The sequence below is a fragment of the Sarcophilus harrisii genome, chromosome 1 (assembly GCF_902635505.1).
Source record: "Sarcophilus harrisii chromosome 1, mSarHar1.11, whole genome shotgun sequence".
NCBI lineage: Eukaryota > Metazoa > Chordata > Mammalia > Dasyuromorphia > Dasyuridae > Sarcophilus > Sarcophilus harrisii.
The window spans coordinates 555,996,437-556,140,615 of NC_045426.1; the positions used below are offsets into that span (position 1 = coordinate 555,996,437).

At 34.8% G+C, this 144,179-nt stretch overlaps 2 protein-coding genes across 4 annotated transcripts; both read right to left on the minus strand.

The window, feature by feature from the left end:
• Positions 1-23,960: 23,960 nt before the first annotated feature.
• Positions 23,961-42,318, minus strand: SNRNP48 (small nuclear ribonucleoprotein U11/U12 subunit 48). Of its 2 annotated transcripts, none has more exons than XM_012541656.3 (9): positions 42,080-42,318; positions 38,757-38,870; positions 38,262-38,322; positions 37,475-37,549; positions 28,181-28,369; positions 27,720-27,841; positions 26,256-26,374; positions 25,639-25,803; positions 23,961-24,234 (listed from the first exon to the last, which is right to left on the minus strand). In XM_012541656.3, exons 1-9 carry the CDS (start codon positions 42,239-42,241, stop codon positions 24,195-24,197), a joined length of 1,047 nt encoding a protein of 348 aa, XP_012397110.1. In that variant the 5' UTR covers positions 42,242-42,318; the 3' UTR covers positions 23,961-24,194. The 2 variants fall into 2 exon arrangements, with proteins under 2 accessions (XP_012397110.1, XP_031802739.1); XM_031946879.1 differs by lacking the exon at positions 42,080-42,318 and adding an exon at positions 41,662-42,002.
• A 6,527-nt stretch (positions 42,319-48,845) lies between these two features.
• Positions 48,846-98,481, minus strand: DSP (desmoplakin). 2 transcript variants are annotated; one of them, XM_031946880.1, is made up of 25 exons: positions 97,864-98,481; positions 97,656-97,773; positions 82,018-82,123; positions 79,462-79,610; positions 77,919-78,093; positions 73,404-73,532; positions 72,502-72,552; positions 71,169-71,330; positions 70,135-70,239; positions 69,659-69,754; positions 68,863-68,988; positions 68,197-68,349; positions 66,894-67,048; positions 65,244-65,370; positions 64,786-64,987; positions 64,162-64,382; positions 61,339-61,505; positions 60,464-60,602; positions 59,850-60,043; positions 59,053-59,215; positions 58,680-58,763; positions 58,169-58,276; positions 57,458-57,556; positions 53,934-56,228; positions 48,846-52,863 (listed from the first exon to the last, which is right to left on the minus strand). In XM_031946880.1, the coding sequence occupies exons 1-25, from the start codon at positions 97,982-97,984 to the stop codon at positions 49,642-49,644; spliced, it is 8,667 nt and encodes a 2,888-aa protein (XP_031802740.1). In that variant the 5' UTR covers positions 97,985-98,481; the 3' UTR covers positions 48,846-49,641. The 2 variants fall into 2 exon arrangements, with proteins under 2 accessions (XP_031802740.1, XP_031802741.1); XM_031946881.1 differs by having other exon boundaries at positions 55,731-56,228; positions 97,656-97,718; positions 97,878-98,478.
• Between the last annotated feature and the right edge of the window lie 45,698 nt (positions 98,482-144,179).

Below are 144,179 nucleotides of genomic sequence, written 5' to 3' on the forward strand. Positions count from 1 at the left end.
GACAGAAATAGGAAAATCAGAGCCAACAACAGCAACAGTCAATACAAGGATACTCTATGTGTTTACTGGCCCCCAAATTATCTTAGGTCTTTTAAACAATGATGTTTACCTGCTTCCACCTAGTTACAGTCTTTCTATGCCTTATACCCTGGGGAGTTATCTGTCTACAGGAATAAGAATTGGTAAGGATTGCATCAGGACCTGGCCAAAGTGTACCACAAAGCTGTAGCCAGGATTGTGCTGGTGAATATTTAACATCTGGGTCTAGAGGAAAAAAACTCTCTCTCTCTCTCTCTCTCTCTCTCTCTCTCTCTCTCTCTCTCTCTCTCTCTCTCTCTCTCTCTCTCTCTCTCTCTCTCTCTCTCTCTCTCTCTCTCTCTCTGTCTCTCTCCCTCTCTCTCTTTCTCCCTCTCTCTCTCTGTCTCTCTGTCTTTCTCTGTGTGTAGGTGTGTGCCTTTCTCACACACATACATACATACTTTCTCTCTTTCTTATACCTACATAACATATATATACACACATATTACACACATTTAATACACATATTCATATATACATATGTATGTAATATGTGTTGTGTCAATCTGTGTATATGTATTATATACACACACATTTTAAATTTAATCTTTATTATTGTTAATATTTTCTCCATCACGATCTTAATCAGCAAATTAAGACCAGAAGACCAAATGCAACCACTTCCTGTTTTTGGTAAATCTACAAGTTAAGAATGTGTTACATTTGCAAATAAAATTTTATTCTATTTTAAAATATAAGAAAAAAATTCTTAGTTCTTTGCCCCATCAAAAACATACTTTGTTGACCCATTAGTTTAGGCAATCAATAAAACAATAAATTAAGCCCTGATTTGTAGTTTCTGATTTCTGAGATGTAAATAAATTCCAGGGTTTCTCTGTCACCTCCAGGATCAAATATCAAATCTTCTGTTTGATTTATAGAGATCTTAATGATCTGATTTTCCAGTCTTCTTCCAACCCAATTATGCTTTGCAATTCAATGCACTGACCTCCTTGACGTTCCTTATCCAGGAGCCTCTATCTCCCAAGTCTAAGTATTCTCTCTCTCTCTCCTCATCTTTGCCTTTTGGCTTCCTTCAAGTCCCAACTAAAATCCCATCATTTATAAGAAACCTCCAATCTCCTTTAATTTTAGTGCTTTTTCTCTGTTAATTATTTCACATTGTGAGGGTGGGTGTTCTTTAAAGACAGATAAATAGATGACAGATAGAGATATGTCTGTCTCCCTATATAAGTATGTATGTATGTATGTATTTGTTGTTATTCATTTATTTCAATCATGTTCCACTTCTCAAGACTCTATTCGAGAGTTTTTTTGGCAAAGATACTGGAGGGGTTTGACATTTTTTTTCTCCAGCTCATAACAAACAGGGAAATCTCTGAGGCAGATAGGGTTAAGTGACTTGTCCAAGGTCACACATCTAATAAGAGTCTGAGACTGGATTTGAATTCAGATCTTCCTGACTCTAAACTTGGCATGCTATTCACTGAACCACCTGCTGCCATTCACAAACACATATACATACAGATATGTATATATTTCTATTTATTTATAAATACATTTATAATTTATATATTTCTATCTAGAGATGTTATATCTATTTATATATATAATATCTCCTGTGTGTATATGTGTGTGAAGAGACAGAAAGAAAGAAAAGAGGAAGGGGGGAGGGAGAGAGGGAGAGAGGGGGAGGAGGGAGAAAGGTTGTACATAGATATTTGTGTGTTATTTCCCCCATTAGATTAATGAGCTCCTTGAGAACAGGGACTGACTTTCACCTTTCTTCATACCTCGATGTGTTTATTAGCAAGTATCTGTCAAATAATAAAAGCTCAATATTTATTTATTGACTAAAGCTGAAAATTTAACCATCAATTCTTGGGAGCAGGTATGAACTAGTTTTAGGATACCCTTCCTTGTAGCTAATTAATCAATTAATGAGAAGCTTTTGTATGAGAAATGAATCCTTAATCTCCTTGGAACCTGATATAAGAGAATCAATAAAGTATCAAGCCAGCACCAGGCTGACGTTGGGGCTGGGGCGTTCATACCTAATAGGAACTGCTATCATCCTTTCACACACATCACTGGCTGATCATGAGATTTTTACTCATAGAAATAACAACCTAAAACTCTGCTACAAATCACAAGGATCTTTGCAAGGCTCAAGTACAAAGCTAACTATGATTCTTGCTATGTAAAATAAGAGCAAATAATAAAATTATGAACCTGACTTTGAATGATATATAAACACATATACATACATATGTGTATGGATATATACATATCCATACATATATATATACATCCACACATACCACTCTAATATCTTTACCAAGAAAACCCCAAGTTCATGGGGGTTCCAAAGAGATATAACTGAAGAACTAAACAACAAATATATGTGTGCATGTATGTATACACACATATATATCTGCATATATATATATATTTACATATACACACATATGTGTTTTATTGTACATCTATGTTTATTTAAGTTAGGTTTGTTTTCTACTAGTATCCTGTTTAAAATTTGAATTTAAATTTAGAATACTAGGAAGGCAGAGAATCTAGTAACTATCAAGAGAGTTGGCTTAAGGAAGCATTTACAGTGTCAATAATGCTGGATTAACTGAGGCTACAGGAGTTCAAGAAGTTAATGAAAGATTGGACAAAGCTTTCAAGACAAAGAAATTGTATTTCTTCACTAGTCTGCCGGTAGAAAAGCACTTGGAAGCTCCTGCTAAGAGAGTTAGGGGCCAAACACTAATTTGCCTTCTCAAGTCCTGATTTTGAAGCTCAAAAGGACTCATACTAAAATACCATTTTATTTCAATATTTAGAAAGGAGCTTCTGGAATTAATTTCCAAGGTTTTTTTTTCATTTCTAGAGAATGTACTACAGGCTAAACAAAGATACATGCTTTTTGATGGTCCAATTAAATTGAGTAAAAGAACTTATCAGTTCCTTATGTGCCAGGCACTGTGCAAGGAGTAGGAATACAAAGCTAAAACGTCGTGTATCTGCCCTCAAAGAGTTTAAAATCGAATTGAGAGGGATAGGAGAGAGAGGTCAAATATATACACAAATAAATGTTTCATTTTGGAATGTTATCTGGGCAATGATCTTGATAAAGTACTCTAAGAAAACTGAAAAAGAAGAAATCACTTTCATTTGGGTGGGGGAAAGAGATGGGAGAATACTGGCATTAAGAAAGGCTTTTATGGAGTTAGTGACAAGAACTAAATAATAGAGGAAGAGGATTTCACTAGATAATGATAAGGAAGGAGCAAATTCCAAAGATAGGGTATGGACTTCCCTCAGTACTCTCAACTTCAAATAGAAACAAGGGTTATTAATCTTAAACAAACTTTACATAAGGATCCCTGTGGCTTTCACATCGACTTCAAAAATCACATTAACATTGTAAATGTAATATTATATTTTTGTTTATTTTGCTAAATATTTCCCAATTTCATTTTAATCTTATTAGGCAACACTCCTGGCTGTATTTGGAACTATTACTTGCAGAAGACAACTGGCCTAAATTTTGATACTTTTGACTTGCCTTAAGGCAAGACAGAAAGAAGGGAAAAGAACAAGAACCTAAGATTGGTGAATAGTTAGTGGTTCATTTTATCCAGAACATAGATTCATTAGGGAAAAAAAATGGCACAAACTACAGACATTATCTCCTTTTATATCAGTTTCCTAACTAAATGCTGTAGACAACAAAGAGCCCAAAGGTGGTACTTATATAAAGCTGATGGGTCAGCTGAGTGAAACAGTGGATAGAGTGCCAGGTCCAGACTCAGAAGACTTATCTTCCTGAGTTCAAATCTGGCCTCAGACACTTAATTAGCTTTATGAGTCTAATCAAATCACTTGACATCTTTTAGCCTCAATTTCTTCAATTATAAAATGAGATAATAAAAGTCCCAAGGTTGTAGTGAAGATCCAATGGGGTAATTTGTATATAGCATTTTGCAAACCTTAAAGTTTTGACCAAGTTGCATAATGAATAGAATCCCAAGCCTAGAGTCAGAAAACCTCCTCTTCCTGATTTCAAAACCAGCCTACTAGCTATGTGATCCTGGACATGTCTCTTAATCCTTTTTGCCTCACTTTCCTTATCTGTCACATGAGCTAGACAAGAAAATGGCAAACTAATACAGTATCTCTGCCAAGAAAATCTCAAGTAAAGTCATGAAGAGTCAGATATTACTGAAAAATGATGGATCAACAACAAAGGGCTAGATATTACCTCTTAAGTGGTTCTGCAAATATAGAGTAAAATCTTTGGGGAAATTCCTACTGGCATGCTCAGAAAAATGGACATTACAACTTCATGTTAGCTATTAATGACTCTCTTCTCCCTCTCAATCCCGAGAAAAGCCTTGTATTTTGTGTGTGTGTGTGTGTGTGTGTGTGTGTATACACAAGTATTTTTTTAAATATATACATACATTCCTGCATGTATCTCCTCAATAGAGTCTAAATTCTTTCAGAATAAGGACTATTAGACTTTTTTTTTGAACCCCCAACATGTACCACAATGCCTTTCACACAATATGTACTTAATAAATGTTTATTAGTTGATAATAAAGCCAGGTCAAAACAATTAGCTGAGGTCAGATATATAATTTGTGTCTACTGAACTGAGCAAAAATACCATATGGATTACAAATGAATGGCCCTGCCACTGTTAGCATGCTGGTCTAACCAACTAGACTAAAAATACTGACCAAAAAAAAAAAAAAAGAAAGAAAGAAAGAAAGGAGGAATAGAATTTGTAACTTAAAACTTTAAATTAAAATGTTTAAGCAAAATTGTCTAATTTACTTCCCCTTTTTCTCACTATCTCTTGTTTGTTCATAAACTATTCCTTTAACTATATATTTAACAGGTAAATTTGTCCATGCTTGTAAACTGAGGGGATGCCCATCAATTGGAGAATAGCTGAACAAAGTATGGTATATTAATATGATGTAATACTATTATGCTGTAAGAAATGATGAAGGAGATGGTTTCCAGAAAAACCTGGGAAGACAAATAAACTGATGCAAAGTGAAGTGAGGAGAACCAGGAGAACATTGTACATCATAATATTAACATTGTAAGAATGCTCATCTATGAATGATTTAGTAATGGATCAATTCAATCGACAACTAAAACTTCAAAAGACTGATAATAATAACATAAATTTTTTAAATGTTATTCACTTCCAGATAGAGAAGTGATAGATTCAGAAAACAGAATGAAGCATACTTTTTTTGTTGCTCAGAACATGACTGATATGGAAACATATTTTGCTTGACTAATACGTGGTTATGGGTATCATATTTCTTATGTCTATGGGTAGGAGGAGGTAGAAGAAGAGAGAATTTGTAACTGGAAATAAAAATAGTTTTTAAAAAAAGGATAAATGGAACAGGAATGTAAAAAATCAATTACTAGCAATAGGAGGAAAACATAGTAGGAGCTCCAGATGATAGCATCATAGAAAGACACTTGTAGAACTCTTGGAAGACTCTTAGAATACAAGGGGTAGATGTAACAAGTTTCATCTGAGAAAGTGAAGCCAGAATCATTTGCTACATACAGAGACACACACATAGGGTGGGGAGAAAGGCTGAATGAGAGAAGAACAAGTAGATCACCAAAATATACTAATTCCATTTCTTTCTTTGGAAGAGGGAAAAAAGACACTCTTCTGAGCATGAGCAAAATGGTGCTCTATATTCCACCTCTCCTCAATCAAGCATAAAAATAGTCACACTCTTGATCTTGACATCACCCATAATATGCTACCTTTATGCTTATGAACTCTGAAATTCTCTTATCTGACCAATCTATTATTTAACATAGCCTCAACTGGACCCTTCATTACTGCAGAAAATCCCTTTATATCTCCCCAATTCACTTACTACCTTACTCACCACAACAGCTCTTTGAAACTTTTTCATCTCTCCTCAAACCTCCTGTGGCCTCCCCTCCTCCATCCTCTCATTTGAAAACTTTGCTCATATTTCATAAGGCCAGTCATTGAGATTTTCCCTTTCTCTTCCCTTTCCTCATCTCATATCATCCAGATACCTTTTGCCACTATTTAGGTGCCTCAGTGGGTAGAGTGCCAGGCTTGGAATCAGGAAAACTCATCTTTCTGAGTTCAAATCTGCCTCAGACACTAACTGTGTGACCTTGGGCAAGTCACTTAACCCTTTTGCCTCAGTTTCCCCATCTGTAAAATGAACTGGAGAAGGAAATAGCAAATCTCTCCAGTATCTACCAAGAAAATGCCAAATGGGACCATGAAGACTCTGACATGATTGAAAAATGACTAAACAACTTTACTGTTATCTCATATGGCTCCCTTTTGCCTCCAGGAACAAATACAAATATTCTGTTTACTTTTCAAAGTCCTTCATCATCTAACCCCCTCCAGAATTACTAGTCTTCTTACTCTTTACTTCAAAAATACTGACTCCATTGAAGCCGGCTTCCAGGTTCTACTGTGAAATAGACACTTCTTCTCTTATCTGGAAGGCAATTTCTCTTGCTATCCATTAGGTTGGAATATTATCCTTTATCTCTCCCGACTGGTTTCATTGGCTTTTCTTCAAATCCCCAAAATCTCATTTTCTAAAGGAAGACTTTTACATCCCTCTTAATACTTGTGATACTCTCTGCTTATTGTTTCTTATTTTTCCTTTGTCACATATATAAATGTGTTTGAATATGTATATAGACATACATACATATGTACATTTATGTAAATTATAACATGCAGGGAAAATAAGAAACTAATATACTTATGTGTGTACATACATATGTGTATATATATATATATACACACACATATATATATATGTATATATATATATACACACACACACATATACATACCTCCAGGAACAAATACTGTGTTTAGCATTCCATGTACTTCATTACCTAGCCCCCTTTACTTTTTGGAGTACTTTACTCCAAAAGTACTCAGTCCAGTGAATGATATGTGTGTGTGTGTGTGTGTGTATGTGTTCACTTATTTCCCTCTTTAGATTTTGATCTTCTTGAGGACAGAAATTATCTTTTGCCTCAATATCTGGCAGAGAGCAGGAACTTAATAAATGTTTATTAACTTGCTGACTAACTATTCCATCATGTTTTCTTTAACAGATTGTCTCCTCTATCATACCCACTCTCTTATCTTCAATCTCTTCCTGTCTACTGGCTTCTTCCCTACTGCTTAAAAACATTCCCACCTCTCTCTCATCTTCAAAAAACCAATCCCTAGCAATTATTGTTCCATAGCTTTCTTGCCTTTTGTGACTAAACTCCTTGAGACTATGTAAAATAGATGTTTCCACTTCTCTCCTTTCAGCACCTTCTTAGATTTCTTTAGTCTAACTTCTGACTTTATCATTCAATCAAAACTCTTCTTTCCAAAGTTGCCAATGATTTCCTAATTGCCAAGTCCAATGGCCTTTTCTCAATCCTGTTGATTATTTCCAATTTATCTTATATATTGGCAGCTAAGTGATGCAGTGGAAAAAGTACAGGACCTGGAGTCAAGAAAACTCATCTTTCTGAATTCAAACACAGCTGTAAAATGAGCCAAAGAAGAAAAGGGCAAACTATTCTAGTATCTTTACCAAGAAAACACCAAACAAGGTCATGAAGATGAATAGACATGAGTGAACAACAACAAATCTTAAACATAGCTTGCTTTCATAGTTGTTTGCATGTTGCCTTTCCTGTTAGATTGTGACCTTATTGGGAGGCAGGGATTATCTTTTTCTTTGCATCCCCGGGGCTTAGTACAGTGACTGACATAAAGCAGATACTTAATATTGACTGAGTAACAGCTTTTGCTCTCTCTCTCTCACTGAATTTGCTTCAGATTGCCAGATTTCCTAATTACCATTCTGATCCAGAGATAAAACTTTGCTCTCACCCAATTCTCATCTTATTTCTTTCCTCTTTTCCTTGGAGTCAGATTAGAGAGAACCTTCCATCTTTCCCTACATCTGGAAGATGGTAATATTAGTAACATTTTCTAACAAACTCCCTATTTCAACCCATTGTGGGGAATCAGGATCCCATGGAATAGTTTAGGAAATCCTGACCTAGAACTGAGAAGGAAGATCCCTCTACAAATACTAAAATGATGAAATGAGATCAACCATCCTGACTGATGATGCATTTATCAAGTGAGATTATTTCTCCCCCTAAAATATTCAGCTGGAAAACTTTAGACAGGTGAATATAGAATCAGAAATTACCGAAGGTTTTTAGCAATCTACTTTGTTTTCATATGGCTGAAACCCATGCCAAAAAGTTATACATTCATTCATTCTTACCATTCCTCTGTAGCACAATCTGATAACAATAAGGACATTTTTGCTATGAAAATAGTCATAAAGCAGCTGAGACCAAACAATTTCTTCTCATTAAGAGTTATTGGCTTCATGTTTAACATATATTGGATTGCTTGCCATCTAGGAGAGGGGTGGGAGTAAGGGGGGAGAAAAAAATTGGAACTCGAGGTTTTGCAGGAGTGAATGTTGAAAACTATCTATGCATATGTTTTGAAAATAAAAAGCTTTATATCTTTTTTTTTTAAGTTGTTGGCTTTCAGAGGAGACCATCCCATCCCAGGCCTCCCATCCCTCAGTAGATTCTCATTGAACTATAGTGCATCAGCTTATTTACTTCAGCTGGGTCTCAATAAAGGAGCTTGAAAAGAGGGAAATCCCTGGGTGAGGCAGGAAAAGGGAGTTTCTGTTAAAGGACTTATGCCTTTTTATGGTCCTATTAGCAGAGTAACTTAAAACCTTTTCCCTGACTAATTGCAAACACATTACTACTGTTTGTTTTCAGTTGTTCCAGACTCTTTGTGACCCCATTTGGGGTTTTCTTGGCATATAGTAAAGTAGTTTACCATTTTCTTCTCCAGGTCATTTTACAGATGAGGAAACTGAGGTAATCAAGGTTAAGTGACACTGCTAGTAAATGTCTGAGGTCAAATTTGAAATTAAGTCCTCCTGATTCCCGGACCAGCACTCTATTTATCCACTGCCCTAATCCCGGACCAGCACTCTATTTATCCACTGCCCTAATCCCGGACCAGCACTCTATTTATCCACTGCTCTAATCCACATTGTTCCTTCTTACTAATTATAATTAGTCTACAAAGATCTAGAAGTTAATTTTTTTGTTTTTTTATAAACCATTGAGGAGTCACACCTATATTTCCTTAGAAGAGATCACCAGGGTTTTTTCTAACTGGTAGTTTTCTGCCACCTCCAATTTGTAGGGATTAATATTATAGAAAGGGGGATGTCTTATATACCCTACTCAAATGGATAGGAAATAGTATAGGAATAGGAAGAGTATAGAACTGAGATAGGGCACCAGGAGCAGCATGGTACAGTGGAAATAGAACTAGCCAGAAGGGCAGCTAAGTGGTTCAATGGATAGAGTGCCAGGCCTGGAGATATGAAGAGCAGAGTTTAAATCTGGCCTTAGGCATTTACTAGCTGTGTAACCCTGAGCAAATGACAACTTGCTGTTTTTTGCCTCAGTTTCCTTATCTATAAAGTGACCTTGAGAAGGAAATGGCAAATCACTTCAGCATCTTTGTCAAAAAGAACCCAAATGGGTCATGGAGAGTCTGAAACAAGGAAAAACAGCTGAACTACAATAGAGCCAAAGACTGTGAGTGCATGTGATCTGCTTAATACCTATTTAGTCAAGTAAACTGAGCCTCTGTTTTCTCACCTTGCACCAAGTGACTCCACTATTTGAATCCTTTTTAGATCTAACTTTCTGTGATTCTCATTTAATCTTGGCTATTAATCATTCGACCCTAAGAAAATATTTCTCCTTCAAGGGCCTTAGTTTGTGTATATATATATTTAATGGCAATGAGATGTCTTCCTATTGCTCTAGGATCAAATACTAAGTTCTCTTTTAGGAGTTCATAGTTCTTCATCATATACCTTCTTCCTCCCATTCCAGTGTTCTTATCCCTTATATCCCCATCCTCTGTACTCTGTGATTTAATGATGTTCCTTAGAGTAAACACTCCAACTAAATGTTGTCCTCCCTTTCCTGGGGCTCTTCTCCTCCTCATCTCTGTCTCCTGCCTTCCCAGGTTACTATCATTCAGTCACTGGATTTGAACTCAGATATATGAGTCTTACTTATTCCAGGCTTAGTACTCTATCCACTGCTCTACCTGGCTTTCCTACCTTGCTTTATATTTCAATCTCAAATACTACCTTCTATAAAAAGCCTCTCCCCATATTCTTCAATCTTAGTGTCTTCCATTTAAGATTATCTATCTATTAATCTATTTATCTATCTATTGACCTAACTCTACATATATAGATATGTATATATTCACATATATACATTTTTGTATTCACATGTATATTAAGGAGTTAGGACAGTAAGTGGTTAATTGTGGGAATTGGGTAAGCTACACTGACTTTGTCTTGTGACTAATAAGGAGCTAGTTTAGTTCCTTTTCTTTCAGTAAGGGGTCTAGTCCCAGTTTCTGTCTTGTGAGAAAACTATTCAACTGTGAGAATTATGAAAAAACCTTAATGTATAGTTTGAAATTATCCCTGCATGACTAGGAAACTGGATCAACTCTACCTGCTATTTAGAGACCTTTAACTAAGGACCTAAATTATGCTGGCCAGAAACCCTGAAGACTGCAAGGAATTTTCTCACAATTGTATATCTCAAGCAACACATGTCTTATGTGAAAACTGACCTCATACTGATCAATCAGTTATAATTTCCATGTTCCTTTGATTGTTCACAGAGAAACTTTTTCTAATTTTAGAAAACTTTATTTGTTTGCTTTCCCTACCCTACTTGAAAAGTCCCTAATCTTACATTTTATTAGAAAGCAGATTAATGTTGTATTGTTTTCTTTTGATGAATTGGCCTTATTTGATTGTTTTTAATGTATAAAAATCTGTTTCTCCTAGTATTTGGGGTCCAGCCCAGAGCTAAGGAAGGGGCCTGGTCACAATTTTGTGAGCAAATGCTATGCATTGCTTAATAAATCAAAATGCTTATGGATGTTCAAACCTTTGTTTTCTCAGTCATTTCATCTTACCTATCATAGTATGTATGGGTGTGTTTGTGTATATATTGTGTGTGTGAATATATACATACACAAACAGAGAAAGTATTTCTATACACCTATGAAAGAAAGAATACATATATATACACACATATATACAGAATATATACAAGTATATATATATATATATATATATATATCTACTGAATGTGTATGTGTGTATGTAATGTACCATATATATATATATATATAAAATATATATTATATATATACAATAATACATAAAAAGAACAAGCATTTAAATATATATCATTCAACAGAATGATTTCAGAAAGGCCTGGAGAGACTTACATGAATTGATGCTGAGTGAAATGAGAAGGACCAGGAGATCATCATATACTTCAGCAATAATACTATATGATGGTCAATTCTGATGGACCTGGCAATGAGATGAACCAAATCAGTTCCAATGGAGCAGTAATGAATTGAACCAGCTTACACCGAGCAAAAGAACTCTGGGAGATGACTAAAAACCATTACATAGAATTCCAAATCCCTATATTTTTGTCCGCCTGCATTTTTTATTTCCTTCACAGGCTAATTGTACACTATTTCAGAGTCCAATTCTTTTTGTACAGCAAAATAACTGTTTGGACATGTATACTTATTTTGTATTTAATTTATACTTTAACATATTTAATATGTATTGTTCAACCTGCCATCTGGGGGAGGGTGTGGGGGGAAGGAGGGGAAAAATTGGAACAAAAGGTTTGGCAATTGTCAATGGTGTAAAATTACCCATGCATATAACTTGTAAATAAAAAGTTATAATAAAAAATATATATATGCATATATATATATATATGTTAAATCCCCCTCCCCAAAAAAAAAGAGTCATGAGTATGGGACTTTGTAACTGAAAGAATTATTGCATGCTTCCTAAAGTGGAAGGAAGTTGGCAAGCATAGAAAAATAAATAATAAAAGCACTTTAATGGATGCTTAGTGGGGAGAAATTAGTGCGCCAGTTTCTGGGATACCTATGTATCATGAAAGAAGGTTTCTAGTTCTTTGACCTATTTTCCAAAAAAAGCAAATAAAGACCAAAAAAAAAAATATATATATATATATATATATATATATCATTGAAAGTAGTGTGTGTATATGATAGGAAAAAATACTTATTTATATCACTGAAAGTACACACATGTATAAAAGAAATAAGCATTTATATATAAAATCCTTGAAAGTATACACATGTATGCATGCTTGTGAAAAGAGCAAGTATTTGTTTATATTACTGAAAAAATGTATGAACACATTTATACACATGTATATGAAAGGAATAAGTATTTATATGTAAAATCATTGAAAGTATGTGTATATATATATACATATATTTATATTTATGTGAAAGGAATAAAGATTAAATATCTGCTATATGTCAGGCATTGTACTAGGCACTACAATAATATTCTTATTTAATATACACAAATAACCAGATGTGATAGAAGCTATTATTATTCCCTTCTTATAGTAGGTGAAACTGAGGCAAATACCTATTAAGTTCCTCACACAGGGTTATATCCTCTACATTATAAACTCCGTGAAGTCAGAGGAAGTATCTTAGTTATTTTTTTCCCTAGTACATCTGACACTTTATGACCCCAGTTAGGGTTTTCTTGGCAAAAATGTTGGTGTGGTTTGCCATTTCTTTCTGCAGCCTATTGCTCTGTGACTGAAATGATTATGTTAGTAATTCTAACCTTATGATCACTTAACTCTCAGGATTATTCTAAAGATAATATGAGATAATGTAAATTGCTTTACAAACTTTAAAAATGTGTACATATTAACTATTCAAGAGCAAGAGAAGAAGAAACCTAAACATGTTGGAAAATACTGACCTCATACTATTTCTTTCTCACGTGGCTATTAAAAAGATTTGAGAGACATCGTTTCTGGATAATTTAATCATTTTATTAATAAGGCCAACATGTTATAAATAAAAGGATGATTATGTGGCCATTTTTATTGGACCAAAGACAATCAAGACAGTGGACTCGTGGTTTATATACCCTTCAAAAAGTAAGATGTTTCTGAGAGGCTGCAATCAACTCTGATTGGATACAATATAGGTGAGTTATATTAAAATGAGAAACCGAGAGTGACATGTCATCCTTGCACAGAGAAACTAACTCTCTCCTTAGTCCAACCCCAGCTACCTAGATCAAAGAACTAGAAGCTTGAGTAGAAGACAATGGGCTTACCTTAGATTAAATTCCTTAAATCTGACAAGGTTGAGCCCAGTTAATTCAATCTCCTTATCAGTAATGTCCTTCAAGAGACTGTACTTTTAACTTTTAAAAATCAGGACTTTAAAAGAAGAGAAAAACTCTAGCTTTCCCCAAATTATTAGTTACTAATATTTATTTCTCTCCTAAAATATCTCCAAGAGTCATTATGAACACCCATTACAAAAGCAATAGGTTAATTTGCTCTTCATAAGATGATAAATAATCAGCAAATAATGCTTGGGAAAGAAAGATGAGAAGTAGACCTAGGATACAGTGAGACTCCAGGGTAAAGCAGTTTTCTGCGGCATGATAGGGAAGATCAATAGAGACGAGTCAACAATGAAGGCTACAGAGGAATGGCTGAGCCAGAATAAGAGTTGAAAACATTTTTTTTAACTTAAAAAAATCACATAATTGTAAGATGCAGCCACTGTTGTTTTTAATCATAAACTAGTTCTTTGGTGTAGAATATTCCTACCACATAAGAAGGATCAGACCGTCTTCCTCTAAAAAGGACTGGCCCATTTTCTTGATACTTCAACATGGGACAGAGCTTTAAAAGCAGGGTGAAATGGGTAGAATGCTAGCTTGGGAAAGGGGTTAACGTGTTCAAATTCAGCCTCGTACAATACATCTTAGTTATGTCACTCTATGTCCCCCAGTTTCTTTATTTGTAAAATATAGTAATAAGAACACTTACCTCACAGGTTTGGGCAGCTAAGTAGCACCTCACCTGGAGCCCTGAGTTCAAATCTGGCCTCAGACACTTGTTAGCTTTATGACATGGGGCACATCATTTAACCCTGTTTGCCTCAAAAGTAAAATGAGCAAGAGAAGAAAATAGCAAAACATTCCAATATCTTTGTCAAGAAAACCCCAAATGGAGTCATAAAGTCAGACATGACTGAAAAATGACTATTGTGAGGTTTAAATGAAATAATATTATGTAAAGTGCTTTTCAAACCTTAAAGTGCTATATAAAGTAGCACTTATTTAAGTAAGGATGAGATATCTCACTCAGAGAACTCTACTTGAACCAGTAAGAACTGTCAAAAAGGAGAGGATGCCTTTCTCACTTCTTGCCTGGGAAAGAAACTTCAGAACCAAAGGGAAAGGGGTAGCATAGGTCATTCCCTGAATGAAAGCACGTAGCAGTTCTGTTGTAAGGAGTGCAATAATATCTTGCTGATCTAGAAGCTGGTGGAAATAGAGACAATGGGTGGTCAGGCTATCTAGTGACCAAAGCAAGTAACTGAGATACTTATCCCATGATTTGGGAAAAGCTAGCCCAAACACTGGGTAACCCTTTCAACCCGCCTGAAAAGGACTGAGTCAGGGAGGAGCTAGCCCATCTAATAAGTAACCTGCCCAGTCCAGCCCTACATCAATTGTGACGAGTAAGGAGCCAGTCCAGAACCTGCCTGTCCCAGTCCAGCACTGAATGGATCCATCTAACAAGGATACCATGCCTTTGGAGGAGCCTAACCTATCAACCCTCCCATGCTTTATAGCAAATGCTGTTTAGACAATCCAGGAAAAGGACATCAAAGCTCCACTCAGCATAATGAGTTGTCTTGACCACATAGTTTTCTACATGTCTGCCTTGATCAAATTAAGACTTGTTAAGACTTGGATTCCCATACTATCTCCAGTCATCCTGATCTATACCTGGCCACTGACCCAAATGGGTCTGGTGCTGGTGACTTTGCATAGCCATCTCTCACTTAAATCCAATTCACTTGTATGTCATGGCATCACATCAGTGATATCATAGTTCTCTGAGAATGAAGGACAAATAACCATTACTTTTTTAATATGTCTATGCACATTATCCCTTCCTCCTCCTCTTCCCAACCCTGCTATTCCTTAGAAATTCTGTATCTATGAGAAAGAACATTATAATAACAATCGATCTTTCTATGCCATTTGAATTAATGCCTTTGCTACAAACTGTCTGATCTACTGGCTGATTATTAATGGGAAGCACACCAGTCAGGGCTCATGAGCTATAAAGTTGGGAAGATAGCTACCACAATTTTACCCCTAGAACTCAAAGTAATAGTCACCCTTCTAGGAGCCCCATCTGCTTGTTCTAGGGCAAGTTAGGGGAATGAATTCGTATGTATGTGCATCCTGAGTTTGAGATGACTTTGGGATAGACATCTAGTTCAAAATATCCAAACAGGCAGTTGACAGTTTAGTACAGCTTGGGAGAAAGTCTGAATATATAGAATTGGGAGTCATCTATATTCTAATGACAATTAAACCCATAGCAACTGATGAGAATGTAGAGAGAGTGAGAAGAAAGTCCAGGACAGAGATTTAAGGAATGTTCATAATCAGGGGGTGAGACATGAATGATGACCCAACAAAGCAGAGATCTCAGATTACCAGATAGGATTACCAAGAGAGAGCAGGATCCCAAAAAAACCAGAAAAGAGAACCTATAGAAGGAATAGTTGTTAACAGTATCAGATGCAAGCTAAATGCAATCATCAAAATAAAAACTGAAGTAAAATCTTTGTGTAAAGTCTATGTGAAAAAAAAAAATTTGACATACAGAATCTATAAGTTCCTCCTGCATGCAAATCTATCATTCATTCCACAAAGAAAAAGTGGCTCAAACGACACAATTTTCAAAAGAGGAAACATAGTTGAAGGACCTGAAATGCCATTTTTCAAAAGGCAAAGGACCTGGAGTTATAACCAAGAGTTAACTACCCAGAGAGATTCAGCATCATCTTTCAGGGGAGGAAATGAAGCTTCAATGAAATAAGAGACTTTCAATCATTTCTATTGAAAAAATCAGAACTAAATAGAAATTTTAATCTATAAACACAGGGCTGAGGAGAAACATAGAAAGGTAAATGGGGGGAAATATATATATTTAAATTTAAACTGTTTACATCCTTAGATGGGAAAACAATATCTGTAACTCTAGAGAACTGTATCTGACACTGGGGCAGACAAAAGGGGATATTACATGGACTAAGGGCGTGGTTGTGAATGGACTGTGAGGTGATGACATCAAAGAAAATGGCATTAAGGAATGGAAAAAGTTTGTACTGGAAAAGGAAAGAGAAGATATAATGGGACAATTAGTTCACACCAAGGGGTTCAAAAGACCTATTACAATTGAGGGGGGAAAGGGGAAGGAGATGAGCACTGTCTAAAGCTTGATCTCATCAGTTTGGGCTCTAGGAAGGAATAACTTAATCACTCAGTTGGGTATAGAAATGTATTTAATCCTATAAAGAAGTAGGAAGAGAAAGAGGAAAAAAAAAAGGGGAGACAGGATATAAGGGAGGACAGAAACACTAGGAAAGAAGGTAAGAGAAGGGGGAAGGGGGAGGGTTGATAGAAGATAAAATAGTGGGTGGAATGGGTTAAAAAATGATTCCGGACAGAGTGGAGAGAACAAAAGTATACACAGGAGAGAAAATAAGATGGAGGGAAATACAGAGCTGGTAATCATAACTGTTAATGTGAATGGGATGAACTCTCCTATAAAATGGAAGCAAATCGCAGAGTGGATTAAAAAACAGAATCCTACAATATGTTGTTTACCAGAAACACAATTGACACAGAGACACATACAAAGTAAAGGTAAAAGGCTGAAACAGAATTTATTATGCTTCAGCTGAAGTAAAAAAAAAACAAAAAAAAAAACAGGGGTAGCAATTTTGATATCAGATAAAGCAAAAGTAAAAATAGATCTTTTTAAGAGATAAGGAGGGAAAGTACATCTTGATAAAGAGTATAATAAATAATGAAATAGAAACGATACTAAATGTGTATGCACCAAGTGGTAGAGCAGGCAAATTCTTAGAGAAGATTTTAAATCAGTTATAGAAAGAAATGGACAGCATACTATTCTAGAAGGGGATCTCAACCTTCTCCTTTCAGAATCAGACAAAGCTAACAACAAAATAAATGAGAAAGAAACTAAGGAAGTTAATAGGATCCTAAAAAAACCTAGATATGATAAATATATGGAGAAAATTGAATAGGAACATAAAGGAATACACACCTTTTTCTCAGCAGTACATGGCACCTACACAAAAACTGACCATGTATTAAGGTATAAAAATCTCACAATCAAATGCAAAAAGGCAGAAATAGTAAATGCTTCCTTTTCAGACCACAATGCAATAAAAACTATATTCAATAAAAGGTCAGGGAAACAGACTGAAAACCAAGTGGAAATTAAGACAATCTAATTCTATAGAATGAGTGGGTCAAATAACAAATCACAGAAACAATCCATAATTTCATCCAAGAAAAGAGGAAACATATTGCCAATTAGCACTTGCAAAGTTGTTCAGATTCTAATAGTCAGGGAAATGCAAAGTAAAACACCATTAACACATTACCTAACAAAGCTCAGGCAAGACAATTGGCAAAAATAGTTTAAAATAATTAATGGAAAAGGGAGAGGGTTATAGGGAAATAAATACGCTTACTTTTTTTTGCTGGGATGACATCTATAAAAAGCCTTTTTGAAAGCAATCTGCCAACATACAATTTGAGTTTTTAAACGACCATATACTTTGACCCTACTTATCTATTTCTAGGACCACAAAGCTGATCTTGTTCAGTTATTTCAGTTGCGATTCACTCTTTATGACCCTGTTTTGGGTTTTCTTGGCAAAATCATTGGAGTGGTTTGCCATTTCCTTCTCTAGCTCATTTTACAGATGAAGAAACTGAGGCAAACAAGGTTAAGTGACTTGCTCAGAATCACACTGCTAATAAATATATTGAGACTAGATGAGTCTTCCTGACTCCAGACTTAGCCTTCTATCCACTATGCCACCTACCAGTAATAATCTACAGCTGCTGTTAAAAGGGCTGTTAAAATACTTTTATACATTTGTTAAATACATTTGTTAATACATTTGTTAAAATACTGTACAAAGCATTCATAGTTGCATATTTGCTTTATTCATAGTTTGCATAGTAAAAATCTAGAAACGGTCTGTATGTCCAATGACTAGGGAAAGGCTGAATAAACAGCTAGTCTTTTTTTATCCTGTGAAGTCAAGTTTACCTCTTCCTCCAGGAAACACCAGAGAAACCTTTTTAGAAATGTTGCAATATTTTAAAGTTGGAACAAACATTTTTCTGATTCCATTGCCTTTTGCATTTCTGACTCTAATTACTAAAGCTGACTTCACAGGTCTTATTATAAAGTTCTCCTCCCATATATGTGTCCCTAGGTTTGGGGGGGGAGAAAGTGGGGGAAACAAAATGACATTACTTTCCCTAGGAAGCCTTTCATAACTATAAATGTTAAGTGACTTCAGATTCAGTCTAATGATGTCACATGGAAGTAAATAAGGTTATGGTTTAAGGTTTGCAGTCAATTACATTACAAAATAATTTTTTTTTACATAACACCCTGCCTCTGAAAATCTTAAAAAGTTTTACAAATAGTTTCCTTGTTAATTTCTATTTTCATTCAAGAGAGGGAAGTATTACTCTATTTTTATCCTCATATTATAGATTAATTATACACAAGTGACTTTCCTAAAAAAATAAAACATGGTCAGAGACATGTTTGAAATATAAGAGGCTAAACCAAACCAGAATCACTGCTTAATCACTCTTACCCCTAGGCATAGATATATCCTAGAGGGGTCATTCCAGGAGACTAACTCCCATCAAATCTCCCCCATTTCTTAAATATCTTTAAATGGAGACAAAATCACTTATTCCACTACAAGAGAGAAGGCTTAAGATGCAAATATCCCTGGAAGGAACATGACACTTATTAAATTTCCCATTGATGCCTGAGCTTCCTGAGAGCAGGCTAAGGTAGGGAGAAAGGAAGAGACTTCTGGGTACCTGAAATCATAAATGGGGTTCCATGACTAACAGGAGAAGGAAAAAATACATGGATTGTTTCTCATAAAGTGATAAAATAAAAATTCAGCAAATAATGTTTAGAAATGAAAGATTTTATCTCATACTTTTTCCACAACAAAATGTAAACATAACTTGGCAAGGGCAGACACATATATTTAAAAGCAGTTCTTTTCAACCTTGTCACAGGATGATAGATTTAGAACTGTAATTCACATTCAAAAATCAAGTCTGACCCTCTCCGACAAATGAGGAACCCATAGCAGAGATTAAGTGACTTGTTTAGGGTCATGTAGCTAAATGTCTGAGTTGGGGTTGCTCTGTCTGCATATCTGACTATTTACCTCAACCCTTTCAATAAATTCCAGTGGTTCCCTAATGTCTTCAGAATCAAACAGAAAAACCTATCATTTAAGGCACTTCTCAACATGGCCCATTCTTGCCTCTCCAATGTCCTTTCACATTATCCCTGACTTCCTTCAAGATTCAACTCAACTGCCACTTTCTATAGGAAGCCTTTCCTTTCAAGGCTATCTTCCATTTATTCTGTGTCTGTCCAGTATATGACTTTATGTGTACAGAACAGAAAACTAGCCAATAAACCTAGTCCATTATGAGCATCAGCAGAGTGTTTGACTGAAGTAATGCTGCATATGGAAGGGACTGGAGGGGCCTACTTCTAAACAGGCACAATATCCATGTAATGGTAATATATAATTCACTTTAGCTGAAAAATATACAGATGTACTGGAGTTGGCTCCAATATGACAACCAATGTCCTAATGATTGAGACTGTTGATTCACTATGTAGCCGGTTCTGGAACGCAAAGAAAAATGCAGAAAAAATGAATCAACTAGATCCATTCTCTTAAGGGGGGGCTCTCTTCCAGACTAATTGATATTGAAGACTAGGGTTCTTAGACCATCTCACCTGGAGCTAGAGAAAAATATACACATACATATTCATACACACATATATTCATACTACATATGTATATATATACATATATATATATGGATTTATATATCCACATATATCCACACACACATATAAACTGCATGGGGCAGGCAAAGATCTGCTATGTATATGTATGTCTATATCTAGAAAAATACATCTATATTCGTACATGTGTACATATGTATACATATATACATAAAATGCAGGTTTCTTCTTTTAAAAATTGCCTGTCTATGTCATTTGAATCACACAATAGGGGGTTGAATTGGGGAACGAATATGATGATAGATTTGCATTGAGTACCTTATAAATTCTAGATGACAGATTTCTTTTCAAATAGACTTAGCACATTTTTCTCCAGCTTTTCTTTTTATTTCAATGACAGTCTTTAGTTCTGCATCTGACACTGTTAAATACCTTTCCTCCTAGATGCTCTCTCCTGCGTTTTTGACAAAGATTTTATGTGTATCTGCACATATATTTTTATATTTACAGTACATAGACACACAGCATATCTTTGCCTGCTCCATGCAAGTAGTTCCCTCATCCCTGGAAGTTACCATAACTTATTGCCCTAAGACAATGTTGTACAATGTAGGTCCTGCCCCGTAGGCAGCAAATAGAGGGGTTAAGAGGATAGGAACAGGGACAGGAAATCTTTAAGGAATAAGTTTGTTTCCCAGGGAGTAGATCTTATTCCAACGATAAACAAATCACTTAATCCTGGGCGCCACCAAAGAAACCATACTCTTCTGTAGGTGCTGCTGGGAGACATAAGACTAAAGGAGATTGAAGAACAAGGAAGAGAAAAACAGAAACAGAAGGGAGATAAGAGAATGCGGAGGAGAAAGAAAAGCAATACCTGTTGTTGCTTGATGGCAAAAGGAGCAACTCTGAGGTCTAAGAGCAGTAAAACAGCTTCTTATTGTTAGAGAACCTTGGGAATGACTTATCAGTCTCCTTTCCTACCCTCTTAAAGTGATACAGCTGGCATCTGTCAGTAAAAGGCTCCTTTTTCGGCTTTGTGGCGATAACCGTATCTCAGGCACCTTCCACACCAGAGCTGATGGGTTTGACACAGAGCTTTAAACACTTCATATTTTCCAAAATCCCAAAATCCCTAGATTAACTGCTCCACCTTGGAAAGTTAAATCTGAGTAATGAAAGTTAACTATTTTAGTTTTGGAAGGGAGATGACAAAGGAATGCCATTGTAAATGCATTATTCTGGTAGCCTCTGTGGCTCTCTGTGCCTGCCAGTCAGTAAATAATGTTTTAGTCTCTTCTATATCTTAGGCACAGCCCAAGCTAGTCCCTTGGAATACTAAGACAAAAAGTGAAAATCCTACTTGTAACAGGGTTAATTATCTAAAGTACAGCATCCACAGATTTCAAATTTTGTACATTATATTTTGTTAAAATGCTTGTGAACCTCTCAAATGCTCATGAATTAAATATCATCAGCTTACTTAATGGAAGACAAATTAAGTAGAATGACAAAATATATACTATTCTGTTGTTTAAATTGCTTTTTGTTGAGGATTAGTTAGAGTTTCAGATCTGGAATAAAAACTATATTTGTAGAGGTTTACAAAGCATTTTCCTCATAATAATTTCTGTAAATTAGCATATTGTTCTAATTTTACAAATCTGAGTCTCTGAAGTTACACGACATGACTAAGGTCTTCAAACTCGTAAGAATCAGCAGCACTGAGACCCAAATCTAGGTCTCCACTCCTAAAGTCAATTAAGTGCCATTTCCATTATCTTATAAGAAAGAGGTAGCTCTATAAAGAATTAAATATCACAAGTATCTGCTCCAGGGTATTGTTTTATTTTGTAAAATGAAATTTTATTACAATTAATTGCCATAGGCAAAATTAAATTTAAATTGTTTTAACTCAATCCATTATTAAATAAATCATTTTGACTTTTTTTTGATGTTTATGTCAGTGGCAAAGTTTACCTTAGTGATTAATCTTCATAGTCTGGGAGATAAATCTCCATATTTTTAAAATAATGAACATAAAAGGACTGATAATAGTTTAGAAGAACTAATATTTTCTTTTTTTTTTTTTAATAGCCTTTTCTTTTCCCCAATACATGCAAACATAGTTTTCAACATTCACCCTTGCAAAACCTCATGTGCCAAATTTTTCTCCCTCCATCCCTTTTATCCCCTTGGGCTTTTTTGACAGTTTTCTAGATAACCTAGTGCTCCCTCTGGCCAAAGAGGCTCAATACATTAATGTTGAACTTGCTACCTGGTATCGGCTTAGCTCATTGCAAGGCTCCTTAGCAGCAGGGATTACTTATAAAGTACAAGTCATGCCTGTAACAAAATTTAAAAGAAAAACTCTTACTAGTAAGAGTCCTAAAAATTTAATCTAAGGCTATTTACGGCTATTCATAAATCCAGAAAGCACAATTTTGTGCATGAAGGTTCCTATTCATAAATCTTATGGATATCAGATATGAAGAAAACTAAGATAATTGGTGAGCCAAATTTAATAGCTATTCCGTCACTGTCTATTAACTTTAAAGAATTCAAGTTTCATTTTTACTTGGGAAACATATTAGAATTTTTAACCCAGGGCTACCAGATGAAAAGCCATTTTGTCATTTAAGTTCTAAATACCTCTCAGATTGGCTAGGATGACAGGAAAAGATAATGCTGAATGTTGGAGGGGATGTGGGAAAACTGGACACTGATACATTGTTGGGAGAATTGTGAATACATCCAGTCATCTGGAGAGCAATTTGGAACTATGCCAAGTTATCAAATTGTGCATACCCTTTGATCCAGCAGTGTTACTACTGGGCTCATATCCCAAAGAGATACTAAAGAAGGGAAAGGGACCTGTATGTGCAAGAATGTTTGTGGCAGCCCTGTTAGTAGTGGTCAGAAACTGGAAACTAAGTGAATGCCCATCAATTGGAGAATGGCTGAAAATATTGTGGTATATGAATATCATGGAATATTATTGTTCTGTAAGAAATGACCAACAGGAGGATTTCAGAAAGGCCTGGAGAGACTTACATGAACTGATACTGAGTGAAATGAGCAGGACCAGATCATTATATACTTCAACAACAATACTATATGATGATCAATTCTGATGAACGTGGCCTTCTTCAACAATGAGATGAACCAAATTAGTTCCATTTGTTTAATAATGAATAGAATCAGCTACACCCAGCAAAAGAACTCTGGGAAATGAGTGTGAACCACTACAAAGCATTTCCAATCCCTCTGTTTTTGTCTGATTGCATTTTTTATTTCTTTCTCAGATTAATTTTACGTTATTTCAAAGTCCGATTCTTCTTGTGCAGCAAAATAACTGTATGGATATGTATACATACATTGTATTTAACATTTAACAAAAACAAAAACAAAAAAATTCTAAATATTTGACATTTGTGCCAATTTTTCACCTGAATTGTCAAAAGCTCAAAGAAATAATGAAATCTCGAGAAAATTTTGTTCTTTGACTCTTGTCAAGTCTCAAATTTCTTGGCTTAAGACTTTTGTTCTAACAAATGCTTTCTTATTTAGATCACGTTAAGCATTTTATGATAAATGTTCTAAGTGATCAAGAAGAAAAAAATTCTCCAACAAAGTCAGTAATGAGAAATTGGCAATCTCATCACAATGAGGAAATTAAAGTATATAATTAAGGTTTTTAGCAACCAACAAAGTCTGATATTAATGAATGTTTATTGATAAAAATAATAATTTGAGAATTACACAGACATTTTAATTACACACAATCCCAACAAAATGCAATTATAACAAAAATAAGTACATTATATTCCTTGGTCCCTCAAGTAGCTGAGAGAGTTGAAGTATCATCATTAGTTCTTATTATATAAACATCATTAATAAACACATATGCATAAATATTTCTATTTATCTTCCTGACTTTTACTCTGCTATTTTCTTCTTTTATGGCCATGATGCCTTTCTTCATCCCTGAAATAAAAAAAGATATTATAAGCTATTAAATATTTTAATGACAGTTTCAAAAAATTTAATAATTAAGAACAGATAGATCACTTAACATTCAAACTACAAATTTAGGTATAAGACACAATTAGTAAAAATCCAAGAATAAGCAATCATCAAAAGCAGACCAGAGAAAGGCAATATATTTCCATTTATTAACCAAAAAGGATCACAAAGTAAACATTCATTTCTGTGAATTAAGGATTAAACCTGAGCCTACAAATAATGTGGTATTCTTTGAATGGAATTAATCAGCGGTCATAGCACATAATAAAGAAACTTGAAATCCATGGCATGGATCATGATCATAGAATAAAATTAATGAATCTGAGGATTTAGATCTTTTTCCTGGCCCACCAAAGTGTAGCTCACGCTAATAAAAACCAAAAACAATAAACAAGAAACCAAGAAATGATCTAACATATCTATTTCTTTCTTTTATTTTTTTTTTTTGGGGGGGGAGCCCAAGGCATTAGGAGTTAAGTGACTTGCCCAGGGTCACACAACTGGTGTGTGCCAAGTGTCTGAGACCACATTTGAATTCAGGTCCTCATGACTCCAGTGCCAGTGCTCTATCCACTGTGCTACCTAGCTGCCCTCTTCCCCCATTTCTTTTAATATCACTGCCATGTCAGACTCAAAAACTGACATGCTCTCTGATTGCCCTCCTCACACATCATCCCTTTGATGGCCAATGCCATCACCTTGACCTCCACCATATGTTCAGAACATCCTTTCCCCTTCAGTTGTCAGCCCTTTATAACAATTGTAGGTATTTACCTCTCCACCACGTTAGACTCTAAGCCCCTTGACATCAAGGCCTGTGCCTCAGCTATCCTTAGCTGACAAGTACTAGCAGGCAGCTAGATGGCAGCTAGAACAGCTGGCCTGGAGTTGGGAGAACTGATTTCAAATCTGGCCTCAGACATTTACTAGCCATGTGATCTTGGGCAAGTCACTTAACCTGTTTGCCTCCATTTTTCATCTGTAAAATGAGCTGGGGAAGAGTCAGAAACAACTGAAAATGACTGAACAACAATAACAACACAGTAGTAGGGAAGAAAATAAGTATTTATTAAGGGCCTACTATGTGTCAAGCCAAGTGCTGTATAAATATTATCTCACAAACTTCATAACCACCCTGAGAACTAAGTGACATTATTCTCATTTTACAGCTGAGAAAACTGAAGCAGAAATCTGCCTAGAGTCACAGAGTTAGTAAGTGTGAGGGTGGACGTGAACTCGGGTGTCCCTGTCTGCAGGCCTAGAACTGCACCACCAGCTGCCAGCGGGGCAGCAGGTAAGCACTCCACTAACAGATAAGGTAGGGCTGACCTCGATGATAGTTTATAATAAGGTGCTTAAACTTACCTCTCTCTCTTTCTCCGTAAGTCCCTCTCTCTCTCCTTCTCCTTACTTCTTTTTCGTTTCCGTGGGCTCCGACTTCTATCTCTTCTGTGTCTTGAGTGGTCGGCATCTTTATGGCTTTCCCCAGACTGTCGTGAATCTACCGAAGCTGACCTTCTTTCCTCCTTTCTGGAAAGCAATATTAGCCAGTGAATCCTAAGTAGGCATCTTTCCTTTTCTCTTCTTTGTGCAAAAGAAAGCTATGCCACACCCATGGTACAATATTTTAAACAATGAAATCTCAAAGTAATACAATTTTCTCCACAGTGGAATTCAAAATCAAACAAGTGATTTCTTTCACCCCTCTTCTGAGAGGTTAGAATGGAAAGAAATCGATTATAAGGTAATTGCATTTACAAGACAATCCTATGGCACAACTAACAGGATTATTATATAGTAGCAGCCCAGGAAAAAGATCTCATCTTGAATAAAACCAAAAAGTATTTAAAAAAAAATAAATAAATAAATAAATTGTTTTAAATAGTTCTGAAAATTCTGGAATTATGGCAGACTTTATGAATTTAAAGAGAACAAGCTCAGAAAAGAACTTTTTGACAGTCCCAAAAAAGTGTTGCACATACCTTCCTGAAGATTTTGCTGAGTTAGAAGCATTTTCAGCATCATCCTCTGCTTGTTCCACTTCCTCCTGCCAATGACTGCTGAGCTCTGCCATGTGCACACTGATCACATCTCTAATCACCTGGGTAGAGGAAGAATATGGGAGAGTATTCATTGCAAATGAGAGGAGGTAGACAAAGGGATTTATATCTGATATGTAAAATATGGAACCATTCAGTCATTTCAGATGTTTTTATTCTGACTTCCTAAGTAAACTGGAAATTCTTTGAGAACAGGGACCATTTATGTTTCTTTCATACCCCATTTTTCTCTCTCAACCTCCTTTAACTAGTGTCCACAGTGATTCTGAAACTGTTTACAAATAGAGACAATTTCTATAGAGTGCATTCTTCTCCCTTTTGTGTAACTAAGTAAAATTTTAGAGAAGCTAAGAAGGCTCTTCAAAGTTAAGAAAAGAAGGTTAGGAAAGGGAAGAAAAAATGGGGAAAATAAATTCAGAACTGGAAATGTCTCACATAGGCTAGACAGCAAGGTCATATTCCTAGAATCAAAGAAAGCTAGCATATTAGAGAAAAAAAGATTAGATAATATATATACAACTGCAAGAGTTAAGAGAACAAGGATGAAGATTAAAAACCAGTTGAGAGAGAAATGGTGAATCATTAGAAGTAAACAGTAAAATGAAACAATTAACTGCTTGATGGGAAAAAAGTAATATTTTTGTGTAACCAGTATTCTGTTAAATATAATGGGAAATACATATGAAATTTTTAAATGCTACCCGACCTCAAAGGGATTATAATAGTTATTGAAAAAATACATTAAATAAGAAAGGATATATGATTGTTTGGTATGGACTAAAGCTACAATAAATAACACATGAATTAAAAATATTATTTATTAAGCATCTACTAGATACAAGGCATGAGAGATACAAAAAACATAAAAATAGCACAGTCCCTGTCCTTATGGAGACTATAATCAAATAGGGAAGGAAAGACACTCATTATAAGTTTTCCAAAGTGAAATATGTTAAGGGCAAAAGAGATAAGTCAAAATCAGAGTCAATTTTATACTGTATTTTACTTTATATAAACCAAAGACTTTATGCTGCCATTAAAATACAGAACAGTATGAAACTATTTTCATACTCTAATTTTTCTCTAAGTAATAAAATACTAAGAGTTCTTAACCTACACATCAGCTAAGTTCATAAAGGCACTTATGATCATCTACTAAGAACTATTTAAGGCTATAAAGTCCCTCTGTACTGTTTTACACATTCTGAAAACCCATTCCTTATCAAAGAATGAATTTTTTGAGTAAAAAAATACTACATGCTATTAAGTGTCTACCCCTGCTATACTTTTCACATTCCAAAATATCCCTGCAGCATCTTGGGGTTCCATGGAGATTTAAAAAATAGGAATTCAAAACAAACAAATCATTTTCTGGTCATCACTTACCTCAGTATAGGACTTTTTGGTAATATGAACATTCTTTGCTCTATAGGACTGACGTCGTCTTTTATAATCTCTCATTTCTGCCAGAATTTCAAGATGAGATTTTGGACCCTTCTGACTATCATCTAAAAATAAAACACAATGAGCATATCCTCAAAAATTGTTTTCTTAAAAACTCAGCATTCATAGTAAACCAAATAACATTTCAACTGTGGTGCACCCATTAAAAAAGTGAAAGATTCCGCCTTACATAAACAGGCCAAATAGCAATGAAAGTAGAAATAGAGTTCTTACATTAATAAAAAGAGGGATTCAAGCCTATTCAAAAGTCCCATGTAAACACATACATGGAATTTCACTGATTAGGAAGACGTAATTCACTTTTTTAAAGGAATTTTTAAATGACTATAATCTTAATACTATATCAAATAACAAATATTTAAACTACAGTATATATCTCAAACCTTGATTGACTTTAGCAGCCAGATCTACAAAAAGGTCACTGTCATTTTCAGTGATCTGTGATCTGGATCGCTGTTTCTTTGTCTCTTCAAGAACATAATCAAAGATAGCCTGACGATCAGCTTGGGTCAAATCACAGATGAAACGCTTGTGATTCTGAGGCACTTCAATAGGCACAGAAGAATAAATTCCTAGAGTAGAAACACAGTGACAAGAAAAATACATGAAACAATATAGAATAAACCGACATTAATACATAATATTACTAAAGTCAGAACACCAGGACAAATAATACTCATCATTGAGCAACTCCTGAATATTTAATACATGTAAATGCATGTATATATTGTCAATTGTCTTAAATGTTCTATATCCATAATAAAGGGTTTGCTTATTCACAATAGTAGCGAAGACTTCTACAGTGACAGACTTAGTAACTATAGCAAAAGGCTCATCAATAACTTAGGAAAATTCCTCAGGGTGATACTTTTGACATTGCTACTATGCAGTTTCAAAATGAGTCATGTTGGAAAATGTCTGCTTTGTCAAAATAAAACATATCAATCATACAAACTAGACAAACTAGAACTTAAGGAGCTTTGTGATTTGGGAAGAGAATGGTATATTCTGAGTATATTCTGAGATAGCTATCCCTGTGCAACTACATTAGTCTCTTCAGTTCTACAAAGATAAATTATTCAAATGAGGGGGAGAAAAATAGAAACTGCATTACAGAGATTGATGTAGATCCATAGGAAACTCACCAAACAACTCGGATTTTTAAATCATGAATAGAAGATGAAACCAAAGGCTTATAACAAAGAATAGGCTAGCATAGCAGTCTCATAAGAATTCAGTCAGGAGAACTAAAGTCAAGAATGAGATATTCATGGCAATTAATACTAAAGACAAAATGTTTCCTTTTCCACCTATGATGGGGTAAGTATTAGGATTGTAAAAGGGCTGTAACTGCTGTAGGAGGAGGGGGAAAGGAAGGACAGAATGACAGACAATGAAAAGAGGACTGAACTAATCAACTCATTTCATTTCTGATTTTGTTTTCTTTGGAATAGAAACAAAAATGGAACCAGGAAGTAGAAACCTAAGATAAGTGAGCAATTGTCAATGAACCACTATTTCTTGTCGAAGTACCATCTAGAGCACTCAAAGAATGGGAAGATATACTGGGCGAACCCCTCTGCTGATTTATTAACCATATTACAATCTGTACTTGGGAATGGTCCCCAAGGTTCTGTCCTCAGTACATTTCTCATACAGTGACCACAGCAGACTCTATGCAGAAGACTCACAGGTCTATATATACAGCTAATAGTGTGCCTACCTGTTAAACATCTCAAACTGGATATCTAACAGACATCTCAAAGTCAACATACCCAAAAGAAAACTTCCCCTAAAACGCATCCTTCTCTTCTAAATTACTTTATATTAATAGAAAGCACCACCTTTCTTCTAGTCTCCAAGATTTCCAATCTCATCAGCCTCAATGCCTCTTTCTCCCTCACCCCACAGACCCATCAATTGACATATCTTATCCTTTCTACTTCCATAATCTCTCTCAATTGTGTCTACTTTTTAATACATCTGCCACCTTAGTTCAGGCCCTCATCATTTCTCTCATTGGAAAAGTGCAAGTCTTCTGACAGATCTCTGTCTCAAGTCCACCCTTTCTCCAATCTGGCTTCCCCAACTGCCAAAGTGATTCCTTACTGACCCCATTATAGATCACTGTTCTTCTTCAGGGAATAACCAAACTGGCTATTCACTCTTTCTCACACATCACTCTACCTGCTGTTTCGCATTGGTCATACCTTATATGCAGAGAATGCAGGTCCCTTTCACTTAAGTTTCAAAGAATCCCTCACTTCCTTAAACATTCAGTTCAATCATCACCCTTTATATAAATCCTTTCCTCCCCCCCCTCCCTGATTGTGTGGTATTAATTTTATATCCGTTTGATAAAGACTTACATATACATGTCTCCTCTGATGGAATGGAAGTTCCCTGAGTGTTAGGAGCTCTTATGTTGTTTTTCTTTCTATTCTCAGCACTTAACCCTGTGCCTAGCATATGGAAGACATATACTCATCATGAATAGTAAGAGATGTGGCAGGATTTAGATTAGTGAAAATGTCCCAGTTTTCAAAAAGGGAAGAGGTAAGAATCTGTATTCTGTAAGTCATTAAGCCTTACTTCTATTCCTGGCAAAATTCTGAAACACATTATCATAGGATGGTATATAGTGAGCACTAAGAGAAACAGCAATGACTAAATATCTACCATGAGATAAAATCCAGTCAGATTAGACTAATTTTATGTACTCTCTTAACAAGGTAACTAGACTAGTAGCACTAAAAACAGATTAATTTTAGCAAAGCTTCTTTGTTGTTAACAATCAGATCCAAAACAGCACTTCCCTTTGTTGGATTTTTCACCTTTTAAGAATTTAATTACCCTTAAAGCAAAGTGAAAAACCATTAGTTGCTCTGCTTTGTGCATTAACAGAACTCTAGTAGATGCATGTATAATTAAAGTCCCCTGCTACTACTATATCACAAATGACCATGCTTCAGGTTTATAATCACGTAGATTATAAACCTGAAGCATGGTCATTTATGGTTTGTGATTTTCTTCATGAATATAATATAATATATATTCATATAATATCCTAACAGTATCACTTCTAGCTCTATTGATCTTCACTTACATGTTCTTCACCAAGTTTTCCTTCTCTCATTCTTAGATTTACTCATGAGTACTTCTTTACAATCTACTTAAAGTGCTATATAAGTGCTAACTATTACTTTTTTATTAATTCATGCTACCTCTTCCTTCTCCCACTCAACCTACCAGCAAAAAACATCTCCTAACTCCATTTGCATATCTTACTTCTTATGAATAGAGAATACCCTTCCAGAGTTACATTCTAGCCATCAGTTTCATCCCATCAAGCCTCTGGCAGAGATACAGATGACACCTTATGTTAGAATTTCTAATGTACTTTGTTACTTATTCTTGCACACAGAAATAAAGCCACTAATTTAATTGCTCATTCAGATATTTTAGTTCTGAACACAAAATTCTACACTGGGATTTTTAAAAAATCAACTTTACAAATAATGGATGGGAGGATATGGCTAAACAACATTTCCTGTGGAAAAAAAATCGTGTGTTAGTGAACAGCAAACTCAATGAGTCAACAATGTAACATGGCAACTAAAAAAGTGAATAGCAGCTTAGGCTGCAATACTGAGACAGACACTTGCAGAACAAGGGAAGATAATTATTCTGCTATACTCTGCTCTGATGTTCAATTCTGTGAACCAAATTTTAGGAAAGAAAGAATATCAAGAAGAATAACCAGGGTGATGAGAGAATTAAGAGAACATGCCACTGGAGGATCAATTAAATAAACTGGGGGTGTTTAGCTAAAAGAAGACATTTAGGAAAAATGTGATAACTGTATTCATGTATTTGAAGGGCATTTGAAGGGCCATAGGACTTACTGTGCTACTCTCAGAGGGCAAAACGAAGCACAATGGGTAAACATCGCAGAAACATTTGTTTAGGCCTGATATAAATAAAAATTTTCTAACAATTATTATTGTTTAAAAATGAAACAGGCCTCTTTAGAAGGCAGTAAGTTCCTCCTCACTAGAGATACTGAAGTACAGACTATTGGTAAACAATAAAGATGGGACCCTTGGTCAGGTAAGAGTTACTAAAGGAGTATTCAGAATCTTTGATATGTAACTCAGCATAGAACTACATGAAATACATAATTTTCTGTATACAATTATTCAGCTTACTTTTAGAGATTCCAGAATTTTTTAGGCCAAAAATAAACCAACAAAAGTTATATCAAATTCTTCTTATATTAGTTACCATGTGGCATCCTCAAAAAAGTCAATACCAAATTAATTTAAAACCAGCTAACAACACTAGCAACTTTCCAAACCAATTCATTAATGGAAAAAAAATGAATAAGCACAGTACCTTGCAGTGACAAATTAACAAGTGAACAGAAGTATTTGGGAATTCGAGTCTCTCAAGATAATTATATGATTATAGAAAAAGTAATAGTTACATTCTTTCTGTACTTCATTTACAAATACAAATAAGTTTCCAAACTGCATTGGTTATGATACAATATAGACCAAGTGTTCCTAAAGAATTATTTTAATAATTGCTGGGTTAACCCAAAGGAATAACTCAAGTTGATTTTATCTTAATGTCCTAATTTACAATATAATGCCAAGTCACTGGTTCTTCTTATCTTTTTTAGGTAAGAAGCAATTCCAGTGATATCCTAGACAAGAAGTACAAGTGAAAAGAACTCTTAAAAAGAATATTCCGGGGCAGCTAGATGGCTTAGTGAATAGAGCACCAGCCCTGAAGTCGGGAGGAGCTAAGTTCAATCTAGTCTCAGACACTTAACACTTCCTAGTTATGTGATCCTGGGCAAGTCACCTCACACAAAAAAATATCTGAAGAACTAATCAACCTAGAATGACAGATGATTGTTCACAAGTCTATAGACAAATTAAAAACAGTTATTTGAAAAATAATTCCTTAATTTGGCCTTTGCACTAGTACCCTAACCATTTCTACTATTAAAGGATTTGATTTAGTAGGTGTTCTCTATTTTAAGTCAATAAACTATAGTATACTACTAGTAGTCACAAAAAAAAAAAATGCTTTTGTCTAAGCACTATTAAAGTATCATTTCTATAACATATATAAAATTTTTAAATGAGTCAACTATGTCTAATACCTAACACTTAGGGTAAAGGCAATGAAAATTTGGGGAAAATCACACAAATATTAGAAAAATGTAACTCTACAATCAGTTTTGTCCATATTTTCACTATTCTTAAAAACAGAAACACAATTTTACTCTTCAGTGTGGCTGGGAAGAGGGGAAGGGAGGGACAACACACTTCCCTTTAATTTCTTTCATATCAAATTACTAAAGCAGGGTGGGAGAAAGAATATTAATATTTCTTTTCCTCTGAATTAAACAAAAGAAAATCAAGTTAAATAAACAATTTCTGCAGTCCATCAAAATAAAGTTTAGTAACATTTGACACTTTTGAAAGGATATCTGCAAAAAGGATACTGCAAATCTTTTAATAGGGAGTACAATGATGTTCCTAATTCCTCCTTATACTCACCCCAAATACTGAAAGAGAAGAAGGGGGAAAAATTATTAACCGTAAACCGCATTTAATTCAAAAGAATGTATTATATATAAATACATCACATTTCTGAAAAACAAACAATATGAAATGCTGCTACCAAAAGACCTAACATAGATTAATAATGTTTGCATTGAAACATCACAGTATATAGAATATTACACCTAAATTTTCTATATAGGTGGCTTCTGCCTCCTCTCCAATTTCCTTTACTAACTTACAGTTGGCATTCAATGCTGAAGCTTCTTTTACAAATTATGGCACATTTAACTATCCTATAAAGTTTAACAATTAAAACACAGTATGATATATTAGAAATAGATAAGGATCAGAAGACAAATATTTGGTACTAAAAGGAACTTTGGAGATCATCTAATCCAACCCTCCCTATTTTCCAGATGAGGAAGAGAAGCCCTAAGCAACATATACAAAGTCACAGAAATAGCAATTGGTAAGACTTAAATGCAAACCCACTGACTCTAAAGGAAAATTCTTTCCATTATATTATACATTGTACTAATTTCAACCTTTAATATTTGGTTTCAGCAGTTTATCATTTATAATATGGGGATAAAACTAAACTTGTCCTTTTCAAAGGGTTGTGAGGGCCAAATGAAAATGTGAATAAAACCATTTAGAAATACTATAAAACTTCATATGACTGTACGGTGAGAATATGATTATTATTATATGTGTCAAGTATAATAATGCTGTTAGAAATATAGACTTATAGATCTAGGGGAAGCTCAAAATTTTCTTCTAACCTTCTCATAGCATAAGTAGAAAAACTAAGACATAAAATTAATTTTACTATCTTCTGTTACTTATATATACTTTTACACAGAATGCTTTGTTTAAAGCCTTAATGTCTAATAAATAATGTGAAACATGAATAGTACCAATATATATTTACAGTGTATGTCTATAAATTTGTGTAGATGGTTACCAGAATTCCATGAATTTTAAGTTAACTATGACTGAATTATTTCAGTTGGGTTAGAGCAACACCTAGAGGTGAAGAATCATGCTTCATTAATTTCTCCAAGGCAGCTTGCTTTTTCAAAGAACAAAGCCCTAGATATAGATTGCAGGCTGAGAGTAAGAAAAACTTGGTCCTATTAATTAGGGATCAGCTCAGCCATTAACTAATGATGTGACCTAAAACAAATTATTTAAGTACTTGATGCTTTCATTTCCTCATCTATTAAACAAGTGTATCTTCTCTCCTACATACTTCTCAAATTTTATGAAAGATTCTCTGATACTACTACATAGTATTAGCTTGAAGTACTTCCTATGTTCTATGTTCTTTACATGTCTTTATTAAAGGGGCTTCTATCAAGTTAAGATAGATCTTCCTATGCATAATTAAAATATTCTTTCTCATAAAAACCCAAAAATCTAATTTTTACTGATCTTTCATGATGTTATGAAATAAGGTTCTAAAATTATCATGTTTAAAGTCTGCAAAGTAATTTAAAATATCATATTATTTGAACCTCAAAAAAAAAACCCTTTGAGACAAGTTCAACAGGTATTATCCCCATTTTCCAGATGACAAAACTGAAACTCAGAAAGCTTGAATGAAGTGAGGATGGTTACATAGCTACTTCAGTATCAGAGTGGGATATCACTCCATTCTCTTGATTCTACGTTTGCCACTCCCTTTTACTTAACGGTGCTTTTCCTAGTACTACTACTACTGCATTTGAAGTTCTACATCTTATTACTTAGATGATTTCAGGCAAATGCTTTAATTTCTCTGGCCCTTATTTTCCTCATCTATAAAATGAGGCGGTTAATTATCTTTAGTCCCTCCATGAATATCCTATAAGAAAAGTTATAAAAAATGCTTTAAAAAGATATTTCTGTATCTTAAAGATAACTGTACATAACCTTTCATGACAAAAATCAAACATGAGAATTAATTTTTAGTTAACTAATTCAAAGTTAAGGTAAAATTAATTTTTTAAAACTTCTTTATCTTCAACCCAATAAATTAAAATGTTGACAAATGTTTAACAGCTCAAGAGAAGCTAATTTTGATATCAACATAGATTATTGCCCCACTAACAATTCCCTAACAATGAGATGATTGTAGCCATTGCCAATGGTCAGGAATGCTCCTTATACTTCCATAAGAGATCTCTTTAATACCTTCCTTTAAACAAATTAAGAAACTTGTTAACTAATTTGTTCCCATGTCTGCTTCTACGTGAACATCTTTTCCCTTAGTCAAAATTAAAGAAATTTTTTTCTAGTTTTTGCTGTCCACTTAACAAATATTAATATTGAATGTCCATAAGGACCAACTTCTGGAAGGCCAACTGCCATGACTCATCAAAGTAATGACTCGTCAGATAATAAGGGAGTTGAGGAAAGCTAGTAACCTGTACCAGAAAAGTCATTCTATGGGATCATTCATGGGAGTTATATATGCTCTGCAAAAGAGCTGAGAGCTAGAGGCATCCTGAAGGAAACAGAAATTTAGTGGCCCAAAATGGAGTATGAGTGTTGAAACAAGAAGAGACAAAGAATATGCTTATCAGATAAAACTGATATGGGATAGACAGGTCTTAAGGAGAGAAAGGCTAGCTTAGAATCACAGATGAAAAAGCCAAGTATCACCAAGGGACAGCACCATAGAGACTATGATTCAGATAAAATGAGGATAGAAAGAGGCCAGGGGCCTAGAAACTTTTAGGAAAGGGAAAGAAAGATGGCCTAAAGTACAAAGGAAAACAAATCTTTTAAAAGTTAGACAATAATAAATAGTGCTTTTCTCATCCAGGAAGGCAGGCACCAGGCAGAACAGAGCTTTGAAAGACTAGAACAACTGTAACACTGAAAGTGAAATCTGGTACCAAAGACCTGGAACACCCACTTTGGGAAAAAAAACTAGAATACAAGCTCTAATTGGGACTATGAATCTCATCAAATCTAATAGGACTAACTTCAAGATAAGTCAGTTTAGAGAACTGAACATCTTTACTTGGCCTTCTACCGGTGGGGGTTAGTGAGCAAGGGTTGCAGGTGTTGGCACGTTATATGTAAGAACAGCTACATGGGACAAGGGAGAACATGCTAGACCTGGAGTCAGAAAAGTTTGTCTTCTGACTTCAAATCACACAATTACTAGCAAGTCATATAATCCTGTCTGCCTCAGTTTCCTCATCTGTCAAATAAGCTGGAGAAGAAAATGGCAAACCACTATAGTATCTTTGCCAAAAAAAATCCTAAATGGGATCATGAAAAATCAGACACTAGGGGAAAAAATAACTAAGACATGGCCCCTGACCTTACAGAGCTTATAATGCAAGGAACATAAACATATATACAAATATGCAATAGTGTAATGCAGAATGGAATGAGATAGGAACATAGAGACATACAAGGAGGAAGAAAAGAAACAGAATCAGGGAAGGCTTCAAGGAGAAGATGGCATTTGAAATGGACCACTATCTGTTCTGATTTAGTACATTCCCAGATACAAGGTATATTATTGACAGCAACAAACCAAATGACCTCTGGTATTCTAGGAGAGCCTTGACCTTTTCTTGTCTTAAAGGAATACTTCTGCTATTCACCAAAAATGAAATTCAATACAATGCAAATTTATCCTGGACCTCATCCAAGACTTACTTCATAATGTGCCAAAAAGAACCTATTTACAAGGCAGTCTCATGTAGAAAGTGGTTCATCTACCTCAAAAATAAAGCAAAAACTCAACTTTTTATCTTCTCCAAAGTTTCAAAAAGTGTTTATGAAATTTGATTTACATAAATAAATAAAATAAAGAGTTCAACGAACTCTTTGGGTAGTATTTGGGAGAGGTTCTGCTTTACTAAGATGGTCATAGATCCAAAATGAAGCAGAAACCAAGATTATCATTTCAGAAACTGAAAACGTATACTCTGTTCTCCTCATATTCTTTCCACATGATTTATCCTGAAGAAAATTTTGGTTACATATACAAAAAATAACTTGTTGCCCTCGTGGTAAAATGAGACAAGTAAAAGCTTTAATGACAATATTTCATCTGTCAATAGTTTTCTTAATTAACCCATGTATGACACTTACTTTGACTATAAACATCACCATCTCTTCCACTTGAAGTCCTAGCTTGTTTAAGTATCTGGAACTGTAAATTTTTATCTGCAAAAAAAAAAAGGCATAAAGGATTTGTCAAAAAGGCTTAATCATCTTAATGCTGAGACTGAAAAATTATGAAATACAGTTCAGCTTCCTTATGCTAAAAATTCAAATTCACAATCACACGGGAATTTAAAAAAAAAAAAAAAGAAATACTCATTTTAGCATAGTTCCATTTTAGAAGTCTTCCTCATTACCTACTTCTACCATTTATCAAGACTTATATTTTAGAGGTCAAAGGCAAAAATTCTCTTTCTAAAGCCTATCCAATCAGAATGGTGACACCAATCATGTCAGTGACCAAGTGCTTAGAAAACCATTTAAAGAACCATCATACATGCAGCAAGAGTAGCTGTACGTCTCAGGAAAATTTGTGAACATGAGCTAATGATTTTTGTTACCCTAATCATATCCTCAAGTAGTGCTATGGTTCTATTTTCCTCAGGAAGTATAAATATAATTTCCCAAGCATACAAAGCATCTGTGAAAGCATCTGACACAAATAAATATGAACCTATTTTCTAACCCATGGACTAAAGAATCAGGTACATCATTCATTCATTTCATTTTCCCATAAGAATTTTTTTTTTTCTATTTGCTAGTATATTTAGAACTAGAGTGTGTTCTATTATGGAATAAATGGAAATTACAGAATTTTTACTTCAAAAATAAATTGACTTTTATTTCAAAAACAAACTGATGACTTAATACCTACCCAGGTGAACTACAGGTATCTTTGCATTCCCATAGAAAAAAGCAGAATCATACATTTCAGCCTAAACATTAAAAAAAAAAAAAAAAACACTTTAAAAAAAATTTTTTTTGAGTATCAGAAACTTTAACATTAAGGTTTTTATAAAGATGCAAATGTTAGTTTGGTGTGATTAAATTATCTTTCTATAATAATCTGAGAACCAGGCAAGTGTTAATATTATCATCCTATTAAAAAAAAAAGGAAAGTGCTACTAATTGCAAAATTATTTTTGAAAGAGTAATATACAAATTGAGCATTAGACGAAAGAAGAAAAGCTTAACCAAAAAACCCCACACTTTTTATTTAAAGTCTCAAAGTAAAGTTATTATTTATTTTTGCAACAATACTTTATATAGAATCTTAGCTATAGCTAAATATTTTTGCAACAATAATTTCATTTTTTTTCACAAATAAAGTATTTGGAATTTCACACTTCACAAAAATATAAAAAAGTACCTCTTCTTCTTTTGTATAATCCAGTTTCCTGAGCCTACAAGATGCCATGTGCCTCACCAAAGATGACTTTGGCATGTGATGATTAGAATCATATGGGCATACCACAGTTTCGATCTGCAAAGAAAATAATCATAATTATAAAATTTAGAGATGAAAGTTAAGCAACTTATCCCAGAGCATGCAGTTAGTTAATGCAAAAACTCAAGACTAGAATGGAAGTTTTCTGATTTCTAGCATTGTCTACTATACCATGCTACTTTTCTTGAACAATAAATCAAATTTATTTTAAAAATTATAAAATTTATCAAATTATCAAAATTATCAACTTTTATCTTCAGATTAATATAAAGCATCACATGACATGAATAGGTCACTGGGACTCACCATGATTCAATGGAAATTTCTACATCAAGAAGTCAAAAGTGGCTGAAATGCACTCTGATACAGTGAGAAAAGTCCTTTATATAGTATAAAGTATAGTAAAGTATAAGATCTATAAAGTATTAAAAACTGCATGTTTAGCTTGATTAAAAAGATGAAAAAATGAATCTAAATCATTTTAAATAAGACTAGGAAGGTGATTTAAAGGAAACCTAGCAAGTCAATTATCATGAATTCCAAAAATATCGAACTTTTTTTAAAACACTAAGAGTAGGTTCTTCAAATCTTTACCAGAAATAATAGCTCACACTTACTCATGTTAACAAAATTTATAAAGCAGCCTCTCCACAACGCTAAGAAATAGGTATTTCAAATAGTCTTATTTCCATTTCACAGATGAAGGAACCAAAGTTCAGAAGGGGTTAACTGACTTGGTCAACATTCAACTCAATTCTGTTGGAGGGGATGTGGGAAAACTGGGACATTGATGCATTGTTGGTGGAGCTGTGAACGAATCCAACCATTTTGGAGAGTAGTTTGGAACTATGCTCAAAAAGTTATCAAACTGTGCATACCCTTTGATCCAGCAGTGTTAGTACTGGGCTTATATCCCAAAGAGATCATAAAGAAGGGAAAGGGACCTGTATGTGCACGAATGTCTGTGGCAGCCCTTTTTGTAGTGGCTAAAAACTGGAAACTGAATGGATGTCCATCAGTTGGAGAATGGCTGAATAAATTGTGGTATATGAATATTATGGAATATTACTGTTCTGTAAGAAATGACCAACAGGATGGTTTCAGAAAGGCCTGGAGAGACTTACACGAACTGATGCTGAGTGAAATGAGCAGGACCAGGAGATCATTATATACTTCAACAACAATACTAGATGATGACCAGTTCTGATGGATCAGGCCATCCTCAGCAACGAGATCAACCAAATCATTTCTAATGGAGCAGTAATGAACTGAACTAGCTATGCCCAGAAAAAGAACTCTGGGAGATGACTAAAAACCATTACATTGAATTCCCAATCCCTATATTTATGCCCACCTGCATTTTTGATTTCCTTCACAAGCTAATTGTACAATATTTCAGAGTCTGATTCTTTTTGTACAGCAAAATAACGTTTTGGTCATGTATACTCATTGTGTATCTAATTTATATTTTAATGTATTTAACATCTAATGGTCATCCTGCCATCTAGGGGAGGGGGTGGGGGGAGGTAAGAGGTGAAAAATTCGAACAAGAGGTTTGGCAATTGTTAACGCTGTAAAGTTACCCATGCATATATCCTGTAAATAAAAGGCTATTAAATAAAATAAAAAAAAAAATTCAACTCAATTCAATAAACATTTAAATTCCTCCTATGTTAAGTGCTGGGAAGAGGCAAATGACAAGTTCCTCCCCTCAAATATCTTACAATCAACAAAGAAATAGATACAAAGCAGGTTATATACGGGATAAATCTGTTGACATTCAGTTGTGTTTGATTTCATGATCCCATTTTGGGAGTTTTTTGGTAAATATATTGAAGTAGTTTTTCATTTCCTTCTCCAGCTCATTTGACTGATGAGGAAACTGAGGCAAAAAGGATAAAGTGCCTTATTCAAATAGGGTCACACAATTAGTATCTAAAGCCAGATTTAAACTAAGGAAGATGAGTTTTCCTCTGACTCCAGGTACAATCTAGCTGCCACACACCCCTTCCTATTCTCTATAAATAGAAGAGAAAAGCAGGGGAAAGGCATTGGAATTAAGGGAAGAGAAGGTGGATTTCAGTTAAGCCAGCCAGGGAGATGAATAGTCAAAGTGGAAGAGGGAGAATGTGAGGAAAAAAATGACCCAGAATTGAAAAATTGAGCGTCTTGTTTGTGGCCCGGAGAGGCCACTGTTCCTAACGGGGTATGAGGGAACGCCAAACAGAGCATTTTGTTCTTGTTCCTGAAGTTGACAGGGAGCCGCTGGATCTCACTGAGTTGCTGATAATATGGTGGGCGAACCAAATTTCACTTTGGTGGCTGAATGGAATCTCTGAATTCAAACGCTGGTCTCTTTCAGACCCCCCAAGTCAGTGCAAAAGGTGAAATTAAACGATTTTGCGCAAACAGGCTGGTGACATTAGCGCTCTTTTGTGAATGTTCCTATACAGTAATTGCATCTTGAGAAATCGAACCGAGACGGCAAAAAAGAAGCCCGGCCTTGGACATTTCCTCTTGTTCCCCATTTCCTACTCGTTTCGTTTTCTTGACCCTATAACTCCTGCCACAAATGCCAAGGAACGAATCTAACTAACTCACTGAGTGACAACCTTGTGATCCAATAGATCACAAGGAAGCTGAGCCCCGCGTTCCGATCCGGCCTTTGGGCGTTTACTGGCGGTGCGAACTTAACCTCAGCCTCCGTTTCCTCAGATATAAAAAGGTTACTAACAGGCCCGATGGCCCCGGGTTTTGGAGGATAAAATAAGACGCCCGTGAAACACGCATTTAGTAAACTTCAAAACTCTTTTAAAATGTTGGCTACCTCCCTAGGCCAGGACGGAAGGGGGCAGCGCGAGCTTTGAGGGTCACTCCCGAGAAGTAGAAACACTAAAACCCGACTAAAAGCCCGGATTTCCCAGGGCCCACCGGGCGAAACAACCGAGTCCCACTCCCCTATCCCCATTGGCTCTTCCGGTCGCGCGATAAGAGCGGCGCTCACCACCGAAGGACAGGGGGGACACGTAACTTATTAATTTCATTCCGGGATTTAGTAAGCGCCACCAACGCTTTAAGCACTAGAAATACTAAAGACAAACTCTCTCTGTTCTCTCTGCTTTTACATTTTAAATATTTACTACAGAGAGACAGACCAGGTAATGCAACAGGAAGTCTCCACCCCCCACCCCCGGAAAGCCAATGGAAGCCCCCGGCAGGCCCCACCCGCGGACCGGCGCCTTAACCTGCTCCAATTCCTCGCAGTCTCGTTCCCCGGGATCCAGCTCGGCGAGACTCCAACCGAGAGAAGCCGTCACTTCCTCCAGCGTCTTGTAGCAGGTCTCCACAAAGTCGCTCAGCTCCTGCTGGAGGTGCTGCCGGTCATCCAGCGGCGGGGCAGCCTCCATCGCAGCGCTGGGGGAAGAGTCAGCCGCCTGCGGGCGCGCAAGGACGGCTGGGACGGCAGGAGAGGGCGGAGAGAGCCGTGCGTCCCACGTGACTGGGAGAGCCAATGAGCAAGAGGCGGGGAGTTCTTTAAGGGAAAGTGCCCGGCTAGAAATAAATCTGTGTTTTAGCCTCGCCCAGGGACGGCTTGATATAGTGCTTTCCCTACTGCAAGCGCAGAGTCAATTGGGTTATTAATTTATTCAACTCAGGAGTTAAGTAAAATTCTCAGCTCAACTGAGAGAAAACAATCTCACTGAAAAGTTCCACTAAGCGGGCTGTGGGGATGTACGCAGTGAGATTCAGAAACACGGTGGGGCGTGTGGATGGGGCAGCTAACTAACAGTTAGTCATTCTAAAGATCTCATCTGCTTCCCCAAACTGCTCTCGTCTCCAAAGTCTCATGGGTTCCAATGCCTCTCGGTCCAAATCGCACCGTCCTCTTACTTAATGAAAACGCACTGAAATCGTTGTCAACGAGCACCGCGTGACTGACTGAAAAGGCACTGAAATCATTGTCAACAAGCACTGTGACTGACTGAAAACGCACTGAAATCGTTGTCAACGAGCACCGCGTGACTGACTGAAAACGCACTGAAATCGTTGTCAACGAGCACCGCGTGACTGACTGAAAACGCACTGAAATCGTTGTCAACGAGCACTGTGACTGACTGAAAACGCACTGAAATCGTTGTCAAACGAGCACCGCGTGACTGACTGAAATCGTTGTCAACGAGCACCCCGTGACTGACTGAAAACGCACTGAAATCGTTGTCAAACGAGCACCGCGTGACTGACTGAAAACGCACTGAAATCGTTGTCAACGAGCACCGCGTGACTGACTGAAAACGCACTGAAATCGTTGTCAACGAGCACCGCGTGACTGAAAACGCACTGAAATCGTTGTCAATGAGCACCGCGTGACTGAAAACGCACTGAAATCGTTGTCAACGAGCACCACGTGACTGACTGAAAACGCACTGAAATCGTTGTCAACGAGCACCACGTGACTGACTGAAAACGCACTGAAATCGTTGTCAACGAGCACCACGTGACTGACTGAAAACGCACTGAAATCCTTGTCAACGAGCACTGTGTGATGAGCCCCTAAGTGCTAAGATACAAAAAAAGGGATGAGGAGAATGTAGAAGTCAAAAAACAACCCGTTCTCTTTGCTAATATTTTATTTAAAATAATATTCCTTAGGGAGATTGATCTGTAATTTTCTTTTTCTATTTTGTCTCTTTCTGGTTTAGGTATCAGTGCCATATTTGTGTCATAGGAATTTAGCAGGACTCCTTCTTTACCTATTTTTCCAATTGCTTTACATAGTATTGGAATAAATCGTTCTTTAAATATTTTGTAAAATTCACTTGTGAATCCATCTGACCCTGGAGATTTTCTTCTTAGGGAGTTTATTAGTGGCTTGTTCAAGTTCTTTTTCTAAAATGGGACTCTTTAAATTAGTTCCTCTTCTGAGCAATTTACATTTTTGTAAATATCCATTTTGGTTAGATTGTCAGACTTGCTGCCACACATTTGGGCAAAATAGCTCCTAATTATTGCTTTAACTTCTTTGTCATGTGGTGGTAAGTTCACCCTTTTCATTTTTGATGCTGGTGATTTGGTTTTTCACACTGTTTTCAAGAAGTTTACTTATCTAATGCTATCCTTCAGGAGACTTTCCAACTCTGCCTAGAAATATAGTTGGACTACATGCCAGAATTCTACTTGGAAAGAGGTTCTGACCTGTAGAGTTTCCCTGCAAAATCAGAAAAATCTTTCTTTCCCATCAGTTTCCAACACGCATTTTATACTTCTTGTTGTTTGGCCTTATTGTTCTAGTTTGATCAATGATAACAGTCTTGACTTGTCCATGAATTGGATTTATGTGAGGTAGAATTTTGTAAAGTCATCAGCCTTCCTGAGTCATCAAAGTGCAGTGGCAGCCTTGGTCTTTGATGCCTGATCAAGCTCTAACTCCTCCAAATTGAACAAATTGTTCTCTTCTACATATTCTGGGGAAAGTATTCACATTTTATACTAATAATGCAACAAAGGATGAAGAAATTCTACAATAAGGGGGAAAAGAGTGTATCCTTAATAGGAATATGCCTTGGAGGAAATGTCTTTTAAAAACTGTTCCTAATAACTTATTCTTTTGATCTTTCCAATGGCATATAAAAGGGAAATGATAGTCTTATTTTTTATAACACAACAGGGGTCTTAACATCATATGTTTCCATGCTAAGTGAACATACTCTTGGATAAAAGCTAAATTTATTTTATATATTTTTGTTATGGGCCAGGACTTGAAACAAGGTGTTAACTCATGAGAGTGGATGGAAACAATGCTTGTGTGCTTAGGATTTATACCTTTGGGAGAATTCACAGATTAGATCTCACACCTTTGAGAGTTCACACATTAGCTCACACATTGGAGTTCACAAGTTGGGGAGATTCACAAGTCAGAAATCCACAATCCCACTCTCTCAGAGGAGGAGTCAACCTTTGGGTTCACACCTTTAAGAGATCATATATAAGAAGCTCTTAGAGCTTCAGTCAGTCAGTCAGTCAGTCAGTTCAGGAGACTGACAAGCTAGAGACGGCAGTTGAGGATTCAGAGGAGTAGAACCAAGATTCAGAGAGAGCTGGAGGCTGAAGCTGGCAGACAAGCTGCAAGAGCTCTTGGAACCAAGGAAGGAGATAGGCCTCTAAGAAAACTAACCGGCTATTTTGGAAGAGACAATAAAAGATTGGATTTTAACTCCTGGCTGTATTTGAAGTGATTATTACTTGGAACCAAAACTAAGTCTGCCTCCGGAAAACCTCTCCAAGAAACCTGCTCCCACAGAGAACCATCATTTTTTAAAAAAAGAAGAGAACACAACATATTTTATTAAATAAATTTCTCTAAGATGAACAACTTTCTTTTAAAAGATTTTGTTGTTTTCTTTTCAGTCATGTCTGACTCTTCATGACTTCATTTGGGGTTTTCTTGGACTGGTTTGCTATTTTTCTCCAGCTCACTTTATAGAGGAGGAAACTAAGGAAAACAGGATTAAGCGACTTGTGCAGGGTTACACAGCTAGAGGCCAAAATTGAACTCAAGAAAATAAGTCTTTTTTTTACTTCATTTTCAATGCTTTATCTACTTTGCTAGTCAGCTGCCACTTTTAAAATATTATCTTTTTTCTAATAACGCCTATGAATAATTCATTTATTTATAAGATGTCCATAGCATCCCTCATTTCTAGTTGCATTTGCATGAAAATACCCAAATACCCTGAAAAATAGAGAGTACTTTTGGAAGTACTCCTATCTCTAGAAAGGCAAGAAATTGTGTTTCACCATCTCCTCTCCAGAGTCAAGATTTGGGCTGGGTAAAGTTAAGGAAAATAGATCACATAGTAATCTATATACCTGGACACAAGATATTTGCCTACATAATCCCCTTGAGGTCTCCTTGAATTCCATACTTCAAAGAATCTATCATCAAAACTTCTATTTCAGTAAAGGATTGAATGGCTTTAATCATTCTATAGTGTAAATTTAATTTTCCAAAAGTTTAAGTTCTGCAACTGGTAGGTGCGATGTTCTGGGGATACAAAAAAAAGTTAAAGACAATGAATACCTTGTGAAAAAATGCTCTAAATCACAATTGATTAGAGAAATGTAAATTAAGACAATTCTAAGGTGCCATTACAAAACCTCTCAGACTGACTGGCTAAGATGACAGGAAAAAATAATGATAAATGTTGGGAGAGATGTGGGAAAACTGTGACATAATACATTGTTGGTGGAGTTGTAAATTGATCCAACAATTCTTGAGAGCCATTTGGCACTATAATCAGAGGGCACTCAGATGACATACCCTTTGATCAGCAATGTCTCTACTTGGCCTATATCCCAAAGAGATCATATAAAAGGGAAAAGGACCCATATGTGCAAAAATTTTTGAAGCAGCTCATTTTGTGGTGTCAAGGAACTGGGAACTGAGTATGTCCATCAGTTGGTGAATGGCTGAATAAGTTATGGTATATGAATGTAATGGAATATGATTGTTCTATAAGAAACGATTAGCAGCATGGAGAGATTTCCATGAATTGATACTGAGTAGAACCAGGAGACATTGTACACAGCAACAAGATTATATGATGATCAACTCTGATGGACGTGGCTCTTTTCAATAATGAGGTAATTCAGGCCAACTCCAATAGGCTTGTGATGAAGAGAGGCCTCTGTATCCAGAGAGGGGCTTCTGGGGACTGAGTGTGAATCACAGCATAGTATTTTCACCATTTTTGTTGTGGTTTGCTTGCTTTTTTTTTTTCCTTTCTGATGATTTTTCTTGTGTAGCATAATTATGGAAATAAGTGTAGAAGAATTGTACATATTTAATATATATTGGATTACGTGTAGCCTAGGAGAGGGGAATGGGAGGAAAGGAAAGAGAAAAAATTGGAACACAAGGTTTTGCAAGGATGAATGTATATATTTGAAAATAAAAAGCTATTAATAAAATAAAATAGAAAGAATGCTTATTTTCAAGTTTTAATAAAACTGATAGAAAGGATTCAATTTAAAAAAAAAAAAAAAAACAGAGATCTGGAGTCAGAGGTTCTTGGTTCGCATCCCAGGCCACTACTTGTGTTTGAGACTGGGTAAAACATTGTTCCTTTCTGGGTTTCAGCTTCCTCATTCATAAAATGGAAGGTTAGACTAGACGCTATTCAGAGGTATCAAATAGGGAGACTGAACTCTTCTTAAGTGCTGCCCAAACAGATTAAAATGTAATTGAAAAATAGTTAACTAAGTAAAACCTAGATAGACTATCTAATAAAACTAGATACAACAGATAATATGATTTTCCAAGTTACATGAGCCTGCAAAGATCCTTATGTACAGTTTCATCTGGACACCATTGCACTAGATGACCTGTCAACATCCTTACAACTCAAAATTTATAATGCTAAGAACACATAATTATAATACAGATAAAAAATGATTGTTTGTTCCAACTATTCTGGAGAGCAATTTGGAACTATGCCCAAAGAGCCATAAAAATGTGCATACCCATTGATCCAGCAGTTTCTACTGGCTTATATCCCAAAGATATCTAAAAGAAGGGAAAGGGACCCACATGTGCAAAAATGTTAGTGGCAGCCCATTTTGTAGTGGCAAGAAACTGGAAACTAAGTGGATGCCCATTAGTTGGAGAATGAATAAGCTATGGTATATGAATGTTATGGAATATTAGTGTTCTACAAGAAATAATCAGCAGGATGATTTCAGAGAATCCTGGACAGACTTACAAGAACTAATGCTAAGTGAAATGAGCAGAACGAGGAAATCACTGTACACAGCAACAAAATTATAAGATGACCAATTTTGATAGATGTGGTTGTTTTCAACAATGAAATGATTCAGGCCAGTTCCAATGATCTTGTGATGAAGAGAGCCATCTACACCCAGAGAGGACTGTGGGAACTGAATGTGGATCACAACATACCATTTTCACTCTTTTTGTTTTTTGCTTTTTTCTTTCTCACTTTTTTCTTTTTGATTTTTTGTGTGCAGCAAGATAGCTGTATAAATATGTATGCATATATTGGATTTAACATATTTTTTACCATGTTTAATATATATTGGATTACTTTCTTGGGGGGGGGAGGGATTGAAGCACAAGGTTTTGCAAGGGCTAATGTTGAAAAATTATCCATGCATATGTTTTGAAAATTTAAAAATTTTTAAAATGATTGCTTGCCCAGAAGTCAGATTCATATTGGTGTCAAGCCTCTTCAGAATCTTGGGATGTGGGAGAGAAGCAGGTTTTAATTTTTTTCCTGCCAGCCAGTATCAGTAAAAACTAATGCATACTCTAAGTAGGAAATGTAAATTAAAGAGACCTAAAACAGTCCAAACACTTGGAGTTATTATTCAAGACTTATTCATTAAACAAATTCAGCTTGACCCATTTTACCTAGAATATTTTCCTTCAGCTGCTAGAACCATCCTATTCATGGATGTCTGGTACCTGCTTTGTATGAATTTTGTATGTACTTATTTGTACTGTCTCCTCTGATAGAATATAATCTCCTTCAGGGCAAGGGATTTCATTTTTGCTTTTATATTCCCAGTGCCTAATTCAATTCCTTAATCATAGTAATCAATAAATGTTTGTTGGTTAATTCTTGATATTAACTCATGCCTTCCTTACTCATGCAGAGTCTCTGAATAAGTCATTAACCTGTCTCCCTCAGTTTCCTTAACTGTAAAATGGGGAAAATGTGGCACTTTCCTCATAGGGTTGTTATGAGCATCAAATGAATCACAAAGCACTTAAGTGCAATGCCTGGCACAAAGTGGGAGCTTAATAAATACATCTTTCTTTTATAAAACATTATCCTCTAAAAAAAACACTCAGTCAACTTTCTAAGAAAATATAAGAATAGAAATATCTCATTATTTTTTATGGCCCACTTTTAGATATATTTAAAGTGATCAAAAGCTACTTCTAATTTTCTTTAGGTTTACAATTAGTTTTTAAATGAAAACGCAAAACACTTTAAAAGTTTAAAAGTTTATTGCCAGAATAGCAACCTTGCTGCAGACCCCTTTTTAAGATTACAAAGAGAAAGTCAAGATTAACAGACTTCAGGTGAATTAATAAAAAGGAAAGGCTACTGACAATCATGCACATTCTGCTGAGTTACAGAAATAGCAAACATACATTAAAGAACATTCGAATACATATGACAAAAACTCCAAGTATTTCATTTTAGATCAGAGCCCATACTGAAGAACTAAAATGCAAAATGCATTCCACAGTGTTTGGGCTACTTTATTTTTTGTTAACTTGTTTATTTTGTAGTTGTGAATCTATATTCAAATTGGGAGCCGTTACACAATAAATTGAAAAAATTTAGGTAACAGAATATACTGTGATTTGAAAAATCTTATCAGTTTAATTTTTTTAATTTCTAAAATGAGTAACAGCATAAGGTATATGCAACAACAAAACCTTTTTCAGAAAAATTACTCAAAAATTTAAATGGGAAACAAAAGAAAAAAATAACTCTAAATACATAATTTGTGATATTCTTACAAATGATTACTACTACTACACAGAGTATACCCAAAGCAAATCATGTTCATTTGAGATGAGCTGAGAAGATAAGTAGCCAGAAATGGCTTCACTATCTGATTTTAAACATTACTTCAATTGCTAGTAGCCCATCACCCTAAAAGCAAACTATATTATCTCCACTACAAATATGTTTTCTTTCTTTTTCTTTAACTTTTTATTTAATAAAAGTGTAGATTCATATAAAGACAAGACCTAACAACTACTGCCAGCTGACTAATGCCCAATGGAGCTACTGCTAAATGTGTAGGAATAAGAGTATGATGAATTCCCAGATGCATCAAAGCTTCCTCTCCTAGATCCACTACGTGAGCCAGAGCGAGATCCAGATCGAGACCCTGAACGGGACCCTGGAGCAGAAGATACATTATATGGGCTTGGCAAACCCTTGGATGAAACTGAAGCTGCCTCCAGCAGACGTAACCCAGTGATATCTTCCACCATGGAACGATTCATAGCATCTTTGTAGGATATTTTCAGTTTGGTTTTGGGGCAGGTCAAGATCTTGGCGTAGTTGTTAGTGTCATGAAGCTTCTGAGCTGCTCGACCATCAATGAACCCTTTTCTGATAGCCTCTTCAGAACTTATCCTTCCATGAACTTCTGGATCAACAAGGCCTCCAGTGAGATACTGGAATTCCAGGAAGCGCTGACCCGCCTCATAGGGTAACCATTTCTCCTTAACCGCTTCTGCTGCTGACATCTTCTTCTTCCCCTTCACACCTTCAAAGCCAATAAATGCTTTCTGTGCTGGCTTCAGCCTGGTCGCCATATCTTGGTCAATGAGGCCCTGGGAGACTGCATCTTGAAGTGAAAGCTTCTGACCTGTGGTGGGATTGATGATGCCTCCTGTACAAGCTTGAGCTTCCAGCAGCCTCTGACCTGTGATGCTGTCTACAATCCCTCTCTCTATACCTTCTGTAATTGAAATTTTCTCCAAGTTTTCTGTGTCAAAGATGGCTGCAATGGGGCTTGTCTCCTCTAAGGGGTCAGACCAAGAGCTGCTCCGGATGGTTAAATTTCTGATGGTGGAAATGCTGGAGGTCTTGCTTACAGATTCATGTCGAGAGCTACTGAAAACATCATCTCCATTACTACTACCACCACTAATATTGCTACTACCATTTCTTAAAGAAATCATATCAGCAAACTGAGTGAGGCTGAGGCTGCCGGAGCGGTATTGCTCAAAGAATTTTCTGTCAACAAGGCCTTTGTCAATAGCATCTTGAATATCATACTGACTGCCTGTTTTCCGGTCAACTAGGACCACCCTGGTGGACCCATCTGATCCAGTGATGGTTATTTCTTCCCACTCACACTCTTGCTCACTGAGTTCTACAAAAGTGTCATAATCAATAAGACACTTCTTGTATGCCTCTTGAACAGACATTTCCTTGTTGGTTTCTGGGTCTACTATGACCACTCTCCGTTTCCTGAGCGTATTCTTTTGTGATGTCTGTATTGGTTTCTTCTTTTCTTTTAAGGGCAAAAGACAAAGTCCTGTTTCCTCATCCTTCATGCATCTCTCTTTTAGTTGCAAGTAGGTGAGATTTTCTTCTGTGTTTGGATCAAAAAATCCCTTTGTGTCATCACTGGGGTCTGATAAGATTTCACTTAACTCTTCATTAAAATAACCTCTCTTGTAGGCCATGTCAACCGGTAAGCGATGGCTCTCTTTTGGATCAATGATTCCACCTGTTGCAATCTGAGCCTCCAATAAGCGAATTCCATGACCCTTCTCAATAAGCTCTTTGTTCATGGCTTGGAACAAGGAGATGATGTTTCCTGTTTCTGGATCCTTATACCCAGTAACAGCTCGTTCAGCTGACAGGAGTTTCTCTTTGAATTCAATGCCCACTAATCCACGTTTGTAGGCTTCTTCCACTGGTAACCTCAGGTTGCTGACAGGATCCACAATAAAACCAGTGGCTGCTTGAGCTTCTAGAAGTTCAAGGGCAGTACCAGGTCTAACCAAACCAATTTTCATGGCCTCATAAATGCCAAGCTTTTGCTTTGTGGTCTCATTGTAGATGCCTGCTATACAGCTGGATCCCTGGAGGAAATCCTTAATTCTCTCCCCAACCTCATCATAGGAAATCTGACCTGATTCAAGTTCATTCACAGTGGATGGCCGCAAAATTCCAGAATCCACCAGTTCAGTGACTGTGACAGGTTGCCTGATTCCTTGGAATGACATGCTCCTCTTCTGTACTAACAGTAAAAGCAAGCCAGTGTGTGGTTCAATTCTGCACCTTTCTCTCAGCTGCATGTAACTGACCTTCTTTTTGTTGATGGGGTCCACAAAGTTCTTCTGACTGTCTCGGGGATCATTAAGGGACCTATATAAGTCTCGGTCAATCAGCCCACGGGACAAAGCGAGATCTTTTGGCAAAAAGACACTGTTAACAGGGTCCACGATGCCCCCTGAAGCAATCTGAGCTTCTAATAGGCGCATTCCTGTTTCTCTGTCAATCAGATTTTTCTTGATGGCTTCAGAAACACATACTGTCTTGCCTGAAAATGGATCATCAAAGCCAGTGACAGCCTTTTCTGCAGTATAGATCTGCTGCCGATCATCAAAATCAATGAGATCCCGGGCAATGGCACTGTCAACAGTCAGCTTCTCATTTCTATGGGGGTCGATCACACCTCCTGTAGCTGCCTGGGCCTCCAGGAGCATTACTGTAGATTCTGGAGTAATAAATTTCTTCCTCTTGGCCTCCACCAAAGAATACTTTTCTTTAGGAGAAGCAGAAGCTCCAGCAATAGCACCTGCTCCACGAAGGAAAGGTTGGATTTCAGAAGCAACTTCTTCTACTGACTTTTTCCCCCTCAACAGTTTGTCCAAAGTAGTTTTGTCTATCAGCTGACATTCATAGAGTTGCATTGCAGTCACCTTTTTCCTCAGCCCATCAAACATCAGTTTTGAGGGATCAATGGACCACTCCTCTTCAGTCTGAGTCTCCCTATGAGATCCATATGGACGCTGTTTGAGTTTATCAATCTCTCTCTGCATTCTACAACGTTCTGATTCCATCTGCGATTGCGTTTCCCTGGTGGAGTCCTCCAGCTTTCGTCTGCACCTGTCCTCAATTCTCTTGATCTCTGCTTGCAGTCTTTCAATTTCACTCCTTAAGCTATTCTTCTCTCTCTCACTCTTTTCTCTTTCAGATTCAATCTTCCTAATAGTCTCTTCCTTGCGGGAATACTGACTTTTCCACTGATTTAAGTCATTCTGAATTTGTTGTTTCTCACACTCAAGTCGCTGTTTCACCCTCATCTCTGACTCCAGTGTGGCTTTTGCACGATTCAGCTCATCTTCTAACCTTTGCAGCCTTGCTTTGTCTTGTTCCAGGACTTTGATTTTTACCAGCAGGCTCTCTCTTTCTTGCACAACTTGAGTGCATTGAGTCTTGGATTCATGAATCCTATTGGATGCCTAAAATTTAAAAATAAAAATAAATGAAATAACAGTATTGATTTTATTTGTCATAATTAAACCTCTCTGATGCTAACATGCATACCCTTTCTCTTCCAATCTGTGTCTTCAGTTTACAGTTTGTCATTCTACAAATTTGCTTTCTTTAAAATCTATTCCATTGCCACCCAACATCTATTTCTTCATACTCACCACTCATCTCCTCAAAGGAAATGGAGACGTTGCAACCCTAACTATCTTACCTTGATCTCTTATGTGAATTTAAAGGAATTTTGATCTTTTTAAAGGTGATCATGTGTATTATGTTTACACTAAAATATTTGATATAGGAAGGTAAATACTTTGTATTTGCATATTGCTATATACATGGGTAGGTAAATATTTCTACTGAAACCGACACAGTTCTATTCCCACACAAATATTGTCTATAGAAGTCAAACATATTAGAAGTTAAAGAAATCAATTTTTTAAAAATTAGGTGTTAAAAGAGATCAAAACAAAAAACAAACCCAGGAACACTAAATTGACATGCAAAAAAAGCACCATGCAAGAGAGTGGTGAAAGGAAAAGAGAGTAATCACTAAAGAAGAGAAAAAGGATGAAAAAAGCCTGCATAGAAAACAGCTTTGGTGAGTGGATAATTTTAATTCAAGCAAATCTGAAGTCACACAGATACATGTTAAAGATCTCTATAAATATATGTGTATTTACACATATAAAGTATATATTCAAATTAAGTTATTGTCTAGTATCCAAAGCAAGACAGATGCAGTCCTGCCTTCATAGGAAAATATCCCAAATATTCCACCTGCTCTTGAGGACTCCAATGAGTTACATGCAGGTTATATACATATTAAATTTTGGCTAGGGGCAGGGCATAAGGACAAACAGTATCAAAAGTTCTTATCAAGCAGTTTTCTGGATTATGATTCATGGTCATGCTTTAGTGGGATACACAGCAGATAAAGATAATTAGAGTTAGTTGGGATAGCAAAAAAACTAATTAAGGTTAGAAGACTATTTAAGTGAATTGAGAAAAAGTAAAGCCACGATCAAATATTTGTGAATACCTCTATAGCCTGCTTTTGGAATTTTTCAATTTCCTGTCTCAAATTTTCCCTTTCTCTCTGTAAATCATTAATCAGCCCCTGTAGTTCCAAGGTTCTGTTGTTGCTGATTTGTAGTTGGTTTCTTAGGTCAGAGATGGCAGCATTTTTATCGCTATCAGCTTCACTCCTTCCTCTTCGTAGCTCATCATATTCCAGTCTCAGGTTCCGTAACTCTTCCTCTAGCATCAGATGTTCTTTAGTCAGGTTCTCTGTGAGACACTGGAGTCTCTCTATTTCTATCTTACTTTCATTAAGACTCCTGCTCTTGTCTTCAATTGCCTTCTGGAAGTGCTCATTTCTCAAGTGAGCCTGTTTCACATTTTCTTGTTCCTGGACCAACTGCCTCCTCAGGGCTTCAACCTCTGATGCCAGTTTTCTCAACTCCTCTTGAGTTCTCTGCTTCTCTCTCACATGTCCATCTAATACATCTCTTTGCTGTCTGAGTTCATCCTCACTTCTCTTCTTGCTAATGGATGTTTGCTCTAGCTGCTGTGTGAGGTTGGTGATTTTGATTGCTTGTTCTTTTAAGGATCTCCTCATGGACTCCAGTTCATCTTCTAGCTTTTTCCTCTTAGAACACTCATCAGAAGCGGTTTTCTTCAACCTGTTCAATTCATCTTCAACTTTCTGTTTTTGGAATTGGAGGTCTTTTAGAGAACTTTGGAACCTTGAAATATCTTGGTCCTTTATTGTTCTCTCTTGAGAAATTCTTTCATAGTCAATTTTCAGACGTGTCAGTTCCTGTTCGTGAATCTTCAGTTTGCTTATTGTTTCTGTAGCGTTACTATTTGCTTTCTGCAGATCATACTGTGTTCTTTGTAATTTTGCATTTTCATCCTCCAAACACTTTCTTTGATTTGTTTCAATTTCTATCAACTGTTTGAGTCTTTCAAGTTCTTTGTTTTTATCCTGAATGGTTTTGGCAGCATCATCAAGTGACTGCTTGTATCTTATGCTCTCTTCTGAGCGCATCTGAGTGACCTGTTTTAGCTCAAATTCCAGCTGCTGTTTCTTCTGAGAGATCTCAGTACCAGTCACTTTCTGCTGCTGGATATTTTCTTCTACTCTCCTAAGATTCTCTGTGGTCTGAGCTAAAGTATTCTTCAGTCTCTTAATCTCTTCTGACAAACTCCTGTTTTCTCTGGTTAGATTATCTATCTGAGTTCGATAGCCACTAGTGTCTTCTTCTTTTTGTTTGGTAAGCTGGTGGAGTGTAGTCTTGGTGATGTTTATTTCTGTTTCAAACTGATTCTTTAAGCTAATAATTTCCTCATCATAATTGTTTCTTACCTTTCCTAGCTCATTTTCATAGTCCCAGCGGCGCTTAGCCTCCTCCTGATACTCACTTTTGAGTCTTTCTATCTCTTTATTTTTATCCTGAATAGTCTTTGCAGCCTCCTCGAGGGACTGCTTGTGCCTGGCATTGTCCTCTGAGCGCTGCTGAATGACCTGTTTAAGTTCGATCTCGAGCTGCTGCTTTTTTTGCATAATCTCAGACCCACAAGCTTTTTGCTGAATAGCATTTTCTTCAGCTCTCCTTCGCTGCTCTGTGGTCTGCAAGATGCTGTCATTCAGCCTGACAATTTCATCTTTCAGATCTCGGTTTTCTCTTGAAAGTCGATCAATCTGGTTTCTGAGACCTTTGGTATCATCTTCCTTTTGCATAGAGATCTCCTTGATTGTGGTCTTCGTAATATTAATTTCTGTCTCATACTTGTTTCTTAAATTACTCATCTCCTCATTATAGTGGTTTCTTACCTTTGCCAGCTCATTTTCATATTCCCTCTTCCGGGCGCCCTCCTCTTGAAGAAGAACCCTCAACCTTTCTATCTCGTACTCCTTCTCCTTGATGGCTTTTTCAGATTCTAATCTTTGCCACCCAAGATTTTCCTTTTCACATTGCCTTGCTTTCTGCAGTTGGTCATAGTCATTCTTCTGTTGGTCAAATCTGTCCTCCACAGACTTTCTTTTCCTCTTTTCATCTTCAATTTCATAGGTAAGTCTTGTGATCTTCTCATTGAGCTCTTTTATTTGCCCATAGCACTTATCTAGGTTTTGTTTGGCTGATTTTCCATCCAACTCAGCTTGTCTCTTTAGCTCCTCCAAGCTCACAAGTTTTGCCCTGAATTGGGAGCACTCTGCCTGATACTTCTGCAAGTTCTGATCCAAGAATTTGTTCTTATTACAGTTTTCAGAATTGGCATCTCTGGCAAGACGAAGTTCTTCTTCCAAAACTTCTATTTTGGTGTTTTTCAACTGTTGGATTGAAAGCACAAAATATGTTAAAGTAATTGCGCTTCTAACACTGGACTTAAATACACAATACATAAATGTGTGCATACACATATCATATTAGAGCAGTTAAGGAGCTGTCCTCAGAGTCAAGAAGACCAGATTCAAGTCCCATCTCTAGTGTGGGATCTTGGCAAATCAATTAATTTCTTATGGCCTCCTGACAGTTACTCTCTCAGATGTAAATTACTGAAAAGTAGCTGTTCTGCTTTGGATAAGAAGTATCTCACTAGGAGCTCCTTATACCAACAAAATCACAATTATGCATAAAGTAGACAGAAAACAGCTATGTACAATATTGTGAAGATTTTTCTTATTTTGAATTCTAATTATTCATCTTTTTTTTAAAGCTCAATTGTAAAATAAGGAATATATTTTAAAAATGTGCCTTTGGTTTTTATTCTTAGGTATAAAAATGTTTATTACTATTGGTCCCACTTTAGATGAGCAAACTTTGTTTATTTATTTGGGGGAGGTAGTGAATTTATCCTTTTTAAATCTTGAACTTAGCAGACAAACTTAAGTACCTATTATATGCCAGGCACTGGGAATAGAAAAAGAGGCAAAAGAACAGTGTCTGACCTCGGGGAGCTCACAAATAAATGAGCATCTCCAATATAGAATACACATGAGACCACACATACCCCTTAGTTAATACTTCCTCTTCCTTTTAAGCATATAACAAACTCAACATGTAACTTTCAAAGCTATTCAGTTGCAAACCTGTAAATTTATTGTGAAAGGGAGCTTCTTGGGTGGGGGGGGGGGGGAAAGGAAGGAATGGCGAGAGAAACTTCTTTTACCACTGCAGACAGAAATACTAAGCAATAACAAAACTATACTTATATTCTCAATATGAAGAATTTTATCAGTCTAGTACATTCTGACAAATTTAAAAGAAAGAGATCAATAAATGTTAAGGGTTTTTTAATAGTATTTTAAGGTAATCAAGATTTTGGTTGATAATAAGAAATGGAGTGCCCTTCATTACCATGGTCTTAGAATACAAGATTACCATCTGCCTAACAGGTCAAATGAATTTCATCAAACTTTATACATATATGATTATATTTAATAAGGATCTAAGACTTTATTCATGCCATGTCCAACATGTAATAAAGGGGGGAATGACAGCAAAGTTCTACTGTGTTTTGTTATTTATGTTAAAAAAAAAAATCACCCAAACAAATTACCTTCAGGTCATCTAAACTTTTCAACATTTCACTTAGGAATCTGTAATAGTCTCCAGATCTTGTAAGTAGTTCTATGTACCGAGCATGGATTTCTGCAGCCTTAGGAGAGGAAAAAAAATAAGCAAAAAAAAATCATCTTCCAAAGATTTCTAAAAGTTTTACCAGTATGTCTTTTGAAATAATAATATATTTTAGGTTTCAGAAAAGTAAGCATAGTAGTGCAAAAGTCCAGAGTTGTAGCAAAATAAAGAGGTGTCAGGAAATCTTTATAAGTCATATAATGCAATCCTGTATCTTTATGCAGTTTCTACTAAACCATTAACTATATTTTAATATAATTATTTTCTTTTCTAATCCTAGGTATTTTATCTTATGCACTTAAAAATATTATTCCAAGAGGAGATCACCAAATCTGCCAAAGCATTTAGTCCCTCCACTATCCGATGCAAATGTATGTTCTTAACAATTTTCTCAAAGAGAGATTCAATTCAATTATCATTTATTTTAATCTCCCTTTTCAACCATCTTTTTGACCATCACAATTTATATACATTTTTTCAAATGAATTCAAACTGAGTTTAAATATTTTCTAAAAAAAAAGGGGGGGGGGGCTCACATTAGAAGAGTCAAGGATTGTCAAAAGCAACAAAGCTAAACTGCTTTGTTTATATCCCCTTCCCCAAATTTAATGTAACAAATTTTATTATGGACCTCTTGCAGGATGACCCCTGAAGGTGACTGAACCATAGTTCTCTTTATAGGTATGTTGAGCAGAGTTTCCAGTCCTGAAGTGTATGATGCAAGCTGAAGTTCATAATCCTGGTGGGGGGAAAAAGAGAGATTAAGAAAAATAAATTCCTAATGGACCTCTGAAAAGTAATTTGGGTCTAAATTTCCTTAACAATTTATATCCCTAGGAATAAATGCAAAACAGAGGCTGTATGAAGTCCTAAGCATATAAATATGTGCTATGACATAGATTAATCAAAAGTGGTATATATCCATCCTAAAATGTACAAAATAAAACTGAATTATTGCCAAGGAAATTAACAATTAAGGTGCATTCAAATCTATTAATAAATATTTGTCATTTTCTCTCCCCTATAAAGAAAAAAAACCACAATCACTATGGTAAGAAGCTTTTATGTTAAACGCATAGGTAAATATAGCAGGTGTAATATTATTAATGAAATACTGATATAGTCATAAAGAAATACTCTACCTTAATGGAATTTGAACAGAGTTCTGCAATCTTCTGTACTTCTTCTGATTTGTCTCGTTTACCAGATATTTCACTGTGTAAATTCTACATGAGAAAATTAAATGTTTAAGAGGCGATTTTGAAACAGATGTCATCATCTTCTAGATTTCCTAATCACTAATAAGCTCATTCTTACTAGTAAGTCTTTTTCAGAATTGCAATATGTATATGAAGCATTGTTTTTCATAGCAGATACAATTATTTTAACTGATGCCCTGAAGATCCCTTAATTATGTTGAAAATACTAAAAATTTAATATTTCAAACACAGATAATAACTATGTTGAGCCAGTGTAGATGACTGATTAAAACTATTACACCAAAATAGCTTGTACCTTTTGTTCATTCAAAAATTTCATAACTGTACTGGAATCTCCAAACTTCATGGACTCCAAAGAATCCTGACGACGTTTGGCATCATAGATCCACTTGCAGAATGCTTGATAATTATCCCGGTAATTTCTCAACTGCTTAATTTGTTTTTCTAAATCCCATAATCTGATCATGAAAGAAATAATAAAATTATTAAAATTCCTCATTAAAAGGCTCTGAAGTTGTAATTTCAAGAACTTTTGAGTAAAATAATTAGCATTAGATTTCATTTATACAGGCTTTTTGGGAAAGACTATACAAGTTTTCTACTACATTCAAACAGTCATACTAAGAACTTAGAAAGACTACAAGAGCATGCTAAATGCTAGCTCAGTGACTATATTTTTCCAAGTATAAGATCAATTTAGATAAGAGGGAGAATAAGGCCCAGGCCCTTTCAGGCTAGAGTGTGACATTCAATTCCATTACATTCAAAAAACAGTTATTAACCAACTATTATGTACCAAGCACTATGATAAGCAATAGGAAGGATACAAAACTTAAGCAGCATATGATCCCAGCATTCATGGATTTTTTCAGACTAGACATATCTTAGTTTGTAGTAGTTTCCCTTTTAATCACTTCAAGAAGCACTGACCACAAAATGGAATTAATAAATGACTTAAATATTTTCAGCATCTACTGAACCATTTCACCCACAAAGCAGAATCATGTTTTTAAAAATCCATTACTTTCAAAGTGATAATATTTTAGTAACAACCCAACAAAGGAAAAGGTCTCATAAGGAAGCTCAACCAACCTGAAGTCTATCTGTTTGTCTATCCTTTGCCAACGGTCTGACAGTTGGTTGACTTTGTCATTGAACTTCCCAAGGTCCAAATCATAAAGTGGATATTGCTGGGAAGTCTGTGAGTGGATCTGCAGAGCTTTCTGTAGCTCAGTTTTCATAGTAGCCAACAATGACTTCTTCAGGTTCAAATCACTTTTTATTTTCTGGAAAAAAAACAGTAATAGTGAGTATTAGTGAGCTTCTTCCTTTAACTCCATGATGTTGAACACTGATAACAAAATCAAAATGGTGCAATTTTTAAAAACTGTCTTTCTAAATATTTCGTAATTATGCCAATAATTCAATAGTACAAATAATTCAGTCCCTTAATTTTTACTGACTAAGGATAACTACTGATAATGAGTTGGCAGATATATGGTCAAATGAATCTAATGATCCTGAAAAAACATGGAAATCTAGAGAAGCTACCTCTTTTTTTTCTCTATGTGTGTGCATCCATACACATTTATAAGCACATATATGTATGTACATACATACACACACGCAGGTAAATTTATGTATACATGTTTATAAAATTTTTAAAAACTGGCCTCTATCATTTTCCATAAAGTGAAACAAAATACCTTCAGTCCACAGCGGTAAGCCTCCACTTTATCAAGGTCTAGGCAAACAGTTTCTTCTTCAGTGAGTCGAGATTCATATACTTTCAGCATGTCTTCTGTCTGAAGAATAGCCTGCAGTAGTCCTCTCACTGAGTATAAACTGTAATAATTTACAAAGCACTTTCACTTACATTAATTCTCACTTAAAATTCACAAAAATCCTTAATTCTAAAGGCTTGGCAATGTGCCTTGTTGAAGGTCATCCAACTAGCAAATGGGAAATCATAACCTAAACCTAAGTATTTCCAATTCTAACTTTAGGGCTCTTTCCATTTTACTCCATTGATCCCCAGGTATAAATTAGAAATGTATTTTTTTTTTACATTTTACATTTTAAATGTAATTTTAAAAAATCCAATTTTACACAATTTATAAAATATGTTTCACATATATTTTATACACGCATACACACACACACATATATATATATACACATATACACATACACATACACACACACATATATACACCTATACACATACACACACACACACACACATATATACATATATACACACACACACACACACACACACAAAACACATCCTCTATAATGATTCAACCCAATACATCACATTCACAGGGAAAATTACAAGGCCTATTCCTTAAAGCATAAGCTCAAAGGGTATCTTCTAAGACACATTAGAAACTTAAAATTAAAAAGTTGAAAATATGATCTGAAGATCCCAAGATATGTTAAGGAAATCTTTATTAAAGAACAAAAGGAAAAGAATAACTGTACATAGGAAGTAAGAATTTAGTTAGAACAGTTAAAGAATATTTCTGAAAAGGAAGACATCTCAGACTATTAAGTTAATAGATTTAATGTTCTTTACCTATTTAAGTAGCCATCTGTGACACCATTAATGTTTTCCAGTTTCTGGAATAGCCCAAATATCTCATTCTGCAAATAACAGTATTTTTCAGAGCCTCTGAAGTTAGCTAACATATCTTTGAGCTGGTTGAGGACTTCAGCAATTGCTTGTGAATCATTCTGGACACCCTGTCAAAAAAAAAAAAATGCCTATGTCAACACATCTCAAGTGTCTATATATCTGTTTTTGACTTATCTTTACTTCAAAGAAAGTTCACTAAAGATTATTTACTCAATATTAGAAAAAAAGTTGGCTTTTTTAATCTAAAAAATTCTAAAAAGTAGCTTATAAATGTATCAACTTATAGGTAATTTTGGTTATATTGTTAGAATGCTGTCTAACTCTAAGAGTTTTGAGTTGAGTTGAAAGATTTTGGTTCTAATCTCAACTCTTACTAGCTTTGTGACCAACCACAAGTCACTTATTCTCCCTACCTGAATTCTCTCATTTGTGAAGTGTGCCCTGCAGAGTTGGAATAAAAGGATTTGGATGAGTATCATAAAGTTATACACAACACTAAGACATATTCAGGCACTATGGATTTAGCAGTTACCATAATGGCTGTTAAAATGATTGTTACTTTGATAGCTGATCTGGACATAGCAAAGATCTGTGACATATGCATGCTAAAGATGCTAGAATGAGAGTCAGCAAAACCTGATCTGAATCCTGCCTCTGATGCACTTAATTGTTATCTGATCATAGGCAAGTGAGTCACACTTTCTGAGCTTCAATTTCCCTATTTGTAAAATGGAGACAATACCTGTAGTTTTCTACTTCACAAGGCTAGTAAGATTAAATGAAATGATGCATGTAAAGTTCTTTTGTAAGATGATAGACTTTCCCAAAGTTTACTACTAAAACTTAAAGACACCTAGTATTATTTTGATCAAAAATGCAAAGCAGAATTCTAAACAGTTGAACTGCCATTTACAGTACAGTCAGATAGTGAAGGCATTTCTAAACAGTACATTTTAGTCAGCAAAAACAAATTATTTATAGAAATGCAGCAGTGTGAAAATACTGAGAGGTGGGTTAAAATTTCTCATATTAAGTAAATTCAGAAACAAGAATAACATTGGACAAAAGCATCCTGATTGTTAAGAAGTCACAATTTTTCATCTTTATTAGAAGATGGCAAAAGAATGCTACTTCTAATTTAGATGACAGTTGTGTGCATTTTTTGGAAAGGAAAACATGTCAACTTTGTCATAGATTATGTCAGAAAGTAGAAACATGGAAAAGTAAAAATTATTCCTCTGAATAGATTAAATGTATTTTAAAAAATAATGGTAGGTATGTAGAAGATCTAAAACATATAAATGTTTTTTATATTCCCATATAAATATTGGTCCTCCAAATCCAAACTGGTATCTAGAACAATCTTGCTTGGTTTCATAAGGTGAAAGAATAGAAAGAATAGCTCTCATAAATATAAGGGTATGTAATATATATATATATATATATATATATATATATATATATATCCTATATCTATACATACCCTGAATTGTACACCTTAAAACAAATATGGCCTGCCTCTAAACTGTCATAAGGCAAATCAGTAGCAGTGTAAGATTAGTGCTCCTAATATACAACCCCCAAGCTAAATGACTATAGAAAGAGCAATAATTCTAATGTTAATAATTATTAACACTTTAGACAGTGTTTTAAGATTTGCAAAGCATTTACATATCTTTTGGTCTTCACAATAACCCTGTGAGGTAAATTCTATTATTATCCCCATTTTACAGATGAAGTCTGACTTAGTAACTTGCTCAGTCATACAACTAGTAACTAAAAACTATTAGAGGCATTTCTTCCCAACTCCAAGTTTAATATTTACCCACTAAACCATCTAGATGAGTAATCAAATTAATTGCAAGTTAATTTAGTTATTAACCCTTTCTCTTCTAATAGCTTATAGCCAAGACATATGTGCCTCAGTGACTAGAGTATTCAACAATAGGACCAAGTTGGACACCTGGCCAGAAAAAAACAAATAAACAAGGGAAAACAATAAAGTTTGTTACAGTCTCCTCTTTGGAATGCCCTCCCTCCAACCTCTCTAATGAAATCCTAACTCTCATGTAAGAACCATTTCAAATCCTTCTTCCTGACCATCTGGCCCCAAATTACCTTTCTCTATATTGTTAGCCTTTACTGTTTCAACTGCCCCATTGCCACTTATAATATATTACCTTACAACATTCATTATGTTTTTATGCATCTCTTACATCTAGTGTGTAAGCCCTTATGGGGAAGAACCATTTTATATATCTTTGTTCCCTCTACAATACCTAACACAAGAATATGTTAATAAATATTTATATATTGATTGGGAAGGATAAAACAGAACTTTTGCCTCTTTGGCATCTTCTAAGCGTAAAAAGCAAGGAATAAAAGAAAGAAATGATGGGATTATCTCTTAGTAGTAATAGTAGAAATAAATAAACATTAACTTTGAATAGCACTATACTCCACCATTTTATTATATATACCATGTTTCTCATGCTAATTGTTTTCTGCAAATGGCAACTTTGGAAAAAGAAACTTTTATAAAAGATTTTATTATAGCATTTTCCTCTCCTCTCAGCACTTTGGGCGAAGTACAAACTACATTTGACACAAAACTAGAATGATATAAAAACTGATTTTAAAATTGATGAGTTTTAAAAATTCACAGTGAAATCACCTAGAAATGGTCCTTGAATAAGCTGAAGTACAACTTGAATTTACTAGAAAGTTTAAGAAAATGCTTAATATAATTTAACAAATACATACCTTTAGTTCATTTATTTTCACTGTGATAAGGTGAGAAGAACCTTGGTCAGCCTGAAGAATATTTTTAAGAGTCATTCTATTCTCACAATGCTCCATCTGCCGACGAACCTTCTGAAGTTCCAGCAATATCCATGTTTCTTGCTTGTCATTTTCTCTGTTGACTTCAATGACCTGATTTTGGCTTGGATCTTTGCCAACATGAGTAATTTCAGTTGTAGTGACTTAAAAGAAAAAAAAATGAAATTTAAAATGTCAAAGGTTCATAAGATTGAAAAAGTAATAAAATTAATCAAAGAATATAAATGTTATCTTCATCATGGGACTTATCCCTTGAACCCTTTTAACAAAGGGAAATGAAAAACCTTTGTTGTTGTCACAGAAATAAATGTAAAGCAAAAATCTATAAGCCACAGAAGCAGCTGGATTTTACTTTTTGCTCGCTGAAAAATTTACTGTTCTTTGCAAATTAAATAAGCCTGATTTTGTAAGTATTTTAAAAAGCTTCTTTCAAAGAAGTTTTTTATATGCCCAAATGCCTACAAGAGTCCAAATGGCTAAGTTATACAAAATATTTCATTTCTAAACAGCCTATTTATTTAATCCATGGAGAGAGAAAATGCAAACCTGTCTGATGCTGGTGGTGACCTGGAAGCTGTATAACCAAGGTCTGATAATGTTTCTGAGCATCAGTAAACTGAGACTGTATTTTCCGTTTGTCATCATCTCCAAACATCTCTGAGCCTTGGCTATTCCTGATGAATTCTTGGTAATGTAACTCAAGATCAGATATTGTCTTCATGTAATCTTCCTGGCGCATTGTTTTCAGCTGAAAACAAAACAGGAAGAAATTGTTAAACAAGCAATCAAGACTATGGTTATGTTACCTGTTTTATATGCTCAATTTAACTGAAAGAGATCCCTGATGATTTAGAAATTATTCAGTGGATACAACTGATCTACCCTGGATCATCTCATAATAAGATCAATCAGCACTGGCTTCAAGAGCCCTCCAGCCAGCCTAATAAAATGGGTAATGTGTTAAGAGGGTTGGAGTCCCACTCTAAGCTCTCAAAGGTACATACCTTAGCAATGGTCATTGCCCTGATTTTCTCAATATCAATCATACAGTAATGCCATGATACCAGACTCTTCATGTTAATATACAACTGATTCCACAAAGCCAAAATGGCTTCATAATATTGTTCAATCCTAGAAGAATGAAAAGGAAAGAGATTTAAAGGTAAATGAAGAAATAATATACAATTGACCATGTAGTAAGAGTCAAATCAAAATAATAGTAGAAAGGGGGAAGATAAGTATACTTTTCAAAATCTGTATCTTAGTCAATATAGGGAAAGTGAGAATATTTAAGTCACTTTTAAAACTTGGATACGGCCACTAAAATTCCCAAATTATCCATACTAATGAAGATGAGCCACTGCATGGATAACCCAAAAACACTTTGCTTTGAAATATATTATATAGCTGTATTTGTATATGTGTATTTTGGTCAACAGATTTTCCTAATTGGCAATGGAAAAAGATGATCTTGAAATATCCTGAATACTAGAGAAAAGTCAACTGTAGATTAAAATTTTACCAAGAATAGTTCATAAATTCAATGCTACAAACAATATCTATTGAACAACTATTCTGTACAAGGCATTTTATCAGCCACCATGGAGAACACAAATAAATATATAGTGCTGTATAAGCATTATCTTATTGAATCAAAGTGAATACTGAACATATATTCTCATTCCTCTCCAAAATACACTCTGGACCTTCTCTACCATGTTTATTCCAGTCTTGGAATTCACACATTGGAAGAATGTCTTTTCCTGATTGATGGCTTCTCCCAGAATAAACATTTAAAGGGAGGAACCAAGACAGGCATGTTTCATTCCTCTCCAGGTTATACTCCAGAACTTTTTCTACCTCTACTGTCATTTTTCCCACCATGTCCCCTCATTCTTCTCCTCTCCCTTTTTATCTTCTTTTTAAGTGCTGTCTTTCCCTATTAACATATAAGCTCCATAACAGCAGGAACTATCTTTCCTTTTATTTCCATTTGTAATCTTATCACAGAGCCTGGCACATAGTTAAGTAACTAATAAATATTTGTTGATTAACTAATAAGCTGATATTTCACTTGCATTTGTTGCTAAATACAAAATTATTCATATGCTGTGAACATTCGTAGGTAATTTCTTCAATAATAGAGTTTTAAAATATTAAAATAATTTTCCAAAGAAAGAAAAATATTGATAGGGTAAATAACAAATGTTCTTGACTCCTCTTTTCAATCACAGCTGGGTTTTTTTCTTTAGTAGGGTAATGCCTTTTTCAAATCTTTTTCCAAAGCCTTGTAGTAGTAGGTATTATAAAATTTCATCATAAACTATATTGAGAATAAAGGCAGAATTGTCTATGTACATCTTTTTTTAGTTTAAAACTAAAACACTGTTTTATAAAAATGCCTTTGGGGCCTGCTAGATGGTTCAGTGGATAAAACACTGGTTCTGGAGTCAGAAAGACCTGAATTCAAATCCATCCTGAGACAGTTTCAACACTTACTAGCTGTGTGATTCTGAGCAAATAACTTAACATGAATTGCCTCACTCAAAAAAAAAAAGTTTTTGAATTTTGGGGTATGTAGTCATTCTTCAGACATTATCCCCAACTCCCAGCTAATAGGTGGGAATAATATGTGAGACTCGCAGAAAACTTACTTGTAAGAAAGATCCACTGCCAATGGATTTGGAGGAGGAATAATGAGACCAACAGAAGGGACCAGCATGTCTACACCTCCTGGACCAGTCACATACCACTTGCTGCGTTCATTGTTGTCCTTTAAGATACATTCATCTCCTTTGTGTACAATTTTCTGTCACAAAAGCACAAAAGTATTTTTGCTTCTATTCATAGAATAATAGGAAATCAGAATTGGATTTGAACTTATAGATCATCTAGATCAATTGGGTCAAACACAAGTAGAATTAGATCCCTGTGTACCACAAATTAACATTATCTATGTTTTAATGTATTTTTATTTATTTTGTTAAATACTTCCAATTGCAATATAATTTGGTTCAGGCTACACTAAGGAGTGTTTCAGGCCACATGTATGACACCTCTGAATAGTCCATAAATTCAAGTAATTTTTGTCTCACCTTGTCAACCCATGGGGAAGGAGAAGAAGTTAAGAGCACAAAATGTTTCAGATTATAATATGTGTTGTGTAAGTATGTACAGGAAAGGGGAAAAAGATAGAATGGGCCTTCTTCATCAGTGAAAGACATCATAATCATCTCCCACAAAATCCCAAATATATTCAGTTTCATGTCAGAGAACTAGAAATACTACCTTACCAAATGTGAGCACATATTGGGTCCCTAGTTTCTTAAATAGAGATAATTGTCTCTATTTTGATGCATCTCAATCTCAAAATTCCTTCTAGCTCCTTAACCTGGACATTATATTTGTTCATTTCCAAGCTAACAGTCAGGATAAATATGGTTAATAGATCAGCACTAAATTTCATTATCTTATTGTACTGAATAGATATCACATTTTACACACACAAAAACCCACAACAAAACACTGGAAAGTATTATTTAATTAATTAATGAAAACATGGAATTGCTTAATATTTGATATCCTTATATTTGCTGAGTGGCCTATAAAATAAAAAATATGTAACTACTGCATAAAATTTGTGTTAAATTCTCTTTTTATTCAGTTTATTAGTCTACTTCCCTATTACTTCTCTCTTAAGATAACATAGAAGAAAACATATATTTACACATACATTTAAAGCTAACGTTCCCTAAAGAAATTCAATAATTATGTATATCTACAGGAAAAGTCAAACTACTGAGCTTTTTGCTAAATGGCTCTTCCAGATATAAAAGTGTTGAAACTATCTATTATCAAGCTAATTGAAACATCAGTCAAATATTGGTCTCTTATTTGTGAATATCCTCTAGGAAAGAGAACTTTTTGAATCCTCAAAAATAACCAGTCAGTACCTACCTGGTCTTGTTTGTAGTCACACAGAGCCCTAAGGATAATGGGTTTGTTGCTCCTGTAGTCTGGGTTCCGAGGTTTCAACTGGACAATCTTCTTAGATTTGTTTACCAAGTTTTGCACCTGACGCTTATATTCAAGAATCTTCTCTCGTTCTTTCTGTAATTGTATTTTTAAATCACAGTTTTAAAAGTGATAGCCTAAGAATTTTCTAGTAAAATATTTTAAGATACTTTAAAATAAAGTTATTAGAACTATATTCATATTCATTTGGGGGGAGAATGAGAGTCTTTCAAGATAAATCATTATATAAGCTACTTAACCTGTGAATTAAAGGAATAAAAATGAACACCATAGTGTGGAAGGATTGCTTAAACTTCTAAATTCTTTTCCAAAGGATTTTTGAAACTAAGAAATCACTGTTCTCTTTGTTTTCACTTTGGCAAGAAACTTGCAAAGGATTCACATGACTTGATAATAACTGAACATGCAAAGAAATTCACATAACTTGATCTATGAAAGATCTAAGAATCCATTTATACCTAGGGGTTTTATTTTATTTATATTGGATTCTTTACTAATAGACCAGTAATCATGAGTGGTATGCTAAAGGAACAGGAGTCCTACTGCATTACATTTTTTCTGTTACCAAAGATTTTATATTTAAGATACCTCAAGTTCTTTGATCTGTTCCAATAAGCGTTGCAAAGACATATTCTTATCACAGGTATACTTCTTCCTGATGGAATCCTGTAGGCCCTTCAAGTAGACTTCAGTTGACTGAGCCTCTTCAAAAAACTACCAAGGAGAATGATAATCACAGTTAAATACTTTTTAAAGAACATGTCAATGAAAATGCAATAATTACTTTTTAATAAGTAGGATATAAGTAGTCGTAGCAGCTAATGCCTTCATTTCATAGTATGAGAAAAACAATTTTTTTCTTGTTATTCAATTGTTTTTGGTAGTATGGCCAACTCTTTGCGACTCCATTTAGGGTTTTCTTAGCAAAGATACTGCAATGATATACCATCTCTTTTGCAGATGAGGAAACTGAGGCAAACAGAATCAAATTACTTGCAAATTACAGAAATCAAATCACACAGCTAATAAGTTTTGGAGGCTAGATTTGAACTTGGAATAATGAGTCTTCCTGACTCCAGGCCTGGCACTCTATCTATTGCACCACCTAGCTGTCCCAGAGCAGAGTAATAGATAGTTAAATAAATATATTAACAAAAGGATAAATTTTTTCAAGTTAAATTTTCTAATCTAATATCTCGGAATGCCTTCTTTGCCCCAAAATCATTTGGTGATAGAGAAATAAATACAATCAAGAACAAACAATATATATATTTGTGTATTATGGGATGGTCTTTTTGCTTTTGCTCTTTAAAAACAGATTCAAGAAAAGAATCCCTAAAATAAATAATTTATTACTGTAGGAGCTGTAGGAGTAAAATCTTACCTGAAAATAGGCAGCATTTTCCTTGAGATGAACATCAATGCATTTGGTGATCTGAAGAATCCAGCTCCATTGTGTCTGCAGAGTATCCATGTATGCCTTCAAGAAAACAGGAGTTGTTTAAAATGTCATTAAGCAGCTATTTCTATTTAATGCTGGCCAGAGGAACAAACCAGCATCTTTCAGTTTGATTGGATACTTATGAAGTTGTTCGGGATTTTAATGCCAAATTAAATGAGCTTCTCCTAAAGCTAAAAAAAAGGACTGTTCAACAATCCAACAGGCTTTAAGGTGAAGTTAGTTTTTATAACAAGACTTGATACCAAAGTATAATATATTGGCATAAAATTGGAATTTATATTATGTTGAATAGAACTCTATGGTAGTGAAAAAGACTTCCACTTATCCACCTTTTCCCATTGTGGGGCTTTTCAATTAGATCCCAACATTATGATATAAATGTCATATAAGAAGTCTACCTCAATTTTGTCTGAAGCAGGATGCTGGTTGAGAACAAGCTGGTCACTCTCTTGCTTTAGCTTGTTGAGTTCTTTTTCCTTAAGTTCCAACTGGCTCATACGTATCTGGGAAGAAAAGATCAAGTACAAACAATTTTTTTTAAAACAAGTCATCTATCAGCATTCCATTTCTCTCACTTTTTTTTTTAAATAATGGTAGAGACAATTAGATTTTCTTAGCAACTTAAAAACTTCTGAGTTATCAATGAACTTTGAATAAGCTATTTCTAAATGTTGACAATAATAACATTCAGCCTACTTCCAGAGAAAGAACTAATTGAGTCCAAATAACTCAATTTTTGATCTGTATTTCCTTTAGCAACATGGCTAATATAGAAATGTTTTGCATGACTAAATATGTATAATCTATACAAAATTGCTTGCCTTCTCAAAAAGAGAAAAGGAGAAAGAGAGAATTTGGAACTCAAATGTTTTTAGATGAATGTTAAAAAATTTTGCTTCCATGTAATTAAAGGGGAGAAACTAAATTAAAAAAAAAAAGTTTTAAACATCATAAAATTAAACAGAACTTTCTTTAATATATATATATATATATATATCATTAATATAGCACTTATTATGTGCTAGGCAAAGTGCTAAGTTCTTTCAACAAATATCTCATTTGATCCTCAACAATCCTGGGAGGTAAGTGCTCTATGACAAACAGAGGTTAAATGAGTTATTAACATAGCTATTAAATATCTGAGGCTAGATTTTAACTCATAACTTCTTGACTTCAAGTCCAGGACTCTCAATCCCTGAACCACCCTGATGGCTCTTAAATTGACTTCTATGCTATTGACCACTACAGAAAGCCATGTCAAGTGAATAGCTTTTTGGTATCCATTGGACTGAAATATAAAAAGCTTAACCAGAGAGGAAAGGCACCTAATATTTATTCTTACCTATTTTCATATCAGTTTCTAGGCTGAAATGCTAAGAAAATTTAGGCAGGGGTGGTAATGGGGAGGTAAAGAGGGAGGAAGTACACTTACCGAGAAAGCCTCCTGTTTCTGGGAAATATTTGTGTTTTTATCACTCCAATCATAGAGTAGCTCCTCTTCCTCACAGTCATTGATCCACATGATCTCACGGGAAGTGGCCTGAATGATGCTTTGGAGCTGGCGAAGGTGATCCATCCTCTCAAAGGATGCTTTCTGCAAGATTTCAAAACCAACCAATTTAATGATCAAATGCAGAATTATATAAGACTTTCACCTGATGCCTCTCTTGGGATTAAATACTCATTTAAAAATAACTGTGACCTCTCTCTTAACAGCCAAAAAAAAAAAAAAAAAAATGAATAGGCTTCAGAATATGGCCTGCTCTGGCCATAAAATCACCTATGGTCATCTCCACAGCCTTTTTCATTGCTAAAAAAAAAATGGATATGTTGATGTCACAAAAATCATGTTTACCAAGTATGAAAAACGGTGACGACTGCTGCCAATGAAGCAGCTGACTTTATGGTGTTCTTCCACGTTTACAAAAACTTTATATTTTCTCATTTGCTCCTCATAGCTCTAAATTTTAATAATAACAGATAGAATTTATAGAGAGGCTATTATGTGCCAAGTACTTTTTAATGAGTATTATCTCAATGATTCAAATGTTCATGCCCTTTAAATTTCAGTACCCTGTGACCAAGACCTGGGACTTGTATAGGTCACATAGCAAGTAAAGGATAAAGGTCAGATATGAACACAGGTTATTATGACCCCAAAATAAATATGCTATCCATTACATCATGCTAAACAGTATTATTGTTTTATAAAAAAGGACTCTGAGAATCAATTATAAATACTTCCTTCTATTCTGTGCATCCCCCCTTCACTGTTATGGAATGTGTCACTCTCATGTAATGATGGTAAAACAATACAAATTTGGAAGCTATTTTTAACTTTTCTATACAAAAGGATTAGAAATGCAATGCAAGAAAATTGGAACAAGAGGTTTGGCAATTGTTAATGCTGTAAAGTTACCCATGTATATATCCTGTAAATAAAAGGCTATTAAATTAAAAAAAAAAAAAAAAAAAGATATGCAATGCAAGGGTTGAAAAACTTCATTAATTTTATATTATCTATTAGTATCTAATAACCATTTCAATAATCCCTATTATCACAAACTACTTATCAATTACCTAGTTACAAAGAGAACTGTGTGTGAACAATTTTTTTTCAAATTTAATTTCTGTAGTGGATTCTTCAATAAATACAAAATGATAATTTAATAGAATTTTAAAACATTTATGATTTTCCCTATAGTAATATCCTTTTACTGAACATGAATATGATTTATATGAACTTGGAAAATACATATGCTTACCACAAGGTTTTCATATTCTTCCTCCAGTTGATATATTGCAGATTTTTCACGCTTGAAGAAAATAAAAGCAGTTACTATTCAATGCTCCCTATGAATTAAACCTAGCCCTGGAATTATTCCTGACCTCTTTCTCAGATCTGGCTTCAGATCCTTTCCATTCAAGGTAGTGTTTGTTCTAAGAATAAAAGAATCTTCCAACCATGTTAAATTAGTTGTACCCAGAAAATTTGCCTGAAATCATTCTCGTTATCCTGGGTGCAATAGGCACATACAGATTAATTTTTTCCAGGGTGGAAAATATGAATAAAATTGTTTTCTCATAACCTCTTATTTTAAGAAAGTAAGGAAAGAAGATAGAGAATAAAATAATAAACAGGAAAATTAGAATTTTTTTAAAGCTGATTCTTTATTATTTCTTACTCAGGGATTTAAATGGTCAAATGGAATCAGATAAATATAATTTGCTTTAATTCCCTTTGATCTAATTAATCTCTCCTAGTTTTCAGTGCATAACAGAAAGGAGTTGGGAAAAGAGACAGTTCAGTATAAATGCTGCTAAGTAAATAATTCACCAAAGAAGCAGAAGCAATGTATTATGCTCACTGTATGTATTTCATTTCCAAAGGTATTTCTCTACTCATAAAACAGTGAGTTATTTGCCCAAACACAACAAAGGCAACCTATGTTTGTGACATTTTCTAAAATTCCAATTTAAGTGCCATTTGTGTCATGTAATAATAGTTCCATTTCCTCATATGTGAAATGAGATTTTATAAATATACCACCAATTTAGGACTGGTAATAATCATAAGCTGATGTTATTTACAAGACTTCTTAGAGTTAAGAAAAATTACCTACCCTCCCAATAAACACATATTTTTAAAAAAACATGTAAAAGGTACCAGATCAGCCTTAATTTTATCCAGCTGCCACCGATAGTCTCCAATGGCATTATGGAGGACTCTGTGACTACTGATATGTTGTTCCACAGATGCCAAATCGACACCCCATTGCACTAAATCCATCTCCGCCTAGGAAAGAAAAGAATAATATGTTTCTTCATCTCAGTTCCTTAAGTGAAAGGCACATTTTCCCTACTATACAAAGTCTCAAAATACAAGGAGGTTCGTGTTACAGTAACAGGGAAAGGGGAATTACAAAAACTTTAAATAAAATGAGATACATCTTTTTTTCATTCTTGGAGACAAGATACTTTAGAGTGTAACATTATTTTTTTTTTCCAAAGCATTTATTTTTATTTATTTATTTATTTTAAATTGTAACTTTTTATTGACAGAACATATGCCTGGGTAATTTTTTTACAACATTATCCCTTGCACTCACTTCTGTTCCGACTTTTCCCTTCCCTCCTTCTACTCCCTCCCCTATATGGCAAGCAGTCTTATACATGTTAAATATGTCACAGTATATCCTCGATACAATATATGTGCAGAACTGAACAGTTCTCTTGTTGCACAGGAAGAATTGGATTCAGAAGGTAAAAATAACCTGGGAAGAAAAACAAAAATGCAAACAGTGTGTAACATTCTTTCCAAAACTAATATATTCAAATATTCCAATAATTTTCCATAGCTACTGAGGAGCTCCCTAGGATTTAGGGCAAACTTGGCCTTAACCCCTAGGAATTACACAGGGAGATGATTCAAGAAACTGCCTCCAAGGAAGAAAACTTATAGGGTTTTTTGTTCGTTTTTTATTAAAATCTTTTAGACTATCACTGGTTCAGATATAGATATATAGGATTTTAATTGTTTTTTTTTCAAACCCCTTCCCCTACCATATATATAAATCTGTGTTAGTCATTTTTTAATCATATATGATTCTTCATGACTCATCTGGAGTTTTCTTAGCAAAGATAATAAAATGGTTTCCCATTTCCTTCTTCACCTCATTTTACAGATGAAGAAATTGAGGTAAATTGGGTTAAGTGACTTGTCCACAATCACACAGCTATCAAATATCTAAAGCCAAATTTAAATTCAGGAAGATGAGTCTTCCTGATTCCAGGTCCACCACTCTATCCTAGCTGCCTGTGCATATAATGTATATTTTAAATCACGATGTAAGATAACATGTATAATTGAATGTAATGTGTATATATACATGCATAAACATTTTTATGCACATAGAATGTGTGAACATATCAAATTATATATATATATGCATGCATATATATAATATGAATATATGTGGGTACAATCACACACATATACATTATTTGCAAACTGTCAAGTCACTATTACTCATTTCCTATGCAAACCTTCTCACAGCTGAGAGCTGTTTTCAGGACTTAGCAACAACAATTGCCATATTCACTTTGCTAAGCCACACCTGTGCTCAAATAGAACTGGCAAGTTTTCAAAAAGTGGAGCCATTTCACAAAGTCCTACATCTAAACATTACAAAGAACTTTGACCCTTTCTCAATTAGCTAGAATTTATAGACTAATTATGCAATACACCAAAATGGTCAGGCAGTGGCAGCATTCCAACTTCAATTCTCAATAATTGCCAACCTTAGGGGATTTAAGACAGCAGCATAGAATCTAAGTTTTCCATCAGAGGAATTCCAAATAAGGAAAGACAAAACAAATAAAACAAAAAGCTTAGTATGGTGGATAAGTCATGTATGCTCTCCCAGGGACTGTGCTGTTAGAGAAAGAAAGCTTTTAAACTGAGCACAGCAACTTAGTCTCAAGGGACTGAAATGCAGAATTACAGGGCTGTGTGCTTGGGAAGGGATAAGCAAGGAGATACAGACTAAGAGAGAATGTTAGGGCAAACCACCAAGTAAATGATAAGATAACTTTCCCTTGGAGAGGAGAACAGTCTGAATAGTTATTCTGGGACTGACAGGCTCATTAAATGTCTACTGATAACCCTTGTGACATTAGCCACTTTAAGAGAACAAACATTTGCTAATACAAGTTTCTCCAGATTTTAAAATAGTGGACTTTTGCTGCAAGGGTGTTTCTATAAGCTTAAATTAGATAGCTTATAAAGGAACTATTGCTAACTAAAAGCTAAAGAACTGGGCCAAGCATGATTATAGAAAATCAAATTTTTACAAGTTTTAAGCTCACTTTCTCATCTACAGTCATAAAGCTGCCCATTATGGATTAAGAAAAATATAACTAACCTATTTTATAGGGACTGTAACCTAAAACTGTAATCAAAACATTAAAATTGCTGCTGTAGTCTATAAATGACTCAGCACGTTACTTAAGGCTTCAAGCCCAGAGTCATAGCCATCATGAAGTCCTCCTTTATCACTATCTATTTATGACATTGATTAGTAACAAAACTCTTTTCTAGAAGTATACCAATTACATTTGCAATTGCTCAATCTTCCCTCCATCTATGTGTCATTATCTCTTTTTCCCTCCTCTGAATTCCTATAGTATTTGCTGCCAGTAACAGTCATCAGACAACTAATTATAACCAAGTTATTTAATTTTTCATATGTATATTTCTTCTTTTACTTCTTTGTAATCCCCACAATATGAAATATTGTGCCATTCATGTTGTAGATGCTAAGGGGGAAAAAAATGTATATTCAGTGGTAAAAGATTTGACTAGACAAAAAGCTAAGAGAGTATCCCATAGAACATTTTTAAATAGTTACAGGTTGTATTGTTTAAATCATATCTGATCCTTCATAAACCCCTCTCAGGTTTTCTTGGCAAAGAACTGAAAGATCTGCCATTTCCTTCTCCAGCTAATTTTACAGATTAGGAAACTGAGACAAACAGGATTAAGTGATTTACCCAATGTCACACAGCTAGTTAGTGTCTGGGACCAAATTTGAGCTCATGAAAGTAAGTCTTCCAGACTCAGAGCCAGAATTCTATCCACTGTCCTAGTTGCAGGTTAACATTTGTTAAATTTGATATGTGACGGGAACAGACTGGCCCTATGACTTCATTGGTCTGGGTCACCTTAGTTGAGATAATGCCCTCTACCTATGCAGGTCAACACCTTTTCTGAATTATATTGTCTTAAAGAATTATATAAAGCATAGGGAGGTTAAGTGGCTTGCCTAGGTTCATACAGTTATTATGTAGAGTTGAACTCAGATCCTCATGACTCAAGAGACCAGCTTTCTACTCCCTATACCATAGTATTTCTTGTAAATCTGTCATACACTGATTAATAACAAAACCCTCTTCTAGTTGTAGGCCAATTACATTTGTAAATGCTCAATCTTCCTCCTCCCACCATCATTCTGAGTTATATGACCATTTTTGAGAATTACAATTCAATAATACTAGATTTCCGAGAAAAAATTCCCAACAACTCCATTATAGCAACTGGCTCATGATAGTTATTAAATCAATCGAAGTTCAAAATAACAAAATACTAATTAGGATCAAAAACTCATATTTTATAAAAACTTAAGTCTAGGGAAAGGGTCATCATTTTGCTTTACTCCTACTCTGACCCAATGACTGCATGAAATGACAATGTTATATCATAAATATAAGGTAATCAACCAACAAACTCAAACTGGAATATCTGGTTTTAATGCAGACTGAGCTCATCCAGTTTGTTAATATTCTAAACAATCCTTTGCAATTGTTTAAAAAGCAAAGCCCAATTTATCACAGAAATTAAGAAAGACAAACTTTTTTTAAAAATAAATACCTTAAGATATCAGTGGACATATTTCTATGACTTTTTTTTTGTCTCTTACAAGCTGTAGTAGTTAAATATGCATTAAGTATGATAATACAATAATTAACATTATGTTAATGGAAAATTGTATACTAATTCTCCATACATATATATATCATATACATAATAACAATAACGTAAACTGATGCTAGGTATATTTAAGTAGCTAAGCTTTTAAAACAATTCCCCACCTTTATTCATAAGCTATAAAATCTAGACTCAATAAAGAGTTTAACATTATATTGCAAAAGTTATCATTAATTTCCACAAATGGCATTGAGCCAAAGGTAAATAAAAATAAATGGAAAGCAGGAGTCAGAGATTAGACCAGAGAAGATTTTTAAGTTTACTCTTCTTCAACATCAATAGCCAAACAAGATCATTTCTACAGGGCTGTCCAAGACTGTCCTGTATTGGTTTGTATATACTCCTGTAATTTAATCTAACATTTCTGATATATGTTTAAAAAAGGGGGTGGGGGGAAAATGACACAGATCTATAATCTTCTTAAAGGAAGTGAATTAAATTCATTTTTAACTGGCATATAAAAGGAAGAATAGTACAGGAGATAAACATCAAAAATCCTTGTTTCAGTATGTAATCTTGACTGTATTATATGATTTCAATATTCATTGTAATGTATGCATGAAATTATTCAATCTCACATCCAAAGTCCCTACTTTGTAAACTTATTTTTGTTTCCTTCAGGAAAAAAACGCTTACCCTTTGTTGTCTCATCCATCCCAAACAATCACTGGTGAGGCGCTTGGTAAATTCGTCCCATCCAGAGCCACTCTGACAAGTGTATCCTCCACCACCTCTGGAACTGGCCTTTCTTACTCGAGGAGCACTGATAGCTTTATAAAGGGCACGCATTTGCTCCTGAAGCTGAAGTAATCTAAAAGGGAAAAAAAAATAATTATGGAAGGTCAGGAAGATGTCCCAGAGGCTTCTTTGACTCTGAAAAGTTAGGAAAGCACAAATTAGCAATGCATAATCTATATACCCACATCAAGAATACCTGAACTTAACCTTGGTCAAACAAAACAAAACAAAACTAACCCTCAAGATAATTATTAAAGCATGAAACAACATCATGGATTGGCCAAACTGATAAAACTTTTCTCTCTTCAATATCAACTCATTCTTTGGTCACTTTTTTCATGAAACACAAAGTATCTATAAATCTATAAATCACCAAGATGATTTTTTCAAATAGAAGAGTCTCATTTTGTAAACTTCATTCTCAAGAAGTCAAGAGGAAAGAATGAAAAACAAAGTATATGCCTATAAACTAGGGAATGTAAAAAAAATTATATATAAATTATAGTAAGTGAATGTAATGGGATGTAACTGGGCTGAAAGAAAAGATAAATGAGGAATACAAAGAAGCATAGGAAGACTTATATAAACTAATATAAAGAAAGCAGAGCCAGGAAAATGACATACACAATTACAACAATGTAAATGGAGGGAGGAAAAATGAAACTGAATGCCATTTAACCAATGCTCAAATGTGACCACAAGGAAGAGATGAAAAAATGCACTTCCATTCCTTCATTGAAGAGTAAAAGGACTACAAATATGAAACACTGTAGGCTCTGATAATGTAAAGAAGAGTTTTTTAGAACTGATTTTTTTTCCTTTTCTCTTTTTAAAAATACTTTGCCGTATAGGTAGCAGAAAGGAGAGGGATATATTTGGAAATGGTGATATATAAAAACAAATATACCAATAAAGATTTTTTAAAAATAAGAAACCAAGTACAGAATCAGCACCATCCTCTATCTTCTGAATAAAAGTTTATATGCTTTTTTTATTTAAAAATAAACCAAAAAAAAAAAGTTAGCCAATGTTATTTTTTAAATCTAAAAAACAGACTTTATCATTGGCACCTGAATCAATATCAAGTGTTTATCCCTTTTGGAGAAGTCATTTTCATTTCACTGTAGAGTTGCTTTACAACTCCACCCAAAATTCTATGTCTATCTTAGAGACATTTCAGATGATGATTAAAGATATCCAAAGCAGACTGGATTGCACATTACACATAATTACTTTACACAAATACTATACACATTATACAAATTACTTCTTTTATCCAGAATAGTTGTATATAGTAGATTTTAGCTTCCTTAAAAGAAGCTAATTGAAAACATGTGCAATGGGAAGATTAACAATATAAATGAATTTGCTAGAATTTATTATTATTATTTTTTAATAAAGGGGTCTAGGCCTTCTTATGAATGCTCAATATTTGCAATACCTTTTCTGATAGGCATCACAGGGTTGCCCCATTTGCCGCATCTCTCTGATTAGGCTGTCAGTGATTTCCATTTGGTCATTGGCCTGAGCAAAACATTCATCCAGTTCTCTACTCCGACCCAGCTGTATCCCATCTCCATATTTCAGCTCCTGAGAAAAAAGATATACATAATTGACATAAAACTTCACAAAAGGAAACTTCATGTATGCTAATTCAAGCAGATAACACTACTTAATTTGTTTCCTTTTTTATGTGTATTGTCAAATGCCATACATTTTCCCTAGCTAACTGCACCAAATTCTTAAAAGAAAATAATCTTAGTAATTTGAGAGGGGGGAGGGGTAAGAGGAACAAACCCAATTTTATACCATACAAACATACTACTTTTAGATAGTTAATTGAAGTTTCACTAGTTTTTCAAAAATTACTTATGAGTTTCTCCTGTATGTCAAGGAGCTAAAGACCATCTGTCATTCGTCAGCATCTCCCACTGATTGAGATGGTGCAGTGGGATAGCATACCAGGATAAGATACCAGAATTAGGTGGTACAGTGGATAGAGTACCAGGCCTGAAATCACAAAAACTTATCTGATAAACCTTAAGATGAAGGGAAGAAAAATTAAGCTTAAAAAGGTAGATTACTTGTTCAAGGTCATGTAGCTAGTTAGTGGTCATATCAGCATTTGAACCCAGAGCCACGTACCCCAAATCCTAAATTCTTTCTATAATTGGCATTACTGACAGACTCTTTAGCAGACAAAATCATGCCATTTCTTTTTATTTTTCAAATACCAATAAATCACATTTATTGATACCAACTCCAGTGTGCTTGCTTCACTGTTTATGTAACACAAAACCAGTACATAAATAAAATGGGGATTATTAAACAGATTAGCACATTTTTATTTTGATATTTCTAATCGTTCGTTCTTTTGAATGACTCCTCCCACCAAGAAGTCATGCAGCACTTTAATCATACCCACAAGTTTTCCTAAAAAAAAGAAAGTATGCAATGTTGTCACCTATACCAGCTATTTTACTTCTTAAACAGGAAGTTTTCTCTGTCCTTAGTCAAAAGGGCAGAAAGATATGCCATTTCAGTGCCATGAATGATCTTATTTTGGAATTATTTTCTTCCTTGTTTTAATTCGTATGTTTTGGACACATACCAATGATAGATTTGGGGAGAGAAGGAAAATTAAATTTTAAAGTCCATAAATGGAAAAGAGAATAGCCACAAAGAACATATGATTGATTTCCCCTAAAGACTAAGTAAATATTACTAGTGGCACCTAAGGATACTTAAGTTTGATTGCACACCATTTTTTTTTAATATTAAAGAAAGATGAGCTTATGTCTATATATAGCTGGAAACATGGAAAAAGTACAATTCAGATTCTGAATTCTTCTCTTTTTTGCTTTGTTTGAATGAAGCCCTAATTTTACATCTTTATCCCAAACTTAAACCTTAAATATATTAGCAACTATATCTACTTATGATTCCTCCAATAAGATTTATATTTTTTTAAAACACAAATGATATGATGGAAGGTATATATTTGGTCCACACATAAGTAATACAACAGTAATACTCAAGGTGATTGTAAGGAGTTGTCAAAGCTATGCTGTGTATTTATTATTAAACCATTCCAAGGACATTTCCTCATTCTAAAGGATAACATTCAGGGGGCAATTTTTGATGTCATAGTATTATATTTAAAACTATCACACCAGAGGCATTAATCAAAAGACAAATCAAAACAAACAATGGAATTGATTTGCTGCATATCAAAAAGAACCCAAATATTTTTTATGAACAAAACTAAAGCTGAAATAATAAAAATTAAATGTTTTGTGAATTACTTTTTCTGAATTCAGAGACATTGCCTGGTCCTGAATAATAGGCTAAAAATGAAAAAAAAATTTAGAATAGATGCTAAAATATCTTTTTAAAAAGACGATATTTGGGGATTTGTTAAGCACAATTTTGTGTAAATGGTTTTTGTTTATATAAAAAAATGAAACTGTTTTGCTCAACATTTCGCCCATAAAATGGCTTTATCAGCCTATTGTTGCTTCCTTCTTATTCTGGGATTTTATATGATAAATGAATGTACTCTCTTTTTGCTATGATTTTCAGAGACCTATTTCCACTGAGGCGAATATATTAATGGGAAATAATGGAAGTATAAAGAATTTTTCAAATAAAAAAGTGAAACTGATGAACCAGAATATCAAAATATTCTCTAAACTAAGTAAATATTTAATTTAAAGTCCTTTCCAGCTCTAAAATTCTGTGAACTGAGACAAATCTAATATTTGTTAGACAATATATTAGACTTTGCCATATTTAATTTAATGAGATGACACAAAAACTTAAATAAGAAGATACAAATTCTACTTCAGTCTGTTCATAAAAGGTTAGTTCGCCTTTATGAGATCATCTGAAAGAGGTCTGCTGAAAAAGAAAACTCTTAACAAAGTTAGGTAATGTCTAATGAGTCACAGTAATAAAAGTTCCTCTGAGAGCCTTGGTAAAGATAAAGAAAACTCACAGGTTGAACGATGAGCTCAGCCCTCATCAAGTTGTCAGCACAGTTCTGCAGAAGCTCTTGGATTGTGTTCTGGTTCTGGTGCCTACAAATTGTGCCACCAGTTTGACTGGTGGAGCAATTTTTAAAAAAAAGGAGAGAAAGGAATGATGTATTAAAGAAAAATTGCCACAAAATTATTATAAATTATATAACACACATTCCCACATAATACAGCACTTCTTGACATTAGATATCCACTTTTTCCTGTAGTGAATTATAATGCTGAATCCACAACATCATATATCCTGCTATAGGAACAGATTAGGCAATGATAAATCAGCTTGACAACTGTAGGGACAAGGAGAATTGAAGAAAAATCTGGCTGATGAGTGTTTTCACTCAACAATGGCAGAAGTAAAAATGATAGTAAAAAAAAAAAAATTAATTGGGAAGGGCATAAGGAAAAGTACTGGAAATTTGTTCTTAATGTAGAAAAAGTTATAAAATATTCTTCCAAACTTAACACAGGGTAAATATCTTTCTTTAAAGGAATGCCTTTAAGGGAACACCCAACCAAATGCACCTGAATTTCTAATTTGGCACTCTCTGGGACCAAATATATTATAATCTGGTAATAATGCTAAAAACCATAGCTTTTAGTAAAATGTGCCACCATGCACAAGAGTCTTCTTTCTCCCATCACATAACTAAAATCATAATGTACAATATTTACTTTTTTTAAATGTTTACTTTTTAAATTGTTAAAATAAAAACATCATGCTACAATTTAATGTAAGAATAATACAAGGCATACTCAACAAGAGCTCAAGATAAATATAACAAACATCCCATATAATTAGGGATGCATGCATTAAGAGCATATGAACAGTAGCAGCTATTTCTCTTCACCCTGCTTTATACTTGGCCTCTCCTCCATTTCCAATTTCAATTCTTTTACAGAAATCACAAAGGGAATATAAAGACACAAGACAGATATTTTTTTCATCACCAGTTTTTGTCCTCTCCCTGGAAGTCTGCCTCTCCAACAGGCTAAGCCAACATACAAAATACTCTGAATTTGAAAATATAAAGTCAAAGCCAGAAGAAGGTAGAATAGTAATGTATGCCTAATAGTTCTTCCTTCTTCTACTAAGTACAGGGCATTTCTTTTTATTTCAGAGATAGGGTTGACTTCTTTTATGAGCTAAATTTATTGTGTTCCTAAAAAAATAAATTATTGTCCTCGTGGAATTCATTATGAGGATGTGCTAATAGGAATTTGAGTAGTATGCAGAGAAGTAGATGATAATTTTCTTTTCTATCCTTCCAGTTGAAACCTGCAGAGCATAAATATGAAATAAGAAGGGGGAAATTTGAATAATTCCCTGAATAAATCTTTATACTTTTAGGAAAAAGAGCAATAGAGAGAAAAAGGACAAAAGATGGATATCAAGTCTTGGTCTATCATCAAAAGTGAAGTGAGATATTCCTTTGTTCAATATCTATCCCAAAGTGGGGCCATTTCTGGTCATCCTATTTATATATCGGACCCATATGACTGGAGGAGAGAATGAAGTTGGTGACTACACAGCCCTGTTTCACTTAAATCCAATTCACTTACAAGTCAATGGCATCACCATTCTGAACAAAGGACAAAGAACAGCAGCTAGGAACGAAAGTACTTCTAAAATGGTAAAACTAGACAAGCTCAAAGTAAGCTCATGATCATCTGTCCACCAACAAAAACCAAAAAAATATTGCTATTAGTGAAATGCTATGTAGGAGAATGTAGGGAAACTAATAGCTGAAATTTCAATATCACTTTAAAATTTGCAAAATATTTTACATACATAATCTCAGGTGAGCCTCATGACAACCCCATGAGATAGGTATTACTAACCCTATAATATCTGAAGCCCAGAAGGCAAAGATGGCTTACCCATGGTCAAACTGAAATCAAATGTGAACCCAGGTTTTCCTAATTCTAAGTTCAGCACACTTTTTTAGATCTTACTTCTCCATAAACAATGAATTGACTGTTTAGCTTAGTTTCATTTTCTTAAGAAAACATAAGCTATTTTTAAAAAATGTGAAATGTAAAATTATTTCATTATAATACAGTGTTAAGTAGTCCTAAAGATATGCATCTAACTGCAATTTCTGATAAATTTGTGAAAAAAAATTTACAATCACATCAATTATCCAGAGCACCCCTAAGAACCAACAAAAGAACCAAAAAAAACCCAACAACAATAACAAATTGTTCCATGTTATTCAACTGCAAATATATTTGTTCTATTTTCCTACTGGATTTTATATTACCTTTTTTTATCAATGCAATAATTCTCCTGTGATCTTAGTTATATATACTGCCTGGAAAAAAAGTTTTTTTTTATCATTGCTTAGAGCTAATAAGTCTGCATTTGCTGTCTCGACTTGTACAAAATTCCCAATGATGTATGAATCATAATACTTTATGATAAAACAGAGCATCCTTGTAAAAGTCTTTTTAGTTCTTACAGAGATAAAGAATACTGTTGAAGCCTGTCTTAGTATAGAAAGAATCCAAAAGGATTTGTGTAATTGCATCAGTCAAGGAATATTTGCTTAATTTCCTTAGTAGAATGGGAGTCTCTTGAATTCAAGAATTGTCTTGCTTTTTATATTTGAATCATTACTGACCAGTAAAGAGTCTGGTACAAAGTAGTTAATAAATGCTTGTTGATCAATTACTAACTGGGGAGGAATAATGATATTTTCTAGAAATACTTTTAGAAATCTTTTTATTTCTAAATCCTTTACTTTTTAATGAATTATACCAGAGTTCCTATTTCTAACCATATAATCAATCGTGGTTAAAAGAGAGGCTAAGTGACTCATCCAAATAAGATAGCTTCAATCAATAAACATTTATGAGGCATCTCCTCTATCTTAGACTCTGACTAGTGACTAAGGATACAAAGGTCAAAAACATTGAAAAGAAAGGAGACAGTCCCTCCTCTCAAGGACTTTCCATCCAATGTCTAAATCTAAATTCTTTTCCAAGTGCTTCCATCAATCCTTCAAATCCAGACCACAGTTCTGTCCACTGTACCATGTTGAGAAATAAAACAGGGCTTTCTTAGATTGGAAAAGTCAGGGTCCCTTAGTAGATTAAAAATACTTTACTACTGAGAAAATCTTCACAGAAAAATATGAGAGGATTACCTCACCCAGGTGCAAATACTGGTAAAGCACCAGAATGAAAGAACTAAAAGTATTTGCAGCAGCATAGGTAGGACAGTAGACACCATGAGCTAGCTTTTCATGTCATCTTCACCTTTAACAACCTTGGAAATTTTTCAACCAACTTTATCCTGGGCCTCTGTTATCTTTTTTCCTTTTTCAATTTTATTATGAAACAACAAACACCAAATAAAATGGGCATCTCCATTAACACAAACAGGAAAAAAAAAAGATTATACATGAAACTGCAGATCTGTATTATGCACAACTTGTTTTTCTTTTTAAGTATGTGACAAATTCAACTTATAGCCTTCAAAGCTATCTTGTTTGTGCTTCTTTCTGGTCGGTCTAAATTTTTTTTAAAGCTATCTCAATGACTTTCTTTTTTCTTTTGTTCCCTTTCCCTTTTTCTTTATAATCCAATCCCTTTCTATGAGGGGAAAAAAGGAAAAAGGAAATGACAAAGCAAAAGAAACAGTTCTCTGTTTTCCTATTTGTAAGGATTGAACAAAAGTGACCTTTAAAATCTCTCTATGTCCTAACATTCTCTGATTTGTTTTATCAAGAGAAAAATTCTCGAATTGTACAATTTCTATATACCTGAATTTCTACATACATGTACAATTTCTAAATACCAGGTATTTAGGTACATTAAGGACAGAAAAAATAGTTATCACAATACTACTGGCTAATGTATTCTTTCAGGTGACTATTTTAAGAATGGGGGGGAGGGTATAAGAAAGTCCTGTTTAACTTATTAGCAGATTCTTATTTCAAACTTTTTTTCATAAAGCTTAATATAAAAAATTTTAAAACAGCTCTATCAACCTTTATACCTAAAGTTACAGAATCTGAAAATCCTTAAAGTGCTCAGAAAGAATTCTAAAAAGAATATCTCTAAATATAATAATGTATGTTGCTGTTGTTCAGTTGTGTCTGCCTCTTCATGACCTCTTAAATCACACTGTCCATGAGGTTTTTTGGGATTGAGTTGTAATTTTCTTCTGCAGTAGATTAAGGCAGAGTTGTTATTTGCCCAGGGTCACAGCTAGTAAATATTTGTGGAATTCCTGACTTTAGGCCCAGTCCTTTATCCACTGAGCCATCTAGTTGTCTAATAATGACGTTTATGCACCAATAAAAAAATTATATATTTAGATAATACTCTTTTTTGCTAAAAAAAAAAAAGGGGGGGGGGGGTTAGAAACCCAAGCTATGTGGAAATATATTGTTAGAACAATAAATAAACCAAGCAAGAAGAGTGGGGAAAAAAATTAGTGATCAAATAAAGGTAGCTGATGTACAATGAATAAAATATTAACCCTGGTATCAATCTGAGTTCAAATTTGAGCTCAGATACTTACTTACTAGCTATGTTATCCTGGGCAAGTCATTTCCCCTGTGTGCTTTCTATAAAATGGAGATGATAATAGAACCTACCTACCAAGCTATTATGAAGATAAAATAAGATAATCTTAATAAAAAGTGCTCAGCCCAGTACCTTGTACAAAATAGGCACTATATAAATGTTTACTCCCTTCCTCTAAAAATAACTTGTATACCTACTATGTACCAAAATTATTCTCAGTGTGTTTTTAGAATTGTTGTAATGCCTTCTATTTTTTTTAAATTGCCTATAGTAGCAAAAGGTTTGTTTGTGATTCTATATTATCCTATTCCAGACATAATATGCTGCATCCCTAGCCCCCCATGAACTTATAAATTTGTATAACAACCATATTAGTACCAAATTATTCAGAGTTGAAAAAAAAGTTTCCAAAGCAGAAATTTTTAACCTAGATACAGATATATTTTAGATGATATAGTTATATGTATACAATATATATTGACAACTGTATTTCAAAATAATTTGTTTTCTTTGCAATCCTATATATTTTATTTTGTGCATTTTAATATTTAATTTAATGTTTTTAACATTATTATCATAGGTTTCATGAGGCTGCCAAAGATCTCTAATATAGAAAGGTTAAAAACATCTTGTTCAAATAATGAGTAACCCTAACCCCTCTTCAGTACATTTAATTGTTTGTGTTTTCATCACTTTGGTGACCTTATTAATTGTCTTGTTTAAGGGATTAGCAGTAGAAGGGGAAGGAAGGAAGAAGGGGAAAGTAACCTAAATTGTTATTAAACCTAAAGCTAAAGTATATGAGAGGACTTGCTGAAAATGTAATGCTAAGTCCACCAAAAAATATGATCATATTTACAAAAATTCCAGTTATATTCACTTTTTCAGGAATGGCTCTATTGCAAAAATGAAAAGGTAACTGCATTACTTATTTATCTTAAAGGATATCAAGTTTGGGCTGTATACCAAGAATGGCATAGAGAAAAAAAAACCCAAATCCAAGGTGAGAAAAGGAACCAGATATAAACTTGGAGCCTATTACATTAAATCAAGAATATGGAAAAGGGATTTTGATAAAGGGGACCAAAAGCTTCAAACTTTGGAGAAAACAATCAACCTTTTATGCATTTACATACATACACACATGGCTTCTTAGAATCAAGAAGCCATCAAGCATTAGAATTTTTAGCATCCACATAAACTGATGCTACAGAGAATAGCATGATCTCTATGTGATAGTTAGGACACTTGTGTTTCAGACTCCAGACTGTAATAAGTTATTAAATGATCACAAGAAAGTGATTACCTCTCTCAGCTCAAATCTCAACTGTAGAAAAAAGAGATTAGACTACATAATCTTTAAAAATCCCTTCCCTGTCTTAAAAAGTTTTTATTCTTACTCTGTACAACAAAATGGCTACCACAAAAATCTACCCAATTGGAATTCACAATCTTAGGAGCTATATCTAAAGTTTCTATGCTGTTATTTCTGTATGGATGCAAAAAATTCTGTTTGATGCCTTCTCCAAGCCCAAAGCTTTCCAGAAACAAAACTACATAGCACACAAATGTACTAATACCTTTTGGATTTTTTTCCCTTTATTATGTATGTAAACAAATGTTAAAACTAAATTTTGTGCAATGATAAAATGAACATGGATGAAAGTTCCACAAAGGTAATAAAATCTTCAAGCTGTTCTATTGAAGAAACAAATCTAAAATCCATTATTGTTTTGTATTTTGAAAGAAGAAGTTACACATTAGATTATAGGACCACAGTAAAACTGGAATTTTGACATAGATCCTCTGAGTCCATCTAAAAAGATTTTTCCATTAAACCATACTGTTTCCTAATATTAAAAGAAAAATAATTCATTAATTTGAGCAGAAAAAACAAAAGTATGTTAATTACTTTTTTAAAAATTACATTAAATAGTTATTCTAAAGAAAACTTTTCCCCCTTTGGAAAAAAAAATGTTAATTTAAAAATTCAATTCTATTTTATCCTCAGGCTTACAAAAATGAATGATTCATACTTCAAGCAGCCTATATGTGTTTTAAAAAAAAAAAAGTTCACTTCAAACTTGTTTAAACAAAGTTCCATGATTGTACTTTTTCCACTTATTAAAATGAGTAACATGAATATGGTTGTTCAGTACTTCAGAAGTACTGAGTCTATATTGCTTCAGAAGTTTGTACTTTTTTGATTTTTTCCCTTTAAATGCATCAACCTTATGTTTGAGAAAATAAAATTCACATATTGGCAACTACAATAGACTGGTAGAAATAGTAGACTCCTGATTTGGAGTCCAAAGTCCAGTATTTCTATAAATATCTTAACTTCTCAGTTTCTTCATCTGTAAAGTGAGGAAGTTGAACTTGATGGTGTGTATGGAAGATTTCTTATAGCTTTAAATTCTATTTTTAAATGAAACATTTATTTTATTTTTATTTTAGTAATAGTTGCACATTAAGTTAATTTTAAAATTAGTCCTATCTAAGTTGACAGAGCAATTAGGTAGCACAATTCATAGAGCCCTGGGCTGGAATCAGACAGACCTGAGTTCAAATTTAAGTTCTGCTACTTAATAGCTGTGTGACCTTGAATAACTCATTTAATCTGTCTGGCTCAGTTTGAAAGAATTGGGATAATAATAACACCTACCTCCTATGATTGTTGTGAGGATCAGACATAATATTTGTAAGGTGTTTGGCATGGGTTCTGGCTACCAAACACTAAAACCATGTTCCAAGCATGAGTTTGCTGTACCAAAGCAAGTCTTAGAAAGCAACTTGGGGTATCAAACATCACTATTTTAAAGAGGAACATACAGCATTTTAGATAGTAGTTAAACATAAAATTGGATCTTTCCTCTGTTAAGTGGATATTTCTGGTCTGTTGCAATTACTTCTATTTTATCTACATGTTTTATGCCTCAAATTATCATAAACCCCATGAATACAGATAACCTGGTCTCATATCTCTTTACATACTGAGTGCCTAGTACAGTGCCCACAAGTTAGACGCATTTGATAAATATTTATTGATATAATCACAATGTATAGCACATAAGGCACTATGATAACTTTCTTGAAAAATAGAACCAATAAAATACATTTGTTTAATTATAAAGCATAAAGCAATTTTCACAAGCATGTTCCTCATCTGATTCTCTTTCTAAAGTCCTACCATTTTAAAAAAAAAATTAAAAGTTCAAAAATATACCCTTCCACTAAGAAAAAATCCCCATTTGATGATGGCTTGGAACTTGATACTTTATCTTGGTTTAGGGGCAGCAGGTAATTGAAGAAGAGGCCTGATCACAATAATTAGCTCTACAAAGATTGCTTACACTTGACATGTTTTTGACACTTTCATTTGGCTGGGTTTTGCTTTGTTTTGAGTTTCATCTTAATGTGTGATTTTAAGGCCATCCTAAATGAAAACATTAGGAAGGTTCCACAGCAAGTAAAAGCCTGTCATTTGGGAGTTTCAGGAGTTTTCGAAGAATACCTAGGAATGGGAACTAAGCCTGTGATATCAATGGCTCAAGTAATTTTCAGATGAGGAAACACCCCATACCAATTTGAGCCCATACCTTCTCAGCAATTTATAACCTTAGAGATCTGTCTATGAAACTAAAAAGTTCAGGTAACTTACCCAGGGTCACATAGTCATTGTGTCAGATCTGAAACTTAATCCCAGATCTTCTTAGCTTTGAGACCAGTTTTCTATTGCCTTTGCTAAAATGGCTCTCAAGAATATTTACAAGCACCAAACTTACTCAGATAATGAAAGAGAGAAATTCTGTGTCTGGATTTAGATAAGGTTTTAAGAACAAGAAAAGAGAATACTCTGAAAATTGAGTTTTCTTTATTTTTATCTATTATTATTTACTAGAGCTTATCAACTTCAACACAAGAGAAATAAGGGTTTCTATTTCTGATCATTTCTTTTGTTGCATGAACCTAATTGCTTTCAAACATTTACATTTTTCACTAGTCCTTCCTATACAATTATACATAAGCTAATTTTTTCAGGTGCTATTCATTACTTACTCCAATAAATATTTATTGAATATGTAAGACACTATACAAAGTGCCAAGTAAATTATTAGGAATTATGTAGGACTTAAGAATTCTGATCAACACAATGACCAGTCATGATCCCAGAGGACCAATGATGAAGAATTCTACTCAATTCCTGAGAGAGAGAGATGATGGACTAAATATGCAGAATGAGATACACATTTCTGGATACAGTCAATGTAGCATTTTGTTTTGCCTTATTGAATACTCATAGAGATTGGGTTTTCCTTTTATTTCTTGGGAGTGTGGGGATATAGAAGAAAGAATATAAATTCTTATTAGAAATGATTTTATGCTCAACACTTGAAAATACAACTTTAATTTTTAGTCTTTCAGCCTGTTAAGAAAGTAACATTTTTGTTGGAGAAAAAAAGATATGCACTAAAAAAAAGAAACAAAAAAATAACTAGGGGGATGGGAGTGGACACCAGCTACTGGAGGAATCAGGACAGGCTTTAGGAGACAGAAGGGTTTCTATGAGTTAAAAGACAAGAATTCATTCTACAGATTTGGGAATAGCTTTACAAAAGCACAAAGATGGAAGATGAAATGTCAAGTCTTGGAACTGGAGAAACAGTTTGGCTAGAACTCAGACTCTGAAGGAGAGAACAATGCACCTAGAAAGGAGAACTGGAATCAGATTATAAAGAACTCTCTAAGTTCTTAAAACCTAAAGTTATGACAGGATATAAAGTGTTTCATTCATTAACTATTGGTATTTTACTGACTATTCCAAGAAATAAGCGATCAATTATCTGAACATTAGAAAGGTTTGTTTTATTGAGTTGCTTGTTAACAAATCTTGACCTCTACTTTTTGAGTTTAAATAAAAATATTTTGCTAAATGCTTAAGAAAGGAAATACTGAGAATTAACATTTGTAGTTCACTGAGTTGAGTTGCAATTACTGTTGCTTTTGAACCCTAAGACCAGTGGGGGCCCTTTCCCCAATTACTGGTGAACAAAAAGGAGAAATGGAAAGAATGGCTGATATGTTACTATCCAGCAGTGGCTAGTTTAGAACCAAACCTCAAACTCTTAAAGACATTCCTTCTAGATAGAACCTCCTCTTCTGGAAAAACTGGTTAACTTACCACTTTGGGGAGGTGGAAACCTAAAGTCACACCCAGTCCCTCCTTAACCCCACCCTGAAAACTCAGCATTTTGGTACTGAGGCATCAGTAATTTTTCTTCTTCATCTTCTTTTTTTCTTCTTCTTCTTCCTTTTCTTCCCAAGACATTTAAATAATCTGAGCAACAATTTGAATATGTACATATTAAGGAGAAAGCCATTGGTGGAACTCATTTGATAGAATTGGCCCATAATTTATTATGCTTGTATAACACCATATTAAACCCAAACTGCATTTCTGTCAAATAGACCAGAGGAGTAGATGCTATAGAAGATAACTAAATAAATGAATGAAATGGATTTTTCAAAAAATCAAATATTTAATAAAAATATAGTCAGAGGAATATAGGTAAATAAGAGCTAAAACTAATATTAGATAACATTATTTTCAAAACAACAACAAAAAACCAACAACTGGTCTAATCTTTTAAAATATATTTTGAGCTTCCATATAATAATTACCTAATTGGTACATGTTCACCATGAAAGGGTTGGTACATAGTTTTGACCACAGCAACTCATTACCCCATCTAGGAAAACACAGGGGTTTGTTTCTCTCTGCATCAGTGGATGGAGAACCCACAGATGAAGTCAAATTGCTTGTGTATTTGTAGTTCAGGAGTTAGAGCACTAAAATTCTTCAGTTTCTCCTGATTACGGTTTTACTTCATTTATACCATTTAATTATGCACTCAAGAGACTATCTATCCGAAGATCTAAAGCGAGACAGGCTAACACAAGTGTTAATAACTTGGAGTCATAGGCCCTGAATTTGAATCCTGATTCTGCCACTACATGAGTAATCTTAGGCAAACAAATCTCTTTAACTCTTTTTCTGGGTCTGGGTTTCCTCATCTATAAAAACGAGAGAGTTGAACTAGATGACCTCTAAGGTTGCTTCTAGTTCTGGATCTAGTATCCTATGATTCTGCTAGCTAGGTGACTAAACTTTAGTAATCTAATCATTCTCTACTTCAGTTTCTTTTTTAAAAAATTTATTTTAATTAGAAGGTTGGATGTGTATGATCTATATCACCACTTCTGGTTCTAATATATTATGCTTATGGGCCTCATAAATAAGCTGAAATGACATACATACAAACATACATACACGCATATATATGCCAAGCCAATAACATGCTAAGAAAGAGAAAATTAATTTTTAATATTAAAAGGAAACATTGAGTACAGTTTACATACTTTAGGATTTTGAAACCAAGGGAATTAAAAGAAGCAATATCAAAGAGCTACACAGGACAAAACTATCATTAACTCTAGTCTCTTTTGTTCTGCTTTTACTCTTCTAGCAAATCCATCAGGAGATTTGTGAATGGGCTTTCAGTCTAGTTTAGATAGTATCTCTTCACTTTACTTTTTTTTTTTTTTTGGGGGGGGGGGTTGTTTGCTGGTTTGTTTTGTTTTGCAAGGCAATTGGGATAAGTAATTTGCCCAGGGTCACACAGCTAATAAGTGTGTAGTCAACTAGTCACCTACTTGCCCCTAGCCCTGCTATCTACTTTATTAACTTGTTTTTGTTATGATAAAAATGCATTGCACATAATTATGAATTCTTTTAATGAAAACAATGTTAATTCTGATTCAATGGAATAAAATATTCAAACAACACAATTTTAAATGGAATTCAAAGTAGAATTTTCTAGGTGAGTCCAATTTTTGTTAAATGAAGATTTACTGAGCACTATAGTAATGCACTGTCAAACCATGGTGCAGAGAAATGATTATATGTAGTTCACATAGTCTCCAATCAATCCAAAGAAGTAAAAGGATTTGTTACTTAAATATGCTGACATTTAAAATTTTTTTTTAAAAGAATACTCTCTTAAAATCTGATAGACAGGGTGCAGCATAGTACAGTGGAAAGCTCACCAGCTCTGGAGTCAGGAGGATCTGCGTTTAAATATGACCTCAGACCCTTAACACTTACTAGCTATGTGACTCTGGGCAAGTTACTTAACCCCAGATGTCTCACAAAAAAAAAAAACCCTGATAACATTAGAAAACTAAATGAAGGCAAAATGCAATTATTTTATACTAATTATGGAAAGAAAAATGTATTTCAGTTGCTTCTACACTAACCAAATTGGGGGAAAGGGATCAAGCTACCCATTATTTTGAAAGTCACTAATTTAATTCAATTATACAACTTGTAGTGTGTTTGTTTTTAATAATAGCCTGTTTAACAGATTCAGCCCTTGGTTTTTTAAGTGGTTTATACATGCATGAGCCACATATGTGAACTATACATATAAAGTTTTTTAGAGAAACATTTTGTGTCAAAGAATACTCAGAAAAAGCCCTAAGAAAAACAATAGTTTGTGTTTAATTACTGTTTTATGATTTGCAAAGTATTTAATTCACAATCTTCCAAGGGAGGAGAGAATATAGTTTTTTCAAAGAAAATAACCCTCTTGCAAAGTAAGACTCAGAACTCTATTTAGATCATCTAACTCCAAGTTATTACTTACTATTCTAGGGGGGAGAGAGAGGGAATTTTTTCTAAAGGATTCTCTAAGACTGATATAGATACTTCTTGGAAAATATAGTGTTAGCAACACTAAGATCCATTCCTATTTATATGAGTTAACTTTACATTTACCCAAGGACTTAGACCACAATTTCTCTTTTAGGGAGCTTTCCCAAATTTGCAAGCCATTTTTTACAGATAAAAGGCTGAATTTGTACTAATCATTGCCACTGCTAGGAAAAAAAAAAGTGAATGCTTATATTCACTTTTATGACAGTAGATCCTGAGTAAAATTTTTATACATAAAAAGTTAAAATTATCATTATTATTGCTTTTATTATTATTTATTCTTATTTTCCATAACCACTGTACTCTCAAAAATTCAGGTTGAAACAGATCTAAGAAAATTATATTACACAATCTAAAAGAATGAGAGCAAGCTAATGCATGTCAAATAAAGCCTGTGATTGTATGCACATTGAACCAAATGACATCAAACCAAGCACCACAAGTATCACTTTTTTAATAAAGAAAAATCAGTGCCAATGAGTAAAATAACAATGTTGTATGAAAATTAGGTTATCTGTTTATATAAGTCTTGTTTTCTCCACCAACAGAATATGTAAGTCTTGCTATTAGTAAAGGAATTCACAAGTAGAAGACAGGAGAAAAAAAGAAAATAAATGTTTAGGGATTTAAAAAATATGAGTTATCTTCCACAACATTTTTTTCAATAACTAAAGGCTATTAGTCAGTATTAAGAATTTTACACATAAATAATCAGCCTTCTTTCTACAATATTTTTAGTACCCTAAGACAAAATATTGTATTTAAATGACTAATTATTTTTTCCTTTTAAAGAAGCATTTTCTGGGCTTTAGCTCTAGAGGAGCAAATTAAAACATTCACTGTCTTTCAAGAAATAAAACTTTGCCAAATACCTTGCTTTATTGAAAGGCTTTCAAGAACTTCTATATAAATTTTGACTTAGTACAAATTCATCCATAAAGAAAAAGAATGTATATTTTGAATATAGTTAACATGAAGGGAAAATGGGGGAGGAGCAAGAGCAAGATTTTTAAAGTGGTCAAATTTCTTTTTTTTTTTTTAATTATATAATCAACATTATACTATTTGCAATTCTCTGTTGCTTGGCTTCTTTTTCTTTGACAAAACCTCCAATTGATTTCCTTCAGACAAGAATAGCTTTAAGATGATTGACAGTCTTGAGGCAACCACAAAAATATCTAGAACAGACAAATTACTTTGAAAAGAATTAGACCTGAGTGGAAAGTAGTTTAAGAGTTTTAATAATCCAGATAATTTTAAAACTATTTTCAAACCAAAAATCTTGAGTTTTTTCATATCGGTTCAGCTCCACCCCAGCCTAAGGCCATAATGCTAACTACAAGGTGCAAAAGCACCCCAGATTCTTCTTTTCCTAAGGCACAGGAGAGGAAAGAAAGAGATGATTCAAGCTAATAAAATCGAAGAAACTGACAAAATACAGAAGATACTTTAAGTTCCGCACATCAAGAAACCCATGAGAAATCCGATCACGAAAATCACATTATATGAGCTCTTTCTTCACATACAATCCGACTTCTTTGTGACTCTTCAGTTCTGGAAGTGGCCCTCTCAGAGTCACCAGACGCCATTCCAGGAGTTAACAACAGGGAAGGTAGATGGAAAGGGACAGCAACCCATCCATTGCCTTTTACAGCCATCTCAATAATTCTCCACAATCGCTGGGGAACCACTACTACCCCGGAAACACTTCTTTGATGACACAGGATCTATGGCACCAAACAAAAGGCACCCTATATTCACCAATTTAAAGCATTTCCCTCTTTCCTTATGATTTCTTCAATATTGAAAAAGGGAATATAAGATCACTTTCCTTGGGTTGGGGCATCAACTATCGACAGATACCGGGCAGCTAGCTTCCGAGAGCGAAGCTCCGAAACATCTGGAGGCTTAGGCCCGGGAGAGACAAGTGCAGGTGACTTGGGGTTTCCCTTTACAGGTTCGAGACCCTCTTAATTTGAACACAGCTATATATCTCTGAACTTGTGAATGAGTTCCATTTCATCTCCTTCTGGCAGGAGAAGAGATGAGAATAACTCCAGAACTATTCGGGGGGGTTGGGAAGAAAAAGCTCTTTGGACAAACCCAGGGCAGACAGAGGATGAGGGATTCCCAGCAGATAGGCGAGGAAGAGACTCGTCAGTAGCTAAGTAGGAGACTTTCCTGGCTCTGCAGGAAAAAAGGGATGGTGAGACCCGGCCTAAGGCGCTATGGGGGGCTTCTTCGAGTTTTCCGTGAGAATAATAAAACTAAATTAGAGCTATGTTGGGACTAGGCACCAGACAGATTAGCAACCGGTTACCATCCCCCAAATCCAAACATTAAAACTGAAGGGGTGGGGGATAGGGGATCCAGGAAAGCTCTTTTCAACTTTTGTGGTTTTTTAAATCTGTGCTTATTTTAGGGGAGGACGGTATGATTTTACCAACAATATCTAGCTTTCCCAACAAAGCAACTAATTAACAATCATTTAATAATTCCTACTAAGTGCCAGGTACTGAACTAGGTACATGGGGAAGCAAAGACAAAAAAGGAAACCGACTAGCTAGTCTCCAAACACAACCCAGAGGCAAAACCACATTTTTCCCACCAGGTCCTTCCCCTCTCTCCTCCTTCTCCCTCCCCGCTCCCTCACTATAGACCGCAAGTAGTTTAATATGGGGGCAGACTGGATGAATGATAGCTGTTTCCCAGTCCCCTTCCCCCTAGCTTCCTTCTTTAAACCACAATAAAAGACTGATTCCCAGATCGTGTCCCCGTAATGGTACCTCTTAATTTTAAACACCCACTGTGTCTGAGCAAAGCAAAGGAATCCCAACCAAACTAGTCTTCTCTAAATGTGTAGGTGAAATACATACATTCGCCTCCCACACCATTCCCACCAGTTACCCTAGCAGAGTACAGAAACTCCGCTGGCTTCCTACAGGAAAAGTGAACCTTGCTTTATTTCTTTGGGTCTCCTCTTAATTTCCTTTTTTTTTTTTTTAACATACAGAAGAAAGTTCATATTTTAAAATTAGGGCATTTAAATCCGTCTCTTAAGAAATGGAAATGATCGAGATGTCGGTCTTTGGAGAAAGTACCCACAAGAATGAAATCAAGGCTCTTTTGAAGTATAATGACTTTTGCCCCTTGGGTAACTAGTTCTCGGGTTGGGAAAAGCGGAAATGTTCGATCCTCTCTTGGTACAGGTATCTAAGTCCACAGAAACCCTCATCACCAGCCCCCAGAGAGCGACGGGAAGGGCCAGAGAGTGTCCCCGCGGTTACCCACCAATAGCCATCGGAGTTCTGGTCAGTCACGGCACATCTCCGCATGTGATACATCTTGCTGCTGGAACCCCCGCTGCAAACGCCACCACCACCGCCACCGACACCGCAGACACCGCCACCTCCACCGACGCCGCAGACACCGCCTCCGCCACCGACGCCGCAGACACCGCCCCCGCCGCTGCCACCGACGCCGCAGACACCGCCACCACCGCCTCCGAAGCCGCCGCCTCCTCCATAGGTCATCTCACAGCGTAGGTCCGGGCCGGATTCAGCTCGGGTCATTCGACCCAGGGTGTTGATCCTCGGATGGGATCCTCCGTTGCAACTCATCTTGGCCAAAAATCAATATAACGATTTTAGGACTGAGGCATAAGCAAAAGTTGTGCGGGTGAGAAAGTAACCAAAGGAGTTTAACAATTTAAAAAAAAAAACTCTCAGTTCCCCAAGACCCCCGCAGGAGCGTACAGCTGCTCTTTTAAGTCCGGTTTTCTCTCTTCTCTGCCCCTCTGGGGGCAGAGTTGGACAACACTGCGGGACCGAAGTAAGGAAGAGAGAACAAAAGAGAGTCAAGAAGAAAACCCCACTGTGGGGCCGGGCCGGGGTAGGGGTAGAGCTTGGGAAAGGTGCAGTGCCCAGTGGTGGTGGTAAAGAGGGCTGGCTTCCAGGGAGAAGGAAAATTTGTTGCTCTCGGATGGTTGCTGGAGCAGAGAAACTGGGTACGCGTTGGGTGTTGGTGTTGGTGTTGGTCGGTGGCGGAGGGTTAGTCTCCTCCCCGCTGGCACAGGAAAGGCGAAGCCACACCTGGCTCGTTTCTTTTTCTTCTACGTCGGTCTTTTTTTTTTAAATGAACACACCCAGGCGTGGTGGAGCAGTCGAGCCGCGCCTCCCCCACCTATCCAGAACTCTGGCCCAGTCTTCTTCCAGCTCCTCCCCCTGCTCCTGGCAGTCTCATGGACGCGAAGACAATCCAGATTCCTTCCCACCGTCTCTGCCGGGCCCGCCCAGCCTACTAGCCAGACCTGGCTTAGCTCCTTCCGTTCCTTGCCGCACCTGAGCCCTGCCCAAGTAGCTCCGCCCTTTGAGCTGGTGATTCTTGGAAGTAAGACTGAAGCCAAGAATCGGAAGAATAGTATGCTTTTTGCTTGGGGAAGGGTAAAGAGGTAGGGGAAGAGAAAGAACAGCGCACCTTCTGGGGCATCTCTTCTCCCGGTAACACAGTAAACCGGCTTTGGATATCTACCGAGGGCTTTCCAAAACGGGAGGATGCCAAATCAAAAAGTATTTATTCAATTAGGGGAAGTGGGGTGTCTTATGCTCGAATTATCTTGATAGCTGCCTTAATGTGTCTGTTTTTCCTTTATTCTTTTAGAAAAAGAGATACCAATTCCTGGAGAAGTCAATCAGTTTGGGCAATAAAATGCCCTTTTGAGAAGACACTCACTTTTTTTCCCCCAATAAATTGCGCTAAGAACACAATGCAATATGATTTTTATCCTTCAGGAAAGTTATCTATTGATAATTTAATTCTACTTTTCCTATGCAATGAACTGGAAGCTGGAAATAGAAAGACAAAACCAACGTTGTCTCTGCCCTCCAGGAATTTACCTACTATTGGATGGATATAAGGTAGACAAGTACATGCGATATTAATTTCAAGATGAAGCTTAATTTGGGGAATGGAGAAAGGCATCAATTTTAGAGAGGAGTTTTTTAAAATTTTCAAGTTTTGAAAAAGTATATGGTGCAACCAATAACTCTCCATCCAAAGTTGTCTATTTCCAAGCCCTTTTAGTCTTGTATTTTATTTATTTTTTTCTTCAGTTACATATAAAACAACATATTTTTTTACATTTGTTTTTAAAATTTTTGAGTTCTGGGTTCTCTCCCCTCTCCCCACCCACGATTAAGAAACCATATGTGAAGTTATGCAAAACATTTCCATGTTAAATTGTAAAAGAAAACATAGATTTCCCACATAAATAAAAATAAAAACCCTCAAGAAAAAAATAAATTTTAAAAAAAGAGAATGATTCTATCTGTATTGAAATACAATCATTCCTTTTCTGGGTATAGATAAGATTTTTCATAAAAAATTCTTCAGAGTAATCATGGATCATTGTACTACTGAGAACAGCAAAGTCATTTAACAGCTGGTCATCCCAGAACATTGCTATTATTTTGTATATAATATACTTCACTTTGCTTGAGTTCATGGAGGATTTTCCAGGTGTTGTTTTATTTTTCTGAAAGCATCATACTTATCATATCCCATAGAATAATAATATTCCATCACAAACACATACCACATTTTTTTGAGCCCAATTTATGAACATCCCCTCAATTTCCAACTTTTTTTGCCCTGAAAAGAGCTGCTGTGAATATTTTTTGTACATATAGATCATTTTCCTTTTCTAAAAAAATCCCTTTTGGTATATTCATGCTCAATAGTGGTGTTGTTAGATCAATGAATATGCGTGAATTTATAGCCCTTTGAACACAGATTATATTTTTGATTTTTTATCAATTGGGGCATAAGCCCATTTCTTCTTAGTGGTGTGGGACTACATGATTTTCAGAAGTATTCCTTCAACTGCAATGATGTTAAATTCTTCTCAAGAAAACATGTTTCTTCTGCTTTTTTGAAAGTGTTGGACTAGTTGATGAAAAGTTTTATCTATTTTTAAAGTTCTGGGATCTGTGATCTTAATGATATTAGTCTAATTTCATTCCATGAGTAATAAATTGAATAGTAAATAAATAAATAAAATGATTTGCCCAAGGCCATTCTGCTGATTGATGAGAAGCAAGACCAGACTATTAATCCTCACTTTATTCTGGGTTACCCTGTTTTCTTCCATAGAGAATTGTAGTTTTATTGTATTTGATATGTTGTAAAACATCCTTATCATGTTGTAATATAACCTAGATTTAATGATCCCTGTAGTAATAATCCTTCTCCTAAGTAACATTACTTAACCTCTAGATTCCAAGAAGAAAATAGTTACGATGGATAGTTGTTATTTCTCCTGGGGGTAATGTTCCTTTGTGGGCTTACTTGAATGAAAAAAAAAAAAAAAAAGAATCCATTTTCTCTAGTAAATCTTAGAAGATGCATGTACAGTAGCGTAACTTTTAAAATGATAATTGAATTGTATTGCTAGAGAAACTGAGGCAAGATAGAAATTAGAGAGTTTTTAATATTTTACTTGAATTTCTGAGAGGAAGAGATTGTCTGGGGGCAGAATAGAATCCATTTTGCCCCCAGCGTTTTCATCTCAAAAAATTCAGCATAGCATGTGAAATTCCAAGGATTTTTATAGGGCTCTAGGCATCAGGGGACACAAAGACAGAAGGGGGAGTAGAGTGAGCACTGGTATGCGGTAATTTCCAGGAATGGACCATAAATCCAGTTCTGACAGGTTGGAGGGGTGAGAACCATAAATTCTTGATAACTTAGGAGGACTTAGGAGCTAGGATGTCTGAAATAGAAGATCTCCCCCTCTGAGATTAAATATTTACAGTTTATGACCCTAGAGTAGCCAGCCCTAAGTTATCAGTCCCAATAGGAAGGAGGCAGGGGTTGCAATGAGGGGGATTGAGGCAGAACAATTCAGGTAAACTGAAGTAGAACAATTTAGGGAAATTGAGGCAGGACAATTTATGGAAACTGGCACAACAGAATGTCAGTATTAGTGATACTGCACATTCAGGACAATCCTTACTGGATACAGCCCAGAAATAGAAAAATCAAAGGTTGGAAAATACAGGATCACAAGCTTTGAGAGTTGGAATGAACCTTCGGAGTTGATCCATATCTCAACAAAAATCCCTTCTATAACATCCCTAACAACGGATTAATCTTCCTTCATTTCTCTATCTTTAGTGATCTACTGGGCAGCTGGAAGTTGAAGTAGATAAGAGTACCATGATGAACCAGGAAGATTTATCATCCTTGTGTTCAAATTTGGTCTCAGACACTTATTAGTTGTATGACCTTTGGCAAGTCACTTAACCCCTATTTGCCTCAGTTTCTTCACCTCTAAAATAAGCTGGAGAAGAGAATGGCAAACTGCTCCAGTATCTTTGCCAAGAAAACCCCAAATGGGATCATAAAGAATTGGACATGATTGAAACAACTGAACAACAACAAAAAAGTTATCTTCTAGAACTTCATTTATAGATTACTGCTTCCTGAATCACCTCATCCCAATTTTGATTAGCACTGTTAGAAAGTTCTTCTTTATATGATTAAATCGCCTCTGTATTTTCTACACATTGCTTCCTGATTCTCAGGACAACATTTAGAAAAAAGTTTTCAGAAAAGGATAAAAAAACCTCCAAACAAACCGTTTTGAAGCAATATGGGAAATTTATTGAACAACTGGTGAATGGAGGACATATCTGCAGATGAACAATGTCAAGTAGTTGAATTTATAATTATTAAATTAAATATTCTAATAGAAAAAGGTGCTTTCAAGAACAATACTATCCAAAAGAAGGATGAACATTAACAAAAAGATAATAACTCTATTTATAGGTGACTTACTCTTATTTTTTAAAATCCTGATATATCAAAAAATAATGAATTTACAATGACAAAGAGACTCACAATCCTTACAGTTTTTTTAGTCTATACTTTTCCAAAGTACATTTGTATATTGGTAAGAGAACAGAAGGGAAGAAAGAGAAAGAAATTGTCTTAAACAGAGAAAACTTCAGTAAATTTTTGTTAATTAAAATAATAGTTCACATTTCTATACTAATTTACAATATGATTTCCTCATTACAACCCTGGGGGGAAAGTTGTATAAGTCAAAGCTTCTCAAATTGCGGATCATGACCCCATATGGGGTATGCTAAATGAATGTGGAGGGTCTTGAAAAATTTAACAGCAGTAAAAGGTATCAAATAGTCTGCCAAAATGTGATTCTTAATGTAAAAATAGAGAAGCACATCTATCCCATTAGTATACAAATTTGCTTTCATCTTTAATAAATAGTAAAATTATGTCTATAAAAAAGAACTGCTTTAAAATAATTTTCTTTATGATTTATTATCAGCAAATGTTTAATTTGTATACCTATTTCATATACTTTTCTACCTGGGATTGCATAAAAATTGCTTGGGCAAAAAGTAGTCACAAGTTTAAGAAGCTTGGTCTGGATGGAAACCATCCCCATTTTACAGATGAGAAAACTAATACTCAGAAAGATCAGTCAATAAGTATTTGTTAAACACTTACTTTCTGCCAGATACTGTAAACTAAATTCTGAAAATATAAATAGAAGTAGAAAGGAAGATAATTCTTATCCTCAAGGGGCTTATATTCTCATGGAGAAAGACAACATATAAAAGGAAATTGGAAAGGAGGTGAATTAACGTCCTTAAATATAGCTAGTAAATGTCAGAGCTAGGAATCCATATCTCCTGAATCCAGGTAAGGCACTCATCCCTTTATATCACACTGCCTATAAACTATTCTGTATGATCCATTCTTTCTCTAAGCTCATCATACTTCCATTCCTGGTATAAGAAATGAGAGGAGATAAGAAAGAGATCACAAAAGATGGAATCCAAACTTTTTATCCAATTCCAGATAGCTGTCATTTCATCTAAATTCATCTATATTGAGGCAGGTTATTGATAGTTATGTCTTACCATACTTTTTAAATCCTCCTGTCTCTTGTCCATGTAGATAGTAGTTAACAAAAGAGTGCACTAAGAAAAAAATATAAACATAAATCTACTGTGGAGTTAGATCTAGTGAGGAGTTAAAAAAAAATTTTTTTTAAAGGTTTATAGCAGACCAAGATTGCCATAAGACAAGTGAGTGAAGCATACCTGTGTATCCCTGCAACTTATTTGAGATGTAAAAAGTTGATGTCAATTGACAAAAAAGTCTTTCATCACTACCTGTAGATCTTTGTCTCAATATTTGCATTATTAAGGAATTTTATAAAGGAGTTTTATATATAAACTCCATATATACATATATATATATATATATGGATTTGCTTCAGTTTTGAAACTCAAATTTCATCATTTCTACCCTAATCAGAGTGATAGTAGCTTCTGTCCCAGTGAAAGTGGGAGCAAAAATCCCTTGAAAAGCTAGAATTTAAAGAGTATTCAGAAGTCCAGTCAACTAACTCTTCCTTTCCTAACAGCTGTACTTGGAGTCAACTCTATCATCATCATGCTCCCTTGCCCCAGATAGATACCTTTTACCTCCATCCTCACCCCTACTTTTCAGCTTCCTTTTGTATTGTCTTCCCCATTAGATTGTAACCTCCTTGTAAGCTCCCTGAGAACAGAGATTCTTTCTTTTTCTCATGTGTAATCACAGTGATTGACACATACTAGGTGCTTAACAAATGTATATTATGTTATGTTATATTTTGGGGAGGACTACCTAAAACATCAAGCAATGATGAACTGTTTCTTTTGTTTTTCCCTTCTCTATCTCAGTTCCACCAAAATATCCCAGTTCTACTCAAGAATAACCTTTCGGGTTTTGTTTTTATACTCACTAATTACAACATAGAAGTTTTCTTCTTTAAGTTACCAGGCTACCTCCCAGAAGCATTACAATGTGTTGGGAGGTGGGGGGGGGGGGGGGGGGGGGGGGGGGGGGGGGGGGGGGGGGGGGGGGGGGGGGGGGCATGGAGGAGAGGGGAAGGAAGCATAAACACAGTGCAATTTTAAAACATTTGTGGTCTATAAAATGGATATAGTCCAAAAAAAATCAATGCTCTCAATGTAACAATATATATCAGAAACTCATTCCTGAATCTTAATTATGAGCATCTCTACTTAATAGCAGTATTCTGTTACCTCTTATTTGTTGGATTAAATGATTAAAATTAAAGACATTTAATTGGATGTTATCACCTGAAAAATACATGCACATACATATACACAAAGAAATAAAAATCTCCACTCTGTGCACTATATTTAACCTAGTTTTGAGTCAGAGTGGAATAGTAGAATAAACACTGACCTGAGAATTAAAATACCTGAGTTCTAGTACTAAGTAGAAAGGAAGGAAAAAGGCATTTGTTAAGTATCTGTTGTGTACTAAGCACTGTAGTAAGTACCTTACAAATATTATCTAATTTGATCTTCACAATAACTCTGGGAGGTGGGCAATTTTACAATTGGGGAAACTGAAGACAATGGAGTTAAATGACTTGCCCAAAGTCACATCTAATAAGTGTCTGAATATAGATTTGAACTCAGGTCTTCTTGACTCCAGGTACAGTACTCTTTCCCTTGCCACTTAATTGCCTCAGTAGTAACTATGTAATGAGTCAATGACTAACTTTTCTAGACCTTAGTTTCCTCATTTGTAATAATTATAATGCAATGGGTAGCATTTATATATTGCCTTAAGGTTTGCAAAAGGCAAAAAGAGTTTGTTAAAACATTTTCTCATTTTATCTTTACAGCCCTGAGAAGTAAGTACTGCTATTATTACTCCCATTTTATGCATTAAAAAACTGAGGCCAACCAAGTTAAATGACCTGCTCAAGGTCACAAGTTAGTATTTGAGGACAATATTGTCTATGGTTTTTCTCAGCAAGATTTTGTTATTCTCAGCAATGCAATGCTAGCGTGGTTTGGAATTTTTGGAATCTCCTTTTCTAGGAGATTAAGGCAGACAGGAGCTAGGTGATTTGCCCAGGATCACATAGCTAGTAAGTATTTGAGGCTGGATTTGAATTCAGCTCTTCCTGACTTCTAACCAGGCATTCTAACCATAGGGCCTGTAAATATATAAACAAAGAATTTTAAAATACAGAATTGAAAAAGTTCTTCACTTCAAAGTTTTCAGATTCAGTGATCCAAGTGTGGCCAGTTATTCAGCATAAAGTATCAGGGTGTTAATATTATTTTGGTCTGTATATAATTTAATCAGGGCAGGAAAATTAAGGTTTGGAAACTTCCTCTAACAATTCAAATTGACTACTAAGTGTTATGTAATTTATACTGTGGGAGAGCTCTCCAGGTTAAAAAAGCTTATAGCGCCTGTTCGACTTAAATTCAGATCTTGATTCCTAGACAATGGGCTACATTGTCCCTTGTTATGTGCCTTTAAAAGTCAGTGATTCACAGTTTGAAACTGAGCATTTGTTGACAAGCCACTCTACTACAGTCAGCTATTTTTTTCCACCCACTCATGGTTACCTCCCCCAGAACTGATAAAAGCAAATCGTTGGTACAGTCTTTCTCTCCCTGACTGACCAAAGAAATGACCTTGCTAAGCAGGAAAAAACAGTAAGACACATTCCGGATTTATTATAGAAACAACACACCTTGAACATAAATATTCCTTGTCTTCAAAATTCCATGCAAGCTTTGTGTTTTCTTGGTAAAGGATTTCTCTGTTTTACAAAGAAAACTGTTTTTGTCTTAGAATGAATATTTATCCTGCCTGGATGGCGAGTATTTTCACAACTTCAAGATTACAGGGAATGGGGCAAGGGATTTGAAATTTTTAAAAAAACAATTGTTGAGTTGAAAGAATACATTCATCATTTTTTTCCAAATAAAAATTGTATATTAGTGCCTTTGCACTAATTGAGTGTCTTAATAATTTTTTTTTAAATGTTGAAGGGAATATAAGGAAATTGAGACATTAATCCATTGTTGGTGACATTGTGAAGTGATTCAAACATTCTATAGAGCAATTTGGAATTATACCCAAAGGGCTATAAAATCATGCCTACCCTTTCATTTAAAAATAGGACTAGTAAGCATGTGTTCTGAAAGAGATTCTTTTTTAAAAAGGAACTATTTACAAACATGTACAAAAATATTTATAGCAGCTCTTTTCTCAGAGAAAAAATTGGACATTGAGGGGGTGCCCATCGATTGGGGAATGGCTGAATAAGTTGTGGTATGTTATTGTTATGGACTACTATTGCTCTATGTGAAATGATGAGCAGGATGCTCATAGAAAAACCTAGAAATTCCTCCATAAGCTTATGCAAAGTGAAATGTACTGTGTACAAAACACCAGCAAATTTGTGGGATGATCAGCTGTGAATGATTTTGCCATTCTCAGCAATACAATGATCTAAGAAGATCTCTGAAGGATTTATGATAAAAAATGCTAAGAACTGATTGTCTGAATATAGATTGAAGTATACTCTTTTTGCTTTATTTTTCTTGAGGGTTTTTTGGGGAAGGGGTAGATCTATGCTTTCTTTCACAACATGAATTTTATGTAAATATTTTGCATAATTTCATATATGCCTTGGTGTGGAAGAACAGGTAAGGGAAAGGAAAGGAGAAAATATGAAATTCAAAGTTTTAAAAAAAACAAATGTTATGAACTGATGCTAAGTGAAATGAGCAGAACCAGGAGATCATTATATACTTCAACAACGATACTGTGTGAAGATATATTCTGATGGAAGTAGATTTCTTTGACAAAGAGACCTAACTCAGTTTCAATTGATCAATGATGGACAGAAGCAGCTACACCCAAAGAAAGAATACTGGGAAATGAATGTAAACTGTTTGCATTTTTGTTTTCCTTCTCAGGTTTTTTCTTTCTTTCTAGATCTGATTTTTCTTGTGCAACAAGATAACTGTATAAATATGTATACATATAATGGATTTAACATATATTTTGACATAATTAACATGTGTTGTACTACTAGAGGAGGGAGTGGGGAGAGGAAGGGGAAAATTTGGAACAGAAGGTTTGGCAAGGATCAATGTTGAAAAATTACCCATGCATATGTTTTGTAAATAAAAAGCTATAATAATAAAAAAAATGTTGAGTTAAATCCAATTGAATGATGATATGCTTAATGGGAATTGAATAATACATTTGATGTCCCCATAACCTTCTAATTCTACCATGGTTATAAATAAACTCAAGTGCTCTAGAGATTACAGAATCCAGTCTTTATATGTCAACAAATAGGAACTGTCCATTTTATCACTGTTAAAACTAATTATAAAACCGAGGTTCTTAACCTGGGATCTATGAACTTAAAAATATATATATATTTTGGTAGCTATGTCCAATACAATTGGTTTTCTTTATAATGCTATTAATTTCACTTTATTCATCTAAAGACATTATTCTGAGAAATCCATTGACTTTACCAGACTGCCAAAGGGGTCTATAACACCAACAAAGGTTAAGGAATACTGATTGAAAGGATTTTACATAAGTCAATGAGTTTAATAATATTAATTTTCTTTTTCAGAAATGGAAAACCCCTCATGAAAGCTATCAGAAAGAAGTGCTCCTTTGAGAGACAGAAACAGAGAGTCAGAGAGAGACAGAGATAGAGACAGAGAAAGAGAGAGAGAGAAGCTACAGCTGATCTGAAAGGTTTTATAAACTTTGATTAGCTCGTTTCCTTTAGGAACAAGAAAGTGATATTTTGTTTTTTAAGTTACTGCTTAGAAGTTAAATAGTTTAGATGAATTTCCATAGAAATCTTGAAGTTTTGAATTAAGTACAATTATTGGATTTTTTAGTTTATACATAAAAAGTACAAAATAAAATTCAAAGAACAATTATTCAGTACTTACTATGGGCAAGAGGCACTGTGGAAGATACAAAGATACCTTCAGAAAATTTAAATAAAAATAGTAGGGTTGATAAACAGGGAGGGACACAGATAACTATATTGCAAATTGTAATGTAATAATTGCATAGGAGAGGTATGAAATGCAATTAGAGATTTGAAGAAACTAGATCATAAGTGGCACTTAAATTTTTTTTATTCAAAAACCTATAATATCAAAGAATATTCTCCATCATTGACTGGCTGCATAGAATAATGGACTGAAGGCTGGCATTGATTTCAAGAAGATCTAAATTCAAATTCTGCATCTAACAGCTATGTTGACTTCAAAATATATGACTGTGGTCAATTCCTTTATATTCTTAGATACTTAGGTTATCCTCTAAAATTTTAAATTATTGACACAGTGCCCATCTGTATTGGTGAGTTCCCAACACAAATGAAATCATAGATCCAGAAAAATAATATCCATCATTAATCATCAATAAGCAATAAGTAAGTATCTGCTATGCCTCAGTACTGTGGATACAAGTATAAAAGCATAGTTACTATGCTTAAGCAGCTTACATTCTGCTGGAGAAAGATTTAACATGTTCACAGATAAGTAGACTAGATAATAAAAAGCATTTAGTGTCAGATATGGTCCCTGTGTTGGTTGACTTAATTGAATTATTTTATTTATTTAGTCAATCACCTTAGTTACAAGGGCAGGCTCATTGGGTTGAGGGAGAAGGATTATTCAAAGAAGAATATTATATGAAAGCACAATAAAATCTAATGACAAAACAAATACAATATGATGGGGAGAGAGTGACACTAATAACTAATGGCTTCTTAATGTAGATGACACTTGAAGCAAACCTTAAAGGGAAATAAAGTTTCTAAAAGAAGGAGGTGAGGAGAGAAGGTATTCCATGTACAGTCACAGCCTGTGCAAAGACCTGAAAGAGACAACTTGAATGTCACATAGATCTCAGTAACAAGAAGGATATTTTGGCTAGTGTGTCCTTACTGTTTGAGTTATTGTACAGAATTAAAATATTTACTGTAAAAAGTGACTTTAAAATATATTCCTTTCATCCAAATAAAAATGTCAATTAATTTTTTATCATTTCTACTGTCTTTTCTTTATCCTTTTCAACTATCATTCTCTTGCAAAGACTGCATTCAGGTTTTATAAAAACACACACACATATATTTGGGAAAGGGATGTGTCTTCTATTGGAATCTGTAATAAAATGATCTGGAGAATTTCCTAAGCAATTTGATGAACTTCAAATCCATTTGATGTCCTACAGGTACTTCCCACAGAGCTGGACTTTATCCCTTACTGTGGGGCATGTGCCTTTCTGGAGATTATCTTAAGCTTTTCTGATTGTTCCTAGTGACTAGAGCTATTTTCTGCTGATTGATTGAGAATAAGGAAGAGGAGTTCTTGTCAGAGAAATTCTTCTACAGCCTATTAGTGAGCACAAAAGAAATGGCTCCATTCATCTATAGATCATTTGTCTAGGAGCAATTCTTGCTTTTGTTTTCAAGGTCATATTCTAGATGAGTCTCTGTGGAGGCTCAGAGATTCCCCAAAGGAGATTAGATGTATAGATCCAGATTTGATCTGAGAGAAACTGATACTTAAAAGGGGCGGGGGCAAGTTTCTCAATATCTTCAGGTACTTCCAGAGAAATTTCTTTAAAAAATACTTTATATATATAGTTCATGTCTATTATTTCTCTTAAATGTGGATAACAGGTTTTTCTAGAGACGACAGTTTATAATTTGGATATCTGGTTTAAAACAACTATTCATTTCTTCTATCATAGAAATTGAACCACAATGGACATAATTGTTTCTTCTTGGATCTCTCAGAGTGGGTCAGGTTTATCCAATCAGAGGTTATGTTCATGGACATCAGTCAACGTTGAATCACAGAGATAATATGCTAGATTTTGCTGAACTGTTTTTGCTTATTTGTTCAAACATTAGCAGATTGTACCAGTCATTGAGAATAGTCAAAGCTTAAGATAAGAAACATGCCCCAAATTAAGGGAACAAGTCCAATGCCATGTGAAGTTCTTCATTATAACAACAGGACACTCTCTGTTGCCTTATCAAGTAGATTTGGAGGGCTCATCAAATCAATGAGGTTCTCACTGTGCCCTCCTAGTAAAAATATATGTCCTTCAGCAAGGGGCCAAATGTGCATGCCCACTCAAAGATCCATACTTTATCATCTCATCCAGTGAATCTGGGCTGAATTTGGGTGCTTCTGATCACTTTTGTTACAAGCTAGTACTATAATGTTCTAGCCTTCACATTTGAAAAGGATGCTAGTCACCTATTATGGATAGGGCAAACATGTTTTACTGTGGTACTGTTTAACTGTAGTAATTTCCCTCATCACTTTTCAGCCAATAGTCCAAGTTTGTGAGATGACTGATTGGACTTAAGTATAAATTTTGTGGATGTAAAACAGAATGAAACTACCTAGTTCATATGGTCCCAAAGCTATAATCTCTGACCTATGCTTTGCCTCTATTAGCAAAGTTCTGTCAAATTTAAATACCCAATAATCTCAAATTCTTTTTCATAACCTACTTTATATTGTCAGCAAAATTCTTTCAGCTCCAAATTTTATGATCCCCATGACAAAGGTAGCATGAGATCATATGGATGATAAATGCAACTCAAGAACCAAATCAACTAATTCTTTGCAAAAACAGGGTGATTTATCAAAGTAATATCCCATATTTAAGGGGATCTTGACTAACTTACAGGCCAAGGAGCCAACCTACTAGTAGTGATGACCAGCTGACCTTGGTGTCAAATTGATCTTTGGACAACAAAGTTTATTACTTGGATCACACTCAAATTTCTTTTTTTTTTAATAGCTTTTTATTTACAAGATATATGCATGGGTAATTTTTCAGCATTGATAATTGCAAGACCTTTTGTTCCAACTTTTCCCATCCTTCCTCCTACCCTTTCCCCCAGATGGCAGGTTGGCCTAATACATGTTAAATATGTTTCAAATTTCTTTATAGAGATATTTAACATATTAAAATATTGCTAAATACCTAGGTAAAGAACAAGACAAAGTATTTAATCTTATACTCAAAAACTTAGTCCAGAGTGGAACAGTTCAGAATTTGTATTTGATTTTTCTCAAATAGTTGAAAGGGTCTGTGATCTTATCAGTGTGAATGTTCCATCAAACAATATAAATTTCCTATGCCTACTATGTGACTCTTGTCCATATCCTTCCATTAATCTGTGAGGTATGCTTTTTCTTGACATCAGAAGCATACCAGTTAAGTATAGGGGCTATTCATTGATTATCCTTCACTCTCATGGCATGACCAAGCCTAGGACAGAAAGGTAAAGTAGAAATACATTCATTCAACCCAAGAGTGAATAGATCAAGATTATTCTCTACTAAAAACTTTATTTGGTCAGGTATGATGAAACTGAACTGAGACATGGCAAAATCCCATTTGTTAAATGCCAGTATTTAAAAAGGTGATTAACTAGTAGTAAGTTACTTTTCTTTCCGAAGAAATAAGTATGGTAGGCATGGAGCTTCTTTAAATATTGGCATCTTAACAACTAGGAATTATTCCTCTGGAATAGCTTTTCTTTTTGACAAATTTCCTTCACCATAGATCTCTTTATCTCATCTTCTTATTGTCATGAAAACCTACCTCCTTTCAGAAGCTACTATATTTTTCTTAAACAATACCTCTTGTACCTGACCTCTTCTTTACACTCAAAAAGAAAATTAGGATTACTCCCTCTAACAGTTATTTGGCTTAAGGTCTATTTGTGTGATTTCAAGGAACCTTAAAATGAAGAGACAATTTTCCCCTACCCATTTTAATTCCTATATTTGACAGCAAATATTTTGCCAAAGAAGGGTTTGTATTACAACTCAGTGTTAACACTGGAAAGAGGGGAAGAAGTCCATATTAAAACTTTTGTGTTCAGAAGAAATTTATTGAGGATATTTTTTACATCTGCTTGGAGGGCGTGAGGATAAGCTGCTCTGGTCCTCCAAATCTGCATCCAGAATGGAGTAATGTATCTCCAATATAGCTTCCCAGATTTCTTTTTTGACTAGAAAGTTTCATCTCTGACATATGTTAAAGATAATCCATCCTTTTAATTATTTATTAATTACTCAGTTTCCCCATCTATGTTTCTGGGTCTTTGGGTACAGTAATTGGTTCAGAAGCATGAAGAACATGTATTCAAGTTTGGTTAGCAAGGGAGAAGAGGAGAATTATTTATGATCTTGGCTATAATGAGCCTTTGGGAGACTCAGATAAATAATCATCTATGGAATTATAATTGTTGAAATAGGGAACTCTTCCAGGCTAGTTTTAAGAGTGAAAGCAAAAGAAAGTAAACAACATCACAAAGGTATATTAGATAGTAGCCAATTAATATGAATATGGGTCTTTCAAGGAGTTCTATGACTTAAATTGTCTAGCCAGTGCCAGAAAACCCAAGTGAGCATCAAAGACTTTAAGGAGGCCCTAATACTTTTTCCCTCAGGATTCTTTTTCATATGAATTCTAGCTCATATTCTATAAGGGAAACAGGTTAAACTTTCAATGCACAAAGATCCTAATAAGATGAGGAAGGCCTAATTATGAAAATAGTGATAAATATATATGTGTGTGTGTATGTATTAAAATATATATAATATATATACACACATATATTTCTAGTGAACAAAATCAATTCTTTTATATTCCCCAGAGTCAAAAATACAACTTACATTTACAAATGCTAAAAAAAAGATGCCTATTATAAGAAAGTCATAAAGATCACAAACCAAACACAATGAAATAATTTGCTGCAGTCATAGATTAATGGAAAATAAAACATATAACTACCACTTACTCTACATGCTTTCTAGCATGAACTATTATAATAGCCTCCCCATTGGTCTACCTGCTCCCATTCTCTTCCAATGCCAGTCTTTCTAAGATATAGATGTGACCACTACTTTTCAACTCAAAAGCCTTTAACGACCTCCTATTACCTCCAAGATAAAGTACAAACTCCTCAAATATTTAAAGCTTTCCACTAACTAGCTTTACTGGTCTTTCTTTCCATTTCACATTACTGCTCCAATTTCCATTAAATCTACATCCCAGGCAGAGACTTTTATTTTTTGCTTTGTATCCCCAGTTCCTGGCACCATGCTTGGCCCATGGTAAACACTTAATAAGTGCATGTTGAGCTTGTAGAAATATATAGATTAAGTGACTATAAAGCGATGAGACCAAATATCTTTAAGCCACATTCTAAATTTGTTCTCATTATTTTATAATCATGCTTATGAACAAAGCAAGTCACATATTTTCTTCTTCATTGCATGTGGTTCTTCTTCTGTTCCTGTAGCTTATTTCATTTTAATCTGAAATTGTATGGAAGAACTAAACATTCAGTTCTTTAAACTTAATGTTTAAGTAACATTAAGATGAATATCAGACTGCATGACATAAAGGCAGAACTTCACTAGCATTGATATAAATTCATTGATTTGACATATTGAAGGGCCAGCACACTGGTTTATATTCTCACCACAGGATAGTCCAATTAGCCAGGAGCTTTACCATTTGGAGGAAATCAAGATATCCATCAACCAATATTACTTTTATCAACACCAGTGATTATTTATTGGGGAAAACAAATTGCACATATACTTACCATGATAGAGAACAATAGAAGGGAGTGCTGGTAACGGGAAGGATGGGTACAGAGAAATCATAGTCCCTGCTTTTAGTGATTTTAGCAGCTAACGCAGGACAAAAAAAAGGATAAATATATCTACAAGTTAAGAATAGCTCACATGCATATAGAACTTTATTAGTACAAAGCACTTTGCATATATCATCCCATTTGATTCTCAGAAAAAATCTTGCAAATATTTCTGGAAGTATTATTGTTCTCCATTTTACAGATGGAGATACTGAGGCTTAGAGAGTTACATGATTTACTTGTTCAAAGTTACACTGCTGGGTGGTAAGAGGCCAGCTGCTTGCTATATTCTGACCCTAACTAAATTAAATGCTCTTTTCACTTATGCTGCCTTATACTGAGCAGATACTAGCAGGGCATCCCCTGTAGAAAGAACTGGTGAATAGCTACCTACAGCTTCCATTCTTCTTTTCCCTACCCCCTATGAAAAATACCTTTAATGTTGGGTTTGGAAATAAGAGGTGATACTAATTGGTTGTGGTGGTGGTGGTGATGGTGGATAGTTGGTTTTCTATTTTTATTTTTTTATTTCTGGAATGAAGGGCTATGAATTTGGCATATAAATAGATGTCAAATAATAATATAAATTACAAAGTACTTTGAACTAAGAGCTCAAAGATCTGTTTTTCCCTAAAAAACCATAAAAGTTGTTTTGCATGACTATACATGTATAACCTATATTGAATTATTTGAATTCTCAATGGTAATGAGAAGGAGGGAGGGAAAATATGTGGAACTCAAAGTTTTAAAAGTGAATGTTGGAAATAATTGTTCTTGCAGGTAACTAGGGGAAAATAAAATACTAAATAATTTTTTTAAAGAGTGTATTTCTTATTTACAGCACTATTTTATTTTTCCAAATACATGTAAAGATAGTTTACAACATTCATTTGGTAAGACTTTGTGTTCCAAATCTTTCTCCCTTCTTTCCTTCTCCCTTCCCCAAGACAACAAGCAATCTGATAGAGGTTAAATATGTGCAATTCTTTTAAACATATTTTTATATTTGTCATGTTGTGTAAGAAAAATCAGACCAAAAGGGGGAAAAAGCTATGAGAAATAAAAACAAAAAAAGATGAAAATATTGTGCTTCTTTCCACAAAGAATATACCCTTAAAAAAAACAAAAAACCTCACACAACCCTAAAAGATTTATTTCAATGTAAAAAGGTAAATTGCCTCAATTGTGCTGGTTTCACTTCCTTTTATTCTTTTTTATTCTGAACTTCAACACCAAAACACAACAGTTCTAATAATGAGATCCTGGGCCTAAAGCAAGAAAGCAAAAAATCTCCACCCAGTTGGGCAATGATTCATTGGTGGTGTCCTATGAGAAACAGGTATGCACAGTGCAGTAAAGTACCTGAGAAAGGGAGGGGCTGAGGCAATGGTGAGGCAGCCCACAATCATCCTGATTAGGGCCTTTAAAACAATTACTAAACCAGATTCAGAAATGCATAGGCGCCCAGTGTGGGAAGAGGAGTAGTCAACTGACAGCAAGCCACACCCTCTGTGCACATGTTTTCACCTTTTAGCTTGCACTCCTAAAACTTCCAGCTTTCCCAGGCCATTTTAGTTATGAGGCTCATGGAGAATGCAACCAACAACCAATGGGGTCAGGAATTCTTTTGTGAGCTTGAGATCCCATTGTCCCCAAAGGAAACATCCCAATGACTTACAGAGAGATGTTCCGAGTAAGAAAGAATGCAAATGGACAAATAACATATTATAAAGTCAGTGAGCCCAATAAAGTCAGGATCTAAGAATCTAAAAGATTATTTCAGTATAAAAATATGTACTACTTTCCATTTGTAGGTTTCATTTTTTAAGTTAATTTTTTATTTGGAACTTAAACACCAAAAAATGAGCATTTTCAAATAGCAAGAAGAATATGAAAAGAATGAAAAAGATACATGGAACTATGAATCTTCATTTGCATAAGAGATATGATAGATTCTACCTGTTAACTTTCAAAACACTGTCCTATTTGTCTGTGCTTCTATCTTTTTTGTGCATTTTTGAAGATTTTTTTCAATGACCTCTCTGTCTGTCTTTCTCTGTTTCTGTTTTGTTTTTCTCTTTCACATATTTCCCCACATCTTTTATCAAAAACAAACAAAAAAGTGGAGTTATCAATTAACAAGCATTTATTAAGTGCTTACTAGGTTAAGGCAATATGATAAGTACCTGAGATACAAAGAAAGACAAAAACACAAAGAGTGAGCTCACTTTCTAATGGGGAAGACAACATGTTAACAAATATTCATGAACACAATACACTTATATATACACATGTGTGTACACATACATTCTATGTACATATACATGTATAGATGCATATAATATGTTTGTGATTAGTGCCATGTCTGAAAATTTCTCTCTGTTTTGGCTGTTGACTTTCAGTTCAGTCTCTGAGTATGAAGAGATAAATGGAAAGGAAACTTTTTGCATTGTTTAAATTGATAGTCGTCTTCAGTAATAGGTCTCTGCCAGGAACTAACATTTATCCCAGAATTTATCCCAGAAAAAAGCATTTAGTCTTCTAACTAACTGACACGAGGCAGTAACTTTTCCAATTTCAGGGGGTAAAGTCCTAACAGAGAGGGAGAGCAGTTTCAGTGAGCCAAAGAAATGTTCTGTCTTGCAGAGAAGGGTGTGGGGAACTACTGCAGCCTTGTTAAACCTGATTGTCAGCTTCCTAGAGAAGTTTCAGCAACTTAGCACTTTGACTTCAGGTGGAGTCAAATAATTTAGCTCATCTCCCCACCATGGAAAACAGGGATAGCTGTTTGTCTCATCTCTTAACAACTCTCTTGACTAAGAAGAAATGCATGTAATGATTTACTGTTGGAATTATTATGCTCCTGAAAAAGCAATCAATATTTCCATGATATGAATCTCTAAGTAAATATATAATAGAAATTAGATCATTCTTAATCTTTCTGATAATTTGAGAGGCACTCCTCAAAATCATGTTAAGATAAAATACATATTGATCACAGAGCCATCATTAAAACTTTATTTAAGAATTATATTCTTAAAGTGTCTTCCATAATATCTTTTAAGTTTTAAAAAATTGATTTTAACCAGTATGTGACAACATAATAATTTACCACCTTGAAAGTGCTTTCAGAAACATCACTTTGATCCTCACAGCAAAAACCCGGTGAGATAAGCAAGGAGGATATTACTAAGCTTTTTTTCTCTATCTCATTGTCACATTCTCCCACTCTCCTAACACCTCCACCTCTTTCTACAAATATGATCTATTCTCCAGTAGCCTAAAAGAAATCCCAGGAAAAAAAAATACCCACACTTTCCCTGACCTCTTATCCTTCAAGTTTTCATTCTAGAACTCTTATTTCTTTCTATGAAAAAATTCTAGGAAGAGTACTGAGGGTTTGTAACTTCTAATTCCCATACTACAGACTCAGTCCTCAAACTTCATGGCTTCCAAACCCAAAACCTCACTAAAACTTTCTCCATGATCATTCATGACCTTCTACTTGCCAAATCAATGACTTCTTCCCTGGCATTATCCTTCTTGACCCTCTTATAGCAGTGTACTATGTTAATCATTTTTGTCATTCCCTTTATGACAAGTTTTGCACCTAGAGGATATAGGACTAACCTTTGGAAACCAGGGTAGTATAACTGAAATGAAGGTTTTTCTGGCAGCAGTTCCACATTTGGACCTGAACATGTTGGAACCAGTGCTATGTAGAAATTGTATTAAGTCTAAGGCCATCTCCCCAGACAGTGAAGTGGTAGAAGAGAGAATAAGCTCCTATGATGTAAGAGAGAAATGTTCTTGCTATATCTTTGAAAAAAAAGATCCCTTTGTAAAACTTAATTTATATTAATTGGAATTTGAATATAAGTTGTTGGTTGCTAACAATAGGAGAACTATGATTTTTCCTCACCAACAACCGGGATGGAGTTTGAGATAATAATAGTAAAAATTCCCTAATCCATCAGGGATATCCTTAGAACACTGAGGGGAAAAATATAGCCTGACTCTGGGATTATGAGCACGGAGAATACTTGCTAAATCTATAATGGAAGAATTTCCCAGGAGTGAAGTTTTTAAATCACGGGAATGAGAAATAAAAGGGAACTGTTTTCCTTAGTGGAATCTCCTCTCAGAAGTTATTAAACTAGGATAGATGACACTCTGACTCAGATTGAATTGGACTGATACAGAGAGAAAAATCATTTACTTCTTTTAGAGGCCTTGGAATCAAATACTGCCCCTTATATTTAACAATTCTATCACCTTGTGTACATCATTTGATATTGCTGGCTTTTAATTTCCTCCTCTACAAAGTGACAGAGTTGAATGAGATAGTCTCTAAGGTCTCTTCTAGATTCTATGATATAGGTATCCCACCTGGAATTAGAGAACTAGACTAAATAGACTCCCAAAGTTCCACTCATTCCTACGACTCTAAAAATTTAGACATCATTTTAATTATATATCCTCTCCAGTTGACTATTTTTTGTGCTAAAATTCAATTTTAACTCACCTCCCCTAAAAGCTAAACTCGCAGTCAAAGTCTCTGACTTCTGTCAGTAAAATCATGATTTTTTTTTTTATCATCTGGATTTAAAAACTTTGAGTACTTTTATTTAATTTTTCCCTTCATAGACAGAAGTAGTAGAAGTGCTGGATTTGGATTAAGGAAGAACTGATCTCAGTTCACTTCAAACACAAACTAGTTGTGTAAGTCAGAGAAAGTGATTTAACCCTTCTTAGCCATAGTTCTCTCATTTGCAAAATGGAGATAATGGTAACACCTACTTCTGTTGTGAAAACTAGCTAGATGAAATAACAGATGTAAGATACTTTGTAAAGTTTAAAGCACTATATAGATAACAATTATATCATTCTCAAAATAGAATCAATCATCAAAACTCTTCATTTATTCTAAAAGTATCTTGTATCTATTTCTTTCTGGCATCCTAATATTTCCTTAACTCTAATCATTCCTGTCAAATGTATCCCAGATGCTACCTCAAAATGTTCTTCCTCAAACACTGATTTTATTGTGTTACTCATCTCTACAAAATCTTCAATTCTCCCCAATAATCTCATGGACAAAATTCAAATTTCTAATTTTGACATTTTAGATTCCCTATAATCAATCCCCAATCTGTGTATTCAACTTTTTATCCCAGTACTCTCTAGGTTAAACCCTCTACTCCAATCTTACCAGTCTTTTCACCATCCCATTAATATACATATTCTTACCTCCAAGCCAAACCTCATTTTATCATTCCCTCAGTTTAGAACGCTAGGCTCTTTCCACTTAAGTTCTAGCTCAAATTCCATCTGTTTTACAAGGCCTTGGATACAAGATACATTTGGATACAAGTGTATCCAAATAAGTTCCTTCTTTCTCTAATCTCCTCATTGTCACTTGGCTGTCATCACTTAAACTATCACAAGCTATGCTATAAAAACAAACTTCCTTCAATTGTTTCTTTACTGTTTGATTTACCCAAATATATTGTAAACTCCTGGAGGGCAGGAACCTGTTTTATGTTAATTGCTTTTATATCCTCCCTTATCACACAGTAAGCACTCAATAAATGTGAGATGTGATTACATCACAAAATGATCAAACTAGTCTTTTTTGTGGCTAGTCTCCTATGGCTGAAGGAAGTTTTTTCCTTAAAAGTGGCATTCCAAAACTGAACCCTCCTTCGAATCCAAACTAATTTTTTTTTAAGTCTTGTTATTTTATACTTAATGTCACACGTTATATAAAACAATCATTATTTTGTAGACAAACATGCCTCATTCTGAATAACTGATTAAAAACAAAGACAGGTTTCCAGGCACCATCTACTCAGGTTTGTGAAGAAAAAAATCTTAGGTTTAAAGATGTAGGATTGGAAGTCACCTTGGAGTCATGTAGTTTCATAGTCTTCATTTATACTTAAAGCAACTCCAGAGAAGTGAAATGACGTGTTTCAGGTTTCATAGTTACAAAGCAGCAGAGTCAGGACTTACCCCTTTATCTACTACTTAAAATAACCTTTCTGCTTTCTTCTGCTATAGGGTTGTGCAAACCTAGAACTCTTATTCATTCCTTAGAATCTTTCAACATTCTAATCTTCCAGGTGACTGATTCCCTTCCATTAATTTACCTACATTGTTACCTTTATCCAGTGTTACCAAGTTCAATCACAACTCATTATTTCTTGACCATTTTGTTCATTTCTCTGCATCTTTTCATATTTTGCCTTTTGGCCCCATTAGTGTTTTGAACTGTTCTCATGTTCAATCAAGTAAACAAAAATCAAGCAAAATGTCAAGATAATACTTTTTGTTTCCTACCTTACTCTGAAGAAGGGAAGACAGTGCTGGTGGGAAGATGGGGAGAAAGTTGTTTGCATTCAAATATTTTAATAGCAATGTCGTGAAAAAAAAGTATTAAACTTATTCTGTGAATCTTCAAAGAAGCAATGAGTCCAAGTTACATGGAGACAAATTTTAATCCAATATAAGAAATTTTTCTAATAATTAAGAGTTTTCTAAAAAGAGAATGGGCTGTTTGTGAGGTCATTAATTTCCTGATACTGGAAGTGTTCATGAAGAGCTTGTCAAATCTTTCAGAGAAGATTACAAAATGAGATAGGAAATTGGATAATAATTGCTCATATTTATATGGCACTTAATTTTTGCAATGTACTTTATATCCATTTAAGATATGTGTGGTCATGTAAGATATATCTATATGTCTTCCTGGGTTATATAAATGTACAGATATGGTTTACAAAAGAAATAAATACCTCTGAAACCTGAAATCTCCAAAGAGATATCTAGGGTAACTATAGAGTTAAAAAGCTAGGTGACAGTGGGGGGTGGGGAGGAACAGGCAGACTGTAAGCGCCTCCTGAGACTAGTCTCTGAAAAGGGTATCAAACTAGATTATATTATCTCTCTCAAGTATTTCTCTCTGGTCTAGAGTTATGAAAATTAAATTCCCTAGTTTCTCTTATAGAAAAATGATCTTTGATAGCTCTGACTTTATATTCACCAGCTAATCAGTCCCACAAAAGAGGCAATAACAAAAAAAAAAAAAAAAATCACAAATACACTAATGTAAATCCATTTATCCAAGAAAACCACAAAGAGAAATCAGAAAATATCAAAGAATACACAAGAGTAATTAATTCTTTAGCTGGGAGTAAGATAAAATCTTAGGGCAAACCAAGAAGGACTTGATTTCATTTTAGAGAAAATCTCTGAAGGAGGCAAACTGGAAATAAAGGAAACGTTAAGAAACTGACTTCCTTTGTATGTCTGTAACTTTTTTTAAAGTAACTTTTTTGTAACTTTTTGTAAAGTTTTTCTTTCTCCAATTGACCGTCTAGAATCACACATCTCTCTTCTCTTACACACATATACAGCCTCAACATTCTTTCTACCAATCTGGAGTCATGTCTCCTTCCACATTGGTTTGGAGCTCAGTTACATAAAACATCACATTTTCACAGGTACTATTATTACCTCTGTTTTCCTAATGAGGGTACTGAGGTGTTGAGAGCCAGGGTCATAAAGCTAATACTACCCTGAGGCAGGATTTTAAGTCAGTTCTTCAGCTAACCGGTGTGGTGAATAGATAGAGCTCTGCATCTAAGTTCAGGAAACTCCAAGTTCAAATCTGTCCTCAGAAACTTAGCAACTGTGTGACTGTGGACAAGTTACTTATTCTCTAACTGCTTCAATTTTCACATCTGAAAAATGGAGATGATAATAATAGTGTCCACTTCCCAGGGTTATTATGAAGAGAAAATAAGATTTTGTGTGTGTGTGTGTGTGTGTGTGTGTGTGTGTGTGTGTGAATGTATGTACATCCACATATATTATGCTTTGGAAATCTTAAAGTATTATAAAAATTCTAGATATTATTTTTTCTTTATTCCTGAAGAAGTCCATGACTTTCTCTATTCACTACATGTGCTGTTTCTAGATAAAGACAAACTTTAAATCATTTATGTGAATAAATGACTTTTTGAATAAATGAATAAAACACTATATACAAATCACTGTGGAAACAAATAAAAAAACGAGGTAATTCCTGCTTTCAAGAAGCTCATGTTCTATATAATAAAAAGTTCATTTACAAAGCACTTGATTTTTAAAACTACTTTCTTTACAATAATAGATAATGCAAGTATTATTTTTAGTTCTTATCTACTAATGAAGAAATTGAAGCTTTAAGAAGTCAAATGACTTCTCCCCACATATAACTAGTTAAATTTTAAAGTTGGGATACGATCTATATCTCAACACCAAATCTAATGTTCTCATGACCCAGTGCTTCCAATCTCAAAATTACTATAACTCTGTGATTAATAAAGATGTTCAGTAGCATCTTTCCCAATACTTATTTAATTTTCCTTCAAACTACAATGTTAATTTATTTCTCATCAGAGAAATAAATAATGAGAAAAAGCAAAAGAAATAAAGATTATGACAGTCCAAGATATTTTTTAAAATTATATAACAATCATACCCATTACAACAAACCTGAGAAGCCAAATATTAAATACCTCAATGAATCTATGATTTTGTCCACATAGTACTTTTCTCAATCTATGAAATTTACAAGTCATCTAAAAAAAAAAAATCTTCACAGAGGATGTCCCTAACAAGCTGGAGTTCTTTCTCTGGGGCTAGTAATATTCCTTGGATATCAATAGAACATGCAAGCTCTCTGTTACCTCTTCTCTCACCTCATGCCTGGATTACCTCCTTTTTTTACTTATCCTTCTTTTTCATGGTATTGCTTATAATTTCAATGTTATCTGGGGAAAAATTCTGAGGCTGATTTTTGCCAATCATACTTCTACTGTCCTTTTTATCATCTTTGACTTTGATTCCCAAGAAACTGTATTTTAAGATTCAGAATCACACAACATGGTCAAATTGTGTTTTTTAAAGGGGGAAAGATAGAGGGAGAAGAGTCTCTGTAGTAAGGGGCAGCTTGGTCACAATATACTTTCCCAAATGCAATTCAGCCCACTTTCTTCTTACTGTTCAATTCTGGGCTTAATTCACTATCCACATTCAACAGTTCCTGTTCCAAATATATGTCTTAAGGTTGATTCATTTATTATTCCCATGCTTGGCTTCCTTCTGTTTCTGTTACAATAGTAAGAAAGTAGTGAAGATAGTGGCCAATAATGCTAAAACAAATAGTTTTTAGATCATTAATAAACTTCATCTTAGCTATTTACATTCTCAGTGTGAGACATTAATGATAAATGAATGGATATAATACTAGTAAGACTAAATTGTATTAACCTCGAGATTATCCCATAGACAAAGCCAGAAGATAGAAGAAAGCTGCGTCTTAATTGAATGATGGCTCCCAGGTTCTAGTTAAAGAGGCAAAAAAAAAAAAAAAAAAAAAGGTGCAGGTATAATTTATTTCACCCTATATCCAAAAGCATTAAGAAGCATTATTTCATGAAACATTTGGTTGCTTTGAATTGCAATGAATTGCAATGAATGCAAATACTATCCTCTAGAGCAGAATCTGAAGGGATAGAGAAATGGATAGGTATGGGGGAATTATGAGATGATGAGGGGTTGCTAAAGTACAGAAGAGGCCAGATTCCCCAAAAAACACTCAACTGGAGTTTAAAGATGCACCATTCTACTAAAAGATTGAATCACTAGTAGACTTCTATCCAGCTCAAGAATCCAAAAAGAAAACCCTGGACTTCTGAAAAGATTCTGGAACAGAGAAGTAGACAAGGAAAGGACAAAAGGCTTCCCCAGGAGCCTTCAGCAAAATTCCAGTATTCCCTGGAAGAATCATCCAGATAGAACCCAGCAGGTTCTAGTTAGAGCCTTCTCTGGATCTCATGGATGCAAAAAAATTACTTTGGGCAGGTCCAACATGGCATTCTGAGCCTGAACTAAATCAAAATATGAACCAAGTTTAACCTAATAGAAAGAATAGCCTTGGAGCATTCCAAATGGATATAGCATGATATCAGTGGCTTGAGCCCACCTTCAGGAAAAAGGACGTAGATAAAATCCATCACAAATAGTCCCTGAAGACTGTGGTGTGAACCCAGCATAAGTGTATTGCCTGAGCTCTACAACTAGAGAAAGAAGAATCCCAAACAGAACCTAGAGCAAGGAAGGGCCTCAGACAGAGTCTTTGGTAAGAGGAAATTCCAAGAGGACAGCACTCAAGCTGGAATCCCTTAAAGGAGGAGCCCATTATGGCCTACTATATTCAGAACTAGGCAGACTATACCTACAACACTAAGTTGTGGAGATGATTGTTGTTGTTGCTGTTCAGTCACTTCAGTTGTTCCCTACTCTTTCTGACTCCATTTGGGATTTTCTTGGTAAAGATACTGGAGTGGTTTGCCATTTCCTTCTCTAATAATGTCTACACTACTGTGGAGTAAACTCCCTATTCTTTACCTCCCCCACCTGCCACAATCACCACTATGATCCCATAAACAAATCAAGGAAAAACTCCAAATACCATGAGTAAATACTTTGGTAGGGGACAGCTAAATGGTGCAGTGGATAGAGCACTGCCTCTGGAGTCAAATCTAACCTCAGACCCTTAACTAGCTGTGTGACCCTGGGCAAGTCACCCCAATGGTTTTGCCAAAAAATAAACAAACAAGCCTTGGAGGTAAACCCTGAAAAAATATAAACCCCATAACATATCCAGAGGGAAAAGTGCCCTGGCCACAGGGAATTATTCATTTGAACCAGTTACCCACCCACCCCCATTCACACACATGAATTTCAGTATAGACATACATTATATTCATAATGTCGTTAAGTACAAGGCTGCAAGTCCCTTCAACCTGTATCTTTCAGGAAAAGAAGAATTTTATGAGAAGAAAATGAACAGAAAGAAAATTCTAGGTGTGAGAGACAGCCCATGAAAAGGCATGGAAATAGGAGATAGAGGGTCATTTGAGATATTATAACCACTAAAGAGCTGAAAATGGGTATAACCCAGATGGCAAAGGAATGTGTAGTGGAGATGAGCACAGGCTTTACAAATAAGAAATAGTGAAAGTGTAAAAAATGTTAACAAAAGAACCAGTGGGGAAAAAAATAGATCAATCACATGGAAAGAATGAGGGATAACCAATGGATAATCCAAATATTCCATTGGTATGCCTGAAATGTCAAAAGATAGGAGTAAATTTCCCAGCGCAAAAACTAGTTGTCTTGATGGAGCATAAAGGAGGATATAAACAAGAGATATATGGGCCAGATAGGCATAGATAAGTGCAATTTACATCAGTGAAGGAGATGAGATCATAGACACAGCTGATTTAGGTAAGTGTTTTTATTGATTGAATCTAAGTTTGTCAGTTATCAAGGCACCCCACTTGATATTTTCAAAATTTCTCTATACTATGTTTAATTCTGCATCTTCTCCCAAAATATTTTAGCTATATTTAGGTTTTCCTTTAATGTCTTATAATTAGCTATTCTATTTCCCTCCTTAGATTTTCTTTTTCTTTTTTTTTCTTTTTTTTTTTTTTTTTTTTTTTTTTTTTTTTTTTTTTTTTTTTTTTTTTTTTTTTGCTATTTCTAATATTGTTTTACTAATTCTTTTTTCTTTATTCTTTATTCTGCTCTCTTCTACCTAAGATCAACAAGTTTGCTCCTTTATTTTCTTACAAGAAGTTTAACAATATTATTTTGGAGCATTTCTAGGGTCATTTATGAGGGAAATGATGAGGAAGTAGGCTCCCTTAAGGCCTCTCATCCTATCATTTCCTGTGAATCTTTTTATTTTACAAATTGTTTTTTGAAAAGAAATTTTCCTAAGATTAGAAAAAGTAGTTAGACAAAATGAACCTGGAGTGGTGGGTCACTTGAACAATTTTCTTTTCTCTCAAGACAAGTCTACCCAGGTCTTAAGACTTACTATGTTAGAATTTAACCACTTGATCCAAGAAATTTAGCAATTTAATGAGTCAGGAGTTGTCTCTTTTACATAGATCAAATATATAACTCTTAGTTCAGTTTAGCCTAATTCCTTTTATTTTATTTCCAGTGGGATCAGAGGAAAACTGATGATTTTTCTCTAATAACTCTGCAGAGCTATACCTATTACAAGTATAGTAGATATGAGAAAATGATATGCTAAATTCCAGGGGTCCATCATGTAGCCCAAGACAAGATTAAATCTTCCTAGATCTGTTATAAGGACATTTTACCAAACATTTTACCCCCCAAAAAAGTGCTTTATCCCTCTCCAGCCAGAGAAAAGGCTCTTCTTTGGGCTCATATAGATTAAAATTTGTTCTTTCTCTCTGTGTCTCTGTGTTTTTTTTTTCTCTCTATCCCTGTTGATATGTTTTGTTTTGTTTTTTTTTACTTCACAGACATTTCTTACTATATTTCCCTACCCCCTCCCAATGAACCTCCTATTATAAGAAAAATTATGTAGTATTGACAGGCAGCCATATTTTCCAGCACATACTATGTTCTGCATAATGGTTTCTAATTTCTCTATTCTCTAGGAAGAACATATGTTAGATCTTCTGTTCTCCCACACTTCTTTTTCTAGTTATGTTTCTGGATACTTTTCAAACATTTTTTGTGCACAAATTATTCTTGGTAATATACTATATTCTTTGGAAATATTTCCATTGCTCTTTGGATTAACTGCTACTTTGATTCTTCTGGAATCATAATGTTTCATGGCTTGCCGTCATGGAGCATTGCAGGGAGAATATTTTTGTTCAGTTGTAATCAGAACCCCATTTGGAGTTTTCTTGGCAGAGATACTGAAAGATCTACTATTTCCATCACCAGCTCATTTTACAGATGAGGAAACTGAGGCAAATAGCTAAGTTGACTTGACCAGGATCACACAGCTAGTATCATAGGCTGGATTTGAATTCAGGCCTTCTTGATTTCAGGCCTGGCACTCTATCCTTTGCACTACCTACCTGTCCACAATTTACAGATGACCAATGCTCTACCTTCAATTTAATAGGAAAGTGTTTTCTTAGCAACCAAGAGCTTTGAGAGGCATGTTATAAAAAATATTTGTACTACATGATTTACAGGGCAGCAGGTGATAGAGCACCAGGCTTGAAATCAGGAAGATTCATCTTCCTAAGTTCAAATCTGGTCTCAGACACTTGTGTGACTGTGAATAAATCACTTAACTCTGTTTGCCCCAGTTTTCTCATTCATAAAATAATCTGGGAAAAGAAATGGCAAATCACTCCAGTATCTTTGTCAAGAAAACCCCAAATGGGGTCATTTCAGTCAGACACAACTTGAAAAATAACTTGTAAGGAAAACAATTTTAAATTGCTAAGAGCTATATAGTAATAATAATAGCTAGTATTTATTGGAAAGCATTTTATATACATGTCAAAATAACTTTGGGAGGTAGGTGTTAATATTATTTCTATTTTTCAGATGAGGAAATTGAGTCAGATAAAAATCAAGTGACTTGCCTGTGGTTACACAATCAGTGAATGTTGAAGGTTGGATTTGAATTTAGGTCTTCTTGATCATAGGCACAGCACTGTACCATCTAGCTGTTATATAAACATGAGTTATGAGTAACATATATTTAGCATTAAAAAGAATCTTAGATGTCATCTGGTCCCAAACCTTATTCTACAAAGGTCCAACCATACAGTTTTAAATGGTAGAGTTAAGATTTAAATACCACCAAATCTCAAATTCTTTCTACTTCACTGTTACTCTTGATTATGATGACAATGATGATGAATTGCTTACAGTGTAGTTCTATTTAAAAGCTATTAAATGATGATCTCTGTTCTATAAAAACCATTACTTACTTAGTTTTTTGCCCTGCAGAAATGTGTACATATTTTTTAAGTTATTAGTTCCATTATGTGGCTATTTGAATCCAAATTATATGATGGTTACTTCAAAGCTAATCGTACTTTTTCTTTTTAAGCAGAAAGATAACACATTGGTTCTTTCCCAGTCTACCTGGTACTATATGATTCTCAAAATGATTGTGTTCTATAGAACTTGACTATTTATTGGAAAAGGGGGATGAGAGTAAGGCGTTATGACATTTGGATTGTAAACTTGGGTAACTGCAGGGTTGGTAGTACTCTTGCCAGTAATAGGGAAGTTTAAAAGGTAGAGGACTTGGGAGGAAAAAAATCATTAGTTTAGTTTTAAATATGCTGAGTTTAAGATATCTACAAGACATTCAGTTCACTTCATTCAATAGGTACTTGGAAATGTGAGAACAGAGATTAAGTGAGAAAGATTAGGATTAGATAAATAGATCTGAGAATCATCAATATAAAAATGATAATTGAATGCATGAAAGCTGATAAGATCTCCGGACAAAATAGTACAGAAGAAGAAGAAAAGGAGGCTCAGGCCAAAGCCCAAGGAAATACCCACCAATAGTGGGTCCAACCTGGAAGATCTGGCAAAGGATTTTGAAAAGAAATGGTCAGTCAAGTAAGGAGAAGAACCAGTATGTATGATGGAAACAAAGTTTCAAGGAGGAGAATGATAACATCAAAGGCTGCAGAAAGGTTATTTTGACATTTTGCACACAATAGACACTTAACAAATTGTGGTATTCTCTTCTTTAAAATATAAGATGGTTCTCTCTGGGAGCAGGTTTCTTGGGGAGGTTTTCTGGAGGCAGCCTTAGTTTCAGTTAAAAGTAATAATCACCCAAATCCAGCCAGGTGCTAAAAGTTCAGATCTTTTATTTTCTACTTCCTTGGGCCCAGGTAGCTTTCTTGGTGGCAGAGAGATAGACCTAACTCTCTGCTTGGTTCCAAGAGCTCCCTCCGAATGTCTCCAAATCCAAAGGTTGTCCTTCAGCCTCCAGCCAACACAAAGGTGGAAAATGGAATGAATCTTTTGTCTCCTTGCTTGGGGCTGGGCAACTTTCTGGAGAGCCTTTCAGACCAGCTTTGGTCTCAGTGGGGGAAGTGCAGGAGGCCAGCCACCACGGTGAAAGTTGGAATGAATCTGACTTGCCTCCGAGAGAGGGCTTGTGGGCTTCTATATCTCCCAGAGTGCTCCTGGCTCTCAATCTTCCAGAGTTCTCCTCTCCAACTTTTGGCAATGTTCCGAACTAACTAACTTGAAGCTCTAAGAGCTTCTATATATATGATCTCCCAATGGTTGACTCCTCCTCCTGAAGAAGGGATTAAGGGAGGTGTGAATTTGGATATCTCATACTAAACCCTGAAATCTCCCAAACATGTGAACTCCAATGAGTACTTACATACATTAATGAGCTAGAGGATTTGCTAAGTACCATGATAAATTAGCACTTTGTAAGGATTCCAACAACAAATGTTTGTTAAATTGAATTGATCATATAATGCCTCATAAGATTTTCCATATTGCTGTAATGCTATTAAATTTTTAAGTGTTGATGTCTTATCTCCCAAACAAGCTATAAATTCTTTGAGGGCAGACATTGCCTTCTATGTATAGGTTTAGTATATTCTATAGCAACTAGATTAGTTCCTGGTAAGGTAACAGGGGTCCTCAAACTTTTTAAATAGGGGGCCAGTTCACTGTCCCTCAGACTGTTGGAGGGCCAGACTATACTAAAAACAAAAACTTTGTTTTGTGGGCCTTTAAATAAAGAAACTTCATAGCCCTGGGTGAGGGGGATAACTGTCCTCAGCTGCTGCATCTAGCCCACAGGCCATAGTTTGAGGACCCCTGAATTTTAGACAAAAACCCATTTTAGACTCTTCCAGCTTCATACATTGAACGGCTACTCTGAATAATCCATTTGTAGATTATAAAAGATGAGCATAGAAGAGTGGCACATTCAGAACTTGCAAAAGAAGTTTAAAGTTTATGTCTTTAGGAGGAATAAAAAAATTCCTCAATCAAGTTTGATGAAATCGTAATTTGATCTGCTGAAAATTCTCTGGTAGCTTTTGAAAACACGAGCTAGATGTGGTGAGTGAAGAGGTTGATGGTGCCAAATGCTTTTGGTTCTAAATCCATGATCCTATTATCCAAAGCCCAGAAAAACCTAGGTTTTTATAAAATTTTTTGAGATTTTACAGTTATGAACTGTCCGATATGTGGAAACTACATCCTGATAACCCAACTCCTTCCAATATATGTGGGAAAAGACACAGGAACCTATTTCTTTGGATTATTACCTGTCTCTGAAAAAAGGGAATATTTTCCTTTGCTTAACCCTACAAATCATTCATCTTCATTATGCAGAGATGATTCCACAGCATCCACCAGTAAGATGCCTGAAAGAAATTAAGAAGCATAAAATGAAAGCTTCAGAATAATTTAAGGAGGATCCTTACTTTTCTTTTCACAAACATTTAGCTCTTATATTGTACATTAAAATTTACAAAATGCTTTTATCTTAGCAATAACTTGAGATAGGTAGTCAGGGTATTATTCATATCCAGCAAAAGAGAAAACTGAGGTTCCAAGAGGTTGTGATTTGCCTGGGCTTACAAAGCCAGTAAGTGTTAAGAGTCAGGATTCTCACACATTTTTTCTAACTCTGATCATTCCATTGCATCGTGCTCCTGAAAGCAATCTCCATAATCCAATCCAATTCAACAAACATTTCTTAAATTCTTATTTACTACATGCAAAATGGCAACAAGAGGCCTTAGAGAAACAGGCAAAAATAACAGAATCTATCTCTAAGAAACCACTTAAAAGTGTTAGAGAAAGAAGAGGAAATAGCAGTATATCATTAGCTCACAAAGAAACTGATCATTTAGAAGACAACTTCTAAGCCAAAGAAGAGGAGATGATCACAAAGATTATGTAACAAAGATTTAAGTATATTTAATACGATAATAAATGTGGCCTTTCTCACTTTTTAAAAAAAAATTTTCTATTAATATCTTTTGTCTTTACATTGTAGTCATTTCCCATAGCCTCTCCAGATTGAACCCCACCTTATCCCAAAGAAAAACAATGAAGCAATAGCATCTAGTCCAATAACTGCCCAACAATACGTACAATGTTCTATCCAAATGGTTCTCCACCTTTCTACCATAAAGAAAATATGCTCCATTATCTGTTCTGCAGGACATTATTTTACTGGTTTTTCAATTACTTATATTTCAAGGAATTATTGTAGTCATTTTGTATATTCTCTTTGCCTGTTTCACTCTGCGTCAATGCATATAAATCCACATGTCTAAGAATTTTTTCATGTTTGTCATTTTTATCACACAATAATATTCTCTATATCCATATGCCATGGTAATCAATAATGGAACAGCTAGGTTAAAGAATATGGGTGCCTTTTTTTTTACATAATTCCCAAATGGAATTCTGGCTTAGATAACTTTTAGCACTATCCAAAAGAAAGTTTTGACTTCTTATATAGAAATGTGGTCTACCATACATCTTCATTCAAATATGGACAGAATTTACAAGAACATACTGGTACATACTGGAAATATGTCATAGTTCTATTCATATTCTGTTTTTAGAAAGAAGACGTCTTCCTGATAGATTGTTCTTGATCCCCAGATGTCAGATCTTTCTTCAGACTTCAAAGATCATTCCCTAATAAAGCTCTTCCCTTTGGGAAACACATAGATATACAAAGATACACATTTGCTACCCCATCTTTTTTTTTTAATTGAGCTACTCTCCATCAGATAGAATTTGTAAAGAAGAGCCCATTCAGACACTGAGTTTATGATTTACAAGCTTGTAACTCATTGGCAAAAAGACCTAACCATTTTCTGGTCTTTATTATATAATTGGAAAGAGAAGAGAAGAAAAAAGAATAGAATTCATGGGTTATCCATGAGAAAGACAAAAAAACCAAGGACCTAGGATGAGTGGATTGTGGTGGAAGTGGTCTACAGATTAAAATTTGTGGAAAGGATGATAATATAGGAGGATCCATCAACCACAGGCATAATGAAAGGGTACTGGGCTAAGAGTCAGGGGACTTAATTTCTAGTTCATACTTTTTGATCCACATCTTTAATGACCTTAAACAAGACATTTATTTTTCTCAGTTTCTTTATCTGTAAAATTATGAAGTATAGCTAATGTTTAGACCACAGAGTCATGGTCTAAAACCTGAATGAATATACTAAGATTAAATTTAATGTAGTTAACTGTAAAGTCTTGCATGTAGGTGCAAAAAAAAAAAATCAATAACAAAATGAAAGGGTAAGGAACATGAGGTTAAAAAGTAGAAAATATTTAGTGTATTTCTAGCTCAAGGACAATATACACTAAATGTGACAGCCAAAAAAAGCTAATTCTTAAATTGCAATTTTTAAAAATATAGTGCTTAGGACTATAAGGTTATTGGTATTAGGTTATAAGATATTAGGAGGTTATTGATAAGACTACTGGATATCTTTAAGAAGAAGCTGGATAACGACTTGTCAGGAATATTATAGCTAAGTTTCATGTGTCACAGAGGAGTTTATCTAATGATGCTCTGGAATCTTCTCCAATTCTGGGATTCTTTGGTTTTATGACCCTAAATCTATAGATTTAGTAGAAGGTTGTTGTAATTTTGAAAAGAAAATGGCACTATGTAAGTGAAAAATAAATTGAATTTAACTCATTTCATGCTAAAAATCTGAGTTCTGGATAATTTGTGCTGTCACATAACCACTGATTTCTCATTTTCCTTGCAGTAGAGCCTATAAATAAGCAATTTTCTGCAGAGTAGATAAAAAAAATACTTATGGTACAGAAGTGCATGTTTTTCTTGATTTTCTTTTTCACAAGGAAGAATTCAATATAGAGTGAGATGGGAAAATGGCTACAATGTAAAAACAAAAAACATCAATAAAACTTTTTTAAAAGTTATAGGGATAATATTTGTTATTATGTTAATAATAAATACTTGTTCTTTATTAATCAAGATCATGAAGTTAGTTCAGTATGTATATCATTTTGGACTTAATAATAATGCCTCAGTGGATGAGTTCTACTAAATTAGAAGAGGGATGGGGAGAACAGGTCAGATGTCATTTGGGAAATTGTACTGATGTTCCCAAGCTGATCTCTGCCACAAAGTTCTTCTTTTAAAATCAGTATTCCCTCAGTTATGTTATGTGACGATGTTAAAAGCAAAATATATTACTCTCTCAGATAAGACGTACAAAGACAACTGAAAGATTATAGGTCTCCCAGAAAAACATGGTAAATCAAAAAATCTGAACTTTCATTCAAGAAATGACTATCATTCAAGAAATACTACAAGAAAGCTGCTTAGAACTTCTGAACAGACCAAATAAAGTGCCAATCAAAAGACTCTGCAATTTTCCTCAAAAACACCTTATGTTGCAAACTCCAAAACACATAGTAGTTAAGTTTAAAAAAAAAAAAAAAAAAAAAAAGCTCCAATGACAAAACAAACAAATTCTGCAAACAGCCAGGAAAAAGGCTTTCAAGTATAAAGGAAAGTATATGCAACTTATACAAGACTATTCTACACTTACTAGAAACCATAGGAGGAAATGGAACAATGTTTTCCAAAGAGCAAAAGAGTTAAAGTTAAAATCCAGGAACATATGAACTTAATTATTTATGAAAAAATATTTATCTTCAATAAAAAGAAGCATGTTAAATATTCCTACAAAGAAAATAAGACTTGAGCAGATTATCTGTTTTGCAATCACAATAGGCAACAGAAGCTTAAGAAAGGTAAACAAATATACAGCTGTGAAAAAAGGCAGAGGTAACAAAATAAATTACCCCAAGAAAAAATGACCAGGAAAAAAAAAAACTAAAAAGAAACTCATGGAGTCAACAACAGTAGCAATAACCAACAAAACAGAAACAGAGACAATTAAGATATCTCTTCCTAAAAATACACAAGGAAACAAAGGTGAAAGTGGGAAATGAAATAGAAATGATAGTAGAAGAACAGGCTTGAAACAACATGAACTAAAACTGATAACAGTGTACCTCACAAACATTGTATCAACATTTTTTGGTAGTATCAAACTGTAGAATGGGAAAATGAATAAAAGGGAAATGGGAAAAAAGACAATAAATATGTTACATGGTAACATGTAATGTATCCTAACAACAGGAATTGAAAATAACTTCTGTACTCCCTCAGTAAGAAGAAAGCTTACAGGAGGAAGTATAAGGAAGCAAAAGGAGGGATTCAATCAGGTTCAAAGAAGAAGGGAAATCTTGTTTCAATGATGAGAAGTCCCATGGAAGGAGAGATATACTCTATAATGGGAAATGAAAAGCTTATAAGGTGTATACTGTGCAAGTATTTGGTACTTAGATCATTCATCCTGCCTTAGGAGAAGAAAATCAGCTAGTGGAGATGACGGATACCCTGAGTGGAAGAGCACTGATACAACAAGAAGATATCATTTTAAATAAGGGGAAATGATCATTGGGTAGGAAAGGAAGATAGGAAAATAAATTTCATAATCAGTAGTATGACAATTCCTATAAAATATAGGATGTTCTATAGTATAGAGCAATACTTTTATCCTCACTATCATCCATAGAAATTTCTAAGAGAAATGATAATAATAATAAAAAAAATAATGGAAAAAAGGCCTACATCTTCAAGGAAGTAGCATAGAAACTTAGAAGCATAGAAACTCTTAGAAAAGAGAACTCAAAAACAGTTACTTTAGAAGCTTCAATTCCATGAAGAAACAGACTAAAGAAGCAATATATAAGGCTAAGTGAAGTTATCAAGAAATAAAAGTGTAGAATAGACAAGGAAAATAAATAACAAAGAATAAAGAGAAGAAATCTTTTTAGAAAAAAACACAAAAATAAATTAAAAACTAACAAAACAAATTGAAGGGGAGGGAAGAGGAATTTTGACTTTACAAATTAAGCAAGAAAAAGATAGGGAAGAATTAAAAAGCTAAATAAAAGAAAAAAAAAAACAAACAAAAAAGCTAAATAAAAGGAAAAAACCAAAAGCTAAACAAAAGCTAAATAAAAGGAAAACAAACAAAAAACAAAAAACCCAAAAATATTAATGTTCATTATAATGACTGGCATTTATATAACTTTTTAAGATTTACAAAAGGCTTTACATACGTTAAGTTAAGCAAAACTCCAAAATTCAGGATACAGACCTAGTAGTGGTATTGTGAAGTCAAAGGGTATACAGTTTTATAACCTTTTGGGCATAGTTCCAAATTGTTCTCCAGAATTGTTGGACTAGTTCCCAATTCCACAGTAGTTCAGTAGTGTCCCTATTTTTCCACATTTGTTATTTTCCTTTTGATGTAATATAGTTTCCAGGGACTATAGCAATAATTTTAAGGTCTCCTGACTTCTGTTCAAACAATCTGTCAGTGATTCTAAATCTTCTGGCTTTGAAATCTATGAACTAAGAATGCTATTGATCTGTCAATGATTGTACAAATCATTGTAAAAAGTCTTCTAGCCTAGGAATATAATATTTTTCCCCTTAAACTTTAGGGAAGCTATATAAATGATCCTGAGACTATTGTTCTAATAATCTGTCTGTCAATGATTTCAAGTCTTCTGGCCTTACAATAGACCTACACTAAACTTTACTGTCTATTGGTCAGTGATAACCAAAGTCTTGAGACCATTCCTTAGTTCTATCCCTATGCCATAAAATTAGCATATCAATCACACAAAGAACTGAATAACGGTGTCGCCTTTCTCCAGGTTCCTTGTTAAACTCTTGGACTTTATCCCACTTCAATTGGTGTTACAATTACAATAAGCTTTGCCTCTTGACTTGGTTATGGATTCAAAGCTGAAAATTCTTTTGAAACACCTCTTGATATAGGTCTATGACCCCAACCAATTGGGATCCCTTCCCAATCTAAACATTTAGTGGCCTGTATAGGGAGAGTCTGGCCTTCCCTGGCTTGATTCCCTCCTTGTCAAGGTAAGCCCCCCATTTTTTGTCCCTCAATCCTATAGCTGGGACACCCCAAGCCACTGGGAGAAGGCTTTTTTGGGTCATCATGAGCTCCACACTCAGCAAGTTTTCCTTGACTGGAGATGCCCAGACTTGGAAATTATTGCAATTTTCGGCAAAGTTCCTAGGGAACCTTTGCCACCTTTGCACCTCCTCTGGGATGCCAGAGGAGATAAAGTGCTATAGGATGACTTTTGACAAAATTTTATGGCTTTTGGCAAAGATGGGGCAATCCTCTTTCATGTCTTTTTGCCTGTGTCTGTGTCTCTGTGCAGAATGTCTATCATGTTTATTCTGTGAGCTAGATTGTGTTACCTGGAAAGAAAGATTTAAAATGAAGCCAGCAAGGGGGAAAAAAAAAACTTCTATGTTATAGTTAGAATGCTAGGAAGATTTCTTTAAAAGCCTAACTTTTTTCTGTGGATTTCAGCTCTGGCCAAGCTAGGGGTTACACAAAAAGGTTAGCTAATTAAAATTAAAATAACAGCAAATTCTCAAAATTTTGAGAGCAATGATTAAGAAGTTTGGCAATTAGTCATTTTAGTACTGCAAAAAAAATTCCTGAAACATTGGGGATAATTCCATGAATTTACCCCATTCTGAAAGAAAAAAAAAGAAAAAAACAAACTCAGTTAATAGCAACTTTTTGCTAACCTTTCCTTAACTCCTATCTTGTCCAGAGTCCCCTCTGCAACTTTGGGAAAGCACCCCAGAAGGTATTAAGGGACCCTTTCCACTACATTCCCCAGAGTGATCCTGAATGCATCTCAGTTGTGGGGATTGCTAATATATAGTCCAAGTTCCTCTGTTTGCTAAATCCTCTCATCTCAGAACTGTAGGGAAATTCAAATTCTGCCTCACCTGTAGAAATAGGGGAAGCAACAAAATCATGGGGACTTTGCCCAAACACCTGTCCAACCCAGTTTTGAGGGAGTGGGGGTAAGGCCCAATGGTCAGCATTCCCTGGGCTCTGGTACTTGAAACTACTATCAGTAACACTAGTCACCCCAGCTTTCAGCAGGTTCTGTACAGGAACTGTTTGGAAAGCATTTAGGTACGCCTGGCACCACTCAGCAGTGGAAGGTAAGAGAGCCAGTCAGTCTCTGCATTTGGTGAGAACACCATTCTTTGTTTCAGATGTGAGATGTATTAGCTGTAATTTATGGCAAATTATTTTATCTCTGACCAGTTTTCTGCTTTGTAAAGAGAAATAATAGTTGTTGTTGTGAAGATCACATGATTGCAAAAGTGCTTAGCAGAAAATATACCATATGAATATTAACTGCTTTATTGGATATAATTGCTTCATATTTGATAACTTTATGGATTTTTTTAGATGTGATCAACAGATAAATTATTTCTATGTGTGTGTAATTTAGAAATTTGTTTAGATATGATAGTAAAAGCAATTTTAAAGGAGTTCTAATTAAAGCCCACTAAATTGATTGGTAAATTATAATCTATTTGCACTGAAAGTGTTAACAGAAGAGTTTAGGAATTTTAGGAAAAGAGAAAAGCAGTTCGCTACTATTTTAAAAATTCTGGTTACAAACAGCCTGTTTTTGAATTATCTAAAGCCAAACTTCTGAGGGCCCTGTAAGTAAAAACTGCCACCTTACCCCTTTTCCTGGCTCACAAAAGAGAAATGGTTTGCATTGAAAAATAACCAAATGGCAATTCAGTTTGTCTAGAACATTTAATCAGTATCTAGGGAATCTCATTAACTAAAATTAAGTCAATTTTTAAATCTATTCTATCTCAATTTTAAGAATTGTCTTGTTTTCTGACTAAAACAAAAGGGAAACTTATTTAAGGGAAGAAATATTATTATATTCCTAGGGCAGAAGACTTTTATAATCATTGACAGAACAGTAGAATTCTTTAAATCAGAGGGCCTCAGAAAGCCAGAAGATTTAGAATTATTGACAGATTGTTAGAACAGAAGCACCCTAAAGCCAGGGGACCTTAAAATTATTGCTGTCTCCCCTAGAAGTTATATTACATCAAGTGCATTTCCTTACTCAAATCTATCTTCCACAGACTTGCCAAAATGATTCCTTAAAGTTGATCTCTGACTTGTTATAAGGGGAAATATAAATATATAAATATAAATAAGGGGGGGAAAAGCTTGAAATTTGGATTAATTAGATTGGATGGGAAGGAATGCAAGAGACAAAAATCAAGAAATGATGACACAGTCAAATGTGAAATTCATCTAACATAAGAGTGCAAAGTGAAGATAGGCTAATGGCATGTCAATATTCAGATTCAAAGGTAAACACTTTATTTCACATAGATATATGTACCTCTTAGAAAAATCCTAGTGGAGTCTTCTGTTCCAAGTCTAGGATAGCCTAATCCCCTAGAATATGGTCATAAAAGTGAATAAATTATACCAAGAAAGTCCCAGCTAAAATCCCACCTTTTATAGGAAGACTTTTCTGATTCCTTTTCATTCTAGCACTTTCCCTCTATTGATTATTTCCCATTTTTCTTATATATAATTTGTTTGTACATAGTCATTTGCATGCTATCTTCCCCCATTACATTGTCTTTTACCTTTTTTTGTATCTTCAGCTCTTAAAAATGTCTGGAACATAGTAGCCATTTAAAAATATTTATTGGCTGATCTACCTTGTTCAGATCCAGTTCCATGGAAAATCATTCTGAACTAATTTCTAATGGTGTACCTAACACTTTTTTTGGAAAGCAGAACTCATTGCTCATAGAATAATCTGGCCAGTACCATTTGCAAATACTGTAAGGTATTTTGGGGAAGTGATCCACACACTGTGCTTTTGCCTCAAATAGCATTCTCCCTTGCTGGTTTTGAGCAGGTCATTTTGCTTCCTCTTTAATAAAGAAACTTGTTCAAACATGAGAGGTAGTTGTAAGAGGCATTTGTGTCTCATGTGGTGTTCAGGGTAAGGTGGAGCAGGTTTGTCATACAGTTTGAAAAGTTCAGCAAGTCCATTTGTGCATCCATCAGCAACTGTGGATTTTGAAAGACTGGTGATGGTGCCCATCTATCATCCTAGGCAAGATTGGTCCCAAGACCAGTGACCGAAATTGCAGTCTCAATAACCAGGCCTATGTAGTAGCTACAGCTGTAGCCAGACCTCCTGGGTTTGGAAGTGAATTTCACTTCTATACATATTTCTTAAGTATAACTTTTGCCAAAGATCTGGGATAGGTGCTAAAACATAAAGATGAAATAGGACCCAGCCCCACCCTCAAGGAATTCTCAGTCTATGTATGCTTGAGACTTTATGTAGAATGCACGTAATGAAGCACCCTGAGGAAACTTAGAGTTAAAAAGAAGTTGACTATGTGAATCCCTATATGTAGAGACTTGCCTAAAGTTGGTCTCCAGCAATCTTATAATTATTATCAAACTTGTATACCTTGAAGGGTTTCCTGGTGCTATTTTAAAAGATATTCTTAATGTTTCAAACCTACCATAGGATTGCCTTGTTATAGATACTCCAAAGTGTCCACTTGGTGACATAACTGTTTTGATTAAGTCTGAGTTTTATGAATAAGTGGGAAGTGTGGTTTGAAACTTTTTAGAAGAGTAGGTGATTACTTTTTAAATAGTTATTATGATTGTAGCTTTTCCAAACCTTTATTCCCACCTTGATCCTGAAACCACAAAACAGCCTCATATATACCTCCAACTTTGAAGTTAAAAGGAAAGTCATGTTTGAACAAACTTCTAGATGTTGAGCAAGATAAGAAGCAGGCTCAGACTCAGACTGCAATAGTGAATAGCTGAATATAAAAATATTACATTTTCTTCTCTTTCCTCAAACTTTCTCTTCTACTCAAAATAGAATTTTTAAAACTTAGATCTTAAGAACTTTTTTTGTCACAGAGCATCTCTTCCTTATTATCACCTTATCACCATCCTTCTTTCCTTTCCCTTTTCTTATTTGTTACCTTTCCTAAATCCATACTGACTTCTTCCCTTCTATAGCCCCTATATTCACATACTCCAGACCACAAAGGCATTTTTTAAAGAGTTTATTTACAAGAGAAAAGAATATACAAATTCAAAAATTATACACTAAAGTAAGGTTCGTAATTAGAAATTATACTTGTATAATCTCTGACAAGATAATCTTAAACCCTCTAATTTATTTGATAAAATTCCCAGTCCTAGCCAAGACATCCTAATTTCTCTATTACCTTCAGGTCTGGAGTGGTGCTAACTGTGTAGGCTCCCCTTGTGGCTTCAGAAGCAAATGACTTCTCTTTAGATGGATGATCACCCTTTCTGGCACTGGGATTTATCTGTTCTATACCAAATTCATCGGTATATTCTTCCAATCCTGGATTTGCTTTCAATTTATCAAGTGGTCTCTTTTATTTTTCTTTCTACCAAAGAATCACAAGATCATAAATGCAGGCATATAAGAGAATTTAGAGATCATTTGGTCTTAGGTTTATTTTATGAATCTAAATGATAATTTACTTGCACAAAGGAAACTGGTAGTTAATGGCAGAAATGGAATTTAACTCAAGATTTGTGTTTTTGGTTGGGGTTTTGGTTTTTGGTTTTTGCAAAGCAACTAGGGTTAAGTGATTTGTTCAGGTGGTAGCAAGTGTTTAAAATAAGATTTGAACTCATATCCTCCTGACTCCAGAGCCTGTGTTCTATCCACTATACCACCTAGCTGCCCCAGAACCCAGGTCTTTTTAATTTCAGGTCCAGAATTCTGTCTACATCAAGCCTGAGTTATTTACCCTGATTGCTTGGAAGAAAACAGTCATCTAACTTCACTCTTTCCCTTTTGGGTGAAGTAAGAAAACACAAAGGATTCAACAGTTTCTTTGACTTCACATTCAGATTAATCCATCTTCATAAGCAAGTGCCCCTAAATTCACAATTTAAAAATCCTTTCCCCCTCCAACATACAATATTTTGTATAGGGAAAGGACAAGGATAGGAGTGAGAGGAGGTTCCTTAATTATTATTTTTGATGGACTGAAGTAATTAGGGAAGCAAAGGAAATGAGAATTTGTATAGCATCTACTCTGTGCCAGGCACAACGCTAAATGCTGTGAACTACATGCTATTATTAACCCCATTTTACAGTTGAGAAAAATGAGGCAAACAGTGACTAACTGATTTGCTAAGATTCACACAATTAACAAAAATTTAAGATCAAATTTTAATTCATCTTCCTGACTCTGGACCCAGTGCTCTGTCCATTGTGCTACCAGCTGCTTCACCCTTAGCAAACTCCTGAATAATGATAGCAATGGCAAGGAAGATGAATTGGCAACATAATAGGGGCTGATATACATTTGAACTGACAACACAATAGGGGTTGATATACATTTAAGCTTACCCAGTTTATGATCTGACAACCCACAGTTATCAGAGGGACTTCCAGCTATCAAGTGTTTATATAAATAGGTCATAACCTTGCCATTTCTAACTGAGCATACATTTTAAATCATATGGTAAGAAACAATTCCAAATATATGCCAACAGAAAAAGTGTAGAATCCTACCAAGTTGTACTTGGACATGTTATTGAAAGAACACTAGAAACAATTAAGATGCCTAAGACTAATGGCACGTTTTACTCCAGCTGTACCATGTGCAGAAGTCAGGACCACACTTATTTCTCAAACAACAAGCATTTATTGTACCTCCTTAGAAGTATAGCGTCTAGATGTCACAGATCCCACAATATCACAGAGCAGCAAGAAAGGACCAAAAAAACTGCAAATGACCATTCTTTATCCCAGGTTTCTTCCCTCTGGTTTTTCTTATTCCTAGTGAAAACGGGCGATATTGTATAAATATGCAGGATGAAAAATTAGATTATGATGCAGGCAAGCTTTTGGGTTCTATTACACAATTCAGGGACTTGACTTGAATATGCCACCAAAGAACCATGGAATTTTAGAGTTTTAAATAAGATTTTAACAGGTATCTACTTCAGTTTTATAGATAAAGAAACAAGAGCCAACGCTATATAGTAGATGGTAAAATTAGAGTTGGGGAGGGGAAGGATAAGCCCAGGTCTTCAGATTCTAAATTCAGTGGTTTTATTTTCCATGAACTCCCCCTATTCTTTCTTCTGTAACAGTTAAGGAAGAGGGAAAATGTTGACCCATTCCATTCTTGTAGGTATCAAATTTTACGTCTTACTTCCTCTTTCTTTTCCTTATTTTTTTCCCAGTATTTAGAAATAAAATCAAGATACAAATTTAGGAAGAGGGAGAGCAGCTCATTTCAGTTCAATTAATTTTCATAGGAATTGCCCCTAGGGAAACGAGTTCTGACTTGCAGGAGGAGTTTGGTTTAGGCAAATATTCCATCTGGTATTGAGAATTTGGGCAAAGAGGTGTGTCTTTCCTAAGACTGCAGACACCAATGACTCAGCCGCTTAAGACTTAAGAAGGGCCACACCCAAAGGCGTGTCCCTTTCTCTGCCTCCCTCTTTCTACCTTCTGGCAGACTCACTCTCTCAGGACCTCTTGGCTTCCAGAGACTCTGGGAAACAGGAGTTAAAATCACATTATGATTAGTCATGTACCCTACCTGACTAGAAGTGTCATGGCAGCAGCTTTGTAATGACACCGGTGTTTTAGGGTCCCAGATATCTGGCTTGTCAATTGCTGTTTGGAATCACTTTGTTCCCAGGTCAAAGATCTACAGTACACTGATGTTCAAAAAAAACCTGATAACTCTGAATATGGAAATTCCAATCAAGTTGCTGAAAAATTTTATAAGTATTTGAGTTTCATCTCAATTTGGTTTGGCATATATTCTTTTGATTTAAAAAAAAAAAAAGGTACCCAATATTAAGTTAAAAAAAAAAAAGTCACAATTTACAGCTGGCAAAGGAATTCAATCCCTTCATTTTACAGGTGGAAAAATTGAGATCCAGAATAATAAACTGGGAGAACCCTCACCAAGTTTAGTTTCATAGAGTGCAATGGATGATGAATCTGGAGCCAAAGAACCTAGATTTAAATCTCAGCTCTGCTCTTTACCACCTATGTAACTTGGGCAAGTCATTTCACATTTTTTTGAACCCCAGTTTCCTCAACTGTAAAATATCGGGGTTGAACTAGAGGACCTGTGAGATCCCTTCCAGCTCTAGACCCTTGATCTCATCATCTCCAACTTCCCTTCCAGGGTTAAATCTGATCCTAGTTCAGTGAAGTCACAACCTAAATCAATGATCTTTCCAAAGGAAAATCCAAAGTGATTATGGGATAACTATATGGTGCTGTGATAGATCAAGTCTTGAGTCAGGAAGACCTGAGTTGAAGTCCAGTCTCAGATACTTACAAAGCTGTATGACCCTGGGCAAGTCATTAAACCCTGCTTGTCTCAGTTTTCCCATCTGTAAAATGAGTTGGAGAAGGAAATAGCAAACCACTCCAGTGTCTTTGCAAAGAAAATCCCAAATGGGATCATGAAGAGTTGGACAAGACTGAAACAAGTGAGCAATAAGGGATTGGGAATGAGGGGTAGTATAAGAGGTCATTTAGGCCATGTCCTTGAATAGTCTTGTACTAGAGATACATATGAGATATGGAAGTGATTTATTAGGCAAACTAGAAAGGAATGAACTTCTTTTGGATGGTTTCTATGTCCCTAACATTATGCAAAATAGTATGAGGTGTGGGCTGGGAAGATGGGGAAGTTTACAGCAAAAATAAATCCCTCTCCTCAAGGAACTTATAATCAGTTTGGGTAACCAAATGTTAAGTTCACTAGAAATAGTTGGAAAGTATTAAGAAAGTAAAAATCAAGTGCTAAAGTATATGATTCAAATAGTAAATTCAATAGGAGCTCAGAGAAAGGACAAGTTAATGAAAATTTGAGTGTTCAGAGAAAACTTCATGAAGAGGGAAACAAGTTCAATGTTGAAAGGTTGGGATAAATGAATAGGGAGATGCAGCTGAAGTGGGGCATGAAAATAAAGGCAAAAATGAGAGCGACAAACTAAAAATACAAAAACAGAGAGATAGAAAGAGAAAGAGAGAGAGCATTTATTGAGAATTTATGTTCCAAGTATTGTGCTAAGCTTTGGGCATACAAATTCAAGCCAGTAAGATTGTCCCTGACTTAAGGAACTTACAATTTAATGATAGAAGACAACATATAAAGGAACTGGAAGGGAGGGAATACTTTGAAGACTTTATGATTTGAAACTGGTCACTAGGAAGTATGGTGGAGGTCTGGTTCAAACAAAATAAGGCTAAAGCTTACCTACCACAGCCCAGGCTGATTCCAGAGGTTGTAACTAATTAGACAG

Coding starts and splice junctions, on each gene's coding strand:
- SNRNP48 (XM_012541656.3), bottom strand. CDS start 42,241: ATGGAGGCTGCCCCGCCGCTGGATGACCGGCAGCACCTCCAGCAGGAG. Junction 37,550..38,261: donor GATACCTGTAGTTCACCTGG/GTAGGTATTAAG, acceptor TTTTTTTTGCAG/ATAAAAATTTACAGTTCCAG. Junction 28,370..37,474: donor TGGTGATGTTTATAGTCAAA/GTAAGTGTCATA, acceptor TTTCTACTCTAG/GAATTTATTCTTCTGTGCCT.
- DSP (XM_031946880.1), bottom strand. CDS start 97,984: ATGAGTTGCAACGGAGGATCCCATCCGAGGATCAACACCCTGGGTCGA. Junction 97,774..97,863: donor AGGCGGCGGCTTCGGAGGCG/GTGGTGGCGGTG, acceptor GCGTCGGTGGAG/GTGGCGGTGTCTGCGGTGTC. Junction 70,240..71,168: donor AGAAACAGGAGGCTTTCTCG/GTAAGTGTACTT, acceptor TTTTCTTCCCAG/ATACGTATGAGCCAGTTGGA.